General features: G+C 39.4%; 1 protein-coding gene across 4 annotated transcripts; it reads left to right on the forward strand.

Moving 5' to 3' along the window:
* Nucleotides 1–14,347: 14,347 nt before the first annotated feature.
* LOC121922958 (sodium channel protein type 3 subunit alpha) lies at nt 14,348–110,126 on the forward strand. 4 transcript variants are annotated; one of them, XM_042452963.1, is made up of 28 exons: nt 14,348–14,450; nt 34,854–35,084; nt 38,426–38,743; nt 40,858–40,976; nt 42,603–42,692; nt 44,971–45,099; nt 45,557–45,840; nt 46,825–47,097; nt 49,916–49,979; nt 52,262–52,403; nt 52,632–52,838; nt 54,039–54,311; nt 58,747–59,097; nt 61,806–61,938; nt 63,797–64,035; nt 65,472–65,645; nt 68,541–68,897; nt 70,592–71,077; nt 82,767–82,887; nt 84,332–84,486; nt 84,824–84,997; nt 91,831–91,953; nt 95,340–95,621; nt 98,612–98,665; nt 99,181–99,318; nt 101,715–101,819; nt 102,220–102,490; nt 106,872–110,126. In XM_042452963.1, the coding sequence occupies exons 3-28, from the start codon at nt 38,477–38,479 to the stop codon at nt 108,062–108,064; spliced, it is 6,204 nt and encodes a 2,067-aa protein (XP_042308897.1). In that variant the 5' UTR covers nt 14,348–14,450; nt 34,854–35,084; nt 38,426–38,476; the 3' UTR covers nt 108,065–110,126. The 4 variants fall into 4 exon arrangements, with proteins under 4 accessions (XP_042308897.1, XP_042308887.1, XP_042308906.1 ...); XM_042452953.1 differs by lacking the exon at nt 14,348–14,450 and adding an exon at nt 14,492–14,687; XM_042452972.1 differs by lacking the exon at nt 14,348–14,450 and adding an exon at nt 14,492–14,687 and having other exon boundaries at nt 45,749–45,840.
* The last annotated feature ends 8,446 nt before the right edge of the window (nt 110,127–118,572 follow it).

The following is a 118,572-nucleotide window of genomic DNA, read 5'->3' on the forward strand; positions in this document are numbered from 1 at the left end:
AATCTGTTAAAGCAGTAAACAGCAACCTGTTGAGGCAAAGGCAGCGTTTGGGGCCGTTTGGAGGACTCCTCAAGCCCAACCACCATCACCTGGGCAGCCCTCAGGCAGCCTCAGCAGCAGCAGCAGAGCTGGAAGAGGACACGGAGGGCATAAAAACCCTCCAGGAACATCTCCCCCAGCAAACTGTTGAGGCAGAGGCAGCGTCTGGGGCCGTTTGGAGGACTCCTCAAGCCCAACCACCATCACCTGGGCAGCCCTCAGGCAGCCTCAGCAGCAGCAGCAGAGCTGGAAGAGGACACAGAGGGCATAAAAACCCTCCAGGAACATCTCCCCCAGCAATCTGTTGAGGCAGAGGCAGTGTCTGGGGCTGTTTGGAGGACTCCTCAAGCCCAACCATCAGGGACCTAGAGGCAGGAAGAACTGGGCTATAATAGCCCCAACATACCCTCTCTCCCACAGCGGCGGCGGTGCTGTGGCAGCAGAGCAGGGACTCAGAGGCTGAAGGAGTGGGGGTTTGTGGGTATTTCACCCTCTGGAGGTGGTAGAGGCCATGATTGGAGGAGGAGAGCGGATGCTGTAGGCCCTTTAGGGCACCAACGCCAGAACTGGAAGTGGGGATAGTACATGGGGGTGCTCGTAAACGCCCCCAGGAACATCACCCTCCTGCTGGTACTGCTGGCTCCAGTTGAAGGAGGAGAAGCAGATGCTGTGGAACTCTTTGAGGGCCCAGGGAACATCAATACTCCTCCAATCTGCCGGACTTGTATCCTGCCATCCCACCTGAGGCCGGGAATGTGGTAGGGGTGACCATTGGAGTAGTGCTGGGGAATGGGAGATATGGCTGGAATAGAGGGAACAGATGTTGCAAAAGAAGACGGGATCGCTGTTTGAAAGCTATCCCGCCTTCAGTTCCCTCTGTTTCTCGAAATGGCTCGGAGAGCAGACCAACCATTCCACAGAACCTCACTCTGCTTCTCTGCAATGCCAGGTCGGTCAAAAACAAGACCCATATCATCCAGGATCTTCTCCTGGATGAAGACGCCGACCTGGCTTGCTTTGCAGAAACCTGGCTGGGAGAGGAAAGTGCTGCCATATGGGCGCAGGCCCTCCCAGCCGGGTACTCTGTCAGTGAGCAGGCGAGGGGAAGTGGGCGGGGGGCGGAGTGGCTCTGGTTTATAAGAACACCTTGACCTTGACCAGGATACCTGTCCGGAATACAGTCCATTTCGAGTGTATGTACCTCAGCCTGAAGACCAGGGATAGATTGGGGATTTTGCTAGTCTACCGGCCACCCCGTTGTCTAGCAGACTCCCTGACTGAGCTGACACAGCTGGTCTCTGAGCTGCTGTTGGAGACCCCCAGACTTTTAGTTTTGGGGGACGTCAACATCCCGCTCGAGACCAGCTTAACAGGCGCGGCTCGGGAGTTCATGGATACCATGACAAACATGGGCCTATCCCAACTGGTCAACGGGCCTACACATTGCGCGGGTCATACACTCGATGCGGTCTTCAGTACGGAACAGGAATATCCGTGGGCGGAGGTGGTAAGTACCTCCGCATTGTCATGGACGGATCATTTCCTGGTCAAGACGAAACTTAGAGCCAATATCTGCCCCACCGGGGGTGGCGGACCCATTAGAATGGTCTGCCCTCGAAGGCTGATGGAGCCCATTGGATTCCAGACAGCCTTAGAGGGTTTAATGGTTGGGAATGCTGGTGATCCTGTCGATGCCCTGGTCAATACCTGGAACACCGATCTTACCAGGGCTATCGACACGATCGCTCCCAAGCGCCCTTGCCATCCCGCCCCAAATTGGAGGCCCTGGTTCACGCCAGAGCTGAGGAAGATGAAGCGGTTTGGATGACGGCTAGAGCGCAGGTGGCGGAAGACTCGACTCTTATCCGACAGAACTCGCCATAGGAACTTTCTTCGTTCCTATCGGGAGGCAATACGTGCAGCGAAGAGAGCCTTCTCCTCTGCACGCATTGCGTCTGCAGAGTCCCGTCCAGCAGAGCTGTTTAAGGTGGTGAGGGAAATGACACAGGTGCCCCCTGCGCCAAATCCCTTACTTAACCCGACGACGGCCTGCTGTGACGCGTTTAACAACTACTTTGCAGACAAAATCTCTCAGGTAAGAGCCGACTTAGATGCCACAGTTGAAACAGAGTCGACAGGCGAGGCGTCCAGTGACTCCGCCGATGTAGTTATACTGGATCAGTTCCAATCTGTGAGTACTGATGACGTGGACAAGCTGCTTGGTAAGGTGAGGAAGACAACTTGCCCTCTCGACCCTTGCCCATCATGGCTGGCCGTCCGGGGGGGGATGCATTGATGAGATTCCTCACGGATATCATCGGTGCATCCTTCAGGGAAGGACATGTTCCATCTTGTTTAAAGGAAGCGGCGGTTAGGCCACTCCTGAAAAAACCTTCCCTAGACCCCCTGGATATGAAGAATTATAGGCCGGTGTCATTGCTGCCATTTTTGAGCAAGGTGATCGAGAGGGCGGTTGCCCTTCAGCTACAAGCTGTCTTGGATGAAACCGATTATCTAGACCCATTTCAAACTGGCTTTAGGACAGGCTTTGGGGTTGAGACTGCCATGGTTGCCTTGACCAACGATCTGCGTCTGAGCATTGACAAGGGGAGTGTGAGCCTATTGGTGCTCTTAGACCTCTCAGCGGCTTTTGATACTATAGATCACGGCATCCTCTTGGACCGCCTGAGGGGGTTAGGTATCGGGGGCACTGCTCTGCAGTGGTTCAGGTCCTTCCTCTCGGGCAGGTCTCAAAGGGTGCTACTCGGGGACTGTAGCTCCAGTAAGAGGTACCTCACTTGTGGGGTTCCTCAGGAGGCTATTTTGTCCCCGATGTTATTTAACATCTATATGAAGCCGCTGGGTGAGATAATACGGAGTCATGGTGCTGGGTGTTATCAGTACGCTGATGACACCCAAATCTATTTCTCTGTATCTCGTTCGTCGGCCTCGAATTCCGATGGCATCTCTTCTCTCAATGAATGTCTTCAGGCGGTAATGGGCTGGATGAGGAAAAACAGATTGAAACTGAATCCAGACAAGACGGAGGTTGCTCATGGTAGCGGCCCCGAAACCAAGAATTGGGTTGCAACCTCCAGTCCTGGATGGGGTCACACTCTCCTCCAGCGACTGTGTTCGCAGTCTGGGGGTGCTCCTTGACTCGTCGCTCCTGATGACAAATCAGGTAAATGCGACGGTCAGGAGTGCCTGTTATCAGCTTCGGCTGATACGCCAGCTGCGCCCTTTTCTGGAAGTAAGGGATCTCGAGACGGTTGTGCACGCGCTGGTAACCTCACGCCTTGACTTCTGTAATGCACTCTACATGGGGCTACCCCTGTGCTTGACTCGGAAATTACAGCTGGTTCAAAATATGGCAGCCAGGCTTGTCTCAGGAACATCTAGGAGGGACCACATTACTCCGGTTTTGAGGTCCCTCCACTGGCTGCCTATCAGCTTCCGGGCCCAGTACAAGGTGTTGGTTATCACCTTTAAAGCCCTAAATGGCTTGGGTCCAAGCTATCTTAGGGACCGCCTCCTCCCGTACAATCCTCCCCGCGCTCTCCGGTCCTCTGGGAGGAACTTACTACATTCTAAAATCTAGGCTTGCGGCGACCTCCCAGAGGGCGTTCTCTGCTGTCGCCCCCAAACTCTGGAACGACCTGCCGGATGAGATCCGTCAGATAACATCATTAGACAGCTTTAAAAAAGCGGTCAAGACGGATCTCTTCCGGCAGGCCTTTCCAGATTAACCATCCCGGCCCAGGTTCCTGATTCCCTCATTCCTCCCGTGGCCCCATCTTAGTGATGGTTGAGGATCAACAGAGGGATATCAGGGTTTTTAGTTTTTAATTGTTGTTTTTATGCATTGACATTGTGTTTTTAATATGTTATACTGTTTAATATTGTCTTAAGGGGGGGAGGGATAAAGTGTTTTTAATTGTCATATTTTATATTTTACTGTTGTTAACCGCCCGGATTGGTTTGCCAGAGGGCGGTATACAAATAAATATTATTATTATTATTATTATTATTATTATTATTATTATTATTATTATTAAATGTATACAGTAATGAAGTTATGAAGGTCAGCAGAAAATGTCTGTGGCAAAGGTAATATTCCCATTCCAATGTCATCAGTGGGAGTGCCAAGAAGTACAATAGGAAGAAATGAGACAGTGGATACAGATGTGTAACCTTTACCTCAACCTGTAATGGAAAATCTTGGGACAGAAGAAACCTCATAGTCTGCAATGGGTTTACAAAGTTGCTGCTAATACTGAAAATTCATATGAAAAATACCAGGATAAGAATATCAGAACGATATCAGTAAAAAAAAAATCTGACAGCTGCAGCAGTAATTCCAACCAAATTCCAAGGCTTTTGGCCAGTCTGGAGGATCCCTGAGATTCATCAAGCTCATGAACAATTTTGAGTAATGGGAACCAATGCTTTATTTAAACACTTTGCAAAATGCCTGCTTACAAAGCACAACAGAGTCATAAAACATAATCCTTCTAAATCTGACATAGGTAGTACATGTCACCTATTCTAAAAAAAATTATCCAGCTTATCACTAGATGTAAATTAATTTGTGTCCTCATTAAAGATTGTAGGGGCGGAGGGAGAGAGAGAGAGAGTAACAGAACTAAAAATATATAAAAACTGAACACAATGCTTTGACTTCCACTTTCCTCAGATTAAACTGAGCAGCATCTAATGTGGCTGTTTTCAACACTCTTTTTTATCAGCTGAAGAAGGCAGAAGCTTAAATGTTTTGCTTATTTGATTTTTTGTTCTAGTTCTGTTTGCTAAATATACATATTGATTATCTCTATCCTTTTGGGATCCAGGACCACGGTGACCAGATATCCTAACCACAAAGAAGGTCAAGGCACCACAAAATGTCAGACAGTCAAGAAAAATGTAGGGCATTGCAAAATAAAAGCTAGAAACAATATGATAAATGTAAATTTAAGCTATAAACACTACTATAAACATAAATTTATGCTTCTTAGTCATGCTCAAACCAGAGGACATTTTGGAATTCCTCCTGGACATAAAGCTGAAATGTAGGACATGTCCTGGGGGTGAAAGGAGGACCTCTGGTCAACCTGTCTAGGACAAACTTGGAAGAAATGCTCTTGGCTTGCTTTTTGCTCACCAGTTTATCACCTCCCCTCTGCGTGTGTGAGTGTGTGTGTTTAATTTGCATGAGAGTTTTGAGAGCTAGAATAGAAAGTTGTAGTTCAGGTCAGGACCGAGACTCCAGAAATCTTGTTCAGAGAGCTCCTAGGATTGCTACAGGCTTCAGTGCGAACACTAGAAAATTATGTAGACATCTCTGTGTCCCAGTTTTCAAGTAAGCATGATACTAATGCAGTCACATGGTAGTTTTTGTGGTAGGGAGGTTTTTTTTCAGAGAGGGGAAGTGAGTTGAGGTGTCAGAGCAAAAGAGAAATTGCAGGTTGAGAGGCAGGCCAAGGGCAGACACAGTGAACAAAGAAAGATAGGTACAGTAGGTATGTGAAGACCAAAGGTTGTGTTGTAGGGAGTATTACAATAACAGAATGATACACACATTCTGTAAAATGTACAGTGACTTGTTGTTGAGAAAAGGAATTTATAATAACGGAGGTATATCATAGAGAAAGGAAGTGTTTCGATGGAGAGACGTACATGATGGGAAGGGCTGAGCTGGAAGAGATATGTAAATCTGACAGGCAAGGGATTCCAGGTGCACTGCTAACTTGGTTATCATGGAAACACAGTCATAGAATTGGGAGAAACACCAAGGATGATCTACTCTAGTGACACTGAAAACTGTGACCACATAGACTGGTGCTGGTCCCAGAACCATTGCCTGCCAATCCCTAGGCTCCATAGCATTAAGCCATGGCAGTTAAAGCAGTGTCAAACAACATTCATTCTGCAGAGTGGCAGCAACCTGAATGTTCTTTCTTTCTTTCTTTCTTTTGGATTTATACTGCTAAAGTGGTTTAGTGCTTATAATGCTAAAATGGTATGGTGGAGCAGCACTTTAGCACTGTGACTATAACATATTTTCAATAAACAAACAAACAAACAAGTAAAATAAGGAAGGTGGATACTGGAGGAGCTGAGGGGGGAGATGCTGAATTAATATTTCAAACAATTACTTTAACTACACTTTCTTCCAAAATTGGGACTCAGGCGAAAACTATGCCCACGCCCAGCTCAACAACACTGCAAGTGCTATGGAGGTTGGTACCCTTATTACATTTCCAATTGATTCCCTCATGCAGTTGCAATAATGTGATATAACATTTTTAAAATTTAAATGTGTGACAAGGAATGTGATTACTGGAAGAAGAGCATGACGTATCGATGTTGAGTCTATGGAGGGGATGTTAGGGGATGGTACTTAACTCTCCTACAATCAGCAACAAACCAAAGCCAAAACAACAGTAAAATTAGGACAAAACTGGATGCAAGGTGGAAGCAACTGTTACAAGCCATGAAATCCTGACAAAACACCCCGGCATTTACTGGGATTACTGTGAAATCTTCCTTGTCAAGTTACTGGCAAAACTCACCTAACTTTCCAAGACATCTTTTAAAGTATGTAGATTTGCCTCCAAAAGGCTTTTGGATACTCAGTGGAAACGTATATAGATGCATGCAATTCCATTGATGAACAAAGATGAACAAATTTAGTTTAGAAACTGCTGAAACATTGACCAGACGTATGACATCTCAGTGAGACATACTACAAACAGTAGAACATACAGAGATCTTACACAATGATTCTGAATGTTTTTAGAAACCATCAGACATTCTCATCAATGTCTTAATTTTCAATGCACACTGGGGCTTGAAAAGGTAATTCTAGCTACGTTCAGATCCGAGGGTTTAATTCCTAAGGGAAGTACCCAGATTCATAAGTTGAAGTCTGCTTGACTGTCATGCCGTCTGTCCTGGAAAAGCTACTTCTTAATTTGATCCAATGTACCACTCTGTAAGAACCAGTGATAAGAAATCCCTGTGATAGGTTTGCCTTGGGAGAGTCATAAATTGGAAATGACTTGGAGGCACACAACTACACTCTATGGCTGTTTAATGGTTGTGGAGAAGAGAATGCTTTCCAAAAATGATTAAACCAGGAATGAGCAAACTCCAAGGGTCCAGAATCCACTGATTCTCCACCATAGGCTGCATTCTCCTCCCCCAAACAAAATTAGAATTGGCTGGAAAGTCCACATTTTGTTTCATAGAAGAGCTCTAAGAGATGGGTGTCGAACTAAGGCATGGGTGTGTGTGGCTCACATCCTTTGTCTGGCCTGATTTGGCAGGGATAATAAGAATAATTCTCTGTCTTCCCACTTTTCAGCTGCTTTTAAAATATCCTTTATCCTCATAAAATATCCTACTTACATTACTGCAAATTGTGTTCAAAGTGTAAAAGTAGTGAAATGTTGAAAGGTATGGGCCAGCGTAGCATAGTGGTTTGAGTGTTGGACTACAACTCTAGGGACCACAGTTCAATTCCCAGCTGAACCATGAAACCCAATGGGGGTGACCTTGAGCAAGTCACACACTCTCAGCCTTATGGGAAGGCAAGTGCAAACTTCCTTTGAACAATCTTGCGAAGAAAACCTCATGATAGGGTCACTATAAGTCAGAAACTACTTGAAGGTACACAACAACAACAAATGGTGTCTGTGCCTTACACCAAAGGGGAATCACAACAGTGGCAATTCTGCTTTGGCCCCTCAGTTGTGAGGTGATGCAGGAGAATCCTGGGGCCTAGAAAAAAGAGCAGGAAGCCACATAGGAGCCAAAGGCCATATATTTTTTACTCCTGATACAGATGGCTCAGTGGGATTTTATTATTAGTGACTACGTATACTGAAATTGCACTGCCTCAGGACTGAGATCTTGTACAAATTAATCATATGCATTGTCAGAGAAAACTGTGATCAAGGATGTATGAATGTGTGAAGGAGACTATCTTCAATTGCAAATCTCTGGTAAATTTCTTATATAATTGCTTGCAAAATATGTTGAGAGGTAAAGAAAATTCCTTTGCAGTTTAGTAGAACAAGAGTGGCGAACATTTAGCCCTCCAGATGTTTTTGGATTAAACCTCCCATAATCCCTTATCATGTGTCATGCTGGATAGGGCTAATGGATATTGCAGGCCAAAAACATCTAAAAGGCCAGTGATTCCCCATTACCTGGCTACAACGTTTAGTGGGGCAATATGGCCATTCTACATGCAGGTTTCAGTCTTAAGGCATTTTAATGATATCAAAAAATATAAACAACCAAATGTAGTTTATTTTATCATTATTTTCACAAGCCACATTTGTGTCAGTTGTGGATAATAGTGATGATTCTATATGTTGTGGTTATTGTTGTTGTGGTTGCTGTGTGCCTCCAAGTCATTTTTTACTTATGGTGGCCCTAAAGCAAACCTATCATAGGGTTGTTGTTGTTTTTGGCAAGTTTCTTCCGAAAGGATTTGCTAAATTGCAACTGCCATCTTCTGAGGCTGAGTGAGTGTGCCTTGACCAAGTTCACCTAGTGGGTTTTTATGCTCAAGCAGGGAACTGAACCCTGATCTTAAGAGTCGTCATTGTAGAAGACGAACATCTATGTTTAGCACATGTTTTATTTACATAAGAAGTTGTAGTTTACAATTTATTTATTTGCTTGCAGTTGCTCCATTTTTAGATGTATAGTTGTGTTGATCCTCTGAAAAGGGAATGAAAAGGTGGTACTGTGACACCTTTAAAAAGAACCAATTTTCATCATAAGCTGAAGCATAAGATATTGTTATAGCTTTCCTGTCAGGTCCCTGTGAATAGATTTATCAGTAAGGTTCCCCTCAGGAGTCAGGCAGAACCTGGACAGTGTTGGCAAAAGTGTTGACAGCTGTAATATTCAGCAGATGTATCTCCATGGAAGCTCAGATCGCCCAAGAACCATCATCTCTAAATTTACCCACCCTCTTCGACCCTGGGATGGGGGCAGGATGCCTAGTGTGAAAAGAGTAATGGAGTGCTGTTAAGACACAGAAACAGCTTGGTTGTTTTGGTTTTGTGAGCTAGCAGCATCATGCAGTGCTGGTTTTCTCCACAGAGATCTGATGCTGGAACAGTAGCTGTACGCAGAATTGTTTAAGTTATCTCCCTTTATGCTCAACTTGTATATTTTGTATCTGAATATGCTACTAAGCACTAGTAAGCTGCCTGGGTAAATAAATAAACCTGGGGAAATTCTATGTCTCTGAAGTGGTTGTATGCTTTTTTTTTGTGCCTTTACTGTATATAGTGCAATAATTCTATATCATGTTATGGAAAAGAGAAGGTGAGATCATAGTTTGGATTTAAGATAGGTGCATCATCATCATCATCATCATCATCATCATTTTTTTTTAAAAAATGTGGACAAACTTAAAAAGAGTAAAGGGGGGAAACATAGCAGGCGGAAGAATTGTGTAGAGTAAATAGGATTCCATGGTAAGAAAAGTACAAACATGCTATTATTAAAGCAGAATTGCATGAGGCAGTAAGGGGACGTCTACAGACTGTAAAGGAGATGAGTGGAACGAACAGAGAAAGAGAAGGGGAGAGAACAATAAAATGTACCTGCGGACTCTATCTGTTGCCTTCTCTCCACTTTTCATATTTCCCTGTGTTGTACTCTGTTCATCTGTCTGTTTATCTCACTTTCCTGCATTCAGAGTCATAAAAATATGTTTTTTGTGGAGAGCACCTTACTTCGTAGACACACCAGAACAATGGTTCCCAATCCGCAAGTCCCTAATTGGTGTTAGACTACAACATCTTGATTCCCTCACTATTGCTGGGGATGTTTAGCCTGGAGAAGAGAAGGTTAAGAGGTGATATGATAGCCCTGTTTAAATATTTGAAGGGATGTCATATTGAGGAGGGTGCAAGCTTGTTTTCTGCTGCTCCAGAGACTAGGACCCAGAGCAATGGATGCAAGCTCCAGGAAAAGAGATTCCACCTCAACATTAGGAGGAACTTCCTGACAGTAAGGGCTGTTCAACAGTGGAACACACTCCCTCAGAGTGTGGTGAAGTCTCCTTCTTTGGAGGTCTTTAAGCAGATGCTGGATGGCTATCTGTTGGGGATGCTTTGATTGAGATTTCCTGAATGGATGGGGGGTTGGACTGGATGGCCCTTGTGGTCTCTTCCAACTCTATGATTCTATGTAGATGCTCTAGTTGGTTGGTTGCAGTACAGTGGTACACAACATTGGGATTTCAGGTGGTATTTAATGTTAACTCCTTGGCTGGAACTTCTGGGACTTTCCATACTACAACATCTGACGACCCAAGGTTGAGAGCCGAGACACTATAACCAACCAAGGAGAGTAAGACTTGTAAGTCTGGTCTGACTCATTTGCCAAAGCCTATGGAGGACCTCCACCCTGTTTTATGCATCTACTGTTCCTTTTCTTTCTTTCTGATGGACAAATTAATGTAGGGTAGAAGGCACAACAAATGGAGCAGTTAAACCATATGACTCCACTCACTCTTCAGAATGATATTCCTCCAGATCAAATGGTCTTTTCACACAATTTAGGGGAGATTGCATTCAGCTGCAGATGTTTTAGAGCCTTAAACAAAAATATGTAAAACTTTCACACATCGTTCATCCTGGAGGCATTTGGGTATTTTAAGAGTGATTTGCCATTGATGTAGACAGAAAATGGAATAGTGTATAGCAGGCAGATACACCTTGTGATTCACCAAATGAAAATCCCATCTTCCCCCATGTATTTTTGATGGTTTTAACACTCAGGACTGCTTAGAATTTTTCACAATAGATTGGCCACATGCATATCTGCTACCAAACCAGGGGTGGGCAAGTACGTCCTCCAGATTTTCCTATTCTAGTAGGGTTGTCCTTATGGGAACTTTGAATCCATCCCATAAAATATAAAGAAATGTGGCTTTTTTTGTTTTTAACTTGTATGGGTTTTTTTTGGTTGTTGTTTTTTCTAAATTCTGCATTGGATTTAATACTTTTTTTAAGGAGGGGAGGGTATCAGGGATTTTATATGTTCTATATTTTTAACTTTGTTAGCCACCCCGATTGTTCTCAGAGAGGTGGGATACAAATAAATTTTATTATTATTATTATAGAAAGAAAGAAAGAAAGAAAGAAAGAAAGCAATAACTCAAGACAATCAGTACTACTGCTGATAAAAGAAACTCACATCAGGCAGAATTCATTCTCTAAGGAGACTTTCATAGGTCTCATTCACACTTACGTTTTTGTACTGAGGAGATCTGGATCACTGTGGTGATGCAATACTGAATCAAAGTTCCCACTACATTTACTGTGATTGAATCTTTCTGTGGCATTTCAACCCTACTGCCATTCACACAGACATCATATCGATTTAAAATGCCTTCAATCATTCTCATTTTTTTAAATTGTCAGTTAAGTGATGCACATTTTTGTCATTCTGCTTCTGCTTGCACTTTTGCTGATGTGACTCTGCTTCTGTTGTACAGGTAGTTCGAATCCAAACACAAAAAGCGTATAAATGTATAAATAGGCCTTCTGATGCTAAGCTGAGGGAAATGGAGGCAGTGGTGGAAATACTGGTTGGTTTTATGGAGTCAGTGTCTTCATTGGCAAGACCAGGTGGGATGTGTATGTTTTGCTTCTCTGCATATAACCCTCTCTTCCTGTTTTGGAAGAATTGGTTCAGAATTGCCTGAATCGAATTGACAGTGCATTCTCATTTGCGGTGATCTGCATCTTTTCAAAAGACATGGAAAAGCCTTTGGTAATAAATATACCGGGTAAGTTTTGAGGCAGCCTCCCCATAAACTGCACTCAGTGCAAGTATGAACACCATGGAAACAACCCATGACCTGACTGAGTCTGACATGTGGTATTCTTCTCATTCTACTACCCTCTGCCTTTCCTAGCATTAGGAAAGTAATTCCTTCTCATGATGTGACCAAAGTAGGACAGCATCCGTTTGATCATCTCAGCTTCCAAGGAGATTTCAGGCTTGATCTGTTCAAGGACCCATTTGCCTTTTTGGTTGTCCACAGTATCCTCAGCACTCTTCTCCAGCACCACATCTCAAATGAGTTGCTATTCTCATCCACTTTCTTCACTGTCCAGCTTTCGCATCTGTATATGGTGATGGGGAATATAATGGCTTGAACAATTCTAATTTTAGGGTTCATTTGTATATCTTTACCCTTTAGGATCTTATATACTTCTATTATAGCTGTCCTTCCCATTCCTAGTCTTCTTCTGATTTCTTGACTGCAGTCTCCTTCTGATCAATGTTTGATCCAAGGCACAGGAAATCTTTAACTATTTCAATTTCTTCCCTGTCTAGGTTGAATTTATATATTTCCTCAGCTGCTAGTGGGACATAAAAAACTTCCTCATCTTACTACTTACAGTCCATGGATGGTGCCAAACGCCCTCCCTGAGGGGATTTGCCAGGCCCTGACATTTTATTACTTCAGGCGTCTGGCCAACACATGGCTGCTCCAGAAGGGCTTTTAGCTGATTGCTTTTCTTAGATCTTGCCATTTCAGTTTTATCTCAGCACCATTGCCTTTGTGACTGGTTGCTGGTTATTTGATTTTTGTCGAATCTTATATTGGATTTGTTTAGCACATTTTAATTATGTTTTATCACGTGAGCCACTTCTGAGTTCAAGTTGTGAAGAGAAACAGGATGCAATGATTTAAAGAACTAAATACAGAACTGCTTGTATCCATATTAATAAAGAAACAAATAAACAGAACAGGTAGGCGGAATATTGAGTTAATAATAATTGGTGGGTGGGTATGGGTGATAGGGCCAGTGTGATGTAGTGGTTTAAATGCTGAACTGTGACTCTGGCAATCAGGGTTCAGTCACCCACTTGGCCTTGAAACCAACTGCATCATGCTCTCTCAGTCTCAGGTGATGGCAATGCCAAACCCCCTGTGGACAAATCTTGCCAACAAACCCCCATGATAGATTCACCTTAGGGTCACCATAAATTGGAAATGACTTGAAAGCACACAGCAGCAGCAGCAGCAGCAACAACAACAACACAAATGGATGATGGAAATAAAGCTTCTGACGAGCCACAGTTATAGAATCCTGGGGTTTGTTTGTTGTGGCACCAGAGCTCTCTAACAGAGAAGGCTAAATAGCACACAAAACTATGAATCCCAGAATTCAATAGGAGTGAGCCATGGCAGTTAATGTAGTGTCAAAATGCATTAATTCTGCAGTGCAGATGCAGCCCTAGGGAGGCAGTTCTGAAACACTGTGGCCTGCTTTCCTGTTTCCTACTTGTTGCATGTTTCTAAAGCAGGGTGCCTGTCTTGGACAAGGCATTAAAAAAAGAAAGTTGAAGGTGTATGTGAGAGTATGTGAGAAGATGGTAGGAAGATGTTTGTTTGGAGGGAGGGGAAGAGGGAAAGGGTAGAGAGAAGAAGAAGGAAGAAGGGGAAGTGAGAGAAAATATAGGAAGGATGCAAATGTGGAAGATTAAAGGAGACGACTTGAAAGGAAGGATGAAGAAGGTGAAGAGAGCAGGGTAACTCTGGGACGAATCCTAATGTTAATAGGTATTTTATTCAATAGCCAGAAGACATTTGTGATATCTAAACACCCTATTATGATAATGCTGATGATACATTGTAGATGTTAGTTGGATGATATTATATACAGATGGATGGATGGATGATATTTGTATATATTTGACCCTGTGGATACTAAAATCAGTGGATGTTTAAGTCCTGTTCAATACAATGGCATAGTAAAATGGTTACCTCTTCTACAAAATTGCAAAAACCAAGGTTTGTTTATTAGAATTTATATAGTTTTTGAGTATTTTCAAACCGTGGAAGGTTGAATCCATGGTTTAAAAAAATCCGTGGATGCGGAGGGCCATCCGGAGATGTTTTTACATGTTGTGATTTTTTTAATAAAGATTATTTGAATTTTAATATATATATATATATATATATATATATATATGAAAGGAGATGGGGGATTATGTGGCCATCTCTGAAATGAAAACCACTTGTCTTTTAGGCAATGGGCAGCATTTCCTCTCTGCACCCAGTTGGTGCGTGCGCCTGTGTTTGCTTTTTTTGTGTGTGCCTGGAGGAACTCAGCTAGGATGTAAAGCTGTTGATTCAAGCCTCAGCTCCAAAAAGTGGTACTTCTCTTTTATTTGCACTCTGTGCCAGTAGGTGGCAGTGCCAGGTTAGGTGCTGCCTCCCTCCCACCCCCTCATCCTTTTTCTCTCTCCATCCCCACTCTCCCCACCTCCTAATGTGCTGTTTTCTGATATATGTTGGGTACCATAGAGTGAGGCAGAGAACAGGAAGCGGAGGCAGAAGCAAAGAGGATTCTGGAAAGGTCTGTGTGGGGGTATATATATATATATATTCTCTCTCTCCTCTCCTTTTCCACTGAGAATACTGCAATTAAAAGGAAGATGTAGCTATAAAGCATTGTGGTCAGAAACCTGAACCATTATTACCAGAGGAAGCTGTTTATTTGTTGTTGCTGGTTGATATTTTTTATTATTATTATTTAAAGCATGATCTTGCTGTCTGGATGCTGGGCTGTGATTTCTCCCTCCCTTCTCATCAGGTAAGCTGGCAAGCCATTTCCTCAGGCAGAGGATGGGATCTTAGCAACCAGAAATCCCTGGGAAAGAGGGGATCTGGTTTTTGCAGTCTCTGGTTTTGGGGTACAGATAAAATGGGGGAGGAACTGAAAGCCATTTCAGTTCAGAAATTGTCCAAATGTGGGGATGCTGCAGGGCTGGTGGCTGCTTTGGTGGTGCAACCTCTTCTCTTCCTCTTCTTCTCCCTCCTCCTGCTTTCCACTTGCTTTGTGCATGCTTACCTGAGAGTAAGCCCAATTGCATTTTTGGAGGCTTACTTCTGAGTAGACATGCATAGGCTTCTGATCTTAAAACCTGGCCTAGGACTGTAGATATTACCTTCTCCCCATTGTGGAATCAGATTGTAAGATGTGGTCTTCTTTTTTTAAAACAACAGGGAGGCATTGGAGGCACTTTGGATTTCCAGTAGAGATCATCTTGCTCCTAAGTGAAAAGGAATAATATGTACTTGGTGCCTTAGCATTAAGAATCAAAATCAGAAGTGGTTATGAAGGGCTCACATTCAAGGGTCACAAGGAGTATGCTTGTATAGTATTGCATCTTGTTTATACCTTTTTCAGCTGTGCTCTCTGAAAATGACAAATCCATTTTCTCATGTTTTTGTAAATGTTACAGCATTATGTGTGAGATCCCTCCCTTTCACCCTGAGACAGGTTTCATGAGGGGAGGAACATGGCATCCAGATGAGTGATGATGAATGGAGGCCCCATTTCAATCCATAATATCAACAACCCACTCCCTCTCTCTGGATGCAAGGCCTGTTAGGAAAGCAGACCATCACATGTATTTTAAATGTGCTATTTGTGAGAGGCTCTATTGATGTGCATCCTCAGACCATGTTAATAATCGTTTGTTGTAACTAGGTAACCAAGCACTGTTTTCAGATGTGTTTGGCTTGAGACAGGTAGCTGATGCTAATAAATCTATTTTGCCTGTGGATACTGAAATTTGTGAGCTTGCTAATTACAGTGCCTTGTTTTATTTTGTATTTTTCCCTTTGGTAGTTTATTTCCTATTAGGTTTCTGGCCAAATGGCCGTAATAAAGTTATTATTATTATTAGGTTTGGAATAAATTGTGTGTGATATACACTTCTATCAAAATGGGGCTCCATCCAGGATATGCAACAGGAGTTTATTGGAATGGTGGCCCAGACTGTAGGTACTGAGAAACAGCGTCTTAGATTAATTGACATAGATAAAACATGGCCATGAGGATTAATGGATTTTATGTTTGGGAAGAATCTGATAATTTTTGGGTAGGATGTGTAGCTCTAGCCTACAGATTGTTCCTGATTGCAACAAATCATGTCAGATAAAGGATTTTTGATTGTTTGATCTGGCACTATTTTTTTTAAAAAAATTAAAGTCTTTACAAATTTCTGCTTCTGTTTGTGCTGACACTTCAGCATATTTTGCTTTACATGAATCTCTGCTTCTCATGGAGCATGAGGAATCACTGCCCGAGGAATATAAATTATTTTCCCTCAGTCAATCTGCCTTCTAGCTTGCTTGTGTGTTATGAAGCTGATGCTGTTTTGTGCTGCTTCGTCCTTCTTTTAATGTACCTGAGGTTATACTTGCACTTCATCCAGCTGCTTGCTTCAATCAAATATCTGCAGCTGATTTATGCTCCACACTACTATGGAGTAGAGGCCAAGAGATTGTGGCCTATATGTCAATATTCATTACGTATGTACCGTACAAGCTGCTTTCAAATTACAAAATGTCTTGGCTTTTTTTTAAGCCAAGGGCAGAAGTGAGATAATGTGACATAAGCAACATGGATCACCGATGGGAATCCATTGCCAATTAGCTATGTCTGCTCTCTGTCAACTTCTTATCCAGGATGAAGATTATTACTCCTAGAATAGAGTAGTTTGGGTTTATCCAGATGATCAGCTTAGGGCATGGCCCTAACATGTATTTTTTATATAGTTTTGAAAGTCTTAATTTAAAGATAGCAGTGTTATGTGAAGGTGATGAGTCCCACAGACCACAATTGAAGGACTAGTCTGAGAAGAGTGTGTTCCAACAGAAGTAGGAATTGTATGGTTCCAAGGCAGAGAAGCTGTATGGGATATCAAGGAATCTGTAATAGCTGGCAATGTGGCCCATAGAATTGGTCATCCATCTTCATCTAATCAGGAATGTAGGGTAGGAGTCCAATGGTTAAAATTCTCCTGATAACCTTCTGTAGACTTAACTGCTTAACATGAAGCTAAACCATCTGTTTCAAAAGGCATTGGGTCAGTAGCCAGTTTAATAACTGTGCATAATATTACGTACTGTTTGTTTATTTAAAAAATGATCTTGCTTTTCAATTCATGTCACTTCTCAATTTGGCTAATAATAAACTGATGATAAAATATAAACACAGATATGAAATAAAACATCATTTCAGTTCACCTTAATGACATTTGGCCAGGATAGCAGAGCCTTTGGGATGCATGAGGCCATTTTAGGCAGGCAGGGATTACAGGAAACATCAGTGTTTCCATTGGTTTGCACAGTGGGAAGAAAGGGTGCACCGTCAAAATAGATGGTGGGGTGAAAAGGCCTGTCCACACCAAGGACTGGGTGTGTGTATGTATGTGTAGGTCAGCATTTGTTCCCACTTCCAGTTTTGAGGGGGAATGTAGCCTCCCCACATTTGCAAACCAGCACACATACAAACAAACTCTCAGGCATGTAAGATATTGTTATGATAAAATGATTAATGGCTCATAACCAGTATTTTGGCTGATAAAATGCCTTCTGCACCTCTTGCATGTGTGCCAAAAGAAGTCCAACTGGGTTTAGTGGTACTTATTCCACTATATCACACTGTAGGCATGCAGTTTCCTCTACCCTGGCTGGGCTTACACCTTACCCTGTCCTATTCTCCCTGTCTGTCAAATACAGAACCTCAGTCCTTGAGGCTGTCTGTACAGAGAAGATGTTCTTCATTTGTTTCTGCAGCTGCTCTCAGAGTGGCCCATTGGAGCAGGGCACAATGGCAGCTTTTCCATTAAAATCCATATTGTTGAGTTTTGCCTTTACGTAAACTATCTTTCCATATTAAGAGTACAGGATTGTGAAAGCCTTATCTGGGCTCTGAAAAGAGAACAACCATGCTGCCATAAAACTGGGGAGACTTTCAACATCTGATGTTGGTTCAGAGCTTAGAAAGAGGTATCAGTAACTATAGGGTCTAAAGTCACCAGACCCTGTCTGATCTTAGAAGCTAAGCAGGGTCAGCCTGGTTAGCACTTGGCTAGGAGACCACCAGTGAATACCAGATGCTGTAGGTTATATTTCAGAGGAAGGAACTGGCAAAACCATCTGAGTATTCCTTGCCTATGAAATTAATGGGGTTGACAGCAACTTGGTGGCACATATATATACACATCAGCAACCATGTGGAGTCTCTGAAAAGAGGGCACCCTGTAGTGTGGTCTAGTTGCCTCCATCTCCCCTGTGATAAGGATGCTATGGCAATTAGGGGTGACTGGGCTGGACATTACTACTTGTAGTATGTCTTGCACTGAACTGAAAAAGATTCATTCTGCAGCTATTACAAAGTTTGCATGTAGTTTTCATTAATGGACTAAAGTAGAAATTCAGTAAGGGAAGGTTTTCCTTGTACTGCATCTCCATGTTATAATGTCTCCACCTGTTGAATTCCTGCCCGTCAAAGCTGTACAAGGTAGTAACTCTAACTGGATTGCATATGGGCTTGAAAAATTAAATTTGCAAATGGAAGCCAAGTTGAAAGCTATGGTGTTCTCGTCAGATCATTCTGCTGTTATTATTACCCATCCATATTTAATAGTTGAAATGTGTCATTAAGATATACCTTCAAATCAGCTCAGTTCATAGTGTTTTCTTGGCAACATTTCTTCACAGTGGGTTTGTCATTGCCTTCCTCTTAGGCTGAGAGAGTGACTTTTCTCAGGCTCTGCTTTTCTTGATTTTTCTTTTTCTAAATGGAAAAGTCCTGTCTCTTGGTGTTTGTGGACAGAATTTGCTGTGTCTTGTAGGACCAGATGTTTCCCTGAATCTTTCCAATATATTTGCCAGAGAACAATGTCTCTTGGCATAAGGTGGGAGGCTGAGCTTGAGATGAAGTACTTGCTCCCTGGGCTGTTGCGAACAAGTAATTAATTTTCTATTTGCGTTTATCCATATGAATCAAGAGTGCATGTGTGAAAACCAGTGAAACTGTGATTTTCATCAGGTTGGCTTGTATTTATGGCAGATTTGGCTTAGTGTTTCTTGCTGGATGTCTCATGCTCACAACATGATAATTAAATATAAATATATAAATATAAAGTATAGCAATGGGAACTGTCAATAGATCATAGCTCTTCCCACAGCACCATGCTATTTACTGATTGTGTGATGAGCTGGCCACACCTGCTGTCCATACTCTGTGTAGTAGTCTGTAAGGTATCCTCCACAGAAGAATCTGGATGCATGGATTCCATCTCTGTGTGTAGAATTTCCTTTTCAGTCTGTCACTGAATGTGCAATGGATGGGAACACATGTTTGGAGGAGCTCATAGGCTGTGTGATTGGAAATCTGTGTAGCTGAATATAATTGTTCTAATAATCATACCTATTGGTTGCAATTATTCAGTTCTGTAGCTGTTGTTGAACTTTAGCTCCCAGTACAGGCCAACCTCAGGGAACAAAGCCTCTGACAAAGAAGCTCCTTTTAAGAAAGGCATTTTTATGCCATGTCGGATCACATTTTCTTCCTCATTCTCCACCAGCAGCACCAGTATTGTGGGGTTGGTGAAGAAGGGTTGGAAAAACATAGACATTTTGTGTCAGGTTGCAGCAGAATGTCTGCAGTAAACAATAAAATAAAAGCTGGAAAAGAATGAGATTAGATTCTAACCTATCTTTTTATAGCCATGTCTGCCTGCCCATGACAGGCAAGGTAAATAGCAGCTGCCTCTAGAATGCCTTACTGTGCATACATCAGCAGTAAAACAGAGAGAAAGGGGGGAAAACAAATCTGCCTGCCTTGTTGGCTCCCCCCAGCATGTTAAAACTCATTTTAAAAAATCTGTATGGAAATCAGAAGCAAAATAGAGACTGGCCAAAGGAAAAACTCAGCCCTGAATGTGCTTTGGAAAAAAGCGTTCAAGTAGCCTCTCTAGAAGGTTCAAAATGTGTTGTTGTTGTTGTTTTTTTACCTATGCAAGGCTTCACAGACCTGACTGTTTCATTTCACATGTATGTATTGTTAGTTTTGAATAAAAAGTTTGCCGAAAGGTGTTAAACTAAAACTGCTCCTCCTCCTCCTCTTTGTGGTACAGGAACTTAGAGCTATTTTTTCAATGTTATTTCTGCCAGTTTTTTTTTTAATTAGTAATGCCCATGAATTCATCTACTTTGTTAACTGTGGTATACCTGTACTTTTCATCATTGGTTATGCTGCATTGGTCTGCTGGGAGTTGTAGTCCAAAAACATCTGGTATGGTATGTATTTTTTACCCCTGATTTAAGTAGAGAATACTTGGATTCATTGTACTGGTACTGAGCATGGATGTGTAACGGGGTCCTCAAGATGCTGTTGGATTGCAGCTCCCACCAGCCCTTGCCTTAGATTGTGTTGTTTAGGCTGATAGGAGTTCCAGTTCAGTAACATCTGGAGGGCCACAAGTTGCCCATCTTAGTATATAAAGAGTTACAGCGATTATGCCCACTACAGTATGAGAGTACCAAAATGATGCTGGAAAATATAAAAAAATTAAAGGTTCTGATTCTTGTCTATTCCATTGTAAGAAAAAGTAGTAGAAAGCGTTAAATTCTAGTTGCAAAAGGCCACTAGTAACTGATGTAAATTATAAAAAGTCATCTGGCTTGCCTAGCTTAAACTGGAGCATTATCATGATATAGCCCAGAATTCAGCGACAGGTGTGAATATGGTTTAAATCAGCTCTGTCATGCTTCAGTATCTAGTTAACCATGTTTACCCCAGTATAATTCTTTCTTCTTTGTGAGAATGCCATTTTCTTTTCCATTTGCAGCTCATAGCAGGATTATCTATGATGTTGATTTTATCACATTTATTATCTTAAAATGTAGATAATGGTCAGTTTTTGTCCAAATTGACATACAGTTAAGACAGCATTTGAAGGCTGGCCTGTTGAGTCATTTATTTCTCTTATTTATATTCCTCTTTCCACCAGGATGCTCAGAGAGGTACACAGTATGCCAGTTTGGAGAAAATAATTATGAATATCTAGAGATAGCCATCTGGTAAAGACCCAATGTGTGTGTGCATGTACCTTCAAGTCACTTGTCAATTTATGGCAACATCATGAATTCAGTGGGTTTTTTTTTAGGGAAGGAATACTGAGAGGTGGTTTTACTAGTACCTTCCTCTCAAATACAGAGAATATAGAGAAGAACTGGCAGTATCTGCTGGACCTGATCCCTTTTTCCACTGCCAGCCCCTTCTCCTTTGTGTCATGTCTTCTTTTAGATTGGCAGGGCAATCCAACAGTTTGTAAGTTGTGAGCAAGATATAAATAAATGAAAAGAAATTAAACCAAATAGCTTATAACACCTGGTCTCCTATGCAGTTACTAACCAGGGCTGACCATGCTTAAGTTCCAAGACATGCCTTGAGCAACCCATTAAATACTTGCCAGTCACATTAACTCTGCTGGTAATGAGTTGAGTTCTCATGAAGTGCATTGCCGTTTTGGATTGCTGCTGTAACCTGTATGGCTTTTTCAGAAAGTCAAACATTTATGGTAACATGAATGAAAAAGCATGTTTTCTGTGTCATAATTATCAGAAATCCTCTTCTGTGCTTATTTTTCTATGCGCAAGTTTTATTTCTCTTTCCATCACTCTCCCTCTCTGGCATAGGTAGAATGCAGGAGGAGTGGAACATTAGTTTGAACACTACTAATGTACCTAAGTGCACATTAGGTGCACATCTAATTTTAGTGGTTATATATATTTATATTATCTGCTTAGAAATTTGTAAAAATATTACAAATAAACAGTAAACAAAATTATTTGACGATCAAAACAGAGGAATTTACTAACAGGGACCAGGGTACATATTATTGCTTGTACTGTTCATTGTTAAAGTCAATCCACATCTCTTGACAACAGATAAAGAGTTATTCTTCAGATCAGCAGTAAATATATATCCGGAAATGCAAGGTCATAGGATGAAAACTGGAATGTGAGAGATTTTTTTTCACTTTCTCAACTTTAGGAGTCACTATTCAGATACTTTAGAGAACAGAGCCTTACAGGAATGTGAATTTCTTGCACATCTATTTTCCTTCTTTTCCTGTAATGTCTGAAGTGGGATTTTTGCATGATACATGTTCTTTTACTCTTGTATTGTAAATATCCAGACTTGCTTACGCCATGATCATGGAAGGAAGTGTGTTATTAATATTAGTGGTATAAAAAGATTCAAGCTGACTTTTTTGGAATTGTTTGTCACAAATGATGGCTATGGATTTGAGTGGGCTAAGGAGCTTGTGGCCTTCCAGATGCTGGACACAACTCCTATCACTCCTACACAGCATATGTGACTGTGAGGGATGATGAGAGCTGAAGTCAGTTTTATCTAGAAAGTTACATGTTTTTTCCCCTGGACTAAAATGAATACCCCTCCCCCCCATGGTTCTGTTCAACACCAGTTTTACTGATTGCTCCCTTCTCAGTTCTCAAGATGACTATTATATATTTTAACGAAATGATTTCACCTTCTGTGGTGCAGAATTTGATCACATGTACTAATTATTACTGCTTCTTTTCAGTTGAAACATGGGAAAGGAATTATACACTGCTTAACAAATGAAGTGACTGTGGGATTTAGAATTGATTTATTTTTTATTCTTGCAATCAGTGATTTTCCTTATTATCTAAACCTGCAAGCTTACCTCAGAAAAGCAAGTTGGCCAGCTGATGAGACACTTAGCCGTTTCTTAGCTGAAGAATGAAGAAATTCTACCACCAGTTCTGCACTCCTAGCTTCGCACGACCTTCACTGTCATTGAATTTAATGAAACCTGTTTTTTTTTTAAAAAAAGGATGCTTAGGTTTGCAATCTTAAATTTATGCAAACACCATGTCATTTCAGCACATACTTGCTTGGCCTTGGGGAAAAGTTAGTGTTATTGTGAATTTTATTGAGATTACTTGGGACAGTTTGGTGTGGAAGAGTCAAAATATGGAGAATAGGTTAAAAGTTTATGGCCTCAATGCAGTAGATTGCCTTTTGTCTGTACCAGCAGAATCCCCTTTCTCCTGCAGTGCTTCATACATTCTAAAAACCTTCTCCTGCTAGCTAGGAAACTAGTTTTTGGGAGGTGTAGGAGCAAAGAAAGAGAATAAAATTCCATCATATAATTCATTTCAGCCCCGCTTACATGACCAATCATAACTGATCATGGGAGCTGAAGTTTGAATCATCTGGCCAATACCAAATTGGGGAAGGTTGCATTACTAGGGCATCATCTGCACTGCAGAATTAATGCAGTTTGACACCATTTGAACTGCCATGGCTCAATGCTATGAAATCTGGGATTTGTAGTTTGTTGTGGTACCAGAGCAGAAAAAATTAAATATCTCACAAAACTCCAGATTCCATAATTCCTTAGCATTGGGCCATAGCAGGTAAAGTGGTGTCAAACTGTATTACAGTTGGCCTTTCTTATACACAGATTTTTTATACACGCATTCAAGCATCCACGGTTTGAAAATGTTCAAAAAAGTATATATTTCAAGTATCAAACCTTGATTTTCCCATTTTATATAAAAGACACCATTTTGCTATGCCAGTGTATTTAATGGGACTTGAGCATACATGGATATTGTTATCCATGGGGGATCTTGGAACCAAACCCCAGCGTATAACAAGGGTCCACTGTATTTTTGCAATACAAAGGCGGCCCAGGTAACCAATAATGTTGCCAGAGTAGATATGTGAAAAGAGGATAGGTCATCTGGATTTGTCACTTAGGAGTTTATTGCATGCCAAATCCACACCAGAAAAGACGTGGGTTGTTCAGATCTTATCGCACTGCCCTGTGCCTAGGCAGTAGGCAGCCTGTATTCAACCTGAACTTCTCCAGCAGCTTTTCAAGAATGGGAAAATCTCATTCATGAAAAGCTGCAGGGGAAGCCAAGGTTTGATATACGCTGCCTACTGCCTGGGTACGGGGCAGTGTGATAAGATCAGTCGGTGACAATTATAGTCCACGTCTATTCCAGCACAGATTTGGCGTGTGATAATGTATGTCTGATTAGTGTTGCTAGGCTTTCAAAATAGCAAAAAGGGACTGTCAAAACCCATGACATGCTGGGTTAACAACCAGGAAGCAGGTGTTCACAAGTTTGTGTTCTACCTAAATATCAAAGGAAAACACTAATTTCAGTTAATTTAGCCATGTATTTCTCTGTAAAATTAACATTATCTGCATCCATAAATTACAGTACATTTCTGTTTTCCTGAAGGGCCCACACCTCAAATTACAATACAGGTTTTTGTTTGTTTGTTTGTTTGTTTTTGGCCCCTTGTTCAGTTTGTATTAAAAAAAAGCTTCCCAACCGTCAAATAAGGGACATCCTTTATAATAAGGACCACCTGCCAGCCATGTAAGGAACAAGCTTTTTGGCCCTCAAATAAGGGACACCTGGGCAACCCTGGGTGTGATCCTTCTTGTGTGGCTTATTAGGCCTGACTAATTTTTTTAGGTTTTGGGTTTATTTGTAAGCAACAGAAACACAACAGACTTTTAACACCAAAGGCCTATAAGAGGGTATGGGGCTGTAACTTTATTATATATTTGAATGGCTGTAGCTGGGAGCAAAAGGGGATAACAAGTGGTGTCAGGCCATTTACTGTACTAATTTGGTCGTACAGTAAGTGATTCATGTGTACCAGTTTGGACATGTTGCTTTCCTTTTTCACTATTGTGTATATTGTAATTTGAAAAGTGCCTGATGCAAATCCTTAAGTTGTGAGCCTCTGTCCATTGAGCCTTAGCAGATCGGATTGTGTTGTAGGACTTAGCTGCTGACAGTTGATTTTTGGGGGTGTTCTTGGTGGACATTGGATGGTTGCATTTTCATTGCCCAAAGATGGACAAGAGTGAAAGAAACTGAAGTAGGATAGCAAGGCGGTAGTTCAGGAAGAAGAGGACCTAGCAGATGTAATGGCTATTGGAAGTGACACATGAACTACTAGTTCTTCCTCTCTGTTGTAGTTGGCACCTTCTTGAAAAACACAATATTGTGGGAGTGCTTGTCCATTCTCATTGTCAAAGAAAATGAAAAAATAAGGAGGAGAAAGAGAAGGGGGGGGGGAGTAGGCACCAGGTACAAAAGGTAATGAAGTGGGTTTCATATTTTGAAATGGAATCAGAAGTGCATTTCAAGAGTGAAAAGATCAAAGACCTCTGCATGATATGCCCTACATCGTTTTTCTCAATCTGTTGCCTGCTAAATATGTTGTAGTATAATTTCCATCTTTATAGGCAAGCATGGTCACTGGATGAACTGTGGATGTCCTTCCACACAGTACAGTTACAATACACTGATTCCACTTTAATTGCCTTGCCAAGATCCTAAGGAATCTTTGGATTTTCAGCTAGGGAGGGGCCTCCTCTGAAAAAATCTTGCCAAGAAAAACCAATGATATGTTTGCATTAGGGTTGCCATAAGTTGGAAATGACTTGAAAGCACACACCGCCACCAGTTTGCCAGAGGAAGTTCCTCTGGTGCCTCTGACCAAACTATAAACCCCAAAATCTATAGGATGAAGGCATGGCAATTAAAGTGGAATCACAATACTATAACTTTGTAGTGTGAAAGGGCCTCAGGCTAGGGAAAGCTGTTGAATGATCCAGAGGTTAAATATAGCAAGAATACCATTGCATTCTATTTCTCATTGGCAAAATAAGGCTCATTAGAAGAAATGGTTTGTGTCAGTACCTTTGCTGTACTTCCACAGTGTGACAGTACGTTAGATAAAAGCACTACATCCAAAGACGCTGCAATTTGCTAAGACATAACAAAAGTAGACAGCTAAAGCAGAAAGCTGGACAAATGAAATCCAAAATAGAAACTTATTTCTGTTATTATTTTATTATTATTTGAGAGCAATAAGCTGTTATAAAGGCTGCTGATAGAGTGATGAGTTCTCTGCAACTTTGGGTTTTTAAGTATGAGGCTAGCAAGAATGAGAAAAAGGAACTAAGCATTTTTTTAAATGTTCATTTTCTTTTTTTATGTATTATATGCCTTTATTAATTATTATAAGACAAATAAAGTATTACATACATATACAAATATCACTTAGTAAAATATACTTAAGAGAGGGAAAGAAAAAAAATATTGAATCTATCGATCATACATTGTTATAATTGTTTTCCCATAATGTTGAAATCTTACCCCATTTCTCTTCATATTGTTGCAAGGTTCTATTATTTTTTGACATTGATGTCATGTCCGAAGTTGCTAGCTCATTCAGCTTCAAAGACCATTCCCTTATTGTTGGAGTTATGCTGGATTTCCAATTTTTTGCCCAAATCAATCGAGCAGCTTTTATCATATATAGTAAAGTACTTAATTCGTCTTGAACCAAATTGTCCTGTATTCCATCAGTTATATTCAGCAAGAATAATTCTGGGTTCAGGGGTATATTTTTCTTTAGGGTACAAACTATATTCTTATGAATCAGTTTCCAAAATTTTTAACAACATTGCACTGCCACCAAAGATGGTAGAAGGAGCCACCTTTTTTCTTACATTTCCAACATACTGAATTACCATGTTTGGCTATTTTAGCAAGCCTAGTTGGAGTCATGTACCATCTGTAAAATAGTTTATAATAAATCTCTTTTAATTTGTTACATGTAGTAAACCGTAGTTTCTTTTCCACACATTCTCCCAAATGTACATTTTCTTGAACTGCATACATGATGTTCCAGCAGCTGCTGTGTGTTGAGCGGATTAAATGAGGTAGGACCAAAATTATTCTAGAGAGGATTCCTGTGGTTTACTACCAAAATGAACAACAACCAATTCTTCCTCAGTGGGTTTTGTATCAGATTTGAGCTGCAATTCTTAATAGGGAGAGAACCTTAGTGAAGAGAGTTACATTTCCTTGCAGGCAGTTACCAGTTAACCAGAAGAAGAGCAAAGTACTGGAACAGTTAGTACTAAAACTCTGTTAAAATGTCAGGCTAGATTCTTCATAAATTCTTGTATTAGGCATATATGTATCTCAGATATGTAGTCAAGGATTCCAATGAGGATATAATTAAATGTCAGGGACTTGTGGTTTCTTTGGGATGAGGTTGTACATACACAGCCATTCTATTTATTTTATTTCCTTCAAGGAATTCAAAGCAGCGTACATTGGGCAGTGTACAATCAGTCCTCTTTATCCACAGATTCTAGCATCCATAGATTGCAAATATTTTAAAAATATGTAAATTCCAAAAAGCAAATCTTGATTTTTGCCAGTTGATATAAAGGGGACAGCATTTTACTATGCCATTGTATATAAAGGGACTTGAGCATTCATGGATTTTGGTATCCAAGGTGGTCCAGGAACCAAACCCCTGCCAAGGGCCCACTGTACATTGTTCTTTTCTCTCCTTCTACCATGTTATTCTTATGATTCTGTGAGAATATTTGTGTGGAGAAATAGTGACCAACCTAATAGTGATGAAGTTGGTTACCAACCTAACAGTTAACAACTTGGCTGCCCCCTGAGGTTTCACAGCAAGCTATGGACTTGATCTTGAATCTCCTTAGTATACTATTAAATCCTGACCTAACACTTGAACTTTGGCATCATATATTTCAGGCCTCATTGAACCCACTGACAAGCCAGTAAATGTAAAAGTTTCAGGGTATATACCCACCACCATTCCTTTCTCTAGGATTTTTTTTAAAGAAAAGAAAAATACAGTTGGAAATTATGAAAGGAAGTTAAATTCCTCAATTTAAGCCAAAGTAGTTTTACACTGGAGTTTTGGTTTAGCATTGGCTACTGGTTTAACTGGTTTTTAAATTAAATTGTATGAGCATGCCAAGTTATTGACCTCCCGGTGGGTACCTAGAGAAATGGATAGTTATGTGGTTAACTTCCCCCAAAAAATCTGCTCTCAAATCCTTTAAGTGGGCTCTTGGTATCTGATGAGATTTGATTTTCACACACACAGACACACACACACACACACACACACACACACACCCTGTGGATACCAAAATCCGTGGATGCTTGAGTCCCATTAAATGCAATGGCAAAATAAAATAGTGTCACTTCTATAAAATGGCAAAATCAAGGTTGTGTTTAGGAATTTATTTATATTTTGATTATTTTCAAGCCATGGATGCTTGACTCCATGATTAAAGAATCTGTGGATAGGTCAACTGCACTCCATGTGAAAGGGAAAAGAAGGTAGCCAAATATTTATTCATGAACCACTTTGTTAATAATTATTTTAATACTTACTTGTAACAGTTCCTTGTCTACATGCCAAAATTTGAAACATATCTGCCTCCCCCCTCCTTCCTCATTTATTCCTTAGGGGGGAAAATTACTTTGGAGGGAGTCATATTGCTACCCATTTAGTTCTTCTTCTTGTAGGTTGCTTGGTCTTGTCAAAAAATAGTGCATCAACAGTCTTAATAGCTTCACAACCACATGATTCATGTGTTCAATAAAACTGAGGTTATCCAGAAATGAAACACTGATCTGCAGCCTCAATTTTAGATCTGCAGGAATGGGAAAGAAAATAATAAAGATAAGGATGGAGAAAGAAAGAAAGAAAGAAAGAAAGAAAGAACAAACAGAAATAAATCTCACATAGGAAATTAAGCATTGTGGGAACTGTCCAGTGCCACTGGCAACAACCAATTATTCTTATCTAAATGGAGCAAGTAATACAGTTTTATGATTTAAATAATATTTATCTGAGAGTTTCCTTGGATGTAGAGATAAAGAATCTCTGATCACTAACCATAATTGTTGGCAAGAATTTCTACTGTACAAGGCATTTGATACGTAAAACATATATTTTAAATCAATCTTTCTGGAGTTCATAGAGCACATTGGGAGCTGAATATTGTTTTAAGAAAATTGTCAGATGCTGAAGTGGACAATTGTCAGGAGTTGTGTAAGAAAGCCACATACACACAAAACCTTCAATTGTTTACTTTTTTAATAAACTTTTTTGGAATGTTCAAAACTAAAAATATCTCCCACGCCTTTCTAGACGGTTGTTGAGTCCTCCAGTGAGTGGGTTTTTGCCTTTTCTCTCAGCATGGCACCATGATTCAACTTTCTGCTTCAGAGAAAACTGAAGCATGCTTGACTAGCCACTGCAGGTGGCTGGTTGAGCCTTGCTTTAGTTCCCCCTGAAACAGGGTGCAATTCTTGGCACCAAGAAAAGGTACAGATTCCTCAACAGAAGCAAATTGGGAGGTGGTTTTTTTCATTTTTCCTTAGCCTTCTCTTTGTCTTTAATAAGTTGGAAGTTTCTGTATCTTTTCTAGGTGGGCATTTTGGCACTTCTTTGCAGCATGTAGTTGTCCCTTGTATCATGGGGAGGCTGTTCTGCATTGCTTTCCCCACCTTTCCTCTTGCTCCTTGTTCTCTTCTCCCCATCATTAAGCCCCCAGTGAGCTCCTGCAGAGGTTTGCCTTCAAATTTCCATCACAGTTGTTTGGTTGAGATCATCCTGCTAAAATTTTGCAGGAACTTTTGTATGCTCTCAGGATCCAGGAGGGCAAGTTGGGGAGCCTCAGGGGCTAGGGTACATGCCTGGTGTAAGCCTTGTGCAAAACATACATTGTTAACTTGCAGGTGTCATTTAAAAAAAAGACTCACCATTTTTATTAGAATTCAAACATCTGAGGAAGTAGGCTGAAGTCTATGAAAGCTCTTGCTACCAACTTTCTTCTTTCAGTTAGTCTCAAAGTTGCTACAAGATCCCTTGGCATACTCCAACTTCCTCCTCTAAAGAGGAGGAAGACCACTTCAGTAGATCTGGGGATCAATTTTCACTCCCTCACCTGTACCTCCTGCAGACCATATCACTGTAAAAAACACTCTTCCATGGCCTCAATCCCACTGTCTATTGAATCGAATTCAAATTGATTCTAACTGGTTCAAACGTCCCTGGTTCCCACTAAATTTGAATCACTGAAGCAATTCCGAGAGGGGGGCCATGCTAGACCCATTTAAACCGTGTCATTTTGATGCTCATTTTTTCTGCTTCTTTTTTGATTAATTGGTTAATTTTGCAATAACTCAAATTCAGCCCAAGTGTGAACCAAGTGCAGATTCGAATTTGCTCCCTGTGATGTAGGTGAAGGTGGGCTTGCCTCTCTTCCCAAGCTTCCTGGGGAGCCCTAACCTATTCCCAAGCTTTTGGGAGGCTGCTCCAATGGCCATCACTGTTGCTGCCACCGCTTCCCTAACCCCCATTTCTTCCTCCCAGGGGTTCCACTCTGGTAACCTCGAGATTGGATTTCTGCAACGTACTCTACATGGGGCAACCCTTATACCAAACTCGGAAGCTACAAATGGTACAGAATATGGCGGCCCGACTGGTCACTGGTGCTCCCAGGACCAGCCATATAACACCGGTTCTTAGGGACCTCCATTGGCTGCCCATTCGCTTCCGAGCTCAATATAAGGCGTTGGTTATTACCTATAAAGCCCTAAATGGCTTGGGCCCAGGATACCTAACGGACCGTCTCTCCCCGTACATTCCGCCTCGCACCCTCAGATCGTCTGGGCAGCAACTACTGAAGGTGCCTGGGGCCAGATTAGCCTCCACCTCGAGGAGGACTTTTTCCACAGCTGCCCCAGCCCTTTGGAATAAGCTGCCCACTGAGCTCCGCTCATCTACCACCCTGGCCCAATTTAGGAAGGATCTCAAAACCTTCCTATTCCAGCAGGCATTCCCCGAATAAATATCCTGTGGGCCTCCCTCCTCTTCCGTGGCCATGAGGTTGGGCTATAGGGGCTTTTTATCTGTTATTGTGTTTTATGGTTTTTTTTTACTTTTTCTGTATTGCATGTATTTTAATCCTGTTGTTAGCCGCCCTGATCCCTGGAAGGGCGGGATAAAAATAAAAATTTTATTATTATTTATTATTTTATTATTACTCACTGGGGAGTCCCCTGAACAACCCCAGGGGACAGGTGGTGACGAGGCACCGATGGTCTGGCCTCCCTCTCCCAGAGAATGCCATTGGTCCCCCTTTGCCGAGCTGCTGTGTTCCCGCCTTCCACAGCCATATGTCTCGCCCACACCATGAAGGATCAGGCGCAGGGAGGGAACCTCTGCCACTGCAGCCTCTTGCCCCTTCCCTGGCCCCTTGCTCTGTACTGGGAGAGTCGGGGTTTGACTGGGAGAAAAGGAGCTGCTTTGATCGGTGCAAATGTAGTGTGAACCACGCTCTGCTGCTGAACTGATTCATCGATTCTGATCAGAAACCAAATGTACTGTAATTGGGAATGAGGCCCCTGTTATTTAAATAAAATTAAAGAGGTGGGCAACAAAACAGAAGTGGCCGCAACATCTGCATATTTTTTGGCAAAGAAAGACTGGGGATTTTGCTTGAGAGGGGAGTTGCTCTGGAGGAGGGTGTTTTAGGATGTTTATTCCTAAAACACATTCCTTCTCTGGCTGTTGAGTAGGGGTCCATAGGATCTGGGTGAGTGCAAAACCTGGAAGGGAACTACCTGTTATCCATCTGTGGTCTAAAGGATTTTGTGGCGCTGAGAGTGAACCTTCTATAGAAATGAACAAATATACTCGACTCTGTATATACTCGACTATAATGTGACCTCGTGTATAAAGGCAAGTTCGGGAGCCAGAATTATGGATTTTGATAGGGCCTGTGGACACATTGAGGGTAAAACCTAGGGGCATGTAACAAAGGAGCTAAAGAATGAAGCAAAGAAAAGCAATGCCAAAGAACTTACAAAATTCCATCAGGCATCACTGTTTGTGCTCACACTAAAAGCTGGGATGGATGAGTGAGTAGGGGTCAGTCGTTCTGGGAGAGATTACACCAGGGGGTGGTTCTTTTTTAAATACGAGTTAAAGTATAGTGTTTACATTAACCTATGGATATGTAGTCTCAGTTTTTTGGGGTCAATTTTCAAAATTTTCTAGACTTATACATGAATTAATACAGTAAGCACACTATTTTCTACCATAAGCAGCTATAATGTTGCAAAAGTAGCTGAGGATTACAAACTCCAGATCCTAGCTAAATTGGGCAGAAGAAGGCTGTCATGAAAAGAAGTGACTAGAGTTGAAAAGGCAGAGCACGTGCACCTCTCACAAGATTTGGTTTGGATCACAGTTTGTTCAGCTTGACTAATTTTGGAGCTGCTTGTTTCTACTCAGGTCCAAATCCATATCTTAATTTAGAAGTTCAGTTCATTTTGCCTGCCCATATCTGCCATTAGACATCAACAAAAGACAATTAAACCTTTTTTTTCTGTACGTAGATAGATCTTGTAGCACCTTTGAGACTAACTGAAATTGGCAACCTGAGCTTTTGTAGACTTCAGTCTACTTCCTCAAATGCATTTAGTCTACTTCCTCAGATCCAAATGCATCTGAGGAAGTAGACTGAAGTCTATGAAAGCTCATGCTGCAAATTTCTTTCTTTCTGTTAGTCTCAAAGGTGCTACAAGATCACTCTATGTACTGATTCTACAGACTAACATGGCTATATCACTGAATTCTTTTTTCTGTTTATCAAAACTGTAGAGATGAAATCTGATCATTTTCAGAAAAATAGTTACAAAGTATTCTATTCTCCCCCCCCCCCCCGACTTCACGTAGTCCCAGAAGCTCCAAGTAGCTTAGCTAACAGTCAGGAATTCTGGGAGCTGAAGTCCAAAAAATCTGGAAGACCAAAGTTTGGAAACCACTGCAAGTTTAGGGTATCTATTCTGTGCACCTTAACATTTTTTCATTTTTTTAAAAAAGGGATGAATTGCTAGTTACTTTTTAAATACAATAGTAGACTTGAATAGTTGTCCTTTCCAAGGGGTTCAAGTGTGCCAAGTTTCTGAAAAATAGGTCAGTAAGCTGAAACTGAATCCCAATAAAATTAAGGCTTTGTGGATTGGTGGTTCTCAAGTCTAGGAATGGGTAAGCAACCTACTCTGGATAGGGTTGCACTTCCCGAAGAGTTAGGTGCAAACCATAATTTGGACAATATAAAAAAAAACATGAAACACAACATTTAAGATCAAAGTGGTCCAAGTGGACTCCATGGCACAGAGTGCTTGGGGCCAGCTCAGTAGTCCATGCATTGGCAACTTTCTGATTACATGGAGCTGTCCTTGAAGATGACTCAGAAGCTGCAGCTAGAGCAGAATGTAGCAATGAGATTGTTAACTGGATTATCAGACAGACAAGATGTAACACAGGTATTAAAGGACCTGCATTGGAAGGGCAACATAAGAAAATATTATTATGCATGATTATAGTGGCAATGTTTGTCAGTGCAAAGAACTAAAAAACTGAATTTATACCAATATTTGATGATTGACTTATTAAATTGTTGGCTATGATACAAATGAATAAATGAAATACAGTGATTAAAGAAATACAAAGAAATGGCAAGCACTAATAAAATACAGTGGTACCCCGGGATACGAAAGCACCGCCTTACGAAATTCCCGGGATACGAAAAAATCCCATAGGAAAAAACTGTTCCGGGTTACGTTTTTTTTCCGGCTTACGAAAAAAAATTTTGGTGCTTTTCGGCGCTTTTTCGCACGAAATCGCGGCTTTTAGCGCTAGCGCCTATGGCTTTTTCGGGTTACGAAAAAAATCGGGTTACGAACGCCGCGGCAGAACGAATTAATTTCGTAACCCGAGGCACCACTGTACTGGAAAGAGAAATGGGGTGACAAGATTATAATAGATTGAAAACATTAAGTTAATTAAACTTAATACTTCTGTAATAAGATTTAAGTAAGAAGAGTTACAAAAAGAGGTAGAGATATGATTTATTAGATATGTAGAAAGAAATTTGATATATAAAATTTAGCAGAAGATAATTGCTTGGTTTTGAGGAAAGTAAAGGGAATGTTGGAAAGATATACAGTATATCGTATTTATTTATTTATTTATTTTAAGGAAAAGGGAATTTGTTGGAAAGATATGAGAGTCTATAAATAGTGTAGTGATGGTTGAAAGATGTACAAGTGACTATAATAATAAATATGGAACTGCATTTGCTGCCAATTCACTTCCAGTCTGAATTCAGGAAGCTCATGATGACATTTAATGCCCTGAATAGCTTAGGACCTTGACATCTGAAGAGCACCTCTCCCTTTTTATACCTGCTCAAGAATTGAGGTATGCTGGGAGTATCTTTCTTTTTGCCCCTCCAGTGGGGGCAATATGAAGTGGGAGGACATGGGAGAGAGATTCTTATATGTGGCAACCAGATTGTTGAATGCCCTCTTGGAGGTCTGACTGGAGCCAACACTGGGGTTTTTTTGGTGCCAAGCCAAAAAAATGGCTTTTTATTAAAAATTTCAAGGACAATTTTTTAAATTGTGTGTGCACAAACTGTTGTTGTGTTTAATATGTTTTTATATTGTCCAAATTATGGTTTTAATCTGAAAATATTTTAGATTATTTGAATTGTGTGCTGCTGCAATATCCTGTGATGAAGGGTGAGATCGAAGCATTTTGATAAATAAAACAAATACAAGCAGCAAAATTCGTAAAAGTGTGATTAAAAAGTCCAAAAAAATCACTGGTAGAAATATTAGTTTAAAAATTACAGATTGATCAAATACAGCAATTCCGTTACCCTCCAGATCAAATGCTGAAATAGTAGGTTCGTGATCAAGCAGCAAAATACAAGTTAAGGGAGGTCAAACAAGCCTGCCAGGGAGACCATGGGGGACATCTTTTCAAAACATGTTTTTCTTGGGACAGTTCTGTGACTATGAAAGTATCCTTGCATCAACATTTCAATAAACTGGTTTGTCACAAAGTTAATGAGAGTTTCCAGCAATCTGTGCAATTATGGCATTTGATACCGTATGTAGAAATCAATCTTCTTCTCCTTTCTATCCTAATGTTTTCAAGGTTCTTCTGTCTTATTTTGGACAAACATGTTGTGATGTGACTGCACTCTAGCAACCTTTTTTTTTAAAATCTTTTTTGGATATACCATAATGAGAGGAATCTATTGACTGTGGAAGCATTCTTGTTTCACCCAGTGGTCACGATAAGATATCTTGGATTCCTTTTTTCTCTCGAGGAAAATATTTCATATTCCACAACTATTTGAAGATCTGACATTTCCCAAATAACAAGGTAGGATGCATTTTCACTCTGCACTTTTACTCTTTGCTCTTCAGCTAAATATCATTTTTGTGAAGTTGTATTCAGGTTTTCATTTTTTCACTGACACAAACTTTGCTAGATTTCCTGATGCCCCCACCTGCAGTACTTTAGAGGATTTGCATCTTACATCCATTTAAACTTCACATCTGGTCTGACTTATTCACAGATTCCACCTTTGTTCTCTTTCCCATTAATTGGCTTATCCCCCCCCCCCCACTAGTCTCAGCACAGATTTGGGTCTTCTGCCCACCCTTCATACCATGCCTTTCCTGAGCAACAAAAGTACTTCCAGCAGGGTGGCCTGAGAAAGGAAGCACATCCTTGAGCTGCCCTATTAAGGATTAGACATTTAGTGATAGTATCAGGACTGTCTATGCCAAAGCACAGTTGCACTCTAGGTGTGACTCAAAAGTGGGTTCAGAGAAGGGCAAGAAGGATGGTAAGAGGTATAGATGACATAACATATGAAGAAAGTTGAAAGTTGAAGGAGCTGGGAATGTTCAGGTTGCTGAAGAAAAGACTGAGTGAAGACAAGACATGATTGCATTCTTTAGATACTGCAAGGTGTATTACATACAGGAGACTGCAGATTGATCTGAAGTTCTAACAGGGTAGATTTTGATTGGACATTAGGAGGAACATTAAAAATAATGTTTTATTGATAGTTTTCAAAACACTTCTACAAATACATGAAAGGAGAAAGAAGAAAAGTTGAAGCATAAAAGTTAAAGATAAAAGAGTAGCTGAAAAAAGGAAAGAAAAACTTTTCTTCTTCCATTACTATACCTATAATTATCTTTATATAATTCTTGTCAAACATATAAATCATTACATCATGTCACATTGTGATAGTTAATATTCCATTTTCAAATCTTGATGCTAAGAAGTACTTACTTTGTTAAATGTTATTAATCCTCGCTACTTCAAAGTATAAACCCTTTTTGCTTTATATTATGTATAAATCCAAGTATTTCTGTCACATTTTATATTACAAGACCCTACAAAATCATTACCGTTACCAAGTCATCACCAAATCCAATCATTGCCTCATATCTGTAACTATTTCATAACCTGTCCTAGCTAATAACCAAACATAATTTTTTTCAATTTCATTTTAAATTTAAACATCACCCAGCCAATCCATGGCTCCCCTGTCTTTTCAAAATCCATTCCTTGCCTCTTATTAACATTTCAAAATATTTCACATTTGCTGTTTTAAACTATTTATCATGAGTCAGAGAAGTTTATTGCACGGCCCCTAAAACGGGCCCAGTGTATTCTAAACGTGAACGCGTGCGGGCCCGCACGGAACAGGATGGGGCCAAGAACCCCTTTTTATCACACGCTGGAATGCCACCTTTGCTGCAGGGCTTTCCAGTTGTGTCCCCGTTCCGTTCCAGAGAGCACCATTTCTGGGAACTGTTTCTAAGTGTCCCCAGAAATGGTGCCCTCTGGAACAGAACGGGGACGCAACTGGAATGCCCGGCGGCAAAGGCAGCATTCCAGTGTGTAATAAAATGGGGTTCTTGGCCCCATCCTGTTCTGTGCACGCCCACGCGCATTCACATTTAGAATGCACTGGGCCCATTTTAGGGGTCGTGTGATAAACTCCAGAATATCTTCCTTTTTCATCTTTCAGACCCTTCAGTCTTGCAATCTAATCCTTTCATTAAATCAACTTTCAGATTTAAGGAACATCTTCACAGTGAGAGCAGTTCAGCAATGGAACCTGTTGCCTAGAGAGGTAGTGGGGTCTCCTTCTCTGGACATCTTCAAATAAATGCTGGACATCTACCTTCTGGGGATGCTCCAGCTGATGTTACTGCTTTGAGCAGGGAGTTGGACTTGACGACCCACAAGGCCCCTTCCAACTCTGTGGTTCTATTCTATTTCAAATAGTCATAATTAGAGTATTATTTTGTAAAAGCTTGGCACACCCTCAGAGATGTGTGGATCGCTCTGGTTTCCAGAACTCTTGGTGTTTATATGTCTTCTTAAGGTGCATTCAGACTGATTAAAAAGTCCTGAAAGCCCCAGATTTTGTTCCTATTCTTTCAAATTTTATTTTGGAGTGCCGAACACATTTTGTTTATCCTGGAATATTTTCTGTGAGCTCCCAGTATGATCACACACTTTTTATACCAATTCCCCAGACTGGTTTATTTTAATCCAGTATAAAATTGGAAAGAATAGGAAGAAAATTCAGGATTTTTCATTGAGTCTGAACGCACCTTCAGGCAGTGATGTAGACTTCAGGTCACTTCAGTGTCTCAACTTGTACATGAATTGGCAATAAATTATGCATTGACTTGAATAGAATCACAACTTATATATCTTTAGTGACAAATGTGCTGGCATCATTCACTTCAAGCAGCAGGCAAGACCTGCCCCCAGGCTGCCCCCTAGGAGCCCTGCTGGCGCAGTGGTTAAATGCCAGTACTGCAGCCACTCACTCAAAACCATAAGGTTGCAAGTTCAATACTAGTAAAAAGGCTCAAGCTCAACTCAGGCTTGCATCCTTCTGAGGTCGCTAGAATGAATACCCAGATTGTTGGGGGCAATTAGCTTTCAGTTGTAAACCACTTACACACTGTTAGTTCAGTATGAAGTGGTGTATAAATGAAGCTGGTTGTTGTTGTTGTTGTTGCAGGGCATATTTCTTGGAGGAGAAGAGCAAATGTGTTACACAATTAGCTTTTAGGTAGAAGGATCCTTCTAAAGCTTTTGAAAAGGTTTTGTAAAGTTCCTCTGATGTGCAGTGGGACAGGCTGCCAAGCAGACCTCAACCCCGCCTCAAGCACATTGCCTAATGCGTTTGCTGTTCCCTCTGAGAAACATGCCCCACTTCCTTTTTTTTCCCTGTTAAAAGTTGGCTGCTAGACAAGAGACTCATCATGAGACTTGACTTGAAAATATCTTTCCAGTATTTGAGACTACACTTGAGACTTGAAACAAAAGACTTGAATACATCACTGACCTCAGGTGTCTTCATAGATGTCAGTGGCTGTTCTGCATCTGACTTGCTGGACCTTTAAAAGAGGAGGTTGACCTTGACAATTGCCATGGGACTTCTGGGAATCACTTTCCCTGATTCTAAAGTAGACATCTGCTTTGTAGCAATTAAAGAAGGGAAAGCTAATTGTTTTGTGCAAAGAAATCCATCCCATGATAAGTCCTACTTAATTTTTTAAAATATATTTTAGGCTTGTTGTTATTGATGGATGCAATAGCACCTGAATGTTTTCCTGACTTTCTTTTGTTTTCTTTTCTTCCCCCCCCCCCCCCCACTTTTTTATTTTTATTTTTTGCAGGTCCTTCTTATGCCATAGGTAAAACATAATTTAAATGTGCAGGATGAAAAAATGGCACAGGCACTGCTGGTACCACCAGGACCTGACAGCTTCCGCTATTTTACTAGAGAATCTCTTGCAGCTATTGAAAAACGTTGTGCAGAGGAGAAAGCAAAAAAGCCCAAGCAGGATCATTCAGATGCTGATGATGAACATGGGCCAAAACCAAATAGTGACTTGGAAGCAGGAAAATCACTTCCATTTATATATGGAGACATTCCTCCAGGAATGGTATCTGAACCTTTGGAGGATCTTGATCCCTATTATAGCAATAAAAAAGTGAGTTTTTGATAAGACTGGCTGGATTTCAGCTGTCCCTGTTAGTTTCTGCAAATGTCTACTATTACATTAATCTCTGATGTCTTCCCACCGTTTATTGGTATCAGCAATTTTGGAAACAGTGTGGAAACAATTGGAATTTCACAAAGAAATCTCACTGTGCAGCATTCGTTTACTAACCAAACCCACGAGCTTCTTCTTGTCTGTTCATGCATGGCTGGAGAGGCTAGGGACCACCTGAAGTCCAGTTCCCTGAAAGTGCCAACTCCAAAGAGCTTCATAGTTTGCACTATTTTTCCTTTCCAAAGTGAGTCAGTAGTAGTGGTGAGGCGGAAGAGCTGGTTGTAGATTGACTCACTCACCTGTCAGGTTTCTGCCTGGCAGTCTGGTTGGCAACAGCAGCAAGTAGGAGTGAGGGCAGGAGCGATGACACATAAAGAGAGGCAAATCCACAGAGGTATAGAGAGCTAGGGCATGTGTCTTGCCAAGAGACCCTCACAAACCTGAATCTAGCACTTTATTACGGTAATATCTGACCACCCAGCCATCTGTGGTTTGTTTTGGTGATACCTCTGGCAGTGATTGCCTCAGTAGCATAGTTTTGACAGAGGATCTGGCTAATCATAAAGCTTCTTGGTGCAATTGGTTGAGCTGCTTTCACCCCTGCGGGTTGCTGACTGGGCTAATTTCATTTAGCAATCTTTGCTTGCCACTGAGTGAGCCATGCAGATCCTGCATGGGTGCATTGCAGATGGAAGGAGTAAGGGAAAGAAGTATTGTTCTGGTAGTATCTGGTAACAGCAGCTGAAAAGACATAGGTTTCCAAGAGGAGTGTCGAAGAGAATGGAGGGAAGAAGAGGAGGAATATGGGGAAAGGATGAGAGATCAAGTATTTATTTATTTATTTATTTATGGTATTTATACCCCGCTTGGTTTTAAGAAACCAATTAAATCTTTTGGTTACATGCATCTAGCATTTCTACACTCATTTATATTTAACATAGCAATCTGATGGATTTCTTTTGATGTACTCTTTCCTCCAGTACCAGAGTTATGCAAAACTTGGATCCAGTCTCTGTTAATGAAACAAGGGAGTTGTCCAGGCAGCCAAAGAGGAGGTTTCAAGACAAGGCCAGCCAGGTAGCTAGAGTGTGAGGCTAGAATTAAGGAGCTGGTCAGAATGGCTGTTGTACCAGCAAGGGCAGGCATCAACTGAAGGGCTTTAAACTGGTCCTGGGGCTCCTTTTCTTGGTGACGCATTGCTGAACCTGTTAAGAATCTTTTTTTGGAAGTAGTACTGACAACAGGAAGACCTTGCCCTCCCCACAGGGTGGACTCCCTCTGTTTCTAATGCTTGCTTTTTCTTGGGATTATTAGTGCCATTGTTCGGGGGTTAAAAGCAGAAAGCAATTAATACACAGCTGCTATTGAAGTTTCAGTAGGGGGAACCTTTAAGGTTCACATCACAGATTCTGTGCCACCTAGCTCTTGCAGGTGCTGCATTCTGCAGTGGAATTCTTTCCCTGACACTGTGGCCAAAGGTACAGGTCCCACTGAATCAGCATTCTCCTACAATGATAGCCATTCTGAGGCAGGCTCTGAGAATTGGTAGGACATGACATTTGAACTGACACTAATAAGAAGCCACAGCCTCTGTCACTTGTAGAGAAGTAACTTAGTTCACAAATATATAGTGGCATGTCACAAAATGGATTTGCTTGTTTATTGAAAGCTTGTTTATTGAAAACTTCATCATGTCCCAAGTCATATCTTTGCTCAGGAGGAGAAAATGTCCCATGATTTGAATCTGATAATGGCTAAGGTATGTATACTTCTCACTGATCTTTCTGGTTATTGTCAGATTTTTTTTAAAGATGAGATACTCACATAGCTTGAATTACACTGACAGCAATGATTTCTTTAAGTCCTTGTAATTATTATATTGTTGTTACTATATTAACACAAGTGGAATGTGTTTGAACCCGCTTTCTAAAGATGCCATATTGTGGAACATCAGGAACTGAGATCTTCCATTAAAGTCAATGGAACAACCAAATTTAGGAAGCACCAATAAATAATGCATTTTTCACTTCTATGCTGTTTTTGTTTTCCAGACCTTCATAGTATTGAATAAAGGGAAGGCGATTTTCCGATTTAGTGCCACGTCTGCCTTGTACATTTTAACTCCTTTCAACCCCCTCAGAAAAATTGCTATTAAAATTTTGGTACATTCATATCCTTTTCAAGTAGCTGATCTTTAAGTACAAGAAATAAAATCTGAAGCAACTTTTTTACAGTGTTGAAACAAATGGCAGTGGTATTTACAAGTACATTTGTTTCCTTGTGCTTTAAAACACATCTAGAGCTCCACTATCAGTTCAGAAGCACCCACTAAATAAACCTGGTCTCTGGTTTTGGTGGGAAAGTTCCTACTGAAGAGCTCACAGCATTGCCAATTTCTTATTCTCCCTTTTGATTTTAATGTTAGAAGGTCCACAGTAATATCAGTAGTTTCCCATCCATCCTGCAATGCAATTAAATTCTGTTTTTACATCAGGGTTGAGCAACTAACCTTTGGTGAGGGAACAAATTGCCTACCCACAACTTTCTGCAAACTCTGTGATGTTATAATTTCTTGGACAAAATACCAGATGTACCTTTTTCCCAGCTGGGAAAGAGTTAAAGGAGCAAAGTGCTCTCAAAATTACTGGGTACACTGGCTGAGGGTGGGAAAGTGGATAACCAACTGGAGATAGTGGGGACCCTAACTTGTGGGAAGGGGCTATGGGACGTGTGGGAAGTGTCCGCACCTTTTGTGGACTGGATCCGGATTGTCTGCAAGTCATAGGTTCAGTAGTCAGTGAAGTTTCATCCCAGAAGAACCTGAAACACACTTGGACATTTCCTAAATGGTGTCATTGGGATATTTGAATACACATAGGAGTGGGATTTGAGGAACTGAGGAAAGGAAGGTATTGATGAGACATAGAAAGGGGCATTCAATGTTCTTAATATTTCTAGTGGGAGATGCTTTTGTTTAGCTTGTGAATAACATTTTCTCTGGAGTACATGTGTTATCTCAGAAGGTAAAACTTTGACTAAAACATTAGCTTTAAAAATATACAGTTAAAGATACTGGCTGTCGTTGCCAACTGGGTGATAACCAACCACTGCCACATTGCAGAATTAATGCAGTTTGACACCACTTTAATTGACATGGCTCCATCCTATGAAATCCTGGAATTTGCAGTTCTTGTGGCACCAGAGTTCTCTAACAGAGAAGGCTAAATATTTCACAATACTAAAAAAAAATCAGAATTCCATAGTATGGAGCCATGGCAGTTAAAATGGTGTCAAACTGTATTCATTCTGCAGTGTTGCTGCAGCCACTGAATAAAAGAGTCTCAATTTAGAATATAGTAAGAGAACATAAATGCCGGATTTACTTCTGATAACATAACTTATGCCACAATTTTATAGTTGATTTGACATGTAAACATAATGTATACTATACTGTCCTCACTCTCACATATGTCACCAGTTTGCAGGCATATAGAGATCTGAGGACTGACACAGTCGCTGCGGCAACTTCCATAGTATTTGAAGCTACATCTGAGGATTTAAAAACAAGCAAACATAAATGAGTCTTTTTATTTTATATATATTTTATACGTATAAAATAAACACACATTTGTTTTCTTGCAACAAATTAAGATGGCTCCTCTTTGGAATTTTAACCTTTGGTTAATATGTTCAACTTGTATGGATTCACTGAAAGTGGTTATTAAAATAGGTGCTGTCATTTGTTTTACAACACAGTAGCTGACTCAATGCCTAACATTCCTTGACTGAATTTTACATTATTCAGCATGCTTATTATGTGCACAATTTTGACCAACTGTGTATTTATGACCATGAGCAACCCTCCAGATTGGACAAAGAATGTAGAGTAAGTCATTTTTTAAAAGTTATTGTCTATTTTAGCCTGATGCTATTTCAGTTATGGATTTTGTTCAGTTGGTTTGAATGCTGGTTTGTGTATTTTCTGTCTCTTTCCCCTCCTCATCTTCAGTGAATATCATATATGAAAACATGATATTGCATGAGTATTTGTGTGTTGTCATTACATTTTTGCTTTCTTCCATGGAAAGCTAGGCAACATACCTAGGTTTCATCAGCATTCTTCTAGGTTTTGGATAGATTAAAGCTCTAACTAGTCAAGATAATTCATATGATCTAATTAACAGGTGAGATTATTTTATTAATTAGCAATTAATTAATTAGTTATCAGTTAATAATCAATTGGCAGATGCATGAATGGATTTAAAACGCAAATCATAAACTTGATGGGGAAGTTTAGCCCTTAACTTTGTACTGTCTTACTGACCCTTTTCTCCTGATCCTATTCTTCTCTGTTGCACAAATGGAAACCATTTGCTGTTGCAGATGGTATAGGGAGCCCAATCCAGAGAACAAAAGGTTAAGTCTCCGCACCACTACTGGCTTTTCATGACAGGATCCCAATCTTTCCACCTTCAAATTACTTTTAGCAAATAACAGCTGCTAATTACGTGGGTGGTGTTTTGTCTAGTTTGGCCATCAGAGTTGCTTAGCTTCAGCAAAGTTGCTATACAGTACCATATATGTTCAGGCCAAATCCTCAGGAACTAAAGGACTCCAAAATGTTTCTTCATACCTAATAAATGGAGTAGTATATTGGTTTCATTACTGAAATCTTCCACAGGCTTGTGGCCAGGGGGATTATCTTTCAGGATTAGATTCGCTGATGTCATTGAAATTGATTGATTGATTGATTTTCTTCCTTTCCGTAATATAATGTACAGCTTGCTGGCATTCATATTGGTTTCTCTCAGATGTTCCTTCCCTTTGGTTAAGTATTCACTTTTGTTTTGTCCCATGTCATTTAATTCTCTGACACAATTTGCTCAGAGAAAAGGTTCTTGGTCATTTCGAAGATCACTTAAGTGCCGCCACTTTAGCCTTTCTTGTGGAAGGGGGTGTGTATGTGTGTGAACATGCATGTCATCCCTGTGTCAATCATCCCCACATGTTCATGTGGGAAAAGAATACACACAGCACTGCATATGTTTACATAACTACTTCATTTCCTCTTGGGGAATTGACTATGGCCTTATACAGACAGCCAAAATAAAGCTGCTTCAGGTCACTTTGGAAGTATGGTGTTTCAATGATGCATGCGTCCTAAGAGTCCGGAAGCTGCACCAAAGCTGCACTCCAGTCCTTAGGACTGGAGCGTGGCTTTGGTGCAGCTTCTGGACTCTTAGGATGCATGTATCATTTAAACAGCATACTTCCAAAGTGACTTGAAGCAGCTTTATTTTGGCCTGTCTGTATCAGGCCTATATCGACTATAGTTGTTGCAGTCTTTTGTGTCTCCTTTTTTGTGGATGGGAACGTATATTGATTGTTTCAGATTGTTGGCCATCATTTTGTTTCCCATATTTGTTGACATATATTGGTTAACACTAGATTCTGATTTGGCTAACTAGAAATCCAGCATCGATTTTGTTATGTGGATATATTTTGTGGGTTGGGCATCAAAGAGATTGATTTTGTGATGTGTGAAAGATATTTACTGATGGCTGCTTCACAGGTATCATTTTTATACAAGGATATAAATTACTGTAGGAATCGGGTGGAGTGGGAAGACTGTGAAGAACACACACATCTACTTTGCTGCCAGCATACTTATTGAGAGGTTGACTTGACACAATCTACATTTTGTGGTAGCAACTGTATGATAAAGTACTTTATGTTGCACAACTTTGAATGCTGCCCTGGTGATTTCAGAGGTCAATAAATGTCTGGCATATCACTTTTATATGAGGCCAGTGCGACATCTTATCTGGTCCATTAGATCATATATAGGAAGTGTCAGATCTTTTTGAAAACTGAAAATGTGATCTGATGAGGTTTTTATTTATTTATGTTGTTTTGTTTGCTTTGCTCGGGGAAGTTAGATATGCCTGAAACTAGTGCTTTTATCAGCCACCCATTACAGAAGATGAAATAAAATAAGGTTTTCCTGCCAATAGAGATAGTTGGTTAATTCAGTATGACACTCAATATAATGTGTGAACGGTTACCACTGCAATACATGTAATTGTGGAATCTGTTGGAAAGAACTGCGCTGATTCTCCTGAGGTAGAGGTCTGCTTAATTTTTTTTTATTTGCATGCTTTTAGGTACACTTTCACTGGAATTTACACGTTTGAATCCCTCATAAAAATTCTTGCAAGGGGCTTTTGTTTAGAAGGTTTTACTTTTCTTCGGGACCCATGGAACTGGCTCGATTTCAGCGTCATTTTGATGGCGTAAGTGATTTAACAATTTTTAAACCTCTTATAAGGGGCATGAAATGAGTGTTAGTTTATGCCAATCCAAGAGACATGTGGAGTTTAATTGCTTTATTAATACACTTTCAATTGATTATATATTAAAATGCATATATCATAAAGTGTATTCTGTACTTTGCTTACCTTTTAGGAATGCTCATTCCATGTCCTGTATTCTGTATGTGCACTGGAATGGAAATCATCTTTTAATTTCATGCTGTTGTTTTAAATTACTGTAGCTTAGCTTTTTAGAACTAAAACGTGAGTTTCTTTTCAGAGAAACTTAATAACTGCAGATGACAATTAGTAAATGTAAATCTTTTAAGGGAATAGGACTGTGAAAGGTGGAATGACCAGTTTGGTCTTTCTGAAAGACCCCAAGTAATTAGCTATACGTTCTGTCTCAATTCTGAATAACTGTGATTTAATTCTACAGGTATGTAACAGAATTTGTAAACCTAGGCAATGTTTCAGCTCTTCGAACTTTCAGAGTATTGAGAGCTTTGAAAACTATTTCTGTAATCCCAGGTAAGAAGTGGAGCGGCTTGATGAAGTGCCAGGCCCCTTGTATCTCCAACTGTTTCTTGTGTGATGTCATTGTGTTTGTGTGTGAACTCCCCTATTACAGATATGTGACAGAGTTTGTGGACCTGGGCAATGTCTCAGCGTTGAGAACATTCAGAGTTCTCCGGGCATTGAAAACAATATCAGTCATCCCAGGTGAGAGCTAGAGGTTAAACACAGAGGCTGAATTCTTAGTTCCAATTAAGTAGAGTTCACTTTTTTTTTCTAACATTAAGTCTCATTAATCACAGCTCATGTTACTAAAAGGCAGGAATCAGAAGATCCCTTGTCCTTTTGAAAATAGCATTTATTTTAATTTGCAAAATCTGCCATTGTGTTTAACAATTGCATGAGACATCAACAGTATGCACAACCTATGCATTTTATTTTGTTTTGGGGAGTTTGCCTTTTTCTTACTGATGCTGCTTTTAAAGAAGACAATTTTTCCATTTCTCCCACACTCAAAAACCCTGATGCTTTAGCTTTTGTAGTGCCATTTTTTTAGCACTAACTGTTCCAGGCTGCAGTCCTAAACATACTTATTAAAAAGTAAGCTCCACTGAAAGCAGTACTACTTACTTTGGAATAAATCTGGATAGAATTGTTTTGCCCATCAGGTTTGAGGATTATATTGTGACGGGTTCTAAAAAAATAATAGTTTAAATAGACAAAAAAGGACTTTGCTTAATATGCTTAAAAGCATATTAATGAAGGTCAAGATGAACATGGCCTGGTATATTGCTGTCTTCCCTCTTTCTTTAGAGTTGCTTTTTAAAAAAGTAGTACTCTGATTTTTAGAAAGAATTGGAAATGATGGAAATTTACCTTTCAAGGGAAGAAAAACTAGTATGAACGGGGCATTTTTTCAAATAATCCTTTTGTTTTGTGCAAGCAATCCATAACGGATAAAAATGTCCTGATTTGCAACAAGATGGTTACATTTTAATGAAATGTACCTAGAGCATTCATAAACAGACAGCTTTTTGCTCTTCATACATTTTCACAAGTGCTGGTGCTGTTTATGAAGTTTTACTTTTTCACAAACACAACGTTGTTTGCTTTTTCTGCATGGCATCATAAATGTGATGGACAAATGTGTGATATATCTTAATATGTCTTTCCATTCTGTTCTGCCTGCAGGCCTGAAGACCATTGTGGGAGCCCTCATTCAGTCAGTGAAGAAGCTGTCAGATGTCATGATCCTGACTGTCTTTTGCCTGAGCGTGTTTGCGCTAATAGGGCTGCAGCTCTTCATGGGCAACTTGAGGCACAAATGCCTGATCTGGCCACCAGACAACTCTACCTTTGAAATAAACATAACTTCCTATTTCAACAGCACTCTGGGAGAAAATGGCACCTTTATTAACACAACCGTGAGCACCTTTGACTGGGAGCAATATGTTGAGGATGAAAGTAAGGATGATGAGGATAACCAATATATGGTGATTGTATTGTTCTTAATGATGATAATAATAGCTACTTGAATTGTGATTAAAATAATAGGTCACGTGTATTAGGAATTCTATCCATTTGGTGGTTCCTTTGCTAGTAGATGTAGCAAAATCCTCTGTCAGTGGAAAAAGGAAGGAAGCCATTTTGGATTATTTGCTTTTTCCTTGTAGTCTTCTCCTTCCCCATGCAAATCTATGGAAGGTGTAATAGAAGTTGGAGGGAGGTGAATTAGAAAAAATACCTTGTTCTTTGTTCTACTGGGATCGCTGGTAGGGTGGCAGTTGCATACAACCCTGTGCAATTAAGGAAAAAAAGTAATCTCTTAAAAGTGGTCCACTGATCTGACTTGTGAGGTGTCTGTGTGATAGAGACTGAGTCCAAGCTCCTTGTGCTTGTATTGCACTACCCTTCTGCTGAAGAATGACACTGTATGTCAATGAGGAATATACAGTGGCTCTTCCTGTGGATGTGGAGAATCAAATGGTAGACTGAAGAAACTGACAAATAGCTGCATACCATTCAGGAGTATGTAGCTGCATGACTGCAGTCCTGTAGGTTAGTTCCTGCTAGAGAAGGCTGGAGAGTCAACTGCTGAATTGTCTGAATGGCAAGACTCCATGTAGGTAAATCCAGTAGACTGGTGAATCAACATGTACAGTATATACTTAACTATAAGTTGATCTCATATATAAGTTGAGGGCAGGTTTGGGGGCCAGAATTATGGATTTTGATAGGGCCTGTGGATATGTTGAGTGTAAAATGTAGGGGCATGTAACAAAGGATCCAAAGGATAAAGCAAAGGAAAAAGTGCTAAAGAACTTACAAAATTCCAGTAGGCATAATTATTTGTGCTCACAATGAAGGATGGATGGATGAGAGAATTGGGGGGGGGGGGGTGTCAGTATTTCCAGGCCAGATTACACTTTTGCTTTTCACTGGGGAATGGCTCGTTTTTTAATATAAGTTAACGTACAGTACTTACATTGACCCATGGATAAGTCAATTCAGGGTTTTTGGGGGTCAATTTTTTGACTAAAATTTCTAGACTTATACATGAATAGACACAGTAGGTAGATCCAATCAGTTTAGTATTACTTTAGTCACCGCATAGGCTCATATTAATTAGTTACTCAACCATATTCGTGCTTATGCAACCATAGCCTAAATATAGCAAATGCACAATTTCCAAAAAAGTTCTGTTACACATGTGTATGACACCAATAAGATGTAGGATACTGTGTGTAAGAAAAATGGAACAAAATCATTTATTTCATTGAATAAAATACTGAATTAAAGAAAGCCCTAAGGTACTAAATTAGGAGTGCAACATTTCATCAAGGGTGCATCTACACTGAAACAGTGCATTTTGACCCCCTTTTAACTGCCCTGGCTCCATCCTACAGAATCCTGGGATGTGTAGTTTTGTGAGGCACCACTCTTTGTGAGACCTTGTAGCACTACAAATCTCAGGATTCCATTGGATAGAGTTACAGCACTTAAAGTGGTGTCAAACGGCTATTTTTCTACAGATGCACCCAAGTAATAGATTGTAGTTCATTCCTGTGAGTGTCATCTCAAGAGCAAGTCTGTGTTTAATGTGGCACCCTCCTATCTGAATGGTTTAAGAATTGCAGATTGAAATTGATTTTAAAACTTTTGATTATTTTTTTAATCAGTCAGGTGACATACTTCTTTTAATTTTTTATTATCATAAATCTGTACAAAAGCCATGGATAGCCAATGCCACCAGACAATTATTCCTCCTGCTCTTTCCTTCACAGGAGGAAATGCCTCTTCTAAGATGGTCACTTAGATTCATCTGATAAGAACAAAACATATTACTCCTAATCAGAAATGTTGTTTGCATTCATATTCAAATTTAAGGAAATTTACCTATGAACACTTGAGATTAATGAACTAACACCACTATCTTAAATAGTGGGGCTTACTTCCTGGAGAAATGGACGCAAGATTGCTGCCTAAGATGTTTTCTAATCACGTGACATTCCTAATAAATATATTTTATTGGGGGGAGGAAAAATTGAGTTGTTTATATAGTGTATTGTTTGAATTTTAAATTGTAAGCGGTTGTCTTTGTAACAGAGAAGTGGGATACAAATAAAGCTACTACTACTACTACTACTACTACTACTATTATTATCAGAACCTTTAGCCTGGGATGAGCAACTGTGGAAGGTTGGGGTGGGGAACATTGTTTGACCTTCAGGGCCCTCTGAAGGTAGCACCCAGCCTCCCCCATGAGAAGAATAAAAAACCCTCAAAATAAGTAGCTTCCATTCTATTTCTGGTTTCTAGTTTTGTGTGCTGGAAATGTGGGATTTGTGTCCACCAACCCTGAAAATCAGAAATTGCTTCTGGGGGGATGGCAAAATAGCTTTTTGGGAAAGGAACTTTTTTTCAAGGTGGAGGGGCATGTGATTGTGGTGAGAGGACTTGTGGGCCACAAAAAAGGACTTGAGGAACCACGTGTGACATACAGAGTAATAATAATAATAATAATAATAATAATAATAATAGGATTTATTTATATGCCGCCCAATCACTGGGAATCCTGTGTTCACTTTGGACCCCCTCGCTAGCTAGTGACAGATCCTCATCCATGCACTTTTTAAGCAAAACTTAGTGATGTTTGTGTGACTTATACAAATATTTTCTTTTGCCTTCATATACTTTGCTTCTACTTGTATATGATTAGACTTTTGTTATCAGCAACAAGAGAAAAATGGTTATTTATTCTTTTTTTCCTCCTCCCAATTAGGTAATTTTTATGTTTTGGAAGGACAAAGAGATGCCCTTCTTTGTGGCAACAGCTCAGATGCAGGGTAAGAATTTTAAGCAATCTGTTGACTTCCCTACAGATGCATTCAAGCTAGAAAACTCAAAAACTCTGATCCAGAGCTCTATGAACACAAGCCAGGATACAAAGACCTTCAGTGTGAAGGAGTCTCTGTTGAAAGCCTAACACAGAGATCCCCCCTTCATGAGTTGTAGTCATCAGAATTCAGTGTACACACTAGAATGACACTTTACTGAGAATTTTCCCCCCAAGGATTTTTGCTTTAGTTATAAGATTTTGTATTCCATTTTCCCAGTTCATTAGTTGAACAAGTTCAGTCTTCTGACAGTAGCAGGTAGAGACCCAGGGCATTCAGATGTATTCTGACAACATTTTCTCCATGCCATCCTTTTCATCATGATTTGTTTGCTGACCAGACAAAAAGATATTTCTGACTTTCTCATTCTAGAAATATGCCCAGTGCAGACAAGTAATTAAGAATATAGACTGCAAACACTAAAGAGGAACAGAAACACCAAATTAGTCCATTGTAGAAGCATGTCTACAAAATTTGAATCTTATTACAGTATCCTTTAATGCCATTGCTATGGCGAGATCTTTCCTGAAATAATAATTTTTAAAAGATGTATTTCAAGAAATACTTCTTTGAAGTATTGAATTATTTCAAGAAATAATAAAATAATTGTGCTAAGATAGACAAGATTTCCTCTCTAAGAAATATTCGCATTATGTTTAATAATTGTGAATATTTAGCCTTGGAAGTAATTGTGCATGACGTATAGCAGTGCTATACAGTGCCATCATAGTTCCCATTTCTATGTATGGTTGTAAAAGCTGGAGAGTGAAGAAAACTGATAAGAAGAAGATCAGTTCATATGAAAGGTGGTACTGGAGAAGAGTACTATGGATGCCACGGACTCTTAAAAAGACAAACAAATGGGCTGTGGAACAAATAAGGCCTGAACTATCTTATCTCTAGAAGCCAAGATGACTAAATTGAAACTGTTATACTTTGTCCATTTCATGAGAAGACATGCCTCACTAGAAAACACAGTAATATATAACAGGTTCAGTGGAGGGCCACAGGATAATCAGCATTCCATACGGATAGATTCAATCAAGGAAGCTATGGCCTTGAGTCTGCAAGATCTCAGTAGGGCTATAGATGATAAGGGGACTTGGAAGTATCTCACTCATAGGGTTGGCTATGAATCAGAGTTGATCCAAAGGCAATTAATAAATAACAGTGCTAGTCTGTTGCATTAAAAATTAACAGGAACCCTATTGTTTATTTTTAGTTTGCATTGTCCAGTGACAGCTACATATTTTTCTGATCAGATGAAAAAATACCACTGAACTAATCCAGAGATTAGAGAAGTTATTTTTTGGGTTTACCACCCCAGATTAGTAATTCTTCCAAGATCTGAACTAATTTTATCAGATAGATTGCATCCCGTATTTATTCATTGCAAGGTAATGATTTGCCAGAATACCCTTACAAAGCATAGTTCTATTTTATTTGTCAATACAAAATCTCATTTCAAAAGTGACCAGACCAAATCAACCAAATTTAGGTCTGACCAGGTTCAGTAAGACTTAACCCTATATGAACAAGCAGAGTCAAATATACCCTTATAGTCCAGGGGTTGGGGGTGACAAAATCATCATATTTTTCTTCCATAATTCCAAGTTCTCTATAGTTCTCAAGCATAAGGAGGTAAGAATTGTCATGTAGTATTTTACAGTTCTTGTTCTTTAACATAGGCTGCATCTGCACTGCAGAAATAATCCAGTTTGACACCACGTTAATTGTAAACTACAGTTCCCAGAATTCTGTAATATTGAGCCATGGCAGTTAAAGTGGTGTCAAACTGAATTATTTCTGCAATGCAGATGCAGCCTTAGTGAAAAATCTGTGTTTTTTTTTTCTCTGATAGCTTTTGGAGTCAATTCTATTGTTATGGAATTGTGGGGATAACTGAAAAACCATAGGCGTGAGGTGTTTGGGATCATGTGGATTTACCTAATGCTAGTTAGTTATCATAGCTACAGAAGCCTGTTCTATTCTTTTCATGTGATAGTGCAGGATAGAGGCCGACAGTGGTGACCTATGTTTATTTTCTTCATAAACAAATTACTCACATTCAGTAATATCTTCTCAAATGGTGTCAGTGGTCAACAATATCCCACATTGGTTTACAAAACAGACACTTCAGATTAGAATAAAAACACAATTTTGAAAATACCACAGAATGTAAGTGAAAAAAAAGATTAAATCATGTCCAATGTGATTTATTTTTTTCATAGTCAATGTCCTGAAGGCTATATGTGTGTAAAAGCTGGTAGAAACCCCAACTATGGCTATACAAGTTTTGATACATTCAGCTGGGCCTTCTTGTCACTCTTTCGGCTGATGACTCAGGACTACTGGGAAAATCTCTATCAATTGGTGAGAATTGTCTTGAGGCATGCTTAGTATGTGTGAAAGCAGAGGGATTTTTTTTAAGAGGAAGGGATCATCTGCCTGTCTGATTGTTTAAAAAATCCAGCTACGATCACATGAAGGAAATAATTGTTATACATATTTCAATATTTATGTGGTCATTGTTACTTTAGAATGTCATGATGAAGGCAGCAGTCTCAATGACACCTGCTTGTTTCCCCCCGCCTCATCTAGACTTTACGAGCGGCTGGCAAAACATACATGATCTTTTTTGTTCTGGTAATCTTCTTGGGCTCCTTCTACCTGATCAACTTGATCCTGGCCGTTGTTGCCATGGCCTATGAAGAGCAGAATCAAGCCACAATGGAAGAAGCAGAGCAGAAAGAGGCAGAGTTTCAGCAGATGCTTGAGCAGCTGAAAAAGCAACAAGAAGAAGCTCAGGTATATTTCTTTTGGAACATGTATGTCATTGGCTCTTTCAGTCTAGTGAAAAGAACTGAGAGCACTCACAACAGAGCCCCTTACTTATTGGCACTTCATACTTCTTGGTGCTACTTCTGCATCTACTCAGAGCCTCTCAAGTCTTTTTTTTTTTTGGTCTCTGTAGAAGGTGGCAGGAGCTGGGCAGGATGAAGGAACCTGTAGGCAACAAGGTGGGCAGTCGTCATTTCCATCTCACAATACTGTACGCAGTGTGGCCAGTTGTAGTTCAGATCTCATGATGCTGCAATTTGGCCAATTATCATTCAAATTTTAGTGGCATAAATAATACCTTTTCAAATTTTATTGTAAGGTCTCCTAGTAGATGAAGCACAAAGGACAAGGAAAGCATCAGGTCTGTTGGGTACCTGCCAAAGCCCACATTCACTGTCAATCACCAACCAACCAAATAACCAAGCAATCATTTTGCGTATGGTCAGGGCAGAGTCTTGACTGCTGACTACCAACATTTCCTGATGCTGATCTTTTCTTGCCATTGCTGCCACTGGCCTTCTCCCTCCACCCCACCCTATTCCATGGTCAAGAAGAACAGCAAAAGGAAGTGAGAGGAGGCGAGGATGAAAAGCAGCTGTTGAAACTGCCAGTTCACTTGCCTGCCCTTTTCCTTTGGGGAGCAGAGAAAGTGGGTAACAATAGCAGATAAAACAGATCTGGACACACATGAACACGTAGCAGTTTCACATGTCTACCATTAAAAACGTAGCATGAAGAACCTGCCACCATTCATTCACCTTTTTAAAGTACCATAAGTAACGCATTCCTGACCCACTTTCTTTTCATTTCAAATTAAGAGAAATTCCTCACGTGTGATAAAGTCCATTGTCTAGCACAGGCTCTTGGGCAGTTGCAGGAGCAGTTCTGCAGTCCCAAGGTTTCCCATAGTCATAGGTCACTGGATATGACCTAACCATATGATATGGGGCCTACCAGTGTGGAAGCAAACATACAACATAGTGCCAGGAATTCTTAAATAGTAGGAAAGAATTTGACTCCAAGTGCAAGAGAGCACTAGATGTTGGTATTAGAGTTTAATACTTTGCACTGGGTATGAGACTTTGGATGTAATAGTGAATTTCTCTGTGATTGTGACTATTGAGATAATGAAACTAATTCTGTTTACCTGGCACTATCACACAACAGACAACAGCAGCTGTGGCAGCAGCATCCGTTGCATCAAGAGACTTCAGCTGCGTGGGTGGATTGGGGGAACTCTTAGAAAGTTCTTCAGAGGCATCTAAATTAAGCACAAAGAGTGCTAAAGAAAGAAGAAACAGACGGAAAAAAAGAAGGCAAAAGGAGCTTGCTGAGGCAGAAGAGAGAGAAGAAGCGGATAAGTTTCCCAAATCTGAATCAGAAGATAGCATCAGAAGGGGAGCTCGCTTGTCCTATGAAAAGAGGACTTCAACTCACCAGGTACAGGTCAAATCCATTTTAAATTATGCAATTCCATTTCCAAGATAGCTTTTCCAGGTATATTTCAGATTACTGTACTAAGGTTACTAAGAAAAGAATATTTGTTGTGAGGAGTGTCTTTTTTATGGTGGCACCAGAACATCAGTAGAACTCTCTTCTGGAACAATTCAATTAAGGTATTTTCTTTTGAAAATCAGTGATGGCCTTTTTGGTCTGCATCGAGGTATGCAAATAGAAACTGGTTTTATTCTCAGTGGCAGCCATTGAATTTTGTGGTAAAGCTAAAAAGCCACAAAACCATGCAATCTGGTGTACAGTTGAGAGGAGACAAAACTTGCAGATATTGGGATCAATATCCTGCCCTACTCTAGTTCTGTTCCTGAGTACATTTTTACCTTCTCGTATGAGTTAGTACAGTATTACCTTTTGCAGACAGCTGTGTAGTGAAGTCAAATCACTTTCAGACAAAGCCAGTGACCTGTTTAGGGAACACTACCTCTTCCAAATGGAACACCAGGGTTGCAGAGATGGGGCAATTTTCTTTTGACAATACCCCATCTTCAGAGGGTAGAATCTTTAGTGGAAACAGAAAATGCATTTGTACTGATATTTTTGAAGAAAAGAAGGGGTGAGGGAGAGAATGAGGAGAGAGAGAGAGAGAGAGAGAGAATTGGGGGTACAGGTATCTGGCATTCATTTTGCCCCTTATTTGTATAAATAATCCCTACTAGCATGATCATCATCATAATTCACAATCATAACAGTTGTTTGCGCTCTGCCATTTCCCCCAAAATTGCCATTTGAAGAAGCCTTTTGCAAGAATTCAGTTTTTAAGGTGAAAACAACAATACCGTAATTAAAAACAATAAAGTCCAAAAAGCCACACCCAATGTATAATAAAAATGTAAGAACAGAAAGCTAATATTAGAATTGTAGAAAGACTTAAAGATGGTGAGTTAACCTCAGTGAAACAGAGTCCATTTGTTACTTAATGGATTAAACATTATATTTTGAAATAAATTATCTTTAGTAAGTGGCACAGAAATTTTGAGATGTACATAAAATATCATTGATGTGACATGTGCTTAAGTCATAGCACAGTCAAAATGGATCTAACTGCCTAATAGCTGCAAATTCCATCACAGTGATTTTTTTAAAGTTAACATTTAAATAATTACCTAAATAATTTAAAGTGTAAACAGTGTATTAAGGCATAAAAGCAATGCGAGTAGGTGAAGACTATGAGACAGTTGCTAGAAAAATTTGTCAGAATTTGTTATAATGACAACTAGAATAAAAACTGCCTCTCCTTATGAACCATTATTTACTTAACTATGCAGTTTATATCCTGATTCTCCTTTAAAACAGTGCTCAAGAGTTAAGTGCAAATGTGCCATATTGAACAAGTTATCAGCGCATCAAAGTTATGATTTTTTAACTATATATTTCAGAGTATTTTTTCAAACTAGTCCAGAGAATATTAGAAATTTAAAGTAGCCAGATTAGAAAACAGATTCTAAGGCTGAAATAATAAGTCTCCATGTAAGGATTTCTCCCGCTAGCAGTAGTGATGGTTTTATTTATTCATGAGTAGTGCTAATGAGATATGCAAGGAAGGAGCAGGAGATTCCATTAAGGAGTTACTTGTAGTGCAATTAATAAATGAACGACCAGCAAAAATTGATTCTTCCTGTTTTCGATGGCAGAGTCACCATCTCCAGGTCTCCTGTGGCTGCTGAACATTGCTGAAATTATTAATTGGTGAGACAGTATGATTAATCAATGGTGGATTAATAGTAGAGCTCTAATTAAGTGGATCCAGCCATTGGGCTTTCCCCATAACCATAAGCAACAGCTGGCTAGTTAATTTGCCTTATTTCGTTTTAGGAAACATCTGCTTGTGTTTGGAATTTCTCACTGGAAGACAGTGCAGGGTGGGTCATGACTATGGATATGTAAGTGAGTTGTCATAGATATGTGAGTGGTTGAGGGAAATTTGTCAAAGGATGATTTATTGCCCAACAGTGAAAGAAAAGTGAGTCATCCCAGGTTGTGAGAATCTGTGTCAAATTTCAAGCAAGGAGCATGCAAGATAATAATATGTATTGCTTCAATTTCTATCCTGCCTTCCTTTCCCAGTAGAAGCTGTCATTAGTAGCAGCATTTTAAGCCCACAAGGAAAATGTCTCATACATCAAGTCAGAATATTTGTCCACCAGATGATGCCAGGCTTAGTACTATCTTGTATTACTATGCCTGGGATTTAGGCTTAGTATCATCTACTGTGATTGCAAGCAGAGTCTCAGTTTAAGGTCTTTCCCATTTCCTGCTATCCAATCTTTTTAGCTGGTGATGCCGGAGTTTGAACCTAAAACCTGCATGTGAAACCTGGGACCTTACCGCACAGGACCTCCGCGGTATGGCCTGAGAATGGAACGGAAGGGGCCAGGAATGAGTGTGGAACGAGCGGGGGACGCATTTTACTGCACACAAAAGTCCTTTACTTGTTCCATTCCCCTCTCTTCCGTTCCCAATCCATTCCAGAGGGGGCGATTTTTGAGAACTGTTCAGAACAGTTCTCAAAAATCGCACCCTCTGGAATGGATTGGGAACGGAATAGAGAACAGAATGAGTGAGGGACTTCCTTGTGTGTGGTAAAATGCGTCCCCCACTCGTTCTGTTCTCTTCCGTTCTGTTCTCAAGCCGTCCCTGGAGCCCTGTGCAGTAAGGTTCTTTGCCTCTACCACTGGGTTTGGGCTCATTCCCAGCTTAGAGTGGGCCTAGGTCTGTAACAGAAACCAAGTTAATATGCTACTCAAGATATCACAAGTTTATACACAATGGTACAGAAGACTTGTAGAACATTTCTAACCCATAATTTGATTTACAAAACTGGTGGTGTGGGATAAAACGGCTTGAGTAAATAGAGTCTCACCTGAAAGAGCAACAATATGGCAGATGGTTTCATAGGCTCCATCCCACTTCATCAGATACACAAAGCATGCTGCTTTCCATGAGAGCTTTCACTCAGTTAAAACTTGATAGGCACAAAACAGACAAGCCAAAAGGAACAGCTTCCGGCCACTTCAGGGCATTTAGATGATATATGCCTCGAAGCAATAGCATTAGCAATAGCAATAGCAATAGCAGTCACATTTCTATACCACTTTATGTAGAACACAGTACTGTAGTCCCTAAGCAGTTGACAACATGTAAGCTAATTGTCCCCAACAAGTTGGGAACTCATTTTAGTTACCTATGGAAGGATGCAAGGCAGAGTGAACACTGGAGCCCTGGGATCAAACTCATAACCTTGTGGCTGCAATACTGGCTGCAGTACTGGCATTTAACCACTGAATCATCAAGTGGCTTGAAGCTGCTCCGAGGTTGCCAAAGGCAGTCCAAAGCTACTAGAAAAAGAAGAGGTGAAAAACTGCTCCTTGCCAGCGGCCTGTTTGGGATCACAGTGGCAGCCTGCTTTGAGAGTGGGCTGTGCAGTCACCGTGGTCCCTGGCTGATTGCAAGCCAATTCTCCTTCATGCCCATCTGCTTTGCCCCAGTGTCTTTAAGTCTCTTGTTGCAGCTGTAGCCCCAAGGTTGTCATGGAGAGAGGGGAGCCAGAGATACAAAACAAACCACAGTGCTTTTCTTGTGTATAACAAGGCATAAGCTTTATTTGAAACAGCTATAAAGTGTTTGCTTGGCATGAAATCTGAATCTGGAATTGGACAACCCAACTCCCTCCAGTTTGATTGCTGGAGGAAAACTGGAGTGATCGCTGTGGAATCCACATAGATATGCAGCCTCTGTGTGGTTCCTTGCCATTTAGTGGTGGGGCATACCCTTCAGGCCCCAAACTGGGTGTCAGCTGTACCACTCCACCCAAGGCTCCTTAATGGGACCCTCAAAAGACGTGGATTCACAAGGTACTTCCTGTACACCTGAATCCAATCTTCGTGCCACATCTCCAAAAATTTGCTAAAATACAAGGAAATGAAGCAAATAAAGTGCCAAGACAGTTGTAGAGTGGGAAGGCAACAGGAACAATACTGAAATGGGAGTGGCAGAGTGGCTTAATTTATATATGCCAGGGAGGCTTCAGGGAAACCTATATTCTCTTTCCCATCATGAGTAACCCCCCTTGCCATGCATAGTCATTGGTTGTTTGTCCAGAAGCTTGCACAAACCGCTCAGGCTTCTGGAATGAAAAAAGACATGAAACAGGTGAAGGAAGATGGTGGACCCTGTGCCCTATGTCTCCTGCCAAGCTGCAGAGTCACCACCTGGTGTTTTGGTGGCTAATGCTTTTTGCTGACACACATACCCCTCCTAGAATTTTCAGTAATGTGAACCAAAGTCCATTGCCATAATTCCTTTAGTCCTAAACACTGACACTGTTCCTCTTTGTTTTTTATCTCCCCTTCCCCACCCTCAGTCTTTGCTGAGCCTTCGTGGCTCCCTGTTTTCCCCAAGGCGCAACAGCAGAGCAAGTATTTTCAGCTTCCGAGGGAAAGCAAAGGATGTAGGATCGGAGAATGACTTTGCAGATGATGAGCACAGCACCCTTGAAGACAATGAGAGTAGAAGAGATTCCCTCTTTGTGCCAAACAGACACAACAGTGAACGGCGCAACAGTAACACCAGTCTAGCAAGCCTGTCATCAAAGATGGTGCCAGCACTTCCACTAAATGGGAAGATGCACAGCACGGTGGATTGCAATGGAGTGGTTTCTTTGGTGGGCGGACCTGCAGCACTTCCCTCACCTACTGGACAGCTTCTGCCTGAGGTGATAACTTCTCTCTTACATTTTGGCATATCTGTTATAGGTGGACATGGATAATAATGTAAGACTGTAGTATTCGTGTGAGTATCACACAAGATGTCCTAAATCCTCTGCCTTGCTACAGAACTCTGAACCACTAAAAATCTTTCATTAAGGTCTGGGGAATCCTCAGAAAGGGCCTGGCATTTTGGACAAGGGGTATGTGGGAAATCAGAGTCAAAATGGCTGTTTTGGTCAAGTGCTCTGATTGTTAGATCAGCAAACTTTTAATTCATGATTTCCCAAGATTCTTCCTATAAATGCACATATATAGTTCTGCATATTACAAAAGCATACACACAAATGCACAAATACATGCAAATATCAAAGCAATCTTGTGATCATAAGTGTTATAGATGGTTTTTGTGGAGTTCTTTGCATGGGGAGAGATGCTGTTTTACTAACACAGAAATGTCCTTCTCTGCATTAGTATCACACAACATAAAATAATATTTATTATGCCCAACTGGTTGTACAGTTGCATCAAGGCTGCACAGTCCTGAACACTATTTTGGCTCCTCTGTCATGCTTTCCAACCTGTGGTTAAGCTACATAGTTGCCAGCCATGCTAATTCACCTTACATAATTTTATTCTAGTGTTTATTACCCATTTGTTGAAGCTCTGAAATAGGTTTGTAACATGATTTACAATGCAAAGCAGGTAATTTAAATGCAGTAAGCTCATTAAATAAAATTAAGATCAGCAAATTTAACAAACAGGGCAGACGACAGCTAGCTATATCTAGACAAGTAGTTTCATCTAACTTTGTAACACAGTGCTAAAACCTTTCCAGTTAGGAAGTGCCCTTCTGAACATTATTTGTGTCTTCAAAAAAAATACATTCCATCTTTTGAAATATAATTGAGGTCTAGCCTCTGTTGTTTTAAGTAAAAATGTTTAAAACAACAAATCACCCCATTTTGTTGCTGCAAAGTCATTACATTTCTTACATTTGGGGGTTACAATTAAGATGTTTTGTAAAAATTATAAAGTGTCAATATAGCAAAATCTGTGATGTGCACTTGTCATAAAGTTATTGCTGCTTGCAGATTCTGGTGGTGTGCATGTTTCATGTCAGTGGTGGGCAAACTTAACTATAAGATACACAAGCCCCCCCAAAACTATTTATGAGCCCTGTGCCAGGATCATTTTTCATGAGAATTGTTGTTTTCATCTCCTGGAGATCTCTAGGGTTGGCAGTTTGGGCTAGCTATCCTTCACCCAGAAGTGCAGGTAAGGTCACTTGAGATTTTGATTCACCACCACCATCCCACATTTCAGGTCTTGGTGTGGCCATGGTCAGGGCAAAAGTCTGATCCCCAGAATGTTAAAGTTGCCCACCCAGGCAATCCTCATCTGTGAAATGGCCTAATATTACAGCCCAGGCAGTATAACCCTAACTGAATGGTGTGCTGGCTCTGTGGATGGGTGGGTAAGAACAGGCAGAAGCTTTGTGTGTTTACTGAACTGCTTTTCTGCTGAACTTTAACCCCTTTTGCCAGGTGATCTCAGTGATGAGCTGGGAGTGGGATCTGCTGGCACAACTGCTGTGGCCACTGAGACCAGCCAGCAGAAGACCCAAACAAGGGGGCAGAGCAGTTGAATTATGCCAAATCCACTGCGCTGGGACAAAATTAGGGCAGGGCAAGGATAGCCATGAATAATTTCCAACTGGCTAGGCTTCAAAGTGGTTTAGATTCTGCGCAGCTTCAGTTGGCTTAGTGCTAGCTCAGATGCCCCTTGCTTACTTTGGCTAATTAGCACTGTCCTCGTAGGTTTTCTGTTTTGAAGAATGATTTGCTATCAAGAGACTGTTGTCGGATTGCCTCTTATTTCTCTCCAACAGTTATTGCCCATGTTCCAAAGAACTCTGCTAGTAGTTTTTCAAATAGTATTTATTAATTTATTTATTTATTCATTTATTTTATTTTATTTTATTTTTAACCCGCCTTTCTCCCAAAATGGGACCCAAGGCAGCTAACATACATAAAACACAACAATTAAAATTGTACAATTAAAATTGTAAAAATATAAAAATTACAAATATAAAACTTAAAAAATACAAAGTTAAAGTTAACAATCTAAATAATTACCCACTCTACATGGCAAGCTACCTTTGAAACTGCAAGGGCACTCAAAAGCATCGACTCATTACCTGTAAGATTAACAGATTCTTAGAAAACCCTCCCATTGCTAATAGCAAACTCACTCTCTAAGGAAGTAGACTTAAGTCTATGAAAGCTCATGCTGCCAACTTCTTTCTTTCAGTTAGTCTCAAAGGTGCTACAGGAGCTCTCTACATACTCACTGTCTGAGTGCTGATCTTTATGTAGCCAAAAGGACACTGGTGGTACACAAATGGGATGTGTTCGCAGGTTTGGGGGAGCCCCAGTGTTTGTTCAAATAAATTCTAGGGTGGGAACTTCTAAAGGAGCCGAAAAATGTAAACTGTTCATTTCAAGATCACTGAGCATTCTCAGTGACCACTGAATGCTCAGTTATCGTTGGTGTGGTGTGGGTGTATGGCTGTATTTCCACAGGTGTAGAGGAGCTGGAATGAACTGGGCAGAAATGGCTGGAAACCTGTACACTGCAATATTTTCTTTCAGTTTTCATGTACAGAGTTTTTGCTTGACTTCCAGGAATGATTTCGCATAGGTTCTATTTTCAGGGTACCACTACAGAAACAGAAATAAGGAAAAGGAGATTGAGCTCTTATCAGATTTCTATGGAATTGATGGAAGAATCGGCAGCAAGACAAAGAGCTATGAGTATAGCCAGCATACTCACTAATACTATGGAAGGTACAGTAAGACAAGTTTGACCCCATGCTGTACTTTAATTACACACAAGGTAAAACATGGTTATTTTATTTTCAGTGGGAAATAGCACTCATACTGATGAAACCTATGGGAGTGGTTGAGCATTGCTATTTTTTCTGAAATTTCCACACACACACCCATCCCCCGTAAAAGATTTCCAAATCTTGTAAAACTGGCTAATTTTTCTTTGCTGTTAAGGGATTTCAGGTCAATCTGTGGGTCTTTGTGATTGATGACATTCCTGACCCTACTGAATAGTGGGTGTTTCAGATGTACTAAGGGAAAATGCTTCTTCCTGCAAGGGAAATACGTAACTACACTCATCCCTCCATATTTGCAGCTTTGATATTTGCGGATTTGATTATTCATGGATTTGAATAATATGTTCTCTCTAGGAATATCTAGGTCCTCCAGTGTAACTCTGTGGTCCACTTTAACTAAAAGCTGCACTGAAAGACATAGAGATTCCTAGACAGAATACTCCACTAGGCCTTCGTAGCACTTCTAGCGCACTTCTATGGTCAGTGTCTGTCGGACATTAACCACAGAGTTGCACTGGAGGACCTAGAGATTCCTTGAGAGGTGTCCTCTCAGGTAAAAACATGGTGTTTTTGTTATTTGCGGTTTTTCCATATTCCTGGGGTCTTGTGCCCCTAACCCTAACGAATATGGAGGCACAAGTATAGTTCATAATGGGTGTGTACATTGAATACTAATTCCTCAAGATGTCAGCAGTTGGAGAGTTTGATTTTGAGAGTAAATATAGATATTGTAATTGTAACTGTAACCTAGTGGAGGGAAGAGAGGCACTGGGTATGGTCATCTCTGCACACAAACTATGAAGAGGAAAGAGAAAGGGATAGTGGAAGTGATGTTGTTGTGTACATCAAAGAAAACTGAGTGTCAAATAAATTAGAAGTCTTAACTAGACCAGACTATTCTACATCATTTCTGTGGGTTACAGTACCAGGACCCCTAAATAATGTAATGGGAACATGCTCTTGCTGTCCTAACAAAAGTGCTCAGGATGATTTCCAAATGGAGAGTGAAACGTAGGAGGCATCCATTGGAGTAAGTGATGTAGTAATGAGGGTCTTGGGCAATCCTCACAGTGATGATAAATGCATGATCTGGTATGATGAGGTAAAAATTCTAGGTACCCAAAATGACTGTGCCCTAGAACAGCTGGACACAGAACTAACCAGAAGGTATGTGACATTAGGCTAAACCTTAAGCTGAGGACCTAAGACCCAATTAAGATATGTTACTGAACCAATTTTATTTATACTAAAGTGGAATTGTTCTGTTAAAACTATATTTTCAAAAGCCTGAATATAGTTTCATAATTAAAAATAAATAGGTCTAGGTTAAGCAATTAGGGACAGTCCATGAGATCAGTGTGTTAGATCTAGAGTGGAATTTCCTTGCCACACTTAAGTGTTGATATTGGAAGCAATGTAAACTATCATGAGGACTAAAGTGGGTAGGAGCAATTGGACGTGTAGGTCAGCCCTGGCTCAGCTGTTCTGACAAAAATTTCTCATGACAGAATAAAAACTGCATTTCATCCCATATGAACAGCATATTTGATAATGGTAGCAAAGATATTTCTATTAGCTATGATAATGAAAAATAATAAACATATCCAGCAGTGAAGAGCATTATATGTTTATATATAAATTCTTGGTTTTCTAAATTTGGTGTATACACTTATGCACAGGATGTAGTATATACTTCTCCCACTCACTACAGAACAACTGTATAAGTGTTTTTAATGGTGTGTGAATTTTCAATAAAGATAATGCACATTACATCTTTTATCTCCCCCCCCCCCCCACAGAACTTGAAGAATCGAGACAGAAGTGCCCACCATGCTGGTATAGATTTGCAAATACCTTCTTGATCTGGGATTGTTGGAGTCCTTGGTTAAATGTAAAGCACATTGTGAATCTGATAGTGATGGACCCATTTGTTGACCTTGCTATTACCATCTGCATCGTTTTGAATACCCTATTTATGGCCATGGAGCACTATCCAATGACTCACTATTTCAACCATGTGCTTTTGGTGGGAAACCTGGTATGTATATGGACAAATGAAAATTTCTCTATTTTATTGAATGTATTAATCATTTTAATAGGAATTGTTAAGACAAAGTACAAGTATGTTCTTAAGGAGAATGTAGCAGTATAGTCAAAACTTCAGATGGAATCATTTTCTCCACAAACGCAAACCTACTGTTGGAATCCTAGTTTCATTGTTGAGTCTCTTTAGTAAAGCTCCTTAATAAAGGACCTCTGGATAATAACTGCACAAAGCTCTTAAACAGACAATTTTTGTTGCATTAGTGCTACTGTTAACCTTCATTTCTTTAAGCTCTCATTATTAGAAATGCAATTACAGATATTATTTCATAACAATATAGGATCTTAAATATAGCTAAGCTGCTTAATAGTCATCACTTGGAGCAACACTTACAGGCTTAGCCTATATAAAGGTATAGAAGCTGATTTAATAGTACCTTCTTTGTTGCCATGCAGAATTGTCTGTAATACTAAAAAGTTACAATTCCACATTATCATCTCAACTGAGGTTTGAATTATCTTTCCTTCAGTTTACTCAAAAACCAACATGCTGGTTTGTTTGTTTAAAAAAGATGGTGTTCAACACAATGTTTTCATTGTCAGACTTGCCAAGTATTAATTAAAACCTCAACGTAATGGGTTTTTAATTGTTAAATACAACCATTTTGCTACTCCAGATTAATTATAATAAACATAGATAGCAACAGATCACTTTGAAAGCCCCATTGACACCCCAGCCTCTATAGATAGAACTCTTGCCTGTTTTGTACCTGTTTCTATATTCCTAGAAAACATTACCATATCTGCTTTTAATATGAAAGATGAGTCCAGATAGAAGATAGTACTATGTTAGGGTTCCATTCTATCCTTTATCCTGTTCAGCATGTATATGAAACTGCTACTATCTGACATTGAGATCGCTGAGGAACAAGGTCATCAGCGTGCTCCATCACTCAATTCTATTTGCATCAGGAGAAGCTTCACAAGTGTTGGTTAGGTACATGGAAGCAAAGATAGTTTGGAAGGTGGCCAGTACACTAAACCTAAATCATGGAGGTACAGAGGTGGTTCTTGGGTCCAGGAGGACGAAGAGAATATAGACTTTTCTTACTTTTCAGATTACCCTTTTCAGATTACCTAGGGGTCCTATTTTGACTCATACTGTCATTAGAGGTGCAACAGACCGCAGTGGCAAATAAAATAAAATACACATGCACAGGGTTGAGATAGGACAGCCTGTCTTTAGTTCTCTGTTTGCTAATAACTGTACGACTGAATTGTTGCATTTTCATCAAGATGGAGTGGGCCTAAATACTCAAAAGTTATCAGATTCCATCTGATCTTGTAAGCTAAGTAGGGTCAGCCTTCCACACATGTTTTCATTGACACCTTAAATAAAATAATGAACTTCTTTATTATACTTGCCCTTAGGTCTTCACTGGCATCTTCACTGCAGAAATGGTCTTGAAAATCATAGCCATGGATCCTTATTATTATTTCCAAGAAGGCTGGAATATATTTGATGGCATCATTGTCAGCTTAAGTTTGATGGAGCTGGGTCTTGCAAATGTGGAAGGCCTATCAGTGCTAAGATCCTTCAGATTGGTAAATATTTTAATAAATACAGCACTTATGTTCACACGATTCATATGTGGAGTGCAGCAGCATCTTATTCAAGATGATCTAAGGGGGGACTTTTGAGCACTACTTATTATTCATTTAAAATATTTTATCTCTGCAAGAAAAACCTTACCAAGGCAGTTCATGGAAGAAAACTGTAAAAAAAAATCCATTTAATTTAAGCACCATTTAAAATAAAATAAGAATAGTATTCTTAATAGCAGTGGTTCTTAAAACAGTGGGGCAAGACCCCTGGTGGGGGAGTGAGAATTGCTCAAGGAGGACATGAGAGGTGAAGCCCTTGATCTTTCCTCCTTCTCCTCTACCCCTTCCCAAACTTTTTCTGACCTGGAGGGGAAGAAAGAAGGGTGCTTGGAGCAGCTGGCTCGGCCTGATGGAGAATGAGAAGGAGGAGGAGAGCAAGGAGGTTCACTGGATCATGGCCTCTGGTGGAGCCCTTCCCAAGCCACTGCTTCTTCTTCCTTCTCCCATCCCATCACTGCCTTGAAAATTGAGGTTTCTGTGTTAATCTGTGTGTGAGAGAGTTAATTAGTATGTGTGTATATGAGTGAATCTGCTAAATCTGCACTGCAGAAATAATGCAGTTTGACACCAGTTTAACTGCCAATGCTCAATACTATGAAATTCTGGGATTTGTAATTTTGTGTGCTATTCAGCCTTCTCTGACAGAGAGTTCTTGTCCCACAACAAACTACAAATCCCAAGATTTCATAGGATGACAGTTTTTAAGTGATATCAAACTGCATTGTTTCGGCAGTGCCGATTCAGCCAGGGTGCATACATATCTGTGAGAATTGGTGCATAAACGTCTGGCTGTATGTGAGACAGTATATGTAAAATTGATATGAGTTACGTACTGAATTTATTTCAGTAAAACTATCCTAATTTGAACAATGTTATTTCTTTATAAAATGTTCAAATGTGAATATCTATGATTGTGTGAATGAAATACGCACACTAAACAAATAAAATATTTTGATTCGCATACTATGTTAAGAGGGGGATGTGACATCTGCATGAAGATGTAAAGAGGGTCACAAGTTTAAAAAGTTAGGGAACCATGGCTTAATAGTGGGGTTTTTTTGTGTCGATTTATATTTTTAGTTTTTGCAAATCTAAATTGCTCAATGAACTGAAGATAGTAAACAAACTATTTTTAATGGGCTTATATGCCTAGCATGCATAGAGGTGCATAGAGATGTGATGATGATGTTATGTGGTGGAGGTGTAGTACTCCTGAGCCAAATCTGCATCTGTTTAGGAAATACCCTAGAAAAATTTCTAAAATAACAAACTTCTTGCCCTTAGCATTATGGAAAGGAAAATCTGGAGCACAGTTATTGAAATAAATATATTTAATTCATTCATGATCAGTTTCCCATTTTTCTACCCTAGATTGTGCTCATAGTGGCTCAGCATTGTCAGAATAACAATTGGCACAAGAAACATGAAATCAGCATTTGTGGATGACTATGTGGTTAAATACAGAATATATGAAATCCAGAACAAATATTTTCATGGCTTTAAATTTAATAAGTGTTACTTGAGAATTTAACTTAGTAATTAGTACTTCCACAGTGTTCTGATAATTTATTTTCATATACTTCCTTATTGCAAATATGATTTAAAAATATTCAATATAGATATGGTCTGGTGACTACCATTAATTGTAGTGGAAATAATATGTGAATTATATTCACTATATGATTTTGTGTAAATAAAAATGTAGCTCCCAGAATTCAATAAATTCATTTTCCTGATCTACATTCTACTGAATATATTTTTGTTTGCAAATATTTATATACCCCTTTGATCTGAAAATTTCAAAGTGGTATACATGAATAAAACATGAAATACTAATAGCACACAAAATAAAATTACAGCTTTTATGTGGTCCATGCAAAAGACACTAGGTCAGACTAAACAGGAAATGCTTGCTTAACTACTTGTGTATTTAATATTCATCTAAAGCTTAGAGTAATTAGAGCATGTCTTGTTTCTGTGAGAATAGCATTCCATATAGCGGCTGTCACAAGGATAGATGTCTAGCTTTAAACAGCTGCAGAACATGTTGCACTATCTGAAAGGTGTTTCCAGATTACCACAAAGACCAAATGGGTCTATAAGGCAGAATGAAGTCCCTCAGGTAGCAATACCCCTAGTTGTATTGCTTAGGGCTTTGTTAACTAATAACAAAATCTTGAACCTGGCCCAGTAGCAAATAGGCAATCAGTGCATTTATTTTAGCAGAGGTGTAGTAAGGTGCTAGTAAGTTGCTCCCTCTTAAAGCTTAGCCAAAGCATTCTGCATCTGCAGCAGTTTCTGGACCATCCTTATGTACAGCACAACACAGAGGACATTGTTATATTCCAGATTTAATATTAATAGTACCTACACCACTGTAGTTACACTACAAATGAATGAAAAGGTTGAGTTTCCCTTATCTGGAATTCCAAAATCTGAAATACGCTATGTAAATATGATAGTAACAGCTTTATTTTCTAATGGTTCACAAACTTTGTTTCATGCACAAAATTATGAAAAATATTATATACAAAATTACCTTCAGGCAATGTGTATAAGATATATACAAAACATAAATGAGTGTCATGTTTAGACTTGGGTCTCATCTCCAAGGTATCTCACTAGTTATATATAAATATTTTTTAAAATCCAAAACATTTCTGGAACCAAGCATTTTGGATGAGAGATGCTCAATCTGTACATACTTTTAAATGAAATATATGAAAGTAGTCCATGCCTTCCTCCCTCTAAATTTCAACAGATTGTGTTTTGTTTTCATTTTTAAAATGGAAATAGTCAAAATAAATTTTAATTATGATGCTGTCTGTTTTTCAGCTCCGGGTTTTCAAGTTAGCAAAATCCTGGCCAACATTAAATATGCTGATCAAAATTATTGGCAATTCTGTGGGTGCTTTGGGAAATCTGACCTTGGTCCTGGCCATCATTGTCTTCATTTTTGCCGTGGTTGGAATGCAGCTGTTTGGTAAAAGCTACAAGGAATGTGTCTGCAAGATTGCAGAAGACTGTGAACTTCCACGTTGGCACATGAATGACTTTTTCCACTCTTTCTTGATTGTATTCCGAGTACTTTGTGGAGAATGGATAGAAACCATGTGGGACTGTATGGAGGTTGCAGGCCAAACCATGTGCCTTATTGTTTTTATGCTGGTCATGGTGATTGGAAACTTAGTGGTATGTTATCAGCCTTTTCCTCAAACTATGACCCAGTACAGACCACCCAAAAATGGCGGCTCGCCGGCACCTGTTTTTCTGCCGGAGGGAAGCCGCAGCCACCAAACCGCATGGCTTTCTGCGGGTTCTTTTTATGCCGTGACGGCAGCATAACAAGTGTGCCACTGGTGCACTGGTTACCTAAGTGTATACAGGGCGCCGCCATTGTTGCATCCTTGTCATGTGATAGGGTTGAGCAGTGTGTGGGCGTGCCACCCTGAGGCCTATATGACATTATTATAAAGTACAATAAATGTGTTTATTATTTGGGAGAAAAGCCTCTTGTCTGTCACTTGACTAAATTGAGGCTGTCATACTTCGGTCACATCATGAGAAGACATAACTCATTAGAAAGGACAATAATGCTTAGAAAGGTGGAAGTCAGTAGAAAGAGAGGGTGACCACATGTCATATGGTTAGACTCAAGCTGAGAGGTCACCAGCCTGAAACTGCAAGACCTGAGCAGAGTGGTGACTTAGAGCTGCCTCTTTCGCAGGGTTTTCGTGAGTCAGTTAACTTGAGGGCAATTAACGGCAACCTCAATAAATCTGCCTCAACCCAGCTTTTCTCTCCATCTTGTGAGTTAGGTAAGCAAACTCTTATTTAGTAGATATAACCTGCAACCCAAATAAGTCATCTGGGCACAGGAGCAGTCCCTGTACATGCAGAAAGAGCACTGTTTAATTATTTTCTCAAAAGGCAGTGCCTGCTACTAACAAGCAAGTCATCATTCAGTATTAAAAAAACTTGCTTGTTTGGAAATCAGGTTTGCACCTGCTAAAACATAATCTGCATATTATTTTAGATAAGATCTATCCAGTGTTGTGGGACTGAGAAGCTTTTATTTTAAAACAAGACATATATATATGGGGAAAGCCCAGCTGATTCAATTGGGAAAATTGCTAAAAAGGGTCAAGGAAGAAAGCACAAAGGCAGGCTTGCTGCTGAACATAAAGAAAACAAAAATAATGACCACAGAGGACCTACATAGATTCAAACTAGACAATGAGGAATTCAAAACAGTTAAAAGATTTCTCATACCTTGGATCAAACATAGATCAGAATGGACTCTGTAGTCAAGAAATCAGAAAGAGACTAGGAATATGAAGAGCAGTGATGAAAGAACTAGACAAGATCCTAAAGAATAAAGATAAGCAGTGAAGTTAGACTCAAATGCAGTTAACAACACTGCTGTGTCAAACCAAAGGCCTATCTAGTCTAACATTGTGTTTCCACAGTGGCCAGCCAGATCCTTGTAAGTTGGCCACAAGCAGGACAAGAGGTCAATGTTTGTATTTTTTAGCACACTGTCTCTGATACTGATGTTTAACAGGTAGCTGTAATCCCCACCAGCCCTTCATAATCATAGATTATTCTCTATGCATTTATTCAGTGGAATTATTGTTGTGTATATGGCTGCATGTTCAAAAACTTGCAATCTAAAATGATAGATTACCACTTCAGGATTTTACCACCTCACTTGGCTGCATGTGGAGTCTGATGATCAAGGTGTGTCATTTGATGGATGAAATGGGCTGCTTGGAGATATAGCAGGCTTCTTCTTATAATGTGCCTGATCCTTATTTTATTTTATTTTTAATTTCCTATATAAATATATTGCACATTTTTTCTTTCTTTCTTTCTCCATGTTCTAGGTACTGAACCTCTTTCTAGCCTTACTGCTGAGCTCCTTCAGTTCAGACAACCTTGCTGCTACAGATGATGATAATGAAATGAACAATCTCCAGATTGCTGTGGGGAGGATTCAGAGAGGAATTGATTACATTAAGAAAAAAATGCAAGAAGTGGTTCAGAAAAGTGTTATTAGAAAGCAGAAAGCCACTGAGGATATCAAATCACTTGAAGAGCTAAACAACAAGAAAGACATCTACATTTCCAACCATACCATGGTGGAAATAACTAAAGATGTTCATTATCTGCGAGATGGGAATGGAACCACAAGTGGCGTAGGCACAGGCAGCAGTGTGGAAAAATATATTATTGATGAAAATGATTATATGTCATTTATTAATAATCCGGGCCTTACTGTGACTGTACCAATTGCAGCTGGAGAATCAGATTTTGAAAATATAAACACAGAGGAATTTAGCAGTGAATCTGACCTTGGAGCAAGCAAAGAGGTAGGACTTTATATTTGTATATATATTAATGTATTACATTGACGTTGTCTTCTTTTGCTTTTGCACAGGTAATGGTCCTGGGAGATTACACAGTTGGTTTTTATTGCACCTTTACTGTTTTTTATCAGAAGGGTCTTCGAAGGGTGTGGAGGATGCGGACTGCATGTGATGACACCCCAGAGGAGGATGTATACCCAATGGGGTGGTACACCCAGTGGGACTAGTGTGGGTGCTGGGTGAGTGAGAAAGGAATGTGATGCCCTACACCAGACCCTGAATGGTCCCTTTGAAGGCCTGAGCACAATCACCCCTCAGCATTGGCTGCCTCTTGGGTTGCAGTGCTTTCTGTTTAAGAGTCTGGCATGGCATACGTACCAGACTCTGAACAAGACCGTCAGAGGCCATGGCACCCCCCTGGCTGGGTAGTGGGCATCCAGCCGGTGGGGAGGCGACCTAGGAAATAGGAAGTGTCAGCAGAACGGTGTCTGCTGTCCCCTTCTCCTACAACCCTTTCTGGGCACCCACATCATGTGACACCAAAGGGAGTAACACTACTTTGGTCTTCATTAGTTTCTTTCTAATAAGCATGTTTTTTATTAAAAAAAATCTGTGGTATTTCACTTTGTGGTATTTTGCAATGGTGTGTGTGGTGAGAATGTTCAGAATTTACATAGTGGTAGAATGCATGCATTACAAACAAATTCAGTCTCCTACATCTAGGAAAAAATGGGAAAGAAATGGGTGTAAAGTCTGAGAGATCTACTATCACCACACTCACTATAGGTGTAAGGACTGGTGCTTGGTATAAAATCTTCCTTTCCAAACACACAGCTCTTATAGCCCATCCTTATGTTCTGCTATGCAGTGGCAGTAAAATGTCATGTTGGGATGTGTGGAAAACCTTCCCCGGTGGTAGAAGGACTTGCTTCATATATATTATTTATGGCTGGGGATTGACTATGCCACTTTTACTACACTTCATTGTAGTGGCATCACTAGAATTGGTGTCATCCAGTGCAGTATCTCATGATGTCACTCCCATAGATTTCCATAGGTCTCCTGCTCCATCTCCTTCATGGCTCTGATAGCTACACTGCAGTCTTTCTATTCAACTGTATTACTGCACTGGCAGCCACTGTGCTGGGTAGGAATGGCATTGCACTTTTTTGTTTTTCCATCCACAAAAAGGAAGGGCCTTGATAGTGCTGAATAGGAGGGAGGCACAAATGGTCTCTGGGCACATGACTTGCCATTCATCCCCTCTGTTACTCAGGGATGTTTTGATCCTGCCTTGATATTGGTTGCAAAGGAATTCTTGAACCCTGAAAATTTCATTTTTCTGGACAGTCATTTCAGTGCCACCCTCTCTGATGGTGTCACCTGGTGCAGTGGACATCCTTCCACCTTTCTAGTGATGCCAATGCTGCAGTGAGCAGTGAATGAGATCAAGAATTTCTTTTGCATGGATGATATGAGAGGAGGGGAATTGGAGCTATTTAGAGCATTCCTCTATATTCTAAAATTTCTAGGGACTGGAAGCAGCTACCAAAAAAAAAAAAAAATTAAAAAAATGCTTAAGTAAATGTGTGTGCGTGATTGAGAGAGAGAGAGAGCATTCTGCCCTGCTTTCCTCAAATAGGCACTGCAGCTAAAGGACAAAGATTGAACTATAATTGAAACATAAAAAGGAAATGTAGGATGTTTTTACCAAAAAAACAACAACAACCCAAGACAGTGACTATCTGAAACATAATGGCTAGCTTCCAATCCCTTTTGACTGTGAATGGACAGTATGTCTGATCAGCTCTGTCTCTCTCTGTGCATGTGTACATGTACCTGTAGGTGGTATTTTCTTCTGAAAAAGGACACTGGGAAGTGATGACTGTGGTGCTCTCCTGGTCATGAGGGGCATGGAGAACTGGCAGCTGGATAAACTCCTGGTCCAACTGCTTGTCTTAGGGTGCCCTGCAACTGAGACAGTCTATTATTATTATTATTATTATTATTATTATTATTATTATGAATGATTTTTTTACCTATCTCTCCCCGAGGCTCAAGGCAGGGCACAACAAAGATTAAAACACATAAAATCATTTGAACACATAATTTAAAACATATGAACAGAGGATACATTCAGATCATCCAACATAAAAATTTAAAATATACCAATTTAAAATTCATAGTTTAAAATTGATTAAGTAGGTCTGTCAAAAGAAATAGGTCTTTAATACTGTTTTAAATTCAAACAGCATGTTTAGCTGTCAAATGTCTCCAGGCAGGTCATTCCCCAGACTATGGGCGATTGATGAAAATGTCCTCTGGGTGACAATTGTCAGTCTAATCCTGGACAGTTGAAGTAAATATCTCCCAGGAGAACTGAGTGTACAGGGCAGATTATATGGCCCACATTCTGATCTGCAGGTTCCCATATTCTGATCTGCGGTGCCTTAGGCGCGGTACAGACCTCCCAACTATTTGCCATTATATTTTCTTGGTTTTGTTATGTGAAATACCTATGGATTTTATTTTAGCTATTATGTGATTACATGTTAAATTCATCAGTGAGGCATACACTTACTGTCAAACATTTATTTTAATGAGTTAAGTGTTACTGTACTCAATCGGTCATGTTGATATGAAAATCTGTCTTTTGATATTCTTCCATGATTCAGAATGGTTAAAGATGTGACTAACGTAGAGTTATCACAAATTCAGGAGGGGATATTCTTGAAATGGGGACATGAATAAAGCCTAGCTGCAACAACTGTCTTCTGATCTATCACTTTTCAGTAGCAATGTTTATGTAGGGTTAATAAGGAAATACAATTTTTTGTTTAAAACAGAATTTTCTCCTCTAAAAAAGACACATCTGAACTTTTTCTCCACATTTGTACACTGTGTAATATAGACTCTAAGCACTAATTAATTTACTTTAAATGATAATTTAGAAATAATTAATCAAAAATGATTTTATTACAAAACCAGAAATTGACTTCTTTCCACTTTCAGTTTCTTTATAGGGTCCATTATGTCCCACAGTGGGAAAATTGTGCCCAGATGTGCCCACATGCTTTTCTAAAATAAAGAGGTTCATTTTAATAGCTGTAGTCTTATCCATGCTTACCTGGGAGTAAATCCCGTTTAAGTCAGTATGATTAATTTCTGAATGTATGTATGGAACATGTAATTAGTGGTGGTGTTGGGAGCAACATTTGTGGTTTTTGTTGGGTGAGTTGGTGTGTGTTTTTAGGGTGGGGCTGAGGATTGTGAGCCAGGGAGCCTTCCCTGCAATGAAACTTCCCTGATGTCATTCCTGATGCTGCTGGGCTGGCTATCCTGGGGCTCTTCAACCTTCGTGACAGCAGAGGAGAGGAGCATCAGAGTGAATCTTAAGGACAACTAGCTTCATGGAGGATATGCAGATCCAATGGTCATTTTTGTTGCTGAGACTCCAGTTGGAATAGGTTACAGGCCAGTTGTGGGGCAGATCCCAAACATATTAAGGCTCCATACAGACAGGCCAAAATAATGCTGCTTTGGGTCACTTTGGAGGTATGCTGTTTAAATGTTGCATGCGTCCTAAGAGTCTCGAAGCCGCACCAAAGCCACAATCCAGTCCTAAGGAATGGAATGTGGCTTTGGCACGGCTTCCAGACTCTTAGGACGTTTGCATCATTTAAACAGCATACCTCCAAAGTGACCCGAAGCAGCTTTATTTTGGCAGTCTGTATGGGGCCTAAGTGAAGTTGGCTCAGGTTCATGCTTCAGGAGGAGGATGTGAAGATAGGAGAGCATCATCCATTGATGGGGCAGTCTTCCATGTCAGTGAGGTAATGAATTATTGTGAACTTTGAAAGAGCCATCCAAGATGCCAGATCTGATTTAGCAATAGGATGACTTCTTTAAAGTTTGGACCACCACCACTGCTACTTTCACCACCAGCCTGACATGGAGTAGTCATCTACCACTGCCACAGTTACCACTGCATAACCCTGTTTGGGGAACTGGTGGCATTCTATCATCAGTAAACAGGAAAAATGAAAGTTACTGTATAACATGTCCCCAGTGATTGTTTGCTGATGGATCTTATGTGGATACAGAGTGGGTAGAAGGTTGATGGGGATGTCAGTAGAATTCTGTAAACCTCTGTGTGTTTCTCCCTTTTTACTAGCTTGGTAATTCTATCTTTTTTTTCCCCTTGAAAATGTTTTGAAACTGTGTTGGAAAGAGCAAAAGATTGGAGGTACTATGTCATGAACTTCATTGCCTGCCATTCTTACTTCTCACAGGGGTAAAACCAAGCTGGAGCAATCAAGAATGCAGCTCTGGTGCTTTTTAACCAGGTAGATTCAACATATCACCACCCTTACACAGGTTACCTAAGCAAGTTATACTTATATAATCACTTTCTGGTGAATTTTGACTGGCCTGCATGCTACTGAGCTATGTTTCCTTCCCTGTCCATTGCAAGATAGTCCAGACATGCACAGCTGCTCTCTGCTGAGTCCTTTGACTCACACATCACAGCATGGTCAGGCAAGACTGGCAACCCTCAACATATATTTTGATTCTGCTAATGATTTTTACAGATGTATTTGATTATCAGCTACTTTGAACAGCTATTGCATGACCTATAGGTTTCGTAAGTTGGATCATAAACTGATGAGAATGTTGATCTTTTCAAAGACCAAGGGGGGGAGGGGAAGGGAGCATGCATCGTTTTTAAAAACAATAAAAACAACCTCTTTTTGATTCAGCCCTTATAAATGTAGCATTTGTTTCTTAATATTGTCTTTTTCTGGGAAAAACTTAGAGGGAATGTCATTTCAAATTTTAACTGTTTCCTCAGTTTCTCTGTTTCTGAAGGTTTCTGTTTCTGAATGTTCTTTCAAGGTGTTGTTGTTCAGCTAGTTTCTGGTCAACTGATAACATTTTTCCAGTATTTGTCTGAGGACTGGGTGTGTTAGATTTTCATTCATGTGAAAATTGATTATATATATTACAACAAAAAGAAATATGTTATTTTTAAAAAAGTATAGTTGAATGCTTCATTGAATATATGTGCTCAAAACAAAGCAAAACACTGAAAAGAAATTTCTCACGAATCAGTTGATTTTAGCATGGATACAAATGTAATGTCAATCATATTCCAGTCAAGAATTGTTCTTTTTAAAAAAATGTGCTGGTGTCAATTTTATGATGTAAAATATTCCAATTTTCATTTATCTAAAGAAATGATATTGGTACAGCTTGATTGACATTTGCTGTTGTCTCTTATTTTTTCACTGCTAAAAAAGAGACATTGTGCAATATTTTTTTTTCAATTAGCGTTCCTCTTTGAGAGTGCCAATCATTACACAAATAGCAAGTGAAGAAATAGGTACATGCATTTTTCTGTCACACAGATAAATGTTTTTTAGGTTTTTTTTTTTGTTTGCAACTTTTAACAATAAAGAACTAAATATCATGGTAAGGAAATTGCTGCTGCAATTTCTAGTAACTGATAATTTATAGTAGATATAGTGCGCCCGCGTTATAACACGAGTGCACTTTACGCGGACTTGAACGTACACGCTCAAGTCGCGGGGAGCGTGCAGGGCGCAAGGGGCGGCCCGTCCCATTCAGCCACATGCACAAGCTTATTCAAATGAATGGGGCTCAAGCATACGCGGAATTAGCCTTACGCATGGGGTCCGGAACGGATCTCCTGCGTAAGGCAAGGGTCCACTGTACTATGCAACTCCAAGCTTTTCTAAGTACATGTCTAAAGACAAACCTTGGTTGGGTCAGATTTTATTCCTGTCTCATCCCAATAGCTTGGAGTGAATAATGCCTAATTTAAAATATTTAATCAAAATAGAATAGTTAAATTTCCTAATGGTTAAATGCTATTCAGAAACAGCCACATCATATAAATAGTTTAAATATTTAAACCAACATTTAAAATAGTTTGGTAATAATTCTGAGCAAGAATACAGCAGGATTCATAATGTCTGTCTTGCGCTTCAAACATCTGTACTAATCTATGTCCTAAATCTGGACACCTTGATAACTGAACACATTGGTAGTTTCAGTTGTTTCAGTAAGTCTGCTCTAATTGGGGCTAACAGTTTAGGTCTAGATATTCGATTTGCTACAGCAGTCTGTATCCCTTACACTATATCCACTACATATTCATCGCGGAATAGCGGTCTATAAATAAAACGTATTATTATTATTATTATTATTATTATTATTATTATTATTATTTAAGTTGATCATTGTTTAGTGGCTTTCTTTCAGCCTATCATTAATGAGAAAATCAGTTCAGAAATTGTGTTCATGAGGTTCCTCATTGAAACAATAAATGATACAGCACAAGTTGTAAGATTTCACCTTAGACATGGCCTGCATTGATGTAATACATAGAGAGTTCTTCAAGCAGAACTGGCAAACTTCAGAAAGACATTGTATGTGCATGTGTGTTATGTTGCGTGCAAATTGCCAGTCATCTTATAGTAACACCGTGAATTTCATAGGGCTTCCTAAAGCGAATAGTACTGTGGACCCTTGTTATACGCTGAGGCTTGGTTCACTCAAGTCTCATTAAATACAATGACATAACAAAATGGTGCCCCTTATAAAAATTGGAAAATCAAGGTTTGATATTTGAAATTTATACTTTTTTGAACATTTTCAAACTGTGGATGCTTACATCCATGTATAAAAAATCAGTGTATAAGAAGGGCCGACTGTACTCAGAGGTGGTTTTTCCTGTTCCTGCCTCTGAAATACAGCCTCACCACCTGGTATTCATTGGCAGTCTCCGATCCAACTACTAACCAGAGCTGACCCCCCTTAGCTTCTGAGATCAGATAGATTAGATGCCTTTAGGATATTTAGGTTCTAGGCACATGGTTAGCTGCTATTCTTATTTAAGTGTGTTCAGGGGTCAGACCTAAATATCATCAGGCTGAAAACTGAGAAATGCTTTGGCTAGTCCAAAAGGCTTTAACAGGAGTGAGCAACAATTTTTGTGTTTTGCTGTGTATAATTAAAACTTTTTACAAAAATCAGAGATGTGGATGAAAAGGGAAGGAAAGTGGTGATTGTTTATCCAAGAATCTGTCATGTCATAAACTAATTGAGAATGCTTAAACAGTAATTGAAGCTGACTTATTCCTGATAATTTATAATGGCTGAATCCCTTTGTTTATATTAATGTCACCTGAATCTTGAAGTGGTTGGTAAAGCTTTAACATTTGTGTAAGTGGCCTGCTCCTGCTCCCACTGAAATAACAAAGGGCAAAAATCAAATGAGAGCAAGACTAGGTCTTAGATGAATGCTTTAATAGTGAAAATGGGCCCCATTAACATGCTGTTGGGCAAAGCTTGTGTTGATTATGATTATCTGGACAAAAAATTCAAGAGATGCTAAAATCCAGAAGAGACTGCTAAAGCTGTTGTCCCTTTTCCATCTATGCCAATTTAGAAGGTAACAATTTACTATCTGATGGTTATAATCCAAATTCTTTTTTCAGATCATCTTGTTAAAAAAAGAAGTTGGGTTTCTTTTCTTCTTCTTTTCTTGATGCAATTTCACTGGTATTGCACAGGCTTCTGCTCTAGTCAAGCATGTTGTTTTGCTGATTCAGGCCTTGGGAATGCTGCATCATCAACAAATGCTTTCCAGTGTGTTCCTCGCAGACGTTCCCTCTCCATGAGTGCACAATCTCAAAAATATTGTCTGACAAATTTTGTTAAACTATTCACTTTTTAAATGTAAAATTGTGTAAAAAAATTGACTCTAGTTATATTCTGTGGGTTAAAAACAATTGTTTTCTCTTTCTATTTAACTGTTAACAACCACATTATCCTGACAATTTTTTTTAAGGTAGTAAGAATTATAGAATTAGTCAGAATAACTCAGTACTGTACATTGAAACTTTGAACCTAATTCTAACTGAAGGATGTATCCACTTGGGCAAAAAACAATACTCACATTATCCCTGGTCAGACATAGAACAGAATCATTTTTCCCCCATTATATGAAGGAATGGCAGCGGGTTTAATACTGACACATTTCCCACATTTCTATTTCACTCTGTTGAAGGGAACAAATGTGCCCTTTTCCAATTTTAAACTAATCAGTTTCCAGTGGCAACAAACTCAAGGAACCATACATTGCTTGTTTCAGCTGTTTTAGAAAAATCCAGAGTCTGAAAGCAAGAGCTGATCATGATTTGTTCTCACTAACTACAGTTTGAACACTCTCACTAATCGCATTTTGGAAAAGTATGCATGCCATTGAGATCTGTAATTTAAAATTGGAAGCAGTTTCATGAAAGAGAGAAAGGAGTAGTGTCTAATCCTGATTTCCTGGCAAATTTCAGCCTGTTGATTCAATTTTAATAGCTGTAAATATTGCTCTTAGTCCATGGTCCTAAATTTTGATTTATCTTAACTATGTCACACAAAACAAATTACATAGAAGTACATAAACATATCTATTTGACTTTGGAGGCATTTTGATGAAACTTTAACCAGATCAATGAAATACATAGCATCTTCCTCAGAATTACAGTGCCAAAAAAGGTGGAATTTTTGATATATGAACTGGTTAAGAAATACAGTAAAATAAGAAAATAAAACTTATATAAAACTAGGATCAGTATGCCTGTAGTCAAAGTCTACTTTCTTTTACCTGTAAGGAAATAGTGCCTGCTGTTGCTGCTGCAGTTAACTTTAAAATGATATGAATTGCATGGAGTACTATGTGGCTGAGGAGGAGAAAGGAAGAACTAGGACTCTATTGAGTCCTGAGCCATATCTTCTTTCACCCATATCTCTGTCCTGCAGAGGCTAGAGGATGGATTGGGCCAATAAAATTTTCTCCCAAAAGTAAATCAATGGCAGCAAAATATTTATTGATTACAAAAGGATTAGATTATAAAGATTGTACTGATATACTGCTGTTGGAAACATAATTTATGACATATGCTAGTGTATTTAAAATTAAGCATATATGCTCTTGCTAGTTTAGATTTTCTTTCAAGGAATTGTACTTACAGAAATCAGATATATTCTAGAATGTGGGGGAGCAGGGAACTTTAGCGCCCATTTCTCCATCTCTTGATCTAAATAAACAGCTGGTGATGTGCTAATACTAAAGTAACCAAAGGCAGTGTGACGACAGCCTTGCATTAAACTTTCCATATTAGTCTGTTGACTAAACTGATAGATGAAATGCCTCCAGCCCATGTAATCCCATCAAGATGTATTCTCGATTGTATAAAGTTTAATTCTGCTTATCCTGTTGTTTAATAAAAGATTTATGGCCATGATCCACGTTTTCAGTGCAGCAGCACAAGATAAAAGATGTGGTGGACAAATGAAACCCTCAGTCATATTTTTGTGGCTCTCAGCGCCCCCGGAATCCCTCAATTGACCTTTTCCTGGCCATAAAGGAAGTTGAATTGTTGCTCATGGAAGACTCTAGGAGCATCCATTTATGTCTTTAATGGTTTGCAAGGCTTCCATATACTGTTTAAAATAAAAATACACCCATTTTCTGAAAACCAGAAGTGGGCTTTTGGGCACATTGTGGGGGTTTTATTTTTCAGTAGTGCATGTGGCCTCTGGGGGAATTTGTTGGCATAGAGGTCGCCCCCAGACCTGCCACAGTTGCTCACCCCATTATATGGCAATCTGAAGATCTTCTTGTTACTCCAGTTATTTCAGAGCTTATACTGAATGCCCTGGAGGCTGGCACCAGCAGCCAATCTCTTTTTCCCACTCCTTCCTATGATGCCTGAAAAAGACTTTGGTCTGTAATCCCCAAGCCCTGGGCCTGAATTTAAGACATTTGGGGTATCTACATGCATGCAGATTGGCTCATTCAGATGTTCATTTTAATCTTTAACTCCTCATCATGATCCTTGTGTTATTAATGCTGATGTTTTATATCTGTTCACTGCAGCCAGCTAACTGTTGGAGAGCTCTGTCTGTTATTTCTATTAGCCTAACAGCAACTGTGTCAGTAAAAATGTCAAGCTCAAATTCTCAGGTGATGTAATTTTGCAAAGGTTCAGATTTTCATTAGTTTTTCTATAACACACACACACACACGCGAAAGAATAGAACCACACTTTCTTGTTTTGCTACCAGAGGAGATGGGCCATTAGCCTGTAAGTGCTGTTTGAGACTAAAGGTATGATTGTATAGGTTTCTACTTCTAGTTAAAAGTTAATAACATAAAGAAATATTTATACATCATTCTCCCCATCAGCATAATTACCCAAAATAATGCATTATATCAGCCTCTGTTTCATTGACTAATATTGCCTAATTATCATATATGCCAGGGTTACTAACACTAACACAAACTTTATGGCAAGTAATATGAACAGCTTGCAATTATAGTCACTAATTTTATTTTTTGCATGGACTTGCATAACATTGTTTTAGTAAGCAGTAAGAGCAGTGCTTAGTGGTTAAGATTCTAACAATCGGAAGGTTGGCAGTTCGAGACCAAAATGCTGCATGATGGGGTGAGCTCCCATCATTAGTCCTAGCTTCTGCCAACCTAGCAGTTCTAAAGTATGCAAAAGCATGTGATAAATAGGTATCACTTTGGTGGGAAGGTAACAGCATTTGGTGCAGTCATGCTGGCCACATGGCTACCAGAGCAGTCTTCAGACAGCATTGGCTCTTCAGCTTAATAACAGAGGACTACCTTTATCTTTTACCTTTTTAAGTTTAATATAACATCTTTTATAAGACTGAAAAGTGAATTACTTATGAAAGAGTTTCAGAACATAAGTAAAATGTTTAGCATTTAATATGCTGCTTTACAAACTTTGCAAGAGAACTTTTCACCTTTCATAATTTGAAAAATGAATATTGCTTTACTGGGGGGGGGATATACACTTGCCAGAATAATCACTGGTAGGATCGGTTCACAAATGGCAAAATATCTTCTTCCTAAAGATTATAAAACTGTTAAGTTACAGTTGCCAGTGTTTTAGAAAACCACGACACTTTGGACCACGTGTGATAAGCACTATGGGACCCTCTCAGTTTAAGACTAATTGAATAGATCACTACATGGCAGCACTGCGTAACTGCTAAGCTCTCCTCAACATATACACACATGTAATTCTCAGGGTCAAATTCAGATTGGGTTACCTGATTTCCTTTGGCTGAACTGCCTGTTTTATCACCTGAAATTAATAAGACGCATTTCGACAACAGCAATTCTATACTATTTTTCCTGTCCATATTCCCTTATAATCATTAGCAGTTATGAAGGTATCCATTTTTAATTTGAAATAATAGATACTGTTACATGTAACATAATAGAATGAAAGATCTTGGAAACAGTATATCCAGCATCTTTAACCATATATTTCAGGGTTGCTGTACACAGATATCCAGCATCTTTACCATATATTTCAGGATTGCTGTACACAGATGTTTTTCTGTTGCATTTTTAAAGGGAAATGTTCATGTTTCTTGAAAGCAAACAAAAATACAATGGTCATTTTAATGTTATTAATTAATGTGAACATTTATTCACATTAAACAACTTACTGCTCTATGTTACCAATATAAAGTTGAAGAAAGCTGACATGTATCATTGGTTTCCCCATGAGAGTGCGGTGTAGACTTGTGGGGAGAAAAAACCTTTTTTATGGGATTTTATTTTCAGAAGATAAATGCAACCAGCTCATCTGAAGGCAGCACAGTTGATATTGCCCCACCTGGAGAGGGTGAACAGGCAGAGATTGAACCTGAAGAAGCTCTTGAACCTGAAGCCTGTTTTACTGAAGGTAACAGGGGCAGAAAACAACAGTAACTTGTAGCTGAAGAATCAAAGATTCACTTAACCCTGCTTCCCAGGATATAACAACTCCCCTGGTTTTGTTAGTCAGGGTTCCCATAAATGTTGTGCTATGTTCAGAAGACTAGAAACACTATCATCACGCTTATATGGGCCTCTTCCTCAGTAGTGCTTGTATATATATATTGTGTGTGGGTTTTTTAGATGTAGAGGGGTGCATTAATTTAGGTAATATAGTTATATGCCTCTGCTCCCTAACTTTGATGGTAAAGCAACAGCTCTAACAACAGAAATCCAGTTTAGGAAACTGCTATAGACAAAAGTAGAACATGTGGGAGGATAGGAAAGACTACATAACAATTTCTCTTTCTAGCATTTCTAAACTAACAAGTGTCTAGCATTTTCCTGATGGCTATTTGCCATAGAGAGATAATGTTAAATAACTGCCCTCTTTCCTCCTTGTTGTGCTTCTACTCGTGGTGGCATTCCCCAAAACTTGAAGGAAAGAAGCATGTAAAAGTATGTAATTTGTCTCTTAGGGCTGCCCCATGCAAGTTGAAGACTCGGATCCAAAGAACTACTCCCTCCCCCTTTGAGCAGCACCCCATGTCATGTCACAGGCTGCTTTTGAAAGGCCCCTCAGTATCAAGTACCAAAACCCTTCACTCTGAAACTAATTATGGATTTCTTTCAATCCTGGCTGAAATGTACTGCATGGGAATCACTTCTGGCAGGAGATTGCATGCATCTTTCTGCATGCTGCTTATCACATATGACAAATGCACAGATGAAAGACAGCTGCCACTAGTTATTTTCCTTCCATAGTTGAATACAAGTTTGCTTCAAACTGCTTTACTTGCTGTTGCAGCAGAATTCTTTGGGCTTAAATTTCCTACTCCATTCAGTAGTTGTAGATATGGCTTTCAAAACTATGGCAAAAAACAGCTATCCTCTCCTCCTAAAAGGTTATTATGAGAATAAAGGCCAGAATCTAGTTGGCATAGTGCTATGTATGTGGTTGCATTTTGTCATGCTTGTGGAAGGAATCACTGCTGCTGCAGGAGAAGGCTGCTGGCTTCATGTTTCCTGAATGCATGAATTTGGTCACAGAGAGGAGAAGTTCTTTGGCACAGAGGCATCTCAGGAGAAATGGCTTACAGCAGAGGTGGGCTAATGTCTGGGGTTTGGGAGCCTCAGGCACCTCTCATGAACCAGGAAGATATTTCTGGTTTTGAAAAAAAAATCTCTAAAATAACCACGAGGGTCCCCCAAATGTAGCAGAATTCCTCTCCACAACCCCTGGAGACGTGGGGGAGCATTTGAGGAAAAATGGGAATAAGTCCACAAACACAGCTTGGGGGGTCAAGAAATCATCAGAACACAAGTAAAACAATTTTTTCCAGTGTTTAACTGTGTAATGTTGTTGCACACAGGCTGCATCAAGAAGTTCCCATGCTGTCAAGTGAGTATAGAAGATGGCAAAGGAAAAATCTGGTGGAATTTTAGGAAAACCTGCTACAGCATAGTAGAACACAACTGGTTTGAGACGTTCATTGTATTTATGATTCTCCTCAGCAGTGGTGCTCTGGTGAGCAAATGAAATAACATTATCATTTATTTTAAAATATTTCTCTCCCACCCTCTCCCAATTTAAGTTGTATATTGCACTATTTGTAGTGGCCAGCATGTATTACATTTTCAGATGTGAAAATGTTTGATAAATAATAGTCTGTAACAGAAGTTATTATAATATGTAATGCACTGAAAGAAAATAAAAAGAAATGAAACTGTTTTCCTACTTGCTAATTATTCGATAATGTGTTAGTAAAAAATGATGCAGCAGGACTTATGCACACATGCACAGATTTTTTAAAAACCTGGGCTTGCCTTCATGGATGATAAAACAATGATTTCACCCCACATAGGCCTTTGAAGACATATATATTGAACAGCGCAAAACCATCAAGACCATGTTGGAATATGCTGACAAGGTTTTCACATACATCTTCATCCTGGAAATGCTTCTGAAGTGGGTGGCTTATGGCTTCCAGATGTATTTCACTAATGCCTGGTGCTGGCTGGACTTCCTCATTGTGGATGTAAGTACTTGCAACCCATGGGTTCCTTTGCTCCTCTTTTATTCCTGCATACAGTGAAGAAATGTTGATTTTACATACAAATTGAGTCTCCCTTAACTAGATTTCCAACATCTGAAATACTCCAAAATCCAAAATTGTCCACATGGGTGGTGGACATAGTGACACTTTACTTTCTGATAGTTCAATGTACACAAATTTTGTTTAATGTACACAGTTATTTAAAAAATGGTGTATAGAGTTGCCTTCAGGCTATGCGTGTAAAGTGTACACAAAATATACATGAATTTCATGTTAGAGTTGGGCCCCATATCCAAGTTATCTCATTATGCATACACAGATATTCCAAAATCTGGGGGGTGGGGGGGGAATCCAAAACCCAAAACACTTCTGGTCCCTAACATTTCAGGTAAGGGAGACTTAACCTGTACACTCTTTGTTATGAGAACAGGGTTATACAATAAGGCTACATAATTTCAATCAGAATAGGAAACTGTTGTTGGATAAATAAGTCTTTGGACATAATACTATTGGTGTTTTATATATGTGGACAGTTTTATCTGATGAAGGTCATCTGCGTACACTTCAAGGTTACAGAAGAATAGGTATGGATACAGTGTTGTTGTGCACTAATTCTAATTTGGGGGATTGTCTTGGAATTAAACAAAATTTTAGATTCCAGAATAATACTGCACATTTATATATTTTGTGTTTGTGTGTGATATAGAGAGGGGGGGAGGTGATAAGATACCTTTGGTATTGCATCCTTGTGTATTCCAGAGTACTGTAGTCTTTTCAATCTCTACTATAGACAGTAAATGTGACTACAGCTATAATATTAATATCTCCTAACTCTGGATATATGGAATTTACATTGCAGAATCATAAGGAGAAACACCTTCTAATATTTCTATGTAGTGTTTAGGTAGAGCAATCACTGGAAATTGAAATTTCTGGCCTAATTTCAGTTGTTTATATAATAATTTTTATTTATATTTCCCGCCTCTCCCTGTGGATTGAGGTGGGATTACATCAATAAAATAGTAAAATACAAGTATAAAAATATAGATAATAAAACACTAACAATATAATTTTAAATTAAAACATCATCTGAATATGGATTCAACAATTGAATCAAGTGCTAATTGGTGTCAACCCGACTTATGTTAACCCCACTGATTCTAGTCTAGGTGGGAGTATCAGTTGGATTTATGATCATTGGCTCCATGTCTCTCATACATATACTAAGCAGTTCAGAGAATAAGAGAAGATTTCTCTGCTTTTCCCTATATGTAAAATTAGCACTTTTGTCATTCTTTCCAATGGGGTGTTAATACTGATTTTTTTTTCTTGCCACAGAACCACTTTTCATGATAAATCCAAGACTCTTCAATTTTCCAGCTACAATATATGTATATTAGTAGTGATACAAGTTCTCTCTTAAATATCTGATTAAATTTAGCTTTAAGCCCATCAGGTCCTGGTCACTTATTTAATGTCCAGTCTGTAATAACTTGCTTAACTATACAAAAAAGTACCTATTTTAAGGTTTTTTTAAAAATTATCTTCCATTATTATAGATACTTGGATATCTTCAATTTTCTTCAATAAACTGAGGAATGATAGAAGTTGTGGATTAAGCTCTATGTACATTGTGTGTACATAGTCACCTTTATTCACTTATTTTGTTCTTAGGTAATTTATTAGGGCCAAAAATCTGAATGTAGGGGACTAAATTCTCCAATAAATTTGGAGTGTGTGTGTGTGTGTGTTCCATCATAATTTCATCCTTACATGTATATATTGCTCATTGGCTTTTTCATACAAATTATTGTAAATGGTTCCCTTTCTTTTGCCAATATTTTGGCTAGATACTTTCTTCCTTTGTTACCACACTGAAAGAAGTTTTTGGTGATTCCGAGAACGTTCACAATTGATGGAGAGACACCTGGCTAATTCAAAGATTTAAAGAAATTATTATTATTATTAGTAGTAGTAGTAGTAGTAGTAGTATTTCACTAAACATTATTATTATTACAAACAAAAATCCATCAGTGATATCTTTATTGGCTAACAGAAATGCACAATATACGTGTTGCAAGTTTTCAAAGCTCCATGGGCTTCTTCATCAGACAAGATGTTACAAACCAAACAGGAGGGAGGGGAGGAAACAATTGGAGATGTTAGTCAGATGCCTGCATGTTGTTTCAGTCCTTAGTAAAGATGTTATGCTGAGGAGGATATCTTTTGCAGGCAGGCTCCTCTTCCTTCTGGCCATGTGGCAATAGGGAGATTTTCAAAGTCCGGGAAATTTAAAATCCATTTGCATTTCAACAGGGACTCTTCTTTTGCAATTTGCAATTTTAGGACTCTTATAGACATTCTTAGCATTAATTTTGCCTGGCTTTCAAATGTCTATAAAACAGAAGGCTATATAGCAGTCAAGATATAATTCTCCATGTTACCTTTGGTGGCTTGGAGACTGCTGTGAGTAGTGTGGAATCTAAATTATAGCTAGGAGCTGAGTATATGAAAGTAGATTCTGCATGGAGAGCAATGTGGACTAGTGTCAATAAGACTACTTATGATCCAGCCTCACCTGGGAACTCCACAGAGAACTAGTATTTACAGAATAAGGCACCTGCTTCCAAGAAAAGGTGTAGAAAGAAGCAGCAGTCATGCAGGTGTGGTCAAGATGGCTGTTATTGCATTTACAGGCTGTGGGCTTGTAACTCCAGACATGCTAGTGCCTCGGCTTCATTGACCTTGAGAATACTTCTGAAACTATTTTGCAGTTGAGAGAAAGAAACAAAATTGGGAGGAACTTTAGAGGCCAAAAAATTGTAAATTGTTGTAGTAATTCCCCCCCCCCCCGGTATAGTTTTAAAAATGGGCATAAGTGATTTAAAATATGGAGCTACGGAACCTTTATGACCAAGGCACAATATTTTAAGCCTGTAGAGTTGTGGAGTGTTCTTGAAAGTTTAGTCTTAGCAAGGGGCCTGCAGCATTGGCATATTCTCCATCATTATCAGAAGCAGATGTTAAACAAACGAAAAAACCAAACCCTAAATTTCAGCTACTTGAGGGGAGGGGAGGGGAGGGGAGGGGAGTCAAACATCTTATACAAGTACAGTTGGCTCCCCATTATTGCAGGGGATCTGTTCCAGACACACACACACGTGAAAACAGAGGCTCATGCATATTCCAGCCCCATAGGCTTGAACGGGGCGTGCTTTTGTGTGTGCGCGCTGGGTGTGCACACCAGGCACATACCCCATTGAAAATAGTGTGGGTCCATGGAGTCTGGACCTCCCCTTCTGTTAGATACAATGAATGGCATGCACGGCTGTGCCACCACACCCAAGCCCCATTATAATGGTGGCACTTAGTCTGGACCCCCCCTTCCCAAAATCTTGGCTACGTCCCTGTCCAGGTCCAGGAACTGGCCAACAAGTACTTTATTTTCAACAGCTTGGGGGGCAGCATAGAGAATATTTGTGGGAGGAGGGGAATAAAACCTTCATATTTTTATGGTAGTTTGAATGCTTCTTTAAAAAGTTAACACTTTTTTTCAGATATTCTGAGGCTATTTTTTTTTAATGGGGATCTACTGCTTTAGGTGGGCCCCAGGTAAGCTCTGCAGGCTGTAAAACAGGTGCCCATGGAATATTTTCCCTATCTGAAGACTAGGAGAGTACTCAGCTACTTGAAAGTTCCTTTGGTTTAGGTCTCTCTTTAAGGTTGGAAAGGTATGCTTCAAATTGCTGGTGAAATCATCCTTTTAGGCTGCAATTCTACATTCGTGTACTTGGGAATACGTTCTGTTAAATGGAATTAGGCTTACATCTGAACAGATATGTAAAGGATTGCTCTGTTAATGTTTTTAATCAGTTTAAAGTTCTTTGTCAAAAGAACTGTGCTTTTTCTCATAATTTCCTGATAGTATTTGCCAAGAGAATTAGACTAGAACGTTTCACAAATCACACCTATAATCTGGTATTAGCTATATACCATAGAAATATTTTTCAGACATTTAAATCCACTCTATAAACTGAGCAATAATAATACTGTACTTTGTCAAATTACAGAAGAGTTGGCTGTAGGATTTTCATCTTAAACGATTATGGCACAAAATAATCTTAAGTCTTGTATATTATCTGAGGCAGTGTTATTTTTTGTGAGTAAAAATGTATTCCCCCCCCCCCCCATTGCTGCTGCTCACCTGATAAGTGCAGGGTGGCTGACTGAACAAATAAGTAAACTTCTTTTAGTTAGATTAATTTGTTCAGCTAAACAATGGTATCTGCTTGTCATTTTGAGATGAATCAGCCTTTAACTTGTGTCAGTGTCCCAGTTTTTGCTTATCAGATGAAAGTTTCTACCTACAATGAAACCATTAAAGTTCAGAAGCCAGGCTTAGCTTTCATCCTGCTTTATCCGAAGCAGGATGAGAAAACACACATTTCCTTTCTGCCCTTTGTGCAAAAAGAGAGGAAGAAGAATGAATAGTTCTGAGTGTACCTTATAACTCGCATGTCAGTTAACATGTTTGCTACCAAATGCAGGTAGGTCATCTGCCTCCAATGCCTTGTATCTTTTTCCCCAGCATTACTTCCTCCTTTTTATGTTTCACCTCTGTTGCCTGGAAAGAGCAAGCATGAAAGTGCAAGGCAGTAAGTAATTTATGAGACAGGGAAGAACTACCACATCTATAATTTGGAGAGTGTATCATAAAATCATACGATGAAATTACCAGGTTCCTGTCAGCATGTTTTAGAAGAGCCTGGAGTAATTCTTTCTTTCTCTCCCTTGAGAATACCCTGCTATTTCTCCATTAATCATGTCACCACAGTCTAGTTGAATCTCGCTTTCTAACCAGGACTTGGCTTCATAAGTACATGGATGGAGATGTGAGGTAGCTTGCTTCTGTAACCACTACTTCCCTCCAACTGATTCCTGCTGCTATGGGACTTTGGTTCATAGATGAAGTAGAACGGGTGGAGAGATAATGGCAGAGTACCGAACTAGCACACATGGTGTCTCCTGCCTGTTTCCAAACAAACTGCTGGAAACAAGTAAAATCACAACAGATTAGTTTGTCTATCCCTATAACCAGAGATCTTCCTTTACCATTCTAGTCCTTCCTCTTTAAGCTAATAGGATAGCATTTCTCTTTTTCTCTCTCTCAGAGAGAGAGGGAGAGAGAGAGATGCTGTCCTTTTAGCTTCAATAGGAAAGATTAAGATGATAGAGAGAATAAATGCTTGAGAGAATGAGAAATGGCTATGAAGAACAGAAAAGAATCATAAAATATAAAGATAACACCAATGTAATTCATTGTAACTGGTGGACATGATTTGCATTACACTGGTGGTGAACAAATCTTTTCAGTAAGTTAACACAAACTGGCTGTCGGGGCGCATTCACACTACCAAATTATAGTGCTATTATTCCACTTTGTTGCCATGGTTCCATTCTGTGGAATCCTGGAGTTGACAGTCAAGGGGGGGACATTTAGTGTCCTGAGGAAGAGCAGTCCAGTGCCTCTGACCAAACTACAAATTCCATAGAATGGGGGAAACATGGCGGTTGAAGTGGAATTGGTGCTGTTGTGTGCCTACAAGTAATTTCTGACTTATGGCGACCTATGGAGTTTTCTTGGCAAGATTTGTTCAAAGGAGGCTTGCCATTGCCTTCCTCTCGGGCTGAGAGCATGTGACTCACCCAAGGCCACCCAGTGGGTTTCATGGCCGAGCGAGAAGAATCAACTATAATTCTGTAATACGAAAGGGCCCCACATCTTCAACTTGCAACTACTGTTAGTCAAAGAGATGTGTAGACTTCCAATTTCTCTAGCTGCAGAGGTGCTGCCAGTTGTGTTGAGTGAATTGGACCTCTACCTTCACTGTTTATTCTGACAGCGCCTTTTCTGAATGGCTCTATGCCTTCCTGATCATCTCAGTTTTAGTTCAGGAAAGCACTTCAGGCTCTTTTCATTCTGCTGAATTTTCCTGTGAGCATTTTTTTTCCTGGAGAGGAAAAAAGGAATCCCTGTAGAGATCCATGAGGGCATGATAGTCAATGAGTTAGATCCCCCCCTTCCCCAGTTACTCAGTCTCTTTCCTGGCAACAGATGCCCTGAAATTGATAGGAAACCGTAGTGATCAGCAGTTGCCAGGCAACAGTTGGGAGTTGTTAAAGAGTTGCATCCATAGCTGTATCAGGAACCAAGCCTGAATATATATGTTTTCTCTCAACAGAAAGAGTAATAGCAAAGCACACAATTCCTACCCAGTAGGGTACATATTCAGGCTCCAAATAAGGCTGAGAAGGATCCCGGTATGTGATCCTGGAAAGCTGTTGCCTGCTGTGGCAGGGAATATTAAATTGTGTTTAGTGGTCTGATGAAATTAATTTTCTAAGTACTGCTGTGTAAAGTACTACTTGAACATAAAGTCTTTACATATAGTCACTTGAGCTGAAAACATGAGCTGGAGTTGCAGTGTGAGTCAGAGCGGAGAATCTGATAAGAAGTTCTGCTCTGCTAACTAGACCTGAAAGTATTTAAACAAAATTAACAATGGGAGACTTGTCATGCTCTTAGCAGGGCCACAAGACATGTTTGGTATTTGGTGGGTTATAAATTGTGTAAATTTCTTTCTTTTTTCCTTTCTCTCTCTCTCTTTCTGTTTGCCCTTTGTCCTAAGCCTTAGTTGGGAGATATATCCTGTGTCTGAACTCTGCTGACTCAAAATAAGGTCAGCACACAGCAAAACTTAAATCCTTTTATGTCTATGAAATGCTAGTAACATCTTGTACCTCTTCTCCTGCAGGTTTCATTGGTTAGCTTAGTAGCCAATGCTCTGGGTTATTCTGAACTTGGTGCCATTAAATCCCTCCGAACACTGAGAGCTCTGAGGCCTTTAAGAGCCCTGTCACGATTTGAAGGCATGAGGGTGAGACAGCAATGAATGAACCTGAAATGATATGTGCATGATTTGAGGTTATTCACGCAGAATAAGGAATGATAAATCCATGCTGAAATGTTACAGTGTTTGCCTTTCTACGACATGCTGCAGTCATCAGCATTTGCAAAGGACAATCAATTCTATGATCTTTGTAGATGGTTCCCAATCAGTAAAGCATTTAATCCATCTTGGTCCCTTGCATGTAGCCTGTTTACATGGTTTGGAGATTACACTGGTAGTATCTAGACATGGCACAAAAATTAGGTGTGAGTGTGTGTGTGAGAGAGAGAGGGAGGGAGGGAGGGAGGGAGGGAGGGAGGGAGAGTACAGGGCTGGGTGCACTATGTATCCCCAAGTATTAAAATTATGTGAGCAATCCATATTTTGTATCAGGAGAGACTGAATTTGGAAATGCAATAATTTTTCCATGTTTTTTATTTTGCTTACTTTGTTCTGTATTTGTTACCATTTGGCCTAATTTATTTTATTTTGAGAGCCATGAGAAGATCAATGAAGCATCACAGAAGAAGCCCTATTAGAAACCTTAGGTTGGCCACCCTGTGTAATTTCTGAAATTTTGGCAGGCATCACCCACGTGTTTTCAAGAACATCTTCATAGGCAGAGAAATTCAGTAGCAAACATCACATTCTGCACCCCCACAGAATTACAAAATACACACAGCCCTGTATATATATTTCTGGCTTAGCTACAAGTGTTACATGATGCATATGTTCAGTATGAACATCAGCTGAAAATAGTAGAGGTCTCAGTGGAGATCATTCACTATTGGTTTTTGCAGTGGAGCAAAGGTGAGTGTGTGTGACAATAGACCATGGAGCATTAGGGCACTGCCATCACCGAGATCCATGATGTTATGCATGTCTATTTCTTTATCAGTCTCTAATTTTTTTAAAAAAAATACCCCCAAATCAAACTGTTCTTTGAACAGTACAATATTTTAGTTTGTACAGTTCAGAATACTTGAAAGCTTGAAACTGGAGACCTAAAAATATGAATGATAATGACAGAAATTTAACTTTCAGGCCCTCAGAATTTCAGATGATTTCTATCTTAAAATCCAAATACAAGAATTAATTGGTTCTATTGAAATTTGTAGTATGGAGGTCTGATATATATTGGACTTTTGAGTTTCCACTATTCAGATATGCTTAATTTCCCTATGGTTTATGTATGGGGATTAAAATGTGGGGATTAAAATGTGTTTGTAGAACTGATTAATCTCTAATTTTAACCTTTAGGATCTAACTAATCTTTAGCAGCTTTTTTTTCTAAACACAAAAAAATCCCTGATGAGTCAATAAAAGGAGAGAGACAGTATAGTGTAGTAGTTAGACTAGGACTCCAGGAGACCAGGGTTAAAATCCCCATTCGCCTATGGAAACTCACTGAGTTACTTTGGCCAAGTCACTTTCTCAGCCTCAGAGGAAGGGAGTGGCAAACTTCCTCTGAATAAAATTGACTACGAAAACTCAATGATAGGATTCTGATATGTCAAGCCACATAACACAAAAACATTAAAAGGCAGAACTTGGAAGTAGCAAATAATGTAGTTACCTGTTAGTGAAGATGTTATATTTCAAAAGTATTGTTCATAGGAAGAATGAAGCTCCTTTACTGATGAAAAAAGGTCATGGCTTCTACTTGCTCTGAAAAGTTATTTTCAGAAGGCATTTTTAGAATAATTTTGGCAGGAATTTTTGTCAATTGTAAGATCTTTTTTTCTCACTCTCAAAGTAGGAAAAAGGAAAGGAAACAAGGAATCAGTTACTTTTCAAACTTTACAATGAGCAATGACATTGATTGCTTTCCTAATCCTCTAATGAGTGACAGGAACAAATTACTTTTTAAAAGTAACTTTTAACAGCCTCTGTTAAAAAGTTAGCAGAGTGTGGCAGTGAAAGAAAGGATTGTGTTATCTTTGCTATTCTATTTTAGCAGTCATTGTTTGCATCAGTTGGGCAAGAAAATTGGCGATGAGTATGGATAAGACTGTAGTCCCCATAAACAAGATTTTATATTATTTTTATTATCATTTATTTGCATAGTGCCTTCAGTGTACATGGTGCTTTACAAATTAAACAACAGCAAAAAATAGCCAGCCTACCAAAAGCATACAATCTAACACATATAGAGAGGGAAAAGAAGGAGTAATGCAAACATAAAACTATGACAATATAATTGCAAAACAAATTATCCTGATAGAAATACAAACCAATGCAATATAACATAAGGCAAAGTGGCAAATATATACACTGTATAATCAAAATATACAATAATTATAAAACAATATTAAACTAAAGTTCTAAAAGCTTTTTTAAAACAAGGAAGCTTTAAATTGAGGTTTAAAAACAATGAAGAATGGACTAATCTACTGCAGGAGGGAAGTCCATGAATATGGAGCAGTGAGTAAAAAAAGATGAAACCAAGTCATAGAAGAGGAAAGCCTTGTTTCCAGAGCAGACCTGATCATTAGACACTCTGTGCATGTATTGTAGTGACATTGTAGGAATGCTTGTGCCTGAATCACAGTGTGCCCTTGGAAATTATTGCTCAGATTTTACAATATATTCGGACATAATTTAAATGCTAATGCCCAGCAGATCTGTTATAGACTCTCAGAAGATAAACCTTTTTGACATAAACTCCTGCACTGCTTCAGAGGTTAGATCTTAGTTTGAAAGTAAAAGCTAAATCATAGCAATCAATAATAAAGATGTTCTCATGGAGACAAAATACATTTTTATGAATTATTAAACATTAATCTTTTATTAATTATTAATATGTTATTTCTTGCTTTAATTGGAAAGATATGTGTTATTCTGTCTCCATATATAAATGTATGTAAATTTGAAGAGCTACTTAACAATTTGGTTAAAAGTTTAATGCTCTTGTTTTACTGTTGTTGTGAAGATTTGTTGCATGAAAAAGTGTTTTTTGTCACTTTACAGACATATTGAACGTCAGAGAATTGATTTGGGTATTTTGCTTGTTTGTTGTTTGCATCTTAGTCATTCTTTAGTTGAAGTCCTATGTTGTTGTACTGTTTTTTATTTGTATTTCAATATTTTAATCTTTTTTCCTTTCTTTCCCTCAGTGCACACAAATTTATGATCCCATCTTACCACTACCAGGTTTTCTTTTAATTTTTTTTCACTTACTTGTTTTCCTTGTAGAATTTAGTTTCTGCTTCTTCACTATTGTTGTTTTCATACTCTACAATTACCAACAGGATTTTCTGTTTAACTTGTATTATTTCTCCATATGTATGCATTTAAATACAGTTTCTTGTGTGGATTTATTAATCAGCTGTAAAATATAAACTGAGGTTTGTTTGTTTTTCTTTATACACTAGGTGGTTGTTAATGCCCTTGTAGGTGCAATCCCATCCATCATGAATGTACTTCTAGTTTGTCTAATATTCTGGCTGATCTTTAGCATCATGGGTGTGAATCTGTTTGCTGGAAAGTTCTACCATTGTGTTAATACCACAACGGGTGAGATGTTTAACATCAGTGAAGTTGACAATAAAACTCAGTGTGATGAACTCGTAAACACAAACCAAGGTGCCCGGTGGAAAAACGTGAAAGTAAACTTTGACAACGTTGGAGCTGGTTATCTTGCACTGCTTCAAGTTGTAAGTATTTTCTCATTCTGCCATCTGAATATAAAGAGAACCGAGGCAAAGCTGACTTAGGCCCCATACAGACAGTCCAAAATAAAGCTGCTTCGGGTAACTTTGGAGGTATGCTGTTTAAATGTTGCATGCATCCCAAGAGTCCAGAAGCTGTGCCAAAGCCATAATCTAATCCTAAAGATTGGAGCAAAGCTTTGGCACAGCTTCCGGACTCTTAAGGACGCATGCATTATTTAAACAGCATACCTCGACCCAAAGCAGCTTTTTTGGCAGTCTGTATGGGGCCTTACTTCATTTAAAACACAACTTGTGTTCAGGTAGAGTTTGCCTGAAACTGGTTCCAGCATAAAAGGCAGCCTTCAAGACCTTCAAAGCATTAGGAATTCAATGTGTATATTCCTGAATCTGGAAGAAGCCCCTGGATCAGACATGTTGGTGTAATTTGCCATTGCCTTTGACTAAATTCCACCTTCATCAGAGATCATGTTTGTTACAATATTGGGACAGAAAATGTAGGCAGTGGCACCCCATGTGCAGATTTGTTTGTTTGTTTGTTTGTTTGTTTTATACCCCAGCTTTCCTATAGCACAAGATGCAAGGCATCTCCAAATAAATTAAAACAAATTATTCTAAATGAAAAAAATATGCCTGGTTCCAACTTATCTGGCCTGTAGGAATGGGACCACTTCAGTTATTTGAAAACATTTTACTAAACTTAAGAAATTTAAATTATCTGCCTTCTAATTATGTTTTAATTGGATGGTTGTATTATAGCATACCTTGGGATTTTAAAAACCTCTTTTAATTTGTATAAACCACTTTAAAACATTGATAAAACTGAAGTGGTGATTAAGTAGCTCTTTGAGACGGCCCACAGGCTAATCAATAAATATTGAATGATTGATTAAGTAACATTATTGGTGCATTTCTAATTTTTCATAGTATGGGAGCCGAAATGTGAGTAAAGAAGTAATTTGATTTCAGATTTTTCTAATAAAAAGATATAAAGGAATCCTGTAGCACTTTTTAAACTAACAAAGAAAATGAAATTTCTAAGATAAGCTTTTGCAGACTCCAGTCCACTTATTTGGTGAGTTTACTAATCTACTATTTAATAAATGTTTGTTGATTAGCAACATTACTAGCAAAATAAGAAATAATTTAAAAGTAAATTGCCTCTTGACTCCCTTTTCTACACCTATATCATATTTAATGACTACCTCTCATATTTAATTAGGTGGTCTAAAAATATAAGCCTGAGTTCTTCATTATGTATAACTTCTATCAGAGTAACCTAAGCAGCATGTTTGAAAGCTGAAGCTGTGTAAACAATCCTATATTTTAAAAAATGTAAATTATACACAGTGAAATTCAGTTTCCATGTTTTTCATAGTACTCACCTTTCAATATAATCCTGATTAAAGCCTTTTCTAACACTAAGAGCCCATTCATACCACACAATTACATTGTTATGAATCATCCTTAACATAGCAAACCTGGGTTTTGGATTTTAGAGAAAGATATTTAGTGCTTTACTGCATCACCAAACTACAAACCCCAAGATTCTATAGGAGGGAACCATGGCAGTATATAGTGCTGGAACTGTGCAGTGTGAATGTGCCCCAGGAGAAATAAAAAAGTGTCCGTCAGTTGTGGCCCTCTTACAGCAGGACAGAATAGCCATTCTGGTTGTTGGTATATTTTAAACAGAAATGGTGCAAGCTTAGATATCAAAGATAGAAATTAAAGACTGAGGAAAGGACTACACATACAAGGAAGTGACAGGATCAAAAGGAAGCAAATACCTGAATCCATGGGCATTGAATCCATAGAGTGCTCTATTTTAAAATCATAGGATTTCACATGGACACAATGGCATGCAAGCAATGCTGGTCACCTCAATATGTGGACCCAACACTGATCCTAATGGCTTATTGTAAACAGCTGGCCTACTGTGACCTGTCAGACATTAACAGATCAACCCTTATATTATAGTATATGTTACATGGGCAAATACCTAAAATAATTAGTTTTTCACATGTGGGTTAAAGCTAGTTCTTCCTCTTACTAAGACGAGGTTGGTCCAATGTTTAGAGGACAATGGGACCATTTTTACTGACATTAAGACACAGCATGAAGAGCTAGTTTCTTAATTTATATGTCTACCCATGTCTGTCCTTCTTGTTGTCAAAACTACTGTACTAAAGCAGGGAGAATAAATATACCAGTACAGTAGTGGTTGATGCATCCCAGACACATGGAGTGTAATTGAATGACAGCACTGAAGCAAGACAACATAGCTGTGTCTCCTTCTACTACTTTTGAGAACCTTATATGATGGCATCACTATTTCATATATACAATGTGTGTGTGTGTATATGTGTATATGGACAGTATAACTAGGTTAACTATATGTAATGCTCTGGCTGTTATCAAAATTTGGACTTTGATCTGATCTTAGTCATGCTTTGAATAAACCTAATGAAATCTACAGGGATTAAATTAGTTGTGGTTAATGTAAGTCACATTGGCGGGATACAAACCGCCGCTTTGCGGCGCTTCCCCGCCACCGCCGTTTGCTCCGCGCGGGAGCCGCAGCAGCCAAACCGTGCGGATCCCACGCGGAGCAAAAAAGAAGCTCCATTTCGGAGCTTCTTCTTGCGGCGCACTGATGACGTCACGAAGCGCCGCCGGCGCATTCGCGATGTCATAGGCGCCGCGACATGTCTGGACGCTATGCGTCCAGTACGTAAAGATGGCGGCGCCCATGTAGAAGGGGCGCCGCCATCTTGTACGTATAGGATACGTACTAGGGTTAGGGGGGTGCGGAAGCACCGCCCCTTCCTAACCCTAGTACGTGTGCTATACGTACTATATGGCGGTTTGTATCCCGCCATAGTTTCCAAAGAGTCTCCCCTACGTATTGCTAAGTTTGGGTCCTGTTCCCTATATCTGTACAACTATACTTAATATTTGCATTTCATTTTTAGGCTACTTTTAAAGGATGGATGGACATTATGTATGCAGCTGTGGATTCAAGGGATGTGAGTATCTTCTACATCCTTTATGTACAGTATATCCTCTTATGTATGGCATTCTGTAGCTCATGGGATTCCATTTGGTAATACCTAGAGACGAAATAATACTAGGCTTTCTGTTGAGCATGACTAAGGGCTATTAAGATATTTTTTTTAAAAAACCTACAGAACAAATTGGGAACTGTGGCACTGATCCCAAATTTATCTCATAGGGATAGAAGGATTCTTTCCCACTTTTCCCCTAGAAGAACATTGGCAAAATAAAATGGGCAGTCTTTGCCAATTCTGTTCTTTCCCTGTAGTCCCCTGTCCATCTCTACAACATGTCCTTTAGAGGATTTAGGGGGTATCTGGATTGTCTTGGGCAGGGTCTCTAGGAGATGCAGCCTTGTGCCTTTTCCTTACAGACCAGACTAGGATACCGTCATTGCTGCTTTTCTTTGCATTGAAATGCTGTGTGGTGAAGAATACTGTCTAGTAGATCTGTACTGAAATGCTGTCATTTTTTAAATGGATTATAGGTAGAAAAGCAGCCCTATTATGAGGACAACCTGTATATGTATCTTTATTTTGTTATCTTCATCATCTTTGGATCATTTTTTACCTTAAACCTTTTTATTGGTGTCATCATAGATAACTTCAATCAGCAAAAAAAGAAGATAAGTATTTAAAATATTTTCTTTGTGCTCTGGAATTAAAACCATAAGTTGGTCATTTAAATTGCCAAGTCCTGCCTAGTGTGGAAAAAAGTCACCTTGAAACATTCTTTCCCCTGTTATTTAGATGTTGCCATTTACTTTATCCTTAGTTTGTGTTTGCCAGTTCTTGTGGAAACTGCAATATCATGTATTTATAATTTATTTATGTTAATGTTATTATCTTGCTTTTTGGTATGCAAGGAATTCCCAAAGCCACACTTCTAACAGTCCAGATTTTTACTTCATTGCAGGAAGAAATACAGAAGTAAAGGAGAACATAATTAATTCTTTTCATGTATCCGTTGACATTGCAGAAGTGAAGGCAGTGAAATAAGTCTGGACATGATCTGCCCCTTTTGTGCATCATAATATTTCTATGACACCTTTTCTGAAATAGCTTACATGGGGTTATTCCAATCTGTCCTCCTACAGTGAAGTAGAATAAGATGAAAGAGGTTGAATTTTACAAGGCCATGCAGTAGATTCCAGGGCTGCACAGGGAATTAGTATTCCCTGAGTCACTTCCAACTCCCATCCTCTCACAGTTGTATTTTTCCAACGGCACTCTCTAAACTCTTCTTCTCAATATACAGATGGCTGCCCATGACAGAGTGGATTGGGCTTTCCAGCAACGCTGCTCATTCTCATTTGAAATACAATGTTATTTATTTTTGTGTTTATTTATGTTAGCTGGCATCATGTTGGGAATTTATGTCATTGAAAACAAACTTTCAGTCACGTAAAGTTGCATTGTGCTGTTGTGCAGCATTTGTGTTCTTATGAGGAGAAATGTAGTCACACCATTTGGACCATTTCACAACTAGAGACAGTATAATGGCTGTTGCATAATGTGTCTCAATGGGCAATGTGTCCCAGTGCAAAATATGTCGTGTTCCGAAGTGGGAATTCCAATTGCGCAATGGGACATCTTGTGCAGTAGCCCATTATGCAGCAGCATGATTCACTAACATGGTTGCATATTAGCAACATAGCTCCATCACCATAACATTACACAATATAGCATCTAATGCAGGGGCTCAGCCACTACTTCTGTACTGTTTAGATAAAACCAGCAAAACACTATACATCCAGTAAAAAAAAACCATCAGATCGAAACAGAGCAAAACACTGAAAGCAACATGAAAAATTATATTGATTTTATAGGTGAGGAGAAAATGGGGAAAACATATGGATGAATTTGTTTTCCAGATTACTTTCAACTTATTCTTTTTCCTCTTATTCATCAGCTACACAATTTACCAAGACAACTTGGGACTAAACTACATATTACAAGAGATGGATGGCTGTTACTGCCAACAGTTGGGCCATCTGCCCCTTTAGACATATATTAAAAGTGAAGCTAGCATGTCATTGTATTGTACTCTATGTCTACCTGAATTGCAAGCGGTTTGCTGAAGTATATAATTATATCTGAATGATTAGTTTATTGATAATAATATTTTATCCTGCCTTTTTGTCTTTAAGAAAATGTTTCTTGACAGCTAATAAACCAGAACAAACCTTATAAACATTAGAACCAAGCAAAATGGTCAAACATCAAAAGCAGAAAAGAGACAGAGTCACAGTTAATCTTCCTACAAGCCCTACTACTGCCAACCAAACGCACTAGGGAAAAAGTTGTTTTATTTATCTATTCATTCATATATCTTTTCACAGCATGGTACCCAAGGCTGCACTTGCATTGCATAAATAATCCAGGCTGACACCTCTTTTACTGCCTGACTCAATACTATGGAATTCTGGGAATCGTAGTTTGTTGTGACACCAGCGTTTTCTGACACTGAAAGTTAAATATCTCACAAACTACAACTCCCAGAATGTCATAGGATTGAGCCATGGCAGTTAAAGTGGTACCAATGTGGATTATTTCTGTAGTGTAGATGCAGCCCAAGATGGCCTATGCAAAGCATGGCTTTACAGGCCAGCAGCACTGAGACTGAATGGGCCTCAGTGTGGCTCATCTCTGCCTGGTTTTGAATGGTGGTATGCTGTGCGCATGGCTGCACTGTCGCAGTGACTTGTACAGGCTGCCATTAGGGACAATGGGGCCATTCACAAATATTCAAATCCGCATATGGCAAACCCGCACTTGGGGCAAGCGGATTGTATTCTGACCCTGGACCACTTAGGTCCTTAAAGAACAAAGCCAGCACATTAATTTGGGCCTGGAAACAGCCAGTAGAGAGGGTGTAATACCAGAATATACTTCATTCACTCCACTCATTCAACATAATCTTGTGATATTTTCATCTGTGTGTGTTAAAATCTGTTTGTTAATGGTAATATAAATTAATCTGTATATATGGTTGTAACTAGTTTTATTTTGTATTTTTTACTTTGGAGGACAAGACATCTTTATGACAGAGGAACAGAAGAAGTATTACAACGCAATGAAAAAATTAGGCTCTAAAAAGCCACAAAAACCTATACCTAGACCAGGGGTAAGAATGTTTATTTTATAGATTTCTCTATTTGTTTTTGTTCACTTGTTGTTATTAAGTGTGTCTGAATTGTGTATTGTCTCTTAATACTTTAATTCAGATGAAGTATGATAAAATCACTCTAGTTTTTATTGTGAGAGTTACATTTTTGAAACTCTAGGTAGTGGTACCAAATTTTAATTTGTTGAATCACAATGTGTCTGACTCTCAAAGGACTTCAGATTAATTTTGTTTGCTGATTTCTTCTCTATCTGCTCTCTGACTGTCAAAGAAAGAAAAGCTATAGCAATTATTGTTCCCCTAAAAAAACCAAGAGAGAAGGAAGCAGATTTTTAAATGCCCTGTCCTTTGAAGAAAGAGGACATAAAAATTGTTAACATTGTTTTTGTTGTTTTTACAGAATAAATTTCAAGGTTTGGTCTTTGACTTTGTAACAAAGCAAGCTTTTGACATCAGCATCATGATTCTTATCTGCCTTAACATGGTCACCATGATGGTGGAAACAGATGACCAAACTAAAGAAATGGAAACCATTTTATCTAGGATTAACCTGGTCTTCATTATCCTTTTCACTGGAGAATGTGTACTCAAACTGATTTCACTCCGTCATTATTATTTCACCATCGGCTGGAATATTTTTGATTTTGTGGTTGTCATTCTCTCCATTGTAGGTGAGAACCAGATGTTTTCAAGAATGAATGGGGACTAGAGAATAATTATCTACTTTTTTAAATGAAGGGGATAAAGAGGTTTTAAATTTAAGCATATTAAATTAAGGACTTTATCACCCAAGTCTAGCAAAGTGAAATTTCAACAGGATAATAGGCAGGTACTTACTACACAACACTATGTCTCTCCTCGTGCTGCTTCACATTTCTAATGTTGATGGAGAGCAGCTTTTCCTTGATGGGGAAAACCCATTAATGGCTCCAAATATAGCAAAAGCAATAGTAGTAGCAAATACATTTCTTTACTGTTTATTGGTGAACTGGCACTCCCTAAGTGGTTTACAATGTGTAAGCCAATTGCTCCCAACAAACTGGGTACTCCTCTAGGATTGAATTTACAACATTGTGGCTGCAGTACCAGCATTTAACCACTGCACTGCCAGTGCTCCTTCCTATTAGTGCTCTTGAGCAATAGGTCCCTTCCACTGCATTTCCAATACCAGCAGACACATGGCATCAGTGGGCATGATTCTCCTACACTTCCTCCTCCCCCTAATTATTCCTAAGCAAGCTATTTTTCCCTTCTTTTTCTTTTTCTTTCTTTTTAATTTTTAAAAAATTCCTCACATTGCCAGTTGCAGTAAAAGTAAAAATAAAACCAATGAAAACTGAAAGCACACTAGGTAGGGCTTGAGCAGGTAGGTGGGGATATTGAGGCCATATGGAAGGCAAAGCATGGGACCATAGATTGCCAAAAGAGCGCCTTCACACTTTTGAAGAGAATTGTGATAATGAATGTTCCAAACTGGTATGTTTTCATTTCCATACACTAACATAATTGTAGTGATACAAGAGGCTGGTGCAATAAAAATCCATATAATCTAGAAGCAGAATTGGTTCATAAGCACAGTTGGCACTCTGTATCCATAGATTCTTTAGCTTCAAGCATCCACAGCTTGAAAAATATATTATTTTTAAAAATCAATTCCAAAAAGAAAACCTTGATTTTTCCACGTTACATAAGGCACACCATTTTACTGTGCCATTGTATTTAATAGGAATGAGCATCCACAGATTTTAGTATCCACAGGTGGTCTTGGAACCAAACCCCATTAGATATCAGAGGCCCACTGTACTGGCAAACTATGATATGATATGATGGGCCTAAAGAATGGGTTCTCTCTTTTTCTTCCCACTGACATTTCACACTCCAATTCCCATACTTGAGTTCTACCTATTGCAACCCATAGTTGCCATTACATATGATCAGCAAACTCTGGTTTAGACTTGTCTCCTAACGCAGGGTTGTGAACAGGGTTAGTTATACTGGTTTTAACATAACAGCAAACAATGGCATTGAACAGAAAACAAATGAATTGGTGGAGTCCAAGTGGAGGGGAAGGAGTGACAGAGTATATAGTAATCGGCTCATGTCACATGCAGACCAAGGTTTTGTGGTTGGGAGAATCTGATCCCATCTGCATTCCACTTCAGGTAGGAATATATAAATCTGTACTTTACAAATGGAAATTTCATTACAATAGGAATGTGAGCAGTATTCAAATCTTTTCCAGTTAATTTGATTTGATGTTTTGCTCTGTTTGAGACTGAAAATGCTAGCACTTTCTCCATCAGTATCAGCATTGCCAAAAAACTATTTTGCACCAAAAAGTGTTTTCTTGTAACACTCTTGTATTTGTGCAAAAACCATTCACAGAATTTGTGCATTAATGTCCTGAAATGTTGAAAATCATCAGAAGTATGCAAAAACTATTATTGTCTAGCCCAACAAAAAGTAAAACTTTGTTCTCAGATGTAAAAATAAATAAATAAATAAATAAATAAATAAATAAATAAATAAGATTTTAAATCCCTACAGCCAAATACCTTGGATAAAGAATGGTGTCTGTATTTGGTCTGCACACACTTTTCCAATTCAGTTGTATTATGTTTTCATGGTAACACCAATTTACATTGATTTTTCTTAATCTAGACCACTTTTTCACATGGTCATGTAAATCTTTTGTGTACTTGCAGAACAAAAAGTATCTTGAGGCACCAACAGTCGAAAGATAAAAATTAGTTGTCATTGAGATTGTTCAATCATTGAGATAGTCACACTTGTATTCTGTAGCAGGTTTCACATGATGTAAAACTTGTGTTGACAGATAATGAAGGTGTAAAAATGGTCTCTGTTTAAGAGTGTATATATTCCTAAAACATCATTTCACACATAATTTGTTTAACAAAAAATGAAAACTTTGAAAGGCAGCATCTAGAAACTCTCTTCCAAAAACAGCGCACCTATGCAAGAACATCCCATGATGTTGGCTTGATGGTCCATGTAATTCAAAATGAAAGGTTTGAGCAGTGTCCTAAAAAAAAGAAGTTCTGGTGGGGTTTAATGGACCAAATTAAATATTGTACATGGAACGATGTGAATTGCATGCTTCTGCAGTCTCCTAGAACCACAGCACAGATCAGATGGGGAGAGGCAGGCCTGAACACATAGCTCTGGTTGATAGTATGTCTGTGAAATTGCCATGAAAGTAGTGAAGATTTTCATGCCTGGCATAAAGGTGGCTCAAACGTCACTGAAACATCCTGAAAAGGTGGAGGAAGGGAGTGTGTTTGAATGCCAGGTGCACTTCCTTAATCGTCATGGAAATGTGGCTCCCTCCTTTGCATCCCTGAATCGTTCCTGGGAGCGGATTTTCTATGAATGCAAACTTTGCGTTCAGAGGAAAACTGCTCCCCTTGCGATGATTCAGGGATGCTAGAGGGAGCCACATTTCCATGACGATTAAGGAAGTGCGCCTGGCATTCAGACACACACCCTTCCTCCACCTTTTCAGGACATTTCAGCAACGTTTGAGCCATCTTTATGCCAGATATCAAAATCTTAATTGTCATCATTGTTGTTTTTATAAAGTGGGAGGAATTATACCATATAATGGGCCCTTGGTATCCACTAGAGTTTGGTTCTAGGACCCCGTGTGGATACAAAAATCTGTGGCTGCTTAAGTGCCATTATATATAATAGTGTAGTAAAATTGTGTCCCACATAGAATCATAGAATAGAATCATAGAATCGTAGAGTTGGAAGAGACCACTAGGGCCATCCAGTCCAACCCCCTGCCATGCAGGAAATCCAAATCAAAGCATCCCTGACAGATGGCCATCCAGCCTCTGTTTAAAGACCTCCAAGGAAGGAGACTCTATCACCCTCCCAGGGAGTGCATTCCACTGTCGAACAGCCCTTACTGTCAGGAAGTTCCTCCTAATGTTCAGGTGGAATCTCTTTTCCTGTAGCTTGCATCCATTGTTCCGGGTCCTGTTCTCTGGAGCAGCAGAAAACAAGCTTGCTCCCTCTTCAACATGACATCCTTTCAAATATTTAAACAGGGCTATCATATCACCTCTTAACCTTCTTTTCTCCAGGCTAAACATCCCCAGCTCCCTAAGTCGTTCCTCATAGGGCATGGTTTCCAGACCCTTCAACATTTTTGTCGCCCTTCTTTGGACACGCTCCAGTTTCTCAATGTCCTTTCTGAATTGTGGCGCCCAGAACTGGACACAATATTCTAGGTGGGGCCTGACCAAAGCAGAATACAGTGGCACTATTACTTCTCTTGATCTAGACACTATACTTTTATTGATGCAGCCTAAAATTGCATTGGCATACAACATTGCAAAATCAAGTGTTGCTCTTTGGATATTTTTTATAATATTTTCAAGCTCTGGTTGATTGAATCCATGGGCGCAGAAACTGTGGATATGGCAGCCCACTGTACCTATATAATTATGCATGATTAATCTCTTTCTTGGTACATACACAGTTGGAAGATATGATTAGTGATGACATCCTCTTTGAGAATACATTATAAAATAGATGCCTACATTTGAGCCACACAAATGAATAATATCCATGAAGAAATATTTTTAGCCCTAAAGAAAAAGGTTTAGAGAGAACCCAGATGTGCCCTGTCATATATCCTGATGAATGTTTACAGAGCCAGAGGTTTTTATTGATCGTGCTATGTACGCATCCATACAGTTTTATTTTGCCTAAAATGCTAGGGTGCAAGAAGTGATAGAAAATAAATAATGTTTCTTTACATGCCTTACATCTATAGCTAGCATTTTTGTTAACCTGTTCTTTGTAACAGAGTACTTTGTGTTTTGTGTAACAAAGTACTTAGTGTTTACATCTGTGTTGGAAGAGCCTTGGAAGAAAGGGTAGATATAAATAAAAGGTGGGGGGAGGTGGGGGGAATAGAACCTTGGATTTAATTGCAAAATCATGATCTAATAATAATAATAATAATAATAATAATATCTGGGCTATAAAACCTTTAAATATTTTTCTTTAAATATTTTGCAGGTATGTTCCTGGCAGAGATCATTGAGAAATACTTTGTGTCCCCCACCTTGTTCCGAGTGATCCGACTTGCCAGGATAGGCCGGATCCTGCGTCTAATCAAGGGTGCTAAAGGGATCCGCACTCTGCTTTTTGCCTTGATGATGTCTCTTCCTGCCTTGTTTAACATTGGCCTCCTCCTTTTCCTCGTCATGTTCATCTATGCTATATTTGGAATGTCCAACTTTGCCTACGTGAAGAGAGAAGTTGGAATCGATGACATGTTCAACTTTGAAACATTTGGCAACAGCATGCTGTGCCTCTTTCAAATTACCACCTCTGCAGGCTGGGATGGCTTGCTGGCACCTATTCTCAACAGCGGGCCTCCGGACTGTGACCCCGAGATAGACCATCCGGGAAGCTCAGTCAAGGGAGACTGTGGCAATCCTTCTGTTGGGATTTTCTTCTTTGTCAGTTACATCATCATATCTTTCTTAGTGGTCGTAAACATGTATATTGCTGTCATTCTGGAGAACTTCAGTGTTGCTACAGAAGAAAGTGCTGAACCTTTGAGTGAGGATGATTTTGAGATGTTCTATGAGGTCTGGGAGAAGTTTGATCCAGATGCATCCCAGTTCATAGAATATAATAAACTCTCTGATTTTGCTGCTTCGCTGGATCCTCCCCTTCTTATACCAAAACCAAACCATGTTCAGCTTATTGCAATGGATCTACCCATGGTAAGTGGAGACAGGATTCACTGCCTCGACATCTTGTTTGCCTTTACAAAACGTGTTTTGGGAGAAAGTGAGGAAATGGATTTACTCAGAGTACAAATGGAAGATCGGTTCATGGCAGCCAACCCTTCCAAAGTTTCCTATGAACCAATTACAACCACGTTGAAACGAAAGCAGGAGGAAGTATCTGCTACTATCATTCAACGAGTGTTCAGGCGCTTCCTCTTAAAACAAAAAGTTAAAAAAGTGACCTCTCTATATAGTAAAGATAAATGTAAAGATGGGGATATCCTGCCCATGAAAGACATGATTACAAACAAATTTAATGAGAACTCCACTCCAGAGAAGACAGATGAGAGCTCATCCACAACCTCTCCGCCTTCCTATGATAGTGTTACAAAACCAGACACAGAGAAATATGAAAAAGGCAAAGCAGACAGAGACTACAAAAGTAAAGATGTCAGGGTTAGCAAAAAGTGAAACAAACTTTGAATTCTGTTTCTGTCCAAAATTTTGTTTACAGCCTTTGAAAGGGATGTATTTGTCAGTAAGACTCCACTGGGAGATTTATGCCAAACTGTCAGTTTTTACTTATAAATATATTACATATATGTGTGTGTGTGTGTGTGTATATATATATGTATATATATAAATCTCTCTAAAGGTCAGTGCCTATAACAAGACAGTGACCCTCGTCACCAGGCTACAACTCTGTAAAACAGGGTGGCAGCTAACTACTGTAGTCACTACAGCTGAAAGTGTGGAAGAGAGACTGGGTTTGGCTTTTCAGAATGAGGTACACAAAGCTAGGACCTATGTGCTTAATATATTGCAAGACACTTAGTTTGAATAAGTGTTCTCACTGTGTGTATTTCAACTGCCACATTTGCCATATTTTTACTCACACATACACATGCATACACACGCACACATACACTGTAGGCAGATCTATCATTTTTTTAAAATTTTGCAGGGTGTTTAAATTTATATGTGACTATTTTTGTAAATGGGTTTTCTGTTACAGGGGAGGGACTGGGTGGGATTTCCAGGACCAGGTGTTCTACTCTCTCATTCCAAAACCTAGAGATAGTGAAAGTATTTGCATGAAGGCATGCAGCACTTCTAGAGCATGCATGGAACTGATGTGACAGCATCAGGCAGAGTTTTCACCACTTCTCTACAGGTCGGCTCTGAAATGCGTTTGTTTGGTGTGTGTTTTTTTAAGCACTTTTACACATTCTGTTGACAAGGTGAAAATCCTCTTAGGCCTGCAATCAGTTTTTTAAAAAGAAGATGCCAAAGGCATTTTTTATGGTGACCACTAAATCTAAACACACACACACACACTATTTTAGTTCAGGGGATTTGTCTGAATTCAGTCCTTTACCTAAGATGGGATCATCTCTGCACTGAACAATCCTTTATGTCATGGGTTAATTCCCAGTATAGATTATCACAATTATAGCATGCCATCTAGCACAAAGAGGAGCAAACCAGGTGTCCCTTGCCAGAGGTGCCTGCTAATTCAAGACATTGGCAAATGGCTGGGGGAGGATAAGAACAGTAATACATAAATATGCCCAGAAGAAGGTAAGAAATGGGCAGAAAGATAAGAGTGTTTAACGTATTTGTCTTAAAGTACTGCATAGTTATGCACTGTCAGTACAGTTCTTGCCTACGTTCTAACTCTGTCCCACCCTGCCACAAAGAGTTCTGCTACGTGATGTAAATACTCATGTTACATAGTTGTACATATTTGAGTGCACAAATGATCTGGCCACAGTGTGTTTCTGCAGACATGTGCTACAACAGGCCACGCTTGCAAGCTCTTGAGAGGTAATATCTTGTGTTCCGTACCATTATAGATAATTGGGAGGGTGCTGATGCATGTGAATATTGCCTTTGCTACTGTTGTACTTTGATCCTTCCACTAACCACATTTATTTTCTATGGGAAATGGTGACGTGAATGAAAATTGGCTCATTTATTCCTATCACTGAGCAATAGGTTGTAGTATGAGCTTTGCTGGGGAAGAGCCTTTCAAACTTAAAGTGACTACTTTTGTGGTATAAGCCAAGGATGGTGAAATGTGTGGCTCTTCAGATGTTGTCTGACTCCCCCTTCTCATCAGCCCTACACAGCTTACCTAAGTTCCAGTCCAACAACTTCAGGAGGGCCACATCTTCCATATTCCTAGTGCAAACAAAGACGGTGTAAGGAATACTACAAACTGTTTAACCTGTTGACAATGCTTTTAGCATATATAAATAATGTAAAAAAATCCCCACAAAAACAAAACAGCATTTATGTACATAAAATTATGTCCAGATTCATGCAGCTTTCTTTTCCAAAGTCACTTTGTTTACTTTATATCCATTGTATCTTTCAACAGAGACCTCCACAATAATAAAAAAATAATACTAAAAAGATGAATGAACATTTGTTGATGGATTTGTTCCATAACTCCTTTCTGATATGGAGATTTTGATGTGAAACAAATAAGTAAAAATGTGGCTTGGATCTAATGAGCCACACATGGGGATTTTGAGCCTCTCCCTTACAGCAACAGCAGCAGCCACTGCCATCTCCCCCCCCCCCCCCCCCCCCCATACACATACACACATTTCCAAAGACTGGGGTGATTGCATGAGACTGCTACAAAAGTGACCATAATTTTGCCCATGTATTTCCCTCATCCTGTTTGAATCGTGGCATCAGTTTATGTGTTGATTCCTACCCCAAATTACTGGGAACTGGTGCCTTCCTCCACCAAAAGCCTCAAAAATACCTACTACCAAAGCACCACTTTAATAGGAAATGTTCTGACTAGAGTATTGCCACTGAATCAACTGGATTTACTTGTGTGGTGACTCATGATACAACAATTGATTGAGCAGGGCTACTCTGGTTGGAACTAAGCAGCAGGATTCCAGACTTGATTGGATTTACTATGAAATGAGCAGCTGTTATTTTTTCCCCAAACAAAATCTCAGGATGCAAAGGAGTAGTTTTGTGTCCAGGAAGTCAACCCTCCTTCCTCCATCTTGTGTCCAGTTTCTTGGACATGTCATCTTTTAGCAGTGTGCTTTTCTGGGAATAGATGTTTTGTGACTGACCTTATGTGTCACAACAGCCGTTGTGCAATGTTACCTAGTGATCTGAAAAAATTAGGGAGGGATCCCTGGCCTACAGATATAGAGTGCTGTCTGGGTTTTAGAGAGGTTTCCTTTCCAAGTTCATATTGAGATGCAAAAGACTGAATGTGGGACTGAATTTGCGTGCAGCTGTCTTGTGTGTCTAAAAGTGAACAATGGTTCTTCCCCAGTATATCTTGTGTTGGGCCAGTCAGTAGGGTTGGTGTCACTTGGTGTGGTAACTCATGGTGTCACCACTTCCATTGACCTCCTCCCATACCACAACATACATCCTTAGTAATGGTGTGGGTTTTTTTTGGGGGGGGGGTGTTGGTTGGACCAATGTTACTCATAAAACGTAATTCCCATATCTCTGGCTTTTCTTCGCTAACGAAGATTCAGGAAGGACTCATCCCACGCTTTCTACAAGCGCATAGATGACTAAAAAGGCTGATCCAAGATAAACAAGTCCGGTTGCAGAAAGCACAACAGAATGTCTCCTTGGGTGATGTTTCCAAGTTGTGGTTCTTTCTGCGTTGTCGTTTTTCTTCAAGACTTGTTCGGTGTGAGTTTTCGAAAAAGGCTGCAGCATCGTAGATAGTGCATCTCTATGCCCCGATGTGAGGCCAGGGCGGACCATTGTTGATGATCGATTTGGCCAAGCCTGAGATGTTGTTTCAGGGAGTCCTTGTATCTCTTCTTTGGAGCGCCCCTCTTAATGGGGATAGTTGTTACATAAACTATTAACAAAATTAAAAATAGACTTTTAAACTATAATATCATACAAACAGCTTAAATGTATTTACATGTACATAGTTTCATATGGTTAAAGTGAAATTTTGGTACAATGTGCTGTTTTTAAAGAAGAGGTAGAAAATGTTTTTTTTTAAATTAACTTTTGTTTTTAAAAAATAAAATTTTAGAATTTAATTTTAAAAGAAAAAAGAACTGAAGCCTCTCCTTTCACCTCATCCCACTCATACAGCTTCTTCAGCATCTTAAAGTGAAGGCCGCAACCTGTTTCTGCCAAAAAGCAGAAGTTTGGGGACCAGTGGTGTCACCTCCCCCCCCTTAGGCTGTCCCCTAGTGTGGTCTCAACTCCCTGCACCCTCCACTGATGCCCCTATTTTGGACTAAGAATACTTCCCACTTACTTGAGGGCCATCCCTATGGAAATGATGCTTTGGAATTTTTTGGTGGAGGAAGGCATTATTTGGGGTGGGAGCTTCAAATAAAGCAGAGACAGCACAGGACTTAAATATTATTTCTCTTTTTCATTACCACATTTTGCTGCTACTTCAAGCAATCACAGAGGAACAATCCCATCAATGCTCATCAGTCCTATAAAATATTCTTGTAGGAATGATGAATGCACTTGGGAGCATTTTATGGGACAGAAGATCACTGACAGATTGCTCATCGCAGCCCTGTGTTTGCCTGAAGCAACAGATGTTGGGGGGGGGGTGTTTATGTGTGTACATATGCACATAAGAGAGAGAGACTGGTTAAACCCCACTTCTCTCTCAACTTGAGTCCCACTCTCAGTTTTAGGATATCTATCCCCCTGCAAAAAAATGAGAGCAAACTTCACATGGGATTTTTATCCCCAAGCTCCTTGAAAGTACCCCCCCCCCCCCAAAAGCAGAGTAAATAATCCACCCCTACATAGAGATATCCACTTGTCAAAGATGCTGGGGGGAGCTGAAATCAATACTACTACAAGGCTCCCCTTTCTGCATCACAACTTTAGGATCTTCATCAGATCTTGTGTTCTAAATTGTTATACCAGCCTGCTTGCTGGATCAAACACTAAACCTACACATTTTAGTTGACCTTTGACCCTCACTATCTCCTTCATTCTGGAACCTATTGGAAATCATTATGTTGACACTTGCCAGTTGACGTCACTTTGAGTGAGGGATGGAGTGAGTACACGCTGATTGTCACTGCAATGCAAAATGCCTCAGAGCATGTCTGCAACACACACATACTCCTGCTGATATAGAATAATGGCCTTGCTGACAAAATTAAATATTTTTATCCCACTTGGAAATGCTTCCTAACCTGAATCCTAGGGAGAAAGAAAATTCAGTTGCAGAAACCCTAAACAGAATGAACTGAAGTACATTGTCATCTCTCTGGGGAGAAGATAGTCACATGCATCCTGGCTGGAAGGAGGTTTGATGCATATTTGAGAAGACATATCATGAACAATTTATAGCAGGCAGGCAGCATGCTGAATACACTTCAACAATTTCTTCGTTTAAACAATGGCATTTTAGGTTTTTCACACACATACTCAGGTCAGGAACAATAGAACAACCAAAACAAAAAACCCCACACCACAAATAAACCCTGAGTCAGCCAAAAAGGCCATTTTTACAAGTCCAATATGAAGAGCAGATGATTAGGTTTGGACACTGGACTAGTAGAAGGTGACTTTTCTCTCCTTCTCCTGCATCCTCAAAAGCATTTCCTAAGGGGCAGATTAACTTCCTAAACAAGATGGATTGTCAAATGGGAACCACAAGGGAGGAGGGGTCACACAACAGACAAAACACCAAGCAAGATCAATTCAAATGAGCCCCCGTGCCACAAGCCACACCATTCAGGAAGGTCTCCCAATCTCCAGAAGAAGTTGAGGAGATGGAATAAGAAATCATCACAGGATCCAAACTGAGCTGGAAAGGGGACCTAGACTTTGCAGCCAGTCACACAGCAAAAGTGTTCTGTAAGACACAGCAAAAGTGTTCTGCAAGACCATTTTATTGTACCTTGATTGAATATGAGCAATTCAACATGTGGAAAATGGAATCTGTGTGGAAATCTCTTTGCTGGCTCTGAAACCTTGCTTGAAAACATCTACAGAGAGAAGACTGAGCTTTGAAGCTGGATTCTCTGGTGAGCCATGCTGTACCTAACGGAGATGACCATAACCGATAAGATGGCTGGCACAGTTTGCATGGAAAAAGAAAATGAAGGAAAGCCACCAAGACAAGGGTGGGGAGAGAAGATGCCTAAGTTATAATTCTATGGAATCTCTTTTGAAGTGTGTCTGCTGAAGAACAATAATTTTCAGGTCAGCAAGAGAATGATGTGTGAGACTAAATGGTCTCCTATGGGTTTCTATCTGCTTGTTCATGAGACCAGGTCACTTGGAAATAGCTTTCAGGCAGTGGAGGAAAAATATGGACTCTGGCATCAGGTCTGGCCAGTGTCCCTAGCCTTGTTCCCATCTTTGTATTCATGTGGTCACTGAATACATGGAATAGGAGCAAGATCATATCTGCTGGCCCTGCTATTATCCTCCCTTCATGTATTTAGCCAAATAGTAGGGATGATATTTCTAGTCTTCTTGATCACTTACAGACCTGCATATGTTACCACAGTATGCACATGATGACCATTATCACCTTTGACTATACATATGTAGAGAGATACAGGTGTTGGGAATCAGAGGTCAGTAGACTCTATCTGCCTATCTATCGATGTACACAAACACACACTCCTAGTGAAGTCATGGGCAAGAACAAAGTTCATGTGTATAGCTAATATAAATGCAAATGCATCCTTGTTGATATACTTACATTCTAACATTCATTTGGGTCCAGGAGTGCCGGGTTTTCAAAACAGCAATAAGGAACAGTCAAAATTCATGACACATGGGTGTTGATAGTCCAAAAATGGCTATTCAGGAATATATTCTCCCTAAATACCCAATAAGTGTAGAGATTTCAGTGAATGTAGCCATGCATTAGTAAACGTAACATACTGTCCACCTTCTCCAATCATAAGTTACTTTATGATGCACTTAAATAAAATCCCTATTTGGTTTCTTTCTTCTTCTTTTTTTGGCATGCAGCAACAATATTTAATCTGTTTTAGTCCTATCAATAATGCTTGGCAACTGTGACTAAATAGTCACAGAATAACCTGCATCTCAAATTTGACTTGAGTTACAGAACATCTGTTCCTCTTTGTACTCCCACATAGCAAAATATTTTTGACATTTCATTCAGTCAACATAAGGGACAAGCTTTCCAGACCTTAAAGAAGGGGCATCCCTTATAAAAAAGAGACAGTTGACAAGCTTGATTGGTTTCCAGTGAGTTAACTGGATGGGTCTTGACACAGTTGTGATTTTGTATCTTAACTGGACTTGCTAGGAATATTAAAATGTGACAAACTGGGGAGAGATGGAAGGAGGACGTTTGTTTTGGAGGCATAGAGGAGGTTTCCGCCTCTGCATCTTATCACTCTGTGTTACTTTCATTTTTTAAAAAAACAACCTGAGTGAATATTCAACAACACAGCTTATTTATGTTTTGCTTCCATTAACCTTTTAAATTTTGTAGCTTCTAGGCAAACTGGGTTAAATTAATAGCTGTATATACAGTAACAATTGGTAAGATAGCTTTTAAAGATATGTTTTAACTTCAGTTATTAAGATAAAATTGTTAATTACAGCAAATTATACACATTGGGAGAATAAACCTGGAAAATTAACTGGAACAATTATCCATTACAGTCATGTGCTGGGCATGGACTAGAGCAGCTCGGATCTCAAGCCTTGCTGAGGGGCAGGAAGCTTGAAGGCTTATCTTCAGCCACTCATTTTCTCACAACAGGGATGTTGTGATATTAAAAGCTGGTAATCCCATCCATGTACCCTTCCTTGGAAAAATTACTTTTGAGGGCCAATGGCCATGCTCAGTGGAGTAGTCTGGAAGTGGTAATCATAGGCCTAAATCAAAGTGTTAGTCCCAACTAGGGTAGACCCACTGAATCAACAGAAACTTAAATATTTATGTAAGTTAATTTATTAAAATGTTGATCTTTTACCCCATATCCAAGAATATCAGAATGGTATAGATGATCTTACTTATGCCAATTTCATTAATTCATTGGGTCTGCTTGAAAGTAACAACTAGATGATTTTTCAGTGCGCTGGATAGATGCTATTTTGATGGCTAGCTTCTTGTTATGTGTAAAGATGGTTAAATCTCCAGGACCAGATGAACTACATCCAAGAGTATTAAAAGAGCTGGCTAATGTAATATCAGAGCCATTGGCAATAATCTTTGAGAACTCCAGGAGAACAGAAGAAATCCCAGCAGACTGGAGGAGGGCAAACATTGTCCCCATCTTCAAAAAAGGGAAAAAAACCAGAGGATCCCAACAATTATTGTCCAGTTAGTCTGACATCTATACCAGGAAAGATTCTAGAGCAGATAATTAGACAAAGAATCTGTGAACATCTAGATGGCAATACCATAATCACAAAAAGTCAACATGGGTTTCAGAGAAACAAGTCATGCCAGACTAATCTCTTTCTTTGATAAAATTACTAGCTTGTTAGATGAAGGTAATGCTGTGGATATAGTAAATCTTGATTTCACTAAGGCCTTTGACAAGGTTCCCCATGACATTCTTGCAAACAGGCCAGTGAAATGTGGGCTAGACAAAGTAACTTACATGGATTTGTAATTGGTTGACCAGCTGAACCCAAAGAGTGCTCAACAATAGCTCCTTTTCATCTTGGAGAGAAGTGACCAGTGGGGTCCCACAGGGCTCTGTCCTGGTTCCAGTGCTATTCAACATCTTTTTCAATGACTTGGATGACAGAATTGGAAGCATACTTATCAAATTTGCAGATGACACCAAATTAGGAGGAATAGCTAATACCCCAGAGGACAGGATCAAGATTCAAAGTGACCTGAATAGACTAGAAAGCTGGGCCAAAGCTAACAAAATGAACTTCAACAGGGAGAAATGTAAGGTACTGCACTTAGGGCAGAAAAATAAAATGAACAGATATAGGATGGGGGACACCTGGCTGAATGAGACGACATGTGAAAGGGATCTGGGAGTCCAAGTAGACCACAAGTTGAACATGAGTCAGCAGTGTGATGCGGCAGCTAACAAGGCCAATGCAATTTTAGGCTACATCAATAAAAGTATAGTGTCTAGATCAAGAGAAGTAATAGTGCCACTATATTCTGCTTTGGTCAGGGCCCACCTGGAATATTGTGTCCAGTTCTGCACACCACAATTTTAAAAGGACATTGAGAAACTAGAGTGTGTCCAAAGGAGGGCAACTAAAATGGTGAAGGGTCTGGAAACCATGTCCTATGATGAATGACTAAGGGAGCTGGGGATGTTTAGCCTGGAGAAAAGAAGATTAAGAGGTGATATGATAGCCCTGTTTAAATATTTGAAGGGATGTCATATTGAGAGAGCCAGCTTTCAATGGATGCAAGCTCCAGGAAAAGAGATTCCACCTCAGCATTAGGAGGAACTTCCTGACAGTAAGGGCTGTTCGACAGTGGAACAAACTCCCTTGGAGTGTAGTGGAGTCTCCTTCCTTGGAAGTCTTTAAACAGAGGCTGGATGGCCATCTCTTGGGGATGCCTTGATTTAGATTTCCTGCATGGCAGGGGGTTGGGCTGGATGGCCCTTGTGGTCTCTTCCAATTCTATGATTCTAAGAATACTTTGTGGAGTGTGTTTAGGCTTAATCACAGTCTTTTGGGATATGGTTTACACATGTTTTCCCCCACCCTAGCCTCAGGATTTCTGTATCATCCTCTGGAAGACATGTTGTCATGGTGCTCTGACATCGCTACCTCTATGGCCCTGTAATAGAGACAGTGCTCTGAAAGAGAAAAATACTTTGTGTTGCCTTTTCTCAGAACATGCATTCAGCATGTGACCTGAGGAGAGAGGGGGGAAGAAAAACTGAGACAGAAATGAAAAGGATAAGCAGTGGTACAGTGGAGGAAAGGGGAAGAATTACAGCTAAGGAAACATAAAAGGTCAGTAAACAGAACAGCAGAGTAAATTTGCATGAATTCCCTTTGTAGCATATCCATTAAAAACACTAGAGGCAAAGGTGAATGCTGGTATCAGCCTCAAGGCACAAGAATTTACAGTCAAGAGGATGGGACGCTGGAACTAGTGTAGAGGATTTGTACCTGGAACTAGTGTAGAGGATTTGTCTCATAAGAAATGAGAGTAGGGCCTTAGAAGAAACCATTGCAAAAAGCTGTGAACCAATTTTCAATTTAAGAGACGAGCAAGCAAGTTATCTTTGCACTACAATGAGGGAACCCATGGGCCACATGCCATATTTGCTCTTCCTCAGTTGTTCTTCTGCAGTACTCATGCTAATGAAATTTAGCCAAAACTCTTTAAGGAAAAGCAAGTAGGGAGTTTTGTGGGTTGTGGCAAACCAGGACCAGGCAAACCATTTAAATAAGTATTTCCCTCTTCTTTCAATAGTCTTTTGTGTTTTGCTGTTGAATTTTGGTGGTACAATTTGCTTCCAAATGTCAGAAGCATAGTGGCAGCTCCCAAGAGAAAGGGGAATTGTATGCTGGTCCTATATTATACTTCTTTTAAGTTGTAATCTCAATTTTGGAGAAAAGATGGGATATAAACAACGGTGGAGATCATGTATCAAACATACAGCCATGATGCCATGGCTATGCCTTAACTCCCCATCTAACCCCTGAAACCCACCTTAAGAGCCAGTCAGTCATCCTGAGCAACAGAGGATGACATGACCTTCAAATCATTTCCGAGTTATGGCAACCCTAAAACAAATCTATCATGGGCTTTTCTTAGCAAGATTTGTTCAGAGAAGGTTTACCATTGCCTTCCCCTGAGACTGAGAGTATGTAACTTGGCCAAGATCACTCAGTGGTTGGCTGAGTGGGAAATTGAACCCTAGTCAAGGTAGATCATTTGCAGCCATGGTAATAGTGCCAAGATTACAAATGAGAACACGAAACAGTCACATAAGTCCAGTCTGCTGACTGTCATAATTTGGACATGACTTGAAGGTACACAACAC

Source organism: Sceloporus undulatus, chromosome 1 (genome assembly GCF_019175285.1).
Source record: "Sceloporus undulatus isolate JIND9_A2432 ecotype Alabama chromosome 1, SceUnd_v1.1, whole genome shotgun sequence".
Lineage (NCBI taxonomy): Eukaryota > Metazoa > Chordata > Lepidosauria > Squamata > Phrynosomatidae > Sceloporus > Sceloporus undulatus.

Excerpts from the sequence above, each read along its gene's own strand:
- LOC121922958 (XM_042452963.1), top strand. The coding sequence starts at position 38,477 with ATGGCACAGGCACTGCTGGTACCACCAGGACCTGACAGCTTCCGCTAT. Across the intron at positions 40,977-42,602 it reads ATTAAAATTTTGGTACATTC|ATTATTCAGCATGCTTATTA; the intron begins ATATCCTTTTCA and ends ACTGAATTTTAC. Across the intron at positions 82,888-84,331 it reads TGAAGCCTGTTTTACTGAAG|GCTGCATCAAGAAGTTCCCA; the intron begins GTAACAGGGGCA and ends TGTTGCACACAG.